The 143,790-nt window shown below is 42.3% G+C and overlaps 6 protein-coding genes across 14 annotated transcripts; 2 read left to right on the top strand and 4 right to left on the bottom strand.

Moving 5' to 3' along the window:
* Window positions 1–44,065: 44,065 nt before the first annotated feature.
* NDC1 (NDC1 transmembrane nucleoporin) lies at window positions 44,066–70,332 on the bottom strand. 3 transcript variants are annotated; one of them, XM_077824156.1, is made up of 18 exons: window positions 70,155–70,281; window positions 68,621–68,741; window positions 63,664–63,765; window positions 62,781–62,955; window positions 60,841–60,979; window positions 59,240–59,348; window positions 58,533–58,584; window positions 57,975–58,107; window positions 55,104–55,196; window positions 52,846–52,927; window positions 51,337–51,495; window positions 50,575–50,841; window positions 50,300–50,418; window positions 49,930–49,980; window positions 48,271–48,334; window positions 46,630–46,730; window positions 45,510–45,670; window positions 44,066–44,372 (listed from the first exon to the last, which is right to left on the bottom strand). In XM_077824156.1, the coding sequence occupies exons 1-18, from the start codon at window positions 70,197–70,199 to the stop codon at window positions 44,309–44,311; spliced, it is 2,037 nt and encodes a 678-aa protein (XP_077680282.1). In that variant the 5' UTR covers window positions 70,200–70,281; the 3' UTR covers window positions 44,066–44,308. The 3 variants fall into 3 exon arrangements, with proteins under 3 accessions (XP_077680282.1, XP_077680283.1, XP_077680284.1); XM_077824157.1 differs by lacking the exon at window positions 70,155–70,281 and adding an exon at window positions 69,365–69,581; XM_077824158.1 differs by lacking the exons at window positions 44,066–44,372; window positions 46,630–46,730 and having other exon boundaries at window positions 45,528–45,670; window positions 70,155–70,332.
* Window positions 70,333–75,441: 5,109 nt separating this feature from the next.
* YIPF1 (Yip1 domain family member 1) lies at window positions 75,442–85,696 on the bottom strand. Of its 3 annotated transcripts, none has more exons than XM_077824273.1 (10): window positions 85,573–85,696; window positions 84,415–84,645; window positions 80,971–81,134; window positions 80,345–80,425; window positions 80,102–80,189; window positions 79,854–79,970; window positions 78,786–78,952; window positions 77,900–78,082; window positions 76,748–76,842; window positions 75,442–75,719 (listed from the first exon to the last, which is right to left on the bottom strand). In XM_077824273.1, exons 2-9 carry the CDS (start codon window positions 84,443–84,445, stop codon window positions 76,753–76,755), a joined length of 921 nt encoding a protein of 306 aa, XP_077680399.1. In that variant the 5' UTR covers window positions 84,446–84,645; window positions 85,573–85,696; the 3' UTR covers window positions 75,442–75,719; window positions 76,748–76,752. The 3 variants fall into 3 exon arrangements, with proteins under 3 accessions (XP_077680399.1, XP_077680398.1, XP_077680397.1); XM_077824272.1 differs by lacking the exons at window positions 84,415–84,645; window positions 85,573–85,696 and adding exons at window positions 81,419–81,810; window positions 82,538–84,339 and having other exon boundaries at window positions 77,945–78,082; XM_077824271.1 differs by lacking the exons at window positions 84,415–84,645; window positions 85,573–85,696 and adding exons at window positions 81,419–81,810; window positions 82,538–83,384.
* A 1,175-nt stretch (window positions 85,697–86,871) lies between these two features.
* Window positions 86,872–101,692, top strand: DIO1 (iodothyronine deiodinase 1). 3 transcript variants are annotated; one of them, XR_013346946.1, is made up of 4 exons: window positions 86,872–87,414; window positions 89,573–89,716; window positions 97,719–97,882; window positions 98,090–98,178. XR_013346946.1 is itself a non-coding variant. In XM_077825272.1 (4 exons), the coding sequence occupies exons 1-4, from the start codon at window positions 87,084–87,086 to the stop codon at window positions 99,315–99,317; spliced, it is 741 nt and encodes a 246-aa protein (XP_077681398.1). In that variant the 5' UTR covers window positions 86,897–87,083; the 3' UTR covers window positions 99,318–101,692. The 3 variants fall into 3 exon arrangements, 2 of the variants coding, with proteins under 2 accessions (XP_077681399.1, XP_077681398.1); XM_077825272.1 differs by lacking the exon at window positions 97,719–97,882 and adding an exon at window positions 99,252–101,692 and having other exon boundaries at window positions 86,897–87,414; window positions 98,090–98,289; XM_077825273.1 differs by lacking the exons at window positions 89,573–89,716; window positions 97,719–97,882 and adding an exon at window positions 99,252–101,692 and having other exon boundaries at window positions 86,884–87,414; window positions 98,090–98,289.
* On the bottom strand, window positions 100,789–112,027 carry IFT25 (intraflagellar transport 25). Of its 2 annotated transcripts, none has more exons than XM_077825275.1 (6): window positions 111,892–112,027; window positions 106,725–106,836; window positions 104,900–105,006; window positions 104,030–104,098; window positions 101,619–101,662; window positions 100,789–101,178 (listed from the first exon to the last, which is right to left on the bottom strand). In XM_077825275.1, the coding sequence occupies exons 2-6, from the start codon at window positions 106,820–106,822 to the stop codon at window positions 101,071–101,073; spliced, it is 426 nt and encodes a 141-aa protein (XP_077681401.1). In that variant the 5' UTR covers window positions 106,823–106,836; window positions 111,892–112,027; the 3' UTR covers window positions 100,789–101,070. The 2 variants fall into 2 exon arrangements, with proteins under 2 accessions (XP_077681401.1, XP_077681400.1); XM_077825274.1 differs by lacking the exon at window positions 111,892–112,027 and adding an exon at window positions 111,520–111,652.
* On the top strand, window positions 111,608–122,239 carry LRRC42 (leucine rich repeat containing 42). 2 transcript variants are annotated; one of them, XM_077825271.1, is made up of 8 exons: window positions 111,608–111,721; window positions 112,865–113,352; window positions 114,835–114,966; window positions 116,092–116,210; window positions 119,443–119,531; window positions 119,624–119,737; window positions 121,020–121,104; window positions 121,749–122,239. In XM_077825271.1, the coding sequence occupies exons 2-8, from the start codon at window positions 112,880–112,882 to the stop codon at window positions 122,006–122,008; spliced, it is 1,272 nt and encodes a 423-aa protein (XP_077681397.1). In that variant the 5' UTR covers window positions 111,608–111,721; window positions 112,865–112,879; the 3' UTR covers window positions 122,009–122,239. The 2 variants fall into 2 exon arrangements, with proteins under 2 accessions (XP_077681397.1, XP_077681396.1); XM_077825270.1 differs by lacking the exon at window positions 111,608–111,721 and adding an exon at window positions 112,139–112,454.
* Window positions 122,240–132,570: 10,331 nt separating this feature from the next.
* On the bottom strand, window positions 132,571–142,090 carry LDLRAD1 (low density lipoprotein receptor class A domain containing 1). Its single transcript, XM_077825375.1, has 6 exons — window positions 142,061–142,090; window positions 140,475–140,529; window positions 135,784–135,924; window positions 135,045–135,182; window positions 134,192–134,320; window positions 132,571–132,857 (listed from the first exon to the last, which is right to left on the bottom strand). The coding sequence occupies exons 1-6, from the start codon at window positions 142,088–142,090 to the stop codon at window positions 132,712–132,714; spliced, it is 639 nt and encodes a 212-aa protein (XP_077681501.1). The 3' UTR covers window positions 132,571–132,711.
* Window positions 142,091–143,790: the final 1,700 nt, after the last annotated feature.

The raw sequence follows: 143,790 nt of genomic DNA, 5'->3' as shown, positions 1-143,790 counted from the left end.
CTCTGCTTACTTCTTTCTATGCCTCTGATCAATTTTAGCGCCATGCTTTGAAGCCCTTCTCATTTCTGCTAAATCCTTTTGAGATAGGGAGACCAGAGCTGAACACAGTTATCCCAGGTACAGGCATACCACTGATTTATGCAATGGCATTAGAATATTTCCAGTACTATTTTCTATTCCATTTTTATACTCCCTAATATCTTGTTTGCTGTTCTGGCCACTACAGCACATTGAGCAGAGATTTTCACAGAACTCTGCAATGGCTTGTTTCCTGAGTTGTTACAGGGATGATTGTATTACGAAGAGCTGCCAATCTAACATGAGCAATGTCTCATTTTGGTATTTCAAGTGGGTGGGGCTTGGTTTGTGAGTGGAACTTGGAAGACTATTCCTGCTTCAGATTCCCTACCCCCAATTTAATTCCTGCTGAAGAACCATGTCCTGAAAGTCATAATGCAGAATAGCAGGACAGAGGACATTAAAAAACAAACCAACCCCACAACAACCCCATTCCCTAAACTAATGTCCACATGTTTTCTACGAGGGGCCTGATCCAAAGCCCAGTGAATCCACTAGGAATCTTTCCATTGACTTCAGTGGACTTGGGATCAGGTCCATTCCCTGGTTTGGACTCATGGAACTGCAGTGTTCCAAATTCCACAGGTGAGAACCTATTGGCCACTGGGGAGATGGCTATTTGTAAGAGCAGCCATTCACAGTATTTGAAGTTTGGTCATCAATGGCTGATGTTAATCTTCAACTGGAGCCTGACCCAGAGATTTTTGCTATTGATTTCAATGGGAGCAGGAGAAGGCCCTTGGGCTACATGTGGCCTGTGACATCTTTGAATTTTGAGCGCCCTATCTTTAGCTGATGTATCCTCCAGCTGAGGTTCTGGCTCTTCACCTGGGTGTTCTGGCATAACCCAAAGGTGCAATGGCACTTTCCACTAACACTGTGGCCCACTCAAAGGAGATTAATTATAGGAAGAATTTCTCTTAAAAATAATTCGTTTGGGTTAAGGGGAATCCTAGGGTTTGACCATGACCAGCTAATACATTTTTAAACACAACTTGCCATGGTTACACTAGGTGAAAAGTCTGGTTAAAAATCAAATCATATTGGATAACACTATTTTTAAAACACCCTATTTTCTTAGCGTAGTCATGTCCTTGGACTATTTTGTCCCTTCACATCCATTTCTTGATCCACTAACATCAGTCTTCTAAGTGACACCATCTCATGAGTCAGCATGGAATTTGTATATCTTCTATAGGTAGAGGATATTTAAGCATTACATTCATTCAGATATTTTAAACCTATATTCACATTACATGTGTATTCACTTTAAAACACACTTTTACTATTCTGGCTTTAACATGCAGAATGGATGCTGCATCCACGGCAGAAAAAAAGCAGAGCCTCTACTGTGACACAACCCATGTATTTAAGATGAAAAGGTAACTGGAAGGGAAGTCTATGCATCAGCACAGGACTGCATTTAGTCATTGAAAATAGTGTATTTAACCTTTTTCTTATACTTACAGTACGTGCTGATACAAAGCAGCTAAACTGATCAGAGGTTAAAAAAATAAAAACCATGCGGTGAACTGAAAGTCATCTCACTATGCTTATGCAGTCACATTTCCAGATCACTTAAGATGCAGAGTTCTGAAGGATCCAGGCTTCTGCAGATTCAGCCACAAGCACCCAAAGGTCAGCAGTGTAAATGCTGCAATGCAGCCCCAAGCCAAATTCTGTTCTCAGTTACACCAGTTTGACTGAAATCAATCAAATTATTCCAGATTTACACCAGCATAACTAAAAGCAGAATGTGGATATCTGCTTTCCCTTTAGGCTTAATATTCAATAATACTAAAACCAACTCAATGCTGTTTCCACTTCTTATATTTCCAAAATACTTTAATTGACCTGTGCAGGAACTGCTATGGGGCACACTACAATCCTGATGCACGTGATATTACACCGTGTGATTCCCATTAATGCTAACGGGGCAATCCTGCACAAAGCCCTGTCCAGTGAGGTGAGAATACGTCAAGCCGCATCAGTGTACACAGAATTTAGAATGTTTTCTTTACTGACTTTTGCTGCTTAAAATACTGCTTGCATGTACTAGATAGTTGGGTATCTTGAATGATACAGAACACATTCATAGCAATAGACACTTGTCAAACTATCGGAACATACCAGGCCACCAGTTTTTAGCATTTTCCCATTGAGGAGCTCTGCTTGAAAACCAATGGCATGTCATGGCCTATTGCAAGGAAAGTGAGGAAAAACAAAATCAAACTTTTCACACAGCAAAAGCTTATTAGCCCTTTTCTATTCAGCTTCTAGAGTTTTATAACCACATATTTTCCCTATAAATATTCAGTCTAAGACCACTGTGTCTTGTTCTGTGCAAACTTCCGAATCAATGCTGCCTCCTTTTCTATTAATCTGCCCTCTAAAATTTGCTCTTTTATCAGGTTGTAATGTCCAACATGATTTAATCAGAAACACATGCCTCATAAATATCATCTGTCATGTTCCATTAGTTTCATGTGGAAAAGTACAAGTCAATAAACAAAGGTTGTGCCATAAATCTGCCTTGAACACATTATACCTCAAATAAGAAAATAAAAACATGTGTGTCCTTTGACCTGGATAGTCTTAAAATGGGAACTTAGGTATTGTCTTATGTCTTCAAAAATGTTTAAAATGTTCACAATTAATTGCGTACCTAAGCAATTCCAATTTACATAATGTTGATATGTAGATGGTAATTAAACAAGCACTATGCCTTTAAGGCACCTGTTAAATAACATCACTGTTCCTGGATTGAAACCAATATCACGAACTGCACAATGAAAACCAGTTTCCTCCACCATGGAACTCTGCTATAAAAACCCCTCATAACCCAGAGAAGCCGTTATGTTTTGTTATTAAAAGAGGGGGGGAAATTAACCACCTTGACTTGTGCACTGGCTGGGATTGCTGCTGCTGCTGACTGCTAACAAGTCCCAATACCATGCAAGAGGTCTTTGAATTTTAGTATCCAGCACCGCCACTGAATAGTTTAGTGGATCTGAGCATCAGGCTGGCATATGGAGACTCTGCCAGCACAGCTCTGAATTCCAGCAAGCCAGTCCAGCCCCTCCTCCTTCCCACGTATATAAGCTGTGTGCTTTGCTGTTTATGGTGCAGGATTTTTGGGGCAAGACCTCAAAAGCTAAAGCAAATCAAATTACAAAGTTCATTCCAGAGTCAAACTTCTCCAGACTTCAGGAGTGTTTGGATCTGGGGTCTTGGTCCAGGGCCCATGAAAACCAAAGGCCTGATCCCAAGCCCACTGAAGTCAATGGGAAGACAGACAGTGATTTTAGACGCTTAGCATCAGGCTCTCAAAATCCTGTCTACTTGTCAAAGATAAGATCAGGAGTTTGTACCAACTGAGGATATCCTCTCCCACCTCGCTGAGCCGCGTGCTGTCGGTGCCCTCTGGCACCATCTGCCTTTCAGCAGGGACTGAAGGGAGTTTGGCACTTAGGCTCAATCCTGAAAGGTCCCCAGCTCCCACTGATATTAGCAGCAGTTGAGAACTGCTCAGCATCTCTGGACAGGTGTTGAAGCATCAAACCTATATAAGGTATATACAGTGCTTTAGGATTCTTCACATTGACAGAGATGCTGTAGAAATACAAGGTGTTATTGTTATTAATAAATATTGAAGGGGGTGGCAGGGAAACTACTCTGAATGGGTTAAGTTTTGCGAAGAAAATAAAATGCTTTTACTTTTCCCCCTTAAACAAATATTTCTCTAATTTTTCCTCTATATCCTCTTTCACCTCTTTGTACAGATAGTGAGGTCTTGCATATTCCTGGTGGAAATGCATGGTGTCTAGGGGGTGCTGCTTTCTCCAATTCCTACTCCCCTTTCTCCACCCGAAGGTTCCCAACACTCCCTCTCCCCACCCCAGTCACACCAATTCCACCCTACAGCTTCAGCCACCAACTTGGGCAAGGGTGTGGCACGTGCACCCATGATGTCCCATTATGCCTATGGGTGTAGCGCTCTCCTTTCACTCACTCCCTTGCGAGCGTGTTCCTACAAGGGCTGCACATTCCTACTTAACCCACTGTGGTTTGAAGGTGCTGCAAGGAAAGCAAAAAAACAAAAAAAAACCTCCCTAGTCTTCCACTAATTGGCCCATGGAAGAAAAAAATCCTTTCTGGCCTCCAAACAGGCTATCGGCTAGACCCGCGGCATCTGTCAGGCTGGCTTCCCATCTCTAGTTTGGGTGGGTAGGGATGGGATGCTGGAACGGAGCCGAAAGACTCCACATGACCCCCACTGCAGGTTAAATCCAGGGAACTGAGGACTGCTGATCAATCAGTACCTCTCCCCCCAGCCAGCCAATGAATGCCGGACACTCCCGGGGGGTGGCGGAAGAAGAGCTACCCCGTGTCTCAGCGAGTGTCCCCTCCCTCACTACTGCCACACGCTTTACAAAACTCTTCCCTAGGGCATCATGCTTCTTCACTGCTGGGCCCACCTCTGGTGCCAACAATGCCAAAAGGAAGCAACAGCGCCAAAGTCTCTCCTTACCTGGAGATTCCCCCACTGTAACTACGCTAGCATTGGGGTCACTCAGTGAGGCAGTTTAACTCAGTTTCCACAGCCTAATGTCTTCCACAATAATGCTGAGATGCTGTCCTGCACTTCATCCCTCCATGAGGCAGTCTTATTACCCACATTTTATATAGTGAGAAAACTGTAGTCGAGAGGTCACATAGCTGACCAATGCTGTGCAGACGGTCCATTTCAGGGAGAATTCCAGAGTTCTGAGCTCCATGTTCAGATACCACAGACCAAACCTCGCTAAAGACCAGCAACCTGGTCCTGTTGTATGGAGGGGTAAATCATTTTTAACAACTGTGATTGATAATCACAGCTGCATCTAGACCCCGTAAATATCACACTTCACTTTCTAGCTTCAAGAGTTTAAGATGCTATTCTTCCCCAGAAAACTCCACTCATCAGTACTGCATGACTGTAGAGCTATAGTATTCCTAAGTCCCCTAGACCCTCTATCTAACACATCTTATGCTGACTCTGCTGCTATCAGCTGGAATGGAGCCAATGGAGCTCCACTACTAAAGCTGTGGGAAAGCTAGGGAAACTGACAAAACCTCCCAGTTTTGCCGGATTTTCAGAGAGAGTAGGTCATTTTTGTTCCCCCTCTGGGGAAGTCCGTGTGTGAGAGTTTCAGGCCTTGAAAGTGTAGAATTAATAAACATGGTGCATTTTCTTTGGGCAACTCCCCCACCCCAGTCCTAACTTTACTCTGAGAGGTCCTGACTCCTTGGTGGAGCAGCGGATTATGACCCAGCATAGTGTTCTAGGCAACCGTCTGCCTGGAAAGGAGTTGCATTGTATGCTGCAGCTCAGGGTGGAAGGAATTAAATAATAACATTGCAACACGCACACACACAATGCCGTAAGACCGGCCATACTGGGTCAGACTGAAGGTCCATCTAGCCCAGTATCCTGTCTTCTGACAGTGGCCAATGCCAAGTGCCCCAGAAGCAATGAACAGAACAGGTAATAAGTGATCCATCCCCTATCACCCATTTCCAGCTTCTGGCAAACAGAGGCTAGGGACACCATCCCTGCCCATCCTGGCTAATAGCCATTGATGGACCTATCCTCCATGAATTTATCTAGTTCTTTTTTGAATCCTGTTATAGTCTTGGCCTTCACAACATCCTCTGACAAAGAGTTCCACAGGTAAACTGTACGTTGTGTGCCATAAAAAGAGGATCACAAAAAGCCTGAACTATGCACCATTAAATGCCACAGGATTCAGTTGAGAGAATTTAAAGGCCTAACTTTCAGAGGTACTGTAGTTCCCACTGACTTCAACTGCTTAGCACTGTTGAGAATCAAGTCTTTAAATGACTTCACTCAGCTACTTTGTCTAAAAGAAATGCAGTTCAAGTAGGGTTCTGACCAAATGGGCAAAATATTCAGAACCAACCTTCTTTATGATGCTGCTGTTTTAATTATTTTTTTTAACCTAGTAGCTCTCTAACCCAGAATTACACCTAAGTCAGAAGTCCTGCTGAGTGGTGCTGATGATGGGGCCGTGGGCATTTGTTGGGCTACCCCTTCTGGTGACACCTACCTGAACATCATTACAACTCGCTAAAAGTGATGGATTGTTTTCAATGAATGTGGGTATTATCCGATTTCACTGGCGACCTTATAAAAATACAAGCACAGATTCCGCCATGAAAGACAGACCCCAGTCTGCAAACCAAGTTGCACATCCCAAAGACCCTCGTGGCAGGCATCAAAGGCCAGCCATTTGCCCAGCACAAAAATATAAATCACGGATACCACCCAAAAAACCCCGTGATGACAGTTCAGACTGATATTAATTTGTCCGCTTGTAGATACTCTAAGTATTTACTCTCAGTCTACAGCACTCCCAATGGCAGGCCCTTTATTCCAAAGCACACACTTGGCCTGTTGGAGCAAGAGAGCAGACATAGTAAATATAAACGTTAGGTAGCATAACAGCAAATGAGGGGGCACAACAGCCACACCGCAGAGCACTCAGAGCAGCTAAGTACCTGGACAGAAACAGATCTGTTCCTGGCCTAGGCACCAGCAGGAAGAAAAGGTGTCACTGATATAAATCTAAGACCAGGGAGCTAAGAGCTCACCCAAATTTGAGTTGAATTTGTGTCAGTCCGTTCCCTTGGCTGCCTCCGTCGACTGTGACTTGACGTTGTAAAGTCTGCCCACAACTGTCCCGCACAACCTCAATCCACTGTTTCACACTGTGACTTTATACAGGCTTATTTGGGCCTAACAAGGTCCTTATTTTTCTACAATGCAGGAAATAAGGAAACCAGCCATCAATTATTAGAAGCGCAGCAGATCTGAGTCGCGTGGCTGTAAAACAGATTTTTCTTTAATGAAACTGAATTTGCATGTGCCAGGAATAACAAGTGCCTACGACCAAAATGTAAATCAAACCTAAAGGAGAGTTTTCAAACTTTGAATCATTGGTAGCAACAGACAAGCTCAGAAGGAGTGCGGTATGATTTTGGAATGTCTTAAAAATGTGTGACTAATAAGACTTCTAAAGATATTATTTGTGAGTTAGTATTTCAGTCTCCCCACAGAAAGAAAACATCATACCAGAGAAAGGGCCACGTTTGCTGTAATAACTGTGTTAGTATGTCACCATCTCTGGGCTGGGAAGAAGGGCTTGTGTGTTTCTTTGCTTTCAGAAACTAAGGGAAGACACAGATGAAAAGTATCAATATTCTGGTCAGAGGGGGCAATGAGAGGATAAAACTGTGGCTTTCTCCAATATGTCCATTCTTCGAGCCCAGCATGAGGTTTTAATTCGTCTCAGCTCAGCCTCTGGTGGACAGTGGGACACATCACAAAACGATTGCACAAAATCCGGCGCTGGTAGGGATTCCTGGTGGTGTCTGCATAAGAGAGAAGCCCAGCAAGAAACCAGCATGGAGGCTCAGTCACTCATAAAAGAAGGCACCTTGGAGGACAGGTTACACAGTTATAGTTAGAAACATTTATGTAGCAAAATAGAATAATTACAAATTAATTACTAACAGAATCGTCAAGATGCACACATTCCTATACTGAGCAACGGTGTGATCTTAGTGCTGAAACCCCACTTTCCAGAGCCCATCCTTGCCCTACACTTTGTCACCATCATTCATCACCTCATATCTAAAATTAGACCCTGAATCTGCAACTGGATTCACACGGGCAAAGCCCTGAATATGTGCAGAGCCCCTTTGACTTCAGAAGTGAGTTTGGCCAGAGAAAGCAGAGGGGAAGGACCCATGAGATGATCCCTCTTACAAGAGTGCTTGCTCTGCAAAATGAAAGTAACTATGAGTTTATTTAGAACAGTTCATCCAGTTCTGGGAGAACACTTTATCTAGTTCTCTGGCACCCAAGAAATCAGTTCAACTCCAAAGTCATAGACTCACAGACTTTAAGATCAGAAGGGACCATCGTGATCATCTAGTCTGACCCCCTGCACACTGCAGGCCAAAGAACCTCACCCACGCACTCCTGTAATAGCCCCTTAACCTCAAGCTGAGTTACTGAAGTCCTGAAATCATGGTTTTAAAAGACTTGAAGTTACAGAGAATTCACCATTCACACTAGTTTAAACCTGCAAGCATGCTGCAGGGGAAGGTGGAAAAACCCCTAAGGTTCCTGCCAATCTGACCCGGGGGGAAATTCCTTCTTGGCCCCAAATATGGTGATCAGTTAGACTCTGAGCATGTGAGCAAGATCCACCAGGCAGATACCTGGCAAAGAATTCTCTGTAGTAACTCAGAGCCCTCCCCATCCAGTGTCCCGCCTCTGGCTGTTGAAGATTTTTGCTCCTAGTAGTCGCAGATGGGCCACATGCCATTGTAGGCAGTCCCAGTCATCACTTAGGTTCCTTTATCTGTCATACAGCAAAGCTACATTAAGGTGATCAGACGGAAGAGTAGGGGGTGGGTATAAGGCACATTACACATCCGAAGTTACACAGCAGAACTTTCCTTTATTTACGTTTTTACCAACACTAACAAAACAGGCATTCTTAACCAGCAGGACAGTGGGGTGGGAGGAGGTATTGTTTCATATTCAAACTGGAACAGGTACAGAGAAGGGCTACTAGGATGATCCGAGGAATGGAAAACTTGTCTTATGAAAGGAGACTCAGGGAGCTTGGCTTGTTTAGCCTAACTAAAAGAAGGCTGAGGGGAGATATGATTGCTCTCTATAAATATATCAGAGGGATAAATACCAGAGAGGGAGAGGAATTATTTAAACTCAGTACCAATGTGGACACAAGAACAAATGGATATAAACTGGCCACTAGGAAATTTAGATTAGAAATTAGACGAAGGTTTCTAACCATCAGAGGAGTGAAGTTTTGGAATAGCCTTCCGAGGGAAGTAGTGGGGGCAAAAGATCTATCTTGCTTTAAGATTAAACTCGATAAGTTTATGGAGGAGATGGTATGATGGGATAACATGGTTTTGGTAATTAAATATTCATGGTAAATAGGCCCAATGGCCTGTGATGGGTTTTAGATGGGGTAAGATCCAAGTTACCTGGGAAAGAATTTTCTGTAGTATCTGGCTGATGAATCTTGCCCATATGCTCAGGGTTTAGCTGATCGCCATATTTGGGGTCGGGAAGGAATTTTCCTCCAGGGCAGATTGGAAGAGGCCCTGGAGGTTTTTCGCCTTCCTCTGTAGCATGGGGCACGGGTCACTTGCTGGAGGATTCTCTGCTCCTTGAGGTCTTTAAACTACAATTTGAGGACTTCAATAGCACAGATATAGGTGTGAGGTTTTTTTTGTAGGAGTGGTGGGTGAAATTCTGTGGCCTGCGTTGTGCAGGAGGTCAGACTAGATGATCATAATGGTCCCTTCTGACCTAAATATCTATGAATCTATGAATCTATATTCTCTGTGTATATATAAAGTCTGCTGCAGTTTCCACGGTATGCATCTGATGAAGTGAGCTGTAGCTCACGAAAGCTCATGCTCAAATAAATTGGTTAGTCTCTAAGGTGCCACAAGTACTCTTATTCTTAACTATGTACTGCATCACACGTTTCTGGATTGGCTTGGTAACGCTGCAGGAACCAATCCATGTACAGCATGCTCTGTCCACACACTGTGCTTGCACAATCACCTCTACTTCATCCTACGTGCCAGGCTTATTTTGTCCATGGTAAATGGTTCCCTGGCATTCCCCCTTATCTTAGCTACTGCGGACATTCTGTTTCCAGCCTGCTGATTTATTTACCTCCCTAATCCTGCCTCCCAAAAAATAAAGCCTCACCCATCCTCAGTTACCCATGTCAAGCCAGGTCTACAACCCATGTGCTGGGGCATCTTAATTGGTCAAATCCTGCAACACATCCTAGATTATCCAGAAGGGACCATTATGACCACCTAGTCTGGCCTCCTGCCTAACACAGCATTTTACCTTGTGATTCCTGCATTGAACACAATAATTTGTGGTTGAACTAGATAGCATCTTTGAGAAAGACATCCAATCTTTATTTAAAGTCTGTAAATGATGGCAAATTTACCACATCCTTTGGTAATCTGTGCCAGTGGTTAGTTCCTTTACAGTCAAAAATGTGTCTCATTTCCAGTTTGGACTTTGCGGGCTTCATTTTCTAGCCATTGGATCTAGTTATGCCTTTGATAAATGAAAGAGCCCTCAAGTATCAGATATCTTCTTCCTGGATACTCACTTCCAGACAGTGATTAAACTGCCCCTTAACCTTCTTTACAAACTAGCTCCTTGAATCTCTCATTGTAAGGCAGGTTTCTTTGACCACAAATTGTTCTTGTAACTCTTCTCAGAACCTTCTCCAATTTTTAAAATTCTTTTTAAAGTGTAAACACCAGACCTGGACACAGTATTCCAGCAGAAGTCTCACCAATGCTGCATACAGAGCTAACATCATTTCCTTATTCCCATTAATACATCCAAGTATCACGGTACTCCTTTCCTCCACAACATCATACTGGGAATTCATGGTCAGCTGGTTATCTACAATGATCCTCGAGTCCTTTTCAGAGTCGCTGCTTTCCAGAACACAGTCTACCATCCAACAAGTACGGCCTGCATTCTCCCTCCTAATCAAAGACCATGCACATTGTTTGACTGCTCCCAGCTAAGCAAGTGATCCAGATCACATTGTATCAGTGGTCTTTTCTCATTATTATTTACCATTCCACTAATTGTGGGGTCACGTGCAAACTTTATCAGCTATGATTTTCTACTTTCTTCCATGTCATTGATAAAAATACTGAATGGCCTTGGGCCAAGAACTGATCCCTGCAGAATCCCACAAGAAACACCACAGCTGCTTGATAATTCCCGATTAACATCTAGGTCTTGATATTTATTAGTCAGCTTTTAATCCACTCAATATGTGCCATATTGATTTTGTATAATGCCAGAATGTCATGTGGCACTAAGCCAAATACCTTACAGATGTCCAAATAGAACATATCAGCACAATTATCCTTATCTACGACTCCTGTGATCTTGTTAAAAAACTATATCAGTTCTGTTTGATTAGATCTATTTTGCATGGCACAAATGTTGATTGGGACTGACTCCATTTCCATCCTTTAAATCTTTGCTGACAGAATCTCACTGAAGTTTTGCCTGAATGCATGATACAGGGTATGGCTCACTGTAATGGAGACAGCAGTGAGACATGGAGGAGCTGTGACTCATCTCAGAAAAGAGCCTCTTGCGGTGACTGTGGGAAGAGGCCCTCAACAACAACAGACGGCGAGAGAAAAGCTGTGAGATGTGGTGGGAAGTTATCAGGGCTTGTAGAAAGTAAACAAAGAGCTGTTGCAGAGTGCTGGTTTTGGGCAGTCCCAGAGAAGTTGATATAGGAATGGCCATGGCACAGTCTCCTGTACCAGGGGAAGCCTCGTGAAAAGTTGCAAGAAATGGCCTTAGATAGCAGTGCTGCTTCTCCTTGACAGAGACCGGATGAGGTGCTGCGTTTGCTGGAGATCTACTGCAACAGCAGTTTATGCACCTTCTGGTGGGACAAGCTGATGGTGGTCTCTGGCCAACATCAGGTCCCAAAAGAGAGTGTTGGCAACACTGCTGAATGAATGTTGCTTTTACCATCCACCTTTTCTGAATCACCCTAATTCTCTCAATGTAGCATATTACTAAAGCAATTCACACTTGGATTCATCACTCATGCACCGCATTCTATACTGCCTGCACCCATGCACACATTCACTTCCTTTTCTTAATCATACACTGCTTGATCTATTTTTAGAGTCCTTCCTTCTTATTGAGGTTTAAGAGCTGCTCACATCATCCTTTCGATTCTTCTACACATTGGCAAATAGCTGCCTTGTTAAATCTTGACTATTCTGCTACAAAATCTTCTTCAGTGGTTTCACTGATGTAAAGCTTCTGTGTGATTTACCTTCACCAGGCGCTGTCTGTGTTTCATCTAGGAGCTCAGAGACATGAATAAGACACACGGGGCAGTGGTGCTAGAAGGCTTCTGTGCCTCCAGTGCCTCTTAATATTTGAAGATGGAACGCTCCGAGAAAGAATAATAATTCCAGTCCTAGCCTAATTAAATATCAGTGAGGCTGTTGCCTTCTTCAGAACAATGGCTGGCATTTTCTATCCTCAAGAGGCAATCCTGGGTTAACAAAGGCTTGTCTCCAGAATGCCATAAAACAGATCCCAACTGTTTTGTACATAAGATCAATAATCCCTATGCCCAACTGTTCATTGCTGGCTCTCCCATTCCTACTTTCCTGTCACTTTTGTCTGTCTGTTTTCTATTGTGGGCCTTCTCAGAGTTTTCTTGACAAAGAGATATGGTCACGTCCTCCAATGTCCTTGTGCATACACTGCATTTAAGAGGGAGAAAGAGGTGCCACTGACGTTTGTTAAGTGAGTCAGATAGTAGGAGACTGGGATGCTGAAAGGTTTTGAGGGCTCCTCATAATACCATGAGGTAGCAGACCAGAGGAGAAAGGGAATGGCAGGAAGATGGCAATGGGGAAAGTGTTTCTTTAGGGGGAGCCAGCAGGGAGAAGAGCAGGGCACTGGAAATCTGGCTCATTTACTAAAATACACAATACCGGCATAGAAAATCCATTGTCATGCTCCACGGTGATGGGTGCAGTAGGAAGCCTAGATTGATAGCAGCAGAGGTATAGTGCATCAGAAGAATTTGTGGCTACTCCATGTACATAGTATTTCTTTGAGCTGCAGAGCCTGAAACACTTTGGCGGCTCACATGACAGTCCTTCTAGTATCTAGCTTTAAAGTACAACTAGTTTACTCAACAAGCTAAGACTGCATTTGTAGGTTGATCAAAACGGTGGAGGTCTCATCTAACCTCTCTTGTTGGTTTTCTTTGATGGTAGTTGGCAGTGCTTAATTTGTTAGGAAAGAGGTACTGGGGCTCAAGCAATTAGGTGCCGGGGCTCAAGCAATTTTTTACATTCATGACTGATGCAGCAAGCCCAGAGGTGCCGGGGCTATGCACTGCCAAGCCTAGAAGTGTCAGGGCTCAGCCATGGCACAAATTAAGCACTTGTAGTTGGTACCATGATTCAGTTTTCCCTGAATCCAAGCTGATTATAAACTGGGAGTTATTTTTCATGGCAAATTTTCTCTTGAGTCTCATATTATTTAGATTGTGAAGCTGTCTCCCTGACCTCTCAGGACAATCTGCCTACTGTGAAGCCTCTACACTATATATAAAATCACCTTTATTGCTTCCAGTGATGGCTGAACTACTTGTGTTCTTGGTTTGTGGGTCCCCCAGCAACTCCTCCAGCAGTTGGTACAGAACACTGCTATAAAAGAAAAGGAGTACTTGTGGCACCTTAGAGACTAACCAATTTATTTGAGCATGAGCTTTCGTGAGCTACAGCTCACTTCATCAGATACATACCGTGGAATCTGATGAAGTGAGCTGTAGCTCACGAAAGCTCATGCTCAAATAAATTGGTTAGTCTCTAAGGTGCCACAAGTACTCCTTTTCTTTTTGCGAATACAGACTAACACGGCTGTTACTCTGAAAACTGCTATAAAAATTAACACTCCCCACCTCCAGAAAGTAAAGATCCCTAAAGACCATTACTCCCATCCTGAGACAGTCATGCAGGGTTACAGTGAAGCAGTAGGTCACATTTCCTTATATGCAAATGTCTGCAAAATCCTGTTCTAATACATTCCCAAGACTTTCTTAGCTTGACTTTCCCAAAGTAAGGCTCTTAATCTGCAGAGGCGCATCGCTGAGCCTTTGGAGCGCTGGGATTACAATGCTTGTGGCTGCATCTTTAGTCTTATTTTAGAGCTGAATTAATGTTTCAAAACACTGTTCATGAATAGCTTTGCATCGGCTTTCCAGGTTTGTGCCCCTTTATGTTTGCTTTCTGTGACTCATCTAGCGAAAATGGACACTAGCAAAAATATTTGTGGAAACAGCACATTTTAAGTAAATATCGAGAAAGAATGATTTCTGAACTAGCAATCTCACACAAGTAACCTCAGTCTAAGAGCTCCCTGATAGCATGCACTAAAGAGACGAAGAATCATGTGATTAATGTGTTCAATCAAAACCAACCAACATAACCTGAATTTCAGAATTTGTTCTATTACAGCTCCATTCAGCAATTATTTTCAAGTAACTCACTTTCAAGACAAACCCATGAGCTGCTTGTTGACAGTTTGCAGAAGGAAAATAAAAGGTAACATTCTCAAATAAGTTATATGCTGCAAATCATTTGCTCAGTTCAAGCTAATTTCATTCTATATTCACAAAAAGAATGTTTGCAGATTAGATCGTCTGGGCTTGATCATTTACACGACTAATTTCACTGACTTCTGATGTAAATCTGGAGTAACTACATGATATCAATGGAATTATGCAAGATTTACACCAAAGTCAGGAAAAGTGGAACTAGTCCCTCTGAGTTGTTGACTAAATGTAAATCAAGTCTGAAGACTGACACTACAGCAATCAAGGTTGTATAAGAATCTAGGTAAAGAGATGATTAGTGCTGTGTTTTATTTAGGAAACAAGTCGAACAGATTCTCAGCTGCATTCAAACCTTCCTCAGACTAAGCAATGGGGTCATCAGGGAACTGATAACAGCTCTCTCATCCCAAACTGTCCAGCTTCAGTGCAAGTTAGAGCTGCAGAGGGGTAGCTCTGAATTACACCACATGCATACCGTCCTTCGGGGAGCTTACACCAGCGGAGCTGAGGTGTCCTGGATCTCCCCTGAGCCTTTAGAAGAGAGGGGACGGTGGAGTGGAGTCAATGCTGCCAGCTTTCTCTGAGGGCAGAATTCCCCTACACAAGAAGAATACTCCAGTGGCCATCTCCATCCATTTTAAATCCACTTTACAATAATTCTTTTATAACTCCATTTCTAACAACTTGAACTACTGGGTATTGAAGTAGACATGAGGAATGTCCTTTACCCCTCAGCTTCCTTCCTGCAGTGAGCTGGATGGATGGTACCAGGAAGCACAAGGGGGGTGTCTGACCAGGAGCTCTTGCCCTCCTGGAAACATTTTGGATAATGATAGTAGATAACCTTTTGCACTCACATAGCATTTTTCATCTAGAACTCAAAGCACTCTACAAAATAGGGCAAGTGCCATTAACCCCATCTTACAGGATGGAGAAACTAGGGTAGGTGTACATAGACTTGCCCAAAGTCCCCCAGCAACTCAGTGACAGAGCCTCGGATAGAACCCAGGACCCCTTAATCCTCCTCTACTATGGTATCTATTTACTCTGGGCTAGTTGACTTCATCTGACATGACCCTTGTCCCATTCTCCCCCTTCACTGACTTCCCTGGCTCTGGGTCTCACTAGGTCCAGGTATTGACTGCAGATTGAATGTATGTGCATAGGCTCTTCTAGCAGCATGCAATCCACAGAGGAAAAGGCCTGAGAGGACCATGTGAGGCCCAATCAGGAAATAAAATGTTTAACATGGAGTTGCTGATTGCCTTACCCCAGAGTCCCAATATAGGCCTGCTTCTGTTGCCACTAAAGTGGACATAGGAGCAGGACCGGGCCGTATATTATGCTCTCTGTTTCTCAAGAGAATATGGGAGGAATTTTCAAAAGCACTCAGTGCTGGCCCAACTCTGCTCCCACTGAAGTCAATGGTAGAATTGCCTTTGATTTCAGTGGGAGCAGTTAGGCCAGCACGGAGGGCAAGTCTACGCTACAAAATTAAGTTGACCTAAGTTACGTTGATGTACAGCCACCGCCGTAATTAAAATCACTTTTGCATGTCCACACTACGTTCCTTGTGTCAGCTGTGTGCATTCTCACCAGCAGTGCTTGCACCAATTTAACTGTCACTGTGAGGCATTGTGGGATGGCTTCTGAAAGCCAGTAACAGTCGATGTAACCAATGAAGTGTCTGCATGGACACTGTCTTAACCTAACTACATGGACCTATGCGCTAAGCGTCTTGCGGAGGTGGAGTTATTAAATCAGTGTAGTGGGTGAGTTACACCGGTGAGAGTTACATTTTAGTATAGATGCTTCCAGAGTTAGGTCAATGTAAGTTTACGTCGACCTAACTCTGTAGTGTAGACCAGGCCTGAGTGTTTACGAAAATCCCATGCTGGAAATCCTTTCAGGAAAACACTGGGAAATAAAATGGCAATTTCCTTTTTATCCATAGAAAACATTCCCCACGCCCCGCCCCACCCCACCTTACCAGGGGAAAGAGCAGGATTTGCACAAAGAAGTGTAAGTGGAGAGATCTGTTTTGTGGTGAACTGAGGCCTTTTGAACCCAGAGCGCTGCCTTCCTCAAACATTATTCCAGTCCCATTTGGTACTCTTTTTCGTGTAGTGCTCCACTTCGAAGATGTTCCAGTGAAGAGCTCTACATACAGTAATTGTAAGTGAGTGACTGATCATTTGCCCTCAGTGTAGGATTCAGGTTAAATCAAAGCCAGCTGCTCTGGAGAGCGGCAGGAGAAGAAATCAAAACAAGCAGATCTAGAAATTAAATGCGTAAGAAACCACTGCTATTCTTCCACAGTAATAATTAAATCTAAGTTTTTCAAACCCCGTGCACCTAAAACAATTTTCTTTATTTTATGATTTTTTTTTAAAAAGTCATCATGCGCTGTTGTCTGTGTTCTGATAACTCTGAAATGTGCTAGTCATCTCTCCCAGTTAAATATCCTGTTTCATAAACCCACTCCTAGATATTTGAAACTGCAGATCACTAATGTCTAGCTTTAGGCATCTGACATTCCACAGAATTAATATTTAAACTTATTATAAGGGAATTGGGGTTGTGTTAAGCATGAAGTATTTAACAGCATTTTGTTTCTTTTGTTTCAAACTATTTTGTTTCTTATCTAAAGTGCATGTTATGTTATACATGCAAATAAGAAAAAGTACATAACTAAATTAATACGTTTACTGCTATTTTTCTTTTACTGCACTGAGAGTTGGACAGGCTTAGAAAGTGGAAGCTATCAAATTTCATTTTTAAGATAGAATTCTAAGTGTATTATCTTTCTTTGCCTCAGGGGTTGTTGACTTCAGTATTTAAGCTACTTAACCACATCAAATTATCAAAAAGCAATGAATCACTGGCACATATTTAAAATAATCTTAGGCCTTCCATGTTGTGCTAGGAAGTTACTTGGCTTGAGTATTGTCACATATAATCTAACTCTTATCTTTTAAAAAAATCTCAGTTACGAAATATTACTTAATTTAAAAAAATTAGCCTTTGATTTACACATTGGATGCTCTCTGTCTAAAGCAGCATGTGTAATTTATTTACAGCATTGGAAGGCAGGCTAAATACATCATCTACTGTTATGCAAACTTCTACTAGGTATTAAAATACCTGGTCCCCCAGAGACACATTTCACACAGTTCAGCAATGTTCCAAAATAAACTAAATCTTCAGCCCCTTAAAAGCTTAAAATAACAATTGAGATCTGTATTAAAAAGTGTTTTACAATATCTGATTATGTCTACTTAAAACCATTTTTTCCTCTGGTTAAATGTGCACAAAAAAAGCAAACCACCACACAAAAAATATATTTGCTTTCTACTTATTCCAGAAAGATTAATGTATTCTCATACTCACAAATTCTTCCTCCTGCTTCACTGGAAAAACCTTGAATACAAGAGAGTCCAATGCTATTTGAAACGCTTTGCATTAGCTCACCCTTAAGACAAAGCCGATGAGATTTATTCTATTACAATGCTTTTTATTAGTTAATTGTGTAAAGCACCAAAAAAAATATTCGGGCACTGTGAAACAAAAGGCCAAACATACTTCACATTATTATATTTACACAAATACAATGATCTAAAGGAGAGACAGACAACGAGTTCATGACTTTTGACGATCTGAATATATAAGTTCTTGCAATTCCCAACTTCTAAAAGGCAGAATTTGAAAAGCTAAAAGTCAGAATGTGGGTCTATTTCCTATAGCAGCTCACTTTTCCCAATAATCATCAGTGATGAATAATCATTTCATAAACCTAAATTAACCATAGTAAAGAAAAAAAAGCCTTGTGCCAGGTTACCAGTGAAGCATGGATTCTGCAAACAGAAAGCAGGAGATACCCTCTGGGGTTTCACATACTGAATGCTTTAAAGTACAGTGAAGAAAAAAAAATCTTGGCAACTATTCTTCAGAGTTGAAACTGAAAGGTAGAATTGGACTTGAATTTAGATGACATGGTCTTTGATTTTAACTTGCCACATTGAAAATGACTCCTGCCATTTTAGTGCTTCAACCAGTCATTTTGTTCACTTCATTCCAATGTTCAGGATTTTCGGGATACAAGGTAACAGCTGTGTCATATTCAGAAACACATCTTTGCTCTTGTTTTCAGATTTCTAGGGTAAGATTGCACTGTTTGAGAATTAGCAAACACCACCCCTGCTTTTGATCCAATTTTTTTTTTTTTTTTGGTATTTATAAGTTGCATCAGTGTGCTGGAAAATAAAGTTTTGAGGCTGACAAATAAAGTAAACAAACCAGCCCTATATTAAAAGAAGTTACCGTACACTGTGAAACGACTGCCGGATTGTGTGACTTCTCTGGTCTGTTGACATGTACTGATAGAAACCTGGAGTATGAAATGCAGCAGTTTGCATCCCTAATCCCTCTCTAATTGCCCAGTCAGCATCTTTAAGTGTGTTTCAAAAAAGCTCTAAAACAGAGGTATATTCACATTTCTACAATATTTTGTAATCGTAATATTGATCAAATATGGAAGTTAACCTACAATATCCTAAATCTGCCACAGACAGACACATTCCCCTGATTATTTCACTTCCAAGTTTACCGACATATTTAATGCAAGGGCTGATACTTGTTCAGCACGCCTGACAGCATAGGGTATATCTACAATACTATTATGGCTGAAATACTGACTCCCCCTCCCGCCCCCATCAAAGTCAATAACAAACCTTCCATTGACTTCAATGGAGCCAGGATTTCACCCTAAACAATTAAATAGCAACTTACTGCACATCTTTGCTCATTGTTCAGGAAGTGAATCTTTCTGTAGAAGAAAAGTACTATTCATAATTTCCAAGGCCAGAAGGCACCATTGTGATCATCTAGCCTGACCTCCTTTATAACACAGGCCATAGCATTCCCAAAATAATTCCTACAGCATAACTTCTACAAAAACATCCAATCTTGATTTAAAAATTCTAAGTGACAGAGAATCCACCATAACCCTGGGTAAATTGTTCCAATGGTTAATTACCCACATTCTTAAAATTTACACCTTATTTCCCATTTGAATTTGTCAAAGAGGGGTGCATTTAATCGTTTTAAGTATTCTCACAGCCTATGGAATAACTGTCAGAGTTTACGACTGAATACGCGTAAAGACAGGACAGCTTGTGCATTCTTGCAAAAGACATCTGCATGCACATTTCTTTCTAAATTCAGCAGTTTTACAAACATAATCTTTCAACAGTTCTATAACATGGTCTTAAATCTACTAAAAATCATTCAGCACACACCTCATGTGTAGGTGTTTGCAGGATTGGACCCTAAAATGGGAAAAGCCATTTAGATCTATTTAAGAATTGAGTAATTTAGAACAGTTCGAATATTAGGTCAATAGGATGACTCATAAGAGCAAAGTAACTCGTACCTGCAGAACTGAAGTCCTAAATTAACTGTCTTTTAATTTACCATAAAATACAATCCTCTCACCCCATTTAACAAAATACATTGTAAACCTAGTTTTCATTCCATGTGTCAATATAAAATTTTAAAGCCATAATAAGTAACTATTAATCATTTAAATCCGCTCCTTCAAGTAGAACACAAGAGGTTATAAAATGTATCATTTTAATTATCAGGTTCATTTTTTTCTGACTGAAATAATTACAGCTCATTATCATATATAATTGCTAAATGATATCTACTACTATCATCTTTCTAACAGCTCATTTATTTCTAAACCAGAAAGCTCTATACTTTTACATTATAGTTGCTGTATATGCCTTTACGTAACATATTGGTAGTTGGTTCTTTTGTTATTTATTTGCCAATTATTCTGTGTTTCATTAAGCATCCCTAGATAAAAAATGCAATCCTAAATACCGGATGCAATTAGATCCACTTTTTTTTTTTTTTTAAACTGTGCAATAGCATTTAGAAATCTATGAGAGGGGCACATTCGATTCAGTGACTTCCAATCTCAAAAAACAAACCACAAAGGAATTTCCTTCTGCAGAAAATAACTGAAAACTTATTTTTCTCTTTTGGAAATGTATAACAGTTTTAGCTAATTTAAGAAAAAAAAAGATTTACCTAAAATGACCTAAAGCAAATGTGATTTCAGCTGCAGTTTCTCCCCTTTTTTCCAGGAAGAAGGGGGAAAAATAAAATAAAATAAAATAAAATAAAATTAGGAAAGTTATGTTTTTATACATTATTCACATAAACCCCAAAACAAAACAAAAGATTTATTTGATTTATAAGATTTAATTGTAAGAGATTATTCAAAACTACGATGCTCCCAAAATGTGAAGTGGGCTGGGTTTGTATGGGAATCAGAATGAGGTGAGAAAGAACACCCCTGTGTACTACATATGAAACTGAGTAAATATGGAGATTGTCATTCAAAATGGGACCAAAACTGCAACCCACCAAACTGAAATGCGTAATTCTCAATCATGCAAGTAATCTCATTCTCTTCAATGGAACTATTTGGGTAAATGATGATCATTCATGTGAGGGAGGGTTACAGGATCAGGCCCAATAAGAACAGTCAGTATATCTAATATATTGTATAATAACTGGGTTAGTTATATTGCACCATCTTATGCCTTTTGTCCCAGTCCTGCAAATCTTTAATTATCCAGGAAAGATAGCCCACTGCAGTCATCAGTTTACTTACATGAGTAAGGTATTGCAAGACCTGGCCCCTTGTTTTCTTTTTTATGTGCAAGTTTGCTAGTATAGAGCATTATGTTAACCTGTGGCTTTACTTAAATAATCATATAATTATGACCCTCATCAAGGAAGTGACCAAATACTGAAGGCTAAAACTACTTTACTGTCTCTTAATTTAAATAACTGTCTGAAGTAGCTCCTGAAAAGGTTTGTGCAGTTGGGAGTATTTTCCCTAACGGCACAAAGGACAGGACAAGTATCGTTTCATGAGTTAACACAGATGACTCATGAATCCAATATATCACATGAACCTGCAAAAAAGAGCATTTCATTGTAACGATCAAAACTGCTTTTAATTGGGTTTTTTTAAACACATATTGGACAGGATTCTGATGTATTTTGTCGCAATTTTTCTTCCCTACCTGAACCTCAAGTATTTTTTGTGTAACTGATTATTATTTTGCCCTGTGCTACCCTGCAAATCACATATTATAGCATTAAAGAAAATTAAATACAGCAAAACCACATAACCCTGGGAAAATATTGTAAAGTTAGTCATACCTTTTATTACAGTTATTCTATGCCCAGTGGACCACAAGTGCCTCTAAGGGAACAATGTTTGGGTGCAAACACTACAGCTTGCAATCCACTGAGATCAGAGGTAAAACAAGGAGGGCTTAGTGCGTAGCACAGCCAATCACACCGAAAGAGAGGTTGGGCAAAATGTCACATTTAAAATAAAAATCATTGCCAGAAAGGGACAAATTTGAAGCTCCCTTTTTAAAAAGTCTGTATTTTTGCTGAAATATAGACAGCCCCAGGCTGCAAACACTTACACACCTGAGTAACTTTACGCACATGGCCAGTTGCTCTGAGTTCAGTTAGACTAGTTGTTCAGGTATGGAAGTGTTTGCAGGATCAAGACTTAATACCACGCAACAGCAGAGGAATAACAGAGAGCACATTGCAACAGCAGGCTGCTCCTTCTCATTACAATTGCCTTAAAGCTGTGCTTTTTGTTAATGGGGCAGTATCTTTTTTAAAAAAAAATTTTAAACAAAAAAATTAAAGCCATGTTTGGCAAAATGTTTACAGACAACTATAAAAATGGTTTACGCTCACGGTAAGAGGGTCCTTCCCTCCTGCTCCCACCGTTCAAAAAGGGATAAACCTAAACCAGGAGGCGTATTCTGTAATCTAACCCAGACTGAAGAGGGAGTTATTCCATATGCAGTACTGAAGTGCAGGAGACCCGCTGTGTGATGGTCTGAAATCAAACTGTCACCAGTTCCTCCCTTGAAAACCTTTGCAGGGTACATTTGACCTTTTTCCCCCCCTTCTGATTTCTTGGTTGTTTCTTACATCATGTCCACATACACCTGTCTTTTCCTATAACCGTTAGCCTATTTGCAGGGCTATTGGCAAAGTCTGGATGCTTACAGATTGCAATTTAAAAAAAAAGCCAAATGATGGCAATTTAGTATATTATTTGATTATTCTATTATTTAATTTTATAAGGTGGCTCTTGTTATTAGCAGTCAATTGTTGGTGCAGCAGCACTGCAATCTCCCTGCTTATGGAGTGTCCGGTGGGTGCTTTAGAAATGTCAATATTATTACTGGAAGAGCACGAGGCTCACAGCAAGAGAACTTGAAAAATGCACAACTGTGTGTGTGCAGTTGCTGTCACTTCACAAGCTGCGCATCTTTAATCAGAAGGACAACGCTGCAGCTTTAGAGAACATGAAGACTATTTATAATCTGTTGCTTCAGTTTCTATTTGACTGAGATGAATGAATGCACACTGTAGTTTGTCGGAAGAAATAGACACTCTACTAAGGCTCACTGGAGTCAGTGACACTTCAAAACAATGAGAATCTATCCCAACAACATTTCATTTCCCCTGTCCCCAGCTTCTGGTCTGTGTTAAAAAGTCTTAACCAACAGCATAGCTGAACCACTCAGACGGGAAAAATCCAATATGCCAGCATTATGCACCAGGTGGACATGGCAAAGAGCCCAATCCCAATCCTGTATGTGGATAATTTTGCTCACGTGGGTAGTACAGGTTACTTGCATGCTTAAGCATGTTTAGGCTTGGACCCTAAATGGAGAAACTGGATGCTTTACAAACAGGAATAAACTCCAGTGATGAATGGAGAGGAAAGGGAAGATAGTGTGATCGGTTAAGATGAATGTGTGTCCCTCTCCCCAGACCCACTTCTTTCTGCTGCAGGGAAGCCAACATACAGTGGAACTTTTGCTATTCAACATGGGGATAGGGGGGTGTAGGGAAACCATATGGAGACTGAGAGCCCCTCAGAGGGGAGTTCCACATCAGCTTGCTGTGGGGCAACAAATGGGTGGGCTTTTAGGCAAGCTGAGAAAGCAGCAAAGGTGTTCCTGGTGGCACCCCAAATGGGGGGTGGGGGGGGGAGGGACTGGCAGGATGCAGTCCTTTCCACAGCCTGTAGTAGAAACTTCAGCATAGCTGTGCTAAAGCTCTGTGCGTTCCCCCCATGTGCACTCCCCCCAAGTTGCAAATCCCATGCATTTGGGCTGTGTGCAGTAGACACAAATTTCACCCTTGCTGAACTTGGGAAAATCTTTAATCAGAAGGGGAATGCCGAAGCTCTAGAGAACATAAAGGTTATTTATAATCTGTTGCTCCAGTTTGCATTAGACTGAGATGAATGAATGCATCCTGAGGCTGGAAGAAATGGACAATCTACTAAGGCTCACTGGAGTCAGTGACACTTCAGAATAATAATATAGTGGCCAGCCCCATTACCCTACGTAAAAGCTCACAAAAGAGAACATTTCTAGTCCACGTGTGAACGGTCTACTTTACTTTTCAATAGAAAGGAAAGAAATAGATGCAATTCCTAGTGGGAAGTATCTTACACCAGCCAGATAGAGGACATTTCCATAGGTTTTTATACAAAGAGAAATCACCTTGTGAACATTATCGAAAAGACTGCCTTTGCCCTAATAATCTGTGCACATCTGTCTGGGTAAGTGTATTATAACATGGATGAGATGCTTATACTCTCTCAGAAACCAGATATGTATCTCAAGTGATTATCTAGAGAGTGGAATATTTTAAAATTGAACTTTGATAAGCTAACACAATCAAATAGCAAAAGGTGGACAGGTTTAAATAACCAACTTCCAACCAAATATAATGTCATTAGTTATTAACTTCTTTAAGAACGATGGATGAAAAGATGCATTTCTAAACTAAACAAAAAATTGATTTTATACAATCCCTCTCAGACATCACGAATCCTGGGTCTGAGGACTCACTGCTTACACACATGTTAATCACACCTTCTCAGTGTCTAACATACAAATTCAAACAAACAATTTAATAAGACTAGGCATTTACCTTAAGCCACAAGAACAGGGTGAAATAAGACGACCTATCCCAGTTCACCCCAGTGAGCAGACCCAGCTTAAATGACCATCCTCTGTGTGTTTTCCAAAACTGCGGAGAGGCTGCTCAAGGAAATTAAAGAGGATGCTGGTCTCAAGATTTTCTTGAAACATATCAAGAACTCTGTGTACTCCATCTGCAGACAAAGTCTGGTTTACATTATCTCGCATTTAGAAGGTGGAAAGAAAATAAATTTGCAGCATTATATAAACATTTCAGAAAATATCCTGAAGACCAGAAAGAAAAAGGTTGATACAGATGAATTGGTGTTGGGTTTTGTTTGTTTCGTTCACGCATTTTATAACTCACCCTTCACGCTTTGATGTTTCTGTTGCTGGAAATACTCTTTGGAGCTTTTAGGACATCGGAACTCCTGTGTCCGCTGAAGGATTGGAAGCCTCTCAAATATGCTTGGTCTTTTGGGGATGAGATCTAACAGAGGTACTGACATTTCATGGGGACTTTGCTGTGGTTCTGTATTGTCGCTGCTGTTGTTGACAGTTATTTTAAAGGACATCTGAGAATTCAAAAATGTTTTACCAGTGTTCGAACAAGTCACTTGTGGCAGTTCCTTCATAGGCACTACTTGGCATTTATCAATCGCTTCAAAGAAGGCTGCACTGGTACTGGGTTTCTGAAACTCTGCAACCCCATAGTGCATATTTGTGTCCCTCTGCTGGAAGGGTCCTTGCTTATCTCCTACATAAAACAGCACAAGGAGTGTCAAATGGCATGGAAGCTGCCCCTCTTTAACTCTTAAAGCAATGGAAACAACAGGTAAAAACACCCTACAAACTTATGGTCTAACACCAGATACCTTCATACATCCTAGCCAATGGGTCATTTAAAAGAAGAGGCTACTACAAACCTGGAAACCCTAAAGGGTTAATGAATACAATCTCAGTGAGATCTTTCCTGGTGTCGAGTCAAACAAATCCTGAGTTATTGTAAAAGGCAGAAAGAAAAGGAGTCCTTGTGGCACCTTAGAGACTAACCAATTTAAAGGTAAAAGGCAGGTAAGCCAGCCCTTTCTCCCCATGCAGAATCCTATATACAGGGATGGGAAGGCACTTTTCAAGGCTCCGGGGCTGTTTGGGAGAGAGCGGGGAGTTTAGCTTCTAAAACTGACGGTAGGTTTGGTGGGTTGGTTGTTTTATTTCCCCAGGGACACCGCTGGTCCTTTCAGTCGTTTCAGGGAAAGGGAAAGACAAACTCTGAATGATTTGTTCACGCCGGTTCCGTCCAGCTGAACCGTTCAAACAGCAACCGCCCCGACAACCACAAGAGCTGCCGTGCGAACGCCAATAACCCCGAGGCGGCTGTTCAGGCAGCGTGTTTCTGAGCCCTTGACTTTCACGACGTGCTAATCCGCTGCCCGGGGGTCACGGCAGCGCGCGAGGGGACGCGCTGGCTCAGCGCCTGGGCCAGGCGGAGCCCGCCGGGGGGACAGGCGAACCCGAGCCGCGGCGGGGCTGGCACCCGCCCGGCTCCCCCGGCCCGGCCCGGCCCGGCCCGGCCCGGGAGCCAGGGCGGCAGGAGCTGCAGAGGCAGATGTCACTGGACAGCAGCGACCTGCCCGGGCAGCGTGCGCCCGACACCGCCCAGCCCCTCACACCTCCGGCCGCCCCCGCGCTCGCCCGCCTACCTGGCCTGGGGACGCGGGCGGACGGGCCGGCGGGCTCCCTCCGCCCGGCCGCCGCTGCCGCTGCCACTGCCGCCGCCACCGCGCCGCTCGCCCGGTCCCGCCGCGCCGCGCCGCGCCGCCGAGCCCGAGCCCCCGCCCCTCCGGGGCCGGCGGTCTGACGGACGGCAGCCCGGGCCATTGGCCTGCCGCCGCGCCGGAGCCCGCCCGGCCCCCGAGCCAGTCAGGGCGGGGAGGGGGCGGGCTGGGCCGCCCCCCCGCGGTCGGGGCTTGACAGGCTGGAGAGCCGGCGTGAGCCCGGGGGCGGCGGCCGGGGCCCTGGGCCGGCCCCGCGGGTGTGGGCGGGGCGCGCAGGTACCGGCACGTGCGGCGCAGCCCCCCCCCCAGCCCGTGGGTAGCGGGACACGTATCGCAGGGGTACCGGGGCCCCCGTGCACACCGCACACCCGGACTGGCCCACCCTGCCCCCGTGCACACCGCACACCGCACACCCGGACTGGCCCACACTGCCCCCGTGCACACCGCACACCCGGACTGGCACACCCTGCCCCCGTGCACACCGCACACCCGGACTGGCACACCCTGCCCCCGTGCACACCGCACACCCGGACTGGCCCACCCTGCCCCCGTGCACACCGCACACCCGGACTGGCACACCCTGCCCCCGTGCACACCGCACACCGCACACCCGGACTGGCCCACCCTGCCCCCGTGCACACCGCACACCGCACACCCGGACTGGCCCACCCTGCCCCCGTGCACACCGCACACCGCACACCCGGACTGGCCCACCCTGCCCCCGTGCACACCGCACACCCGGACTGGCACACCCTGCCCCCGTGCACACCGCACACCCGGACTGGCCCACCCTGCCCCCGTGCACACCGCACACCCGGACTGGCCCACCCTGCCCCCGTGCACACCGCACACCGCACACCCGGACTGGCACACACTGCCCCCGTGCACACCGCACACCCGGACTGGCACACAGTACACCCGTGCACACCGCACACCGCACACCCGGACTGGCACACCCTGCCCCCGTGCACACCGCACACCACACACCCGGACTGGCACACCCTGCCCCCGTGCACACCGCACACCGCACACCCGGACTGGCACACACTGCCCCCGTGCACACCGCACACCTGGACTGGCACACCCTGCCCCGTGCACACCGCACACCACACACCCGGACTGGCACACACTGCCCCCGTGCACACCGCACACCTGGACTGGCACACCCTGCCCCCGTGCACAATGCACACCGCACACCCGGACTGGCACACCCTGCCCCCGTGCACACCGCACACCCGGACTGGCACACCCTGCCCCCGTGCACACCGCACACCCGGACTGGCCCACCCTGCCCCCGTGCACACCGCACACCCGGACTGGCCCACCCTGCCCCCGTGCACACCGCACACCGCACACCCGGACTGGCACACACTGCCCCCGTGCACACCGCACACCCGGACTGGCACACAGTACACCCGTGCACACCGCACACCGCACACCCGGACTGGCACACCCTGCCCCCGTGCACACCGCACACCACACACCCGGACTGGCACACCCTGCCCCCGTGCACACCGCACACCGCACACCCGGACTGGCACACACTGCCCCCGTGCACACCGCACACCTGGACTGGCACACCCTGCCCCGTGCACACCGCACACCACACACCCGGACTGGCACACACAGCCCCCGTGCACACCGCACACCTGGACTGGCACACCCTGCCCCCGTGCACAATGCACACCGCACACCCGGACTGGCACACCCTGCCCCCGTGCACACCGCACACCCGGACAGGCACACCCTGCCCCCGTGCACACCGCACACCCGGACTGGCACACCCTGCCCCCGTGCACACCGCACACTGCACACCCGGACTGGCACACACTGCCCCCGTGCACACCGCACACCTGGACTGGCACACCCTGCCCCCGTGCACAATGCACACCGCACACCCGGACTGGCACACCCTGCCCCCGTGCACACCGCACTCCGCACACCCGGACTGGCACACACTGCCCCCATGCACACCGCACACCTGGACTGGCACACCCTGCCCCCGTGCACACCGCACACCCGGACTGGCACACCCTGCCCCCATGCACACCGCACACCGCACACCCGGACTGGCACACACTGCCCCCGTGCACACCGCACACCCGGACTGGCACACACTACCCCCATGCACACGGCACACCTGGACTGGCACTCACTGCACCCGTGCACACCGCACACTCGGACTGGCACACACTGCACCCATGCCCACCACACACCCTTACACACCACACACCGATACTGGCACACACCACACACTCATGCGCACCACACACCCGTACTGGCACACAGTGACATACAAGTGCATGTGTGCACCTTTACATACATGTGCACGAAGGGCCACACAATCTCACACGGGTGTGTACACACGCACATGCACCCATCCATTCCAGGGATAGACATGTTAGTATTCTGTGCTTACAGCTACATAGCAGGTTCAACTACTCAGCCACCAATTCAATAGGTGCTTAGTGGCACGACAAGCTATGCCAGTCATACTACAATATTATGTCATACTACAACGTAACGGGAAATCATATTGGATCTTAGAAAAGGAAAGGCCTAATGTTTACGTTAAGCTTAAATACACAGGGTCAGATCCTCAGCTGGTATAAATTGGTATAGCTACACCAATTCACACTAGCTAAGGTCCAGACCAATGATGTATTTTTCCTGGGAGTTTTCTCACCAACCAAAATTGGTCCAATAACAGATATTGCCTCACGCACCTTGTTTCTCTGTTTTTTCCTGGAACACAGGTAACATCAGATATGTTTTATAACTTTTCATGTTGATTTTTCTTTTTAGATGTTAAGAATCTTTTTAAACTAAGAAAAGAAGGAAATATAACATTTAGGCTGCTACGGTACTGACCTCCTTGTGAATTTCCTGCTTTGGGCCACTTACATCCAGCCGTTGTGTGGTTTAAGCATATTTGTTCTTGTAGTCAGACTGTTTTCTCTCGACAGTTCAGTGATGACATTGCACGTCACTGGGCCAAATTCAGCCCTGGTGTAAGCGGATGCAACTTCACTAAAGTCAGTGGCGTGAACTGGCTTATGCAAAGTGTGAAATTACTAAAAAAATACCAGCAGAGGCCGCCACATACTTAGTAATGTAATTATCAATTAAAGGACCCCTCACCTCAACCCACAGAGCTCCTTGAGCTGTGCCCTAGAGTAAAACATTTCAGTGAAAGTAACTGAGGAAATGTAGTGCAAAAAGGGGGGCAGGGGAGAGAAGTAATAAATATAGGGCCAACAGGTCAGTCTAAAAGGACCCTTCTTTCTACCAGAGAGGTGTGATATGGACTTGGCTGGATTCAAGGGGAAAGCAAGTCCCATACCTAGGGGCCACTGCAGGAAATGCCTGACACCTTAAGGATAAGGATGGGATCTCTAACCTGCAGATGCTGGGCCTGATTCTGATCTCTCACTGGTGTAAATCAAGAGTAATTTCACTGAGGCCAGCATGACTGAGGAGAGTCAGACGCAAAGTGCAAACACCAATGGCTGCCATGACAAAGGCCTGTTCACACCTGCTCTCACCACACTCCATAAAGTAATCAGGGCCTGTGCAGAGAACTCCAGTTCACCTGCATGTCATAGACAGTGTGCAAATATCCTCCAGTGGCTGCTTCAAAAAGCACATTACAATATATTTTAGGTCTGGAGTGCAAGGGCAGCAAGTGCATTTACTACTGGTAAGACTCTTTCCTGCACTAGTTCACCATGTCTTTGCTGGATGCAAGGCTTGTGTTGTGAATGCTTTCTCACCCCAACACTGTCACTCTGTCCCTGATCTGGATCATCAAATCCCATCCTCATACGCCTCAGGAAAGTTAATCATTGGGCCCTCTCACTTGTCACTCTCCGTTATTTCAGTGATGATTTTTCCACCAGCCATTTGGGTTCACATGTCTGGACGCTAAGGGCTGAGTTCAGTGTGACTGGCTACTCGTTTATGAAGGTTGCAGGCTCAGGCCTGTCCTCTCTGCCTCCTCTCCACCTCTGATGGAGTCACCATTATTGTCCCTGGAGTGGCAGAGAAGGGAAGGGCATCCTTTCCCTGAGAGTACAGGCAATGCTGGCCTGTAGTCAGAACTGCCTAGAAGTCGGGGGGAAGGGGTAGTTTGCTCCAGGCCCCTTGTTTGAGAGAGCTCCCAAACTGACTGGTGCTGCAACCTAGCACAAACCTGAGTGGTGCTACAACGCTGCACGGCAGGTTGCAATGCCACGTGCTCAGATTTCCTCATGATGGAGGGGTGGCTGGACCAACTCTGAGTGGTGCTGTGACCCCATAGTAGGCAGGCTCAGCCCCCTGGATAGGAGCTCCCACTGTGATGTGACTACAGGGCAGGCTTGCTCTATTTGCCTCCCGGGACCTCACCGCAGTGGTAATATTTCTGGATGGAGGGGGGTACTCAGTTTCAGAGTTTGCCCCAACCCCCAGTAAAGTTCTGTGTGGCCCTGTCTGGCATAGAATTTGAGTTTTACTTTCCAAAACTCTTTAGTTAAGTTGGTAGGAGCGAGACTGTGATTTGGACTAAGTGGCCACAGAAAGGGGTAAAAACCTCTCTGGGTGGGTGACCTGGTTCTTAGGTGCAGGCACACAGGAGTAGGGCTGGTTGTCTGCTTATTCCCTTCCGAGGCCAAGGGGGAGGATGGGGATGGGGAATGAACAGAACCTTGCCTCCCCTACTCAGTGGCAGAGTAGCTGACCCAGCTTGGACCCTCTCTAATAAATTCGCAGGATTGTCAGTCTGTGGCTCACTCTGAAGCCTAAAACGTCACTGTGACACGCTGGAAGCCGCTACGAGCATGGGTGAGAGCTCTTTTTGTTAGAATGTCACCCGGTTGAATCAGCACTGGGTTTTGTGGTCTGTTACTGTCCAATTTTTAAGTTCTCAGCCATTTGGACTTTACAAATCACACCCGTCTGGAACGCTGGTACAGTAAGGCATGTATCTACGTCATGCCAAGAACCCTCGACCACTGTGATCAGAGGTAATTAAACCAATCACTGCCCTTACTCTGCAGGTAATTTGCATGTAACAGTTTCATTGATTGTATTAGGGAGATGGATCAAGTGACCCATCAGCTGAGCATTGGTGTCACAGCACAGGCGTTCAGCTACTGGTAGGTAGTAACTGGCTATTATAATAGTAAACTAGCACCTCTCAGCAGCAACAAGGAAAGAGAGAGGGAAGAGTGATGCAGAGGGGTGTTTGCCAGAAAGCCTGCTGAATCTGTTTCTGGGTTGGTGCAATAAAGGCACGACCCCTTGCTCAGGGCTGTCTCTCTACTCCCTTAGGGCTAGATTGTGAGTAACCCTGCTCCTATTCAGATTAGATCGAGACCAAACAATTAAATCCTCTCATTATGATGCATTTCAGAAGTCTGCATGCTCTTAACATGGCAGTGATGTAACTTGGTTCTGAGACCAAAAACAAATCCCTTGACCCCATTGACCAGGGAAGCTATGCTAGCAACAACCGTGATATGCGTGCAGCTAGCTGATCATGCTTTCACTGTAGACCAGGGCCATAGAAAAGCACAGATCCCAACACAAAAAACGTTCATGGGGATGGGAAGAAAGATTGATGTTCGAACAAGTTTGGTTACTGCAACTGTTCTGTGGCTAACTGGTCAATGCCATGATGCTGGTTCCAGGTGCTTCTACAGCAGTGATTCTCAGACTTTTGTACTGGTGCCCCTTCACATACCAAGCCTCTGTGTGCGAACCTCCCTTATAAATGAAAAGCACTTTTTAATATATTTAACACCATTATAAATGCTGGAGGCAAAGCAAGGTTTGGGGTGGATGCTGACAGCTCACAACCCACCATGTCATAACCTCGTGACCCCCTGAGGGGTCCCAACCCCCAGTTTGAGAACGCTGTTCTACAGGCATCCAGGTTCTTCTTTGCAATGAAGAGCCTCAACACCTGTACGGGCAGCTGTAAAAATGGAGGATGGAATACAGCAGTCTCTGATACAAGCTGCTGTTCTAGGAGGGAACAGGAGCTGCTCCTTGAGATCAGAGTATGTGAGAAGGGAACAAGGAAGCATCTGCAGGGGAAAGAACCAGAAAGGGGGCAGAGGAACAGGGAACAACAAAAATAGATGAGGAAGGACATTAAATGAAGATGAAAAGGGGATGATGCAATTAATTTTTCCCCTCCACCCCACAATGGACAGCCCTATTAGGATCTGATCCCTGAAATCCACAGGAGTCCACTGGAATCAACAGATAAAATACTGTCTCCAAAATACTCTCCTTATATTACCACCTTCACGAGTAATCAACTGCTATGGTAGCCACAGGGATGTTGTCTGAGGCAAACAGAACAGGGGATCTCCACAAGATACTCTACTTAGATGCGAGCCATGCTCTGAGGTCTCCGTTTCACTGTGTAGGTTTTCTCTGGAGGAGAAGAACTAAAACAAACAGTCACCTTTAAAATAGACTCTGAAGAGCGAACACACAGATATGATTTATTCACTGGTTTCCATACTGAAAGCTCTGCTTTTGCTTCTGTAAGGAAAAACGGCGGGTTGGTTTTGGAATTTTTAAAAGGGATATGCTTGAGACTGAAACGCCGTAGAACGCCCCCTGCTTTAACAGTTGTTACAGTGGATAGATGTTACCATCAGGATTCTATTTAAAATAAAAAACATTCCTTGCAGGAGAGATGAAAACCCCTGTTATAAATAACCCAGTTTTCAAATGTGCTATTAATTCACACACACAAATTAATTTACAATGTCATGCACAAATCCAGGCTTGTTTTTATTTTAAATTTACTGAAACACAAATAGTACAAAAAACAAAGCCAGACAAATTCTTAACCAAAGGGGATATCTGAGGAGATGGGTTCATTTTTAAAGACTAATAATGTCCCTTTAAGGCAGCACAAAAACCATGAGTCCTTTCTTATAATGGTTTTCAAATGACCTCCTAAATTAAGACAGCAAGGTCAAACTGACCACCCGTTAACTAGTGGTGTGCTCAGCCGTTCCTTCATAATTTACAGATTTGTTTAATAAAGAAAGAAAGAAGTCCCCCAGATCAGTGTGGTTTCTATCTTACAAAAAACAAATCTCTTTTCAAATGGAACTAGTAGCCAGTATATCCTGGACTTGGAAAAACAAAAGAAAAATCTCCAATCCACTTTAGATACCAAAAACATAATAGGTGGCCAGGTTCCCAAGATCAAAGGCTCAGTGCGATTCCTTCAGTCCTTTTTATGGAAATTTGGCAGATAACTGTACAGGATTCCAGATAAATAGGACTATTCTACCTAACACACTCACTTAGGGTTACTGTACTTTGGATGCAAAAACTATGTTAGTTATTTCGGAAGCAGTTATAGATTCATCTCACAAAGTAGATCCATCATGCATACAAAAAAGCAAAACAAAACCAACTACCTACTTTAAAAGAAAATTGAAGCTGCAAATAGTTAAACCCTCAAAAGTTAGGAAATGCTAGAATTAAGGTTGCATTAATTCAACCCCCTGTGTGTATGCATTATAATTAAATAATAGCATATTTTTCCACAGGACGTCTGCCTCATGCAGTGCAGAGGATGAATGATGCTCACCGAATGGGTGACTCTAATATTTTGTTTTCTCCTCATTGGCATGAGGGCCACACACTGAGCATATTCAGTGCAGGGTGTGGATGGCATGCAGGAAATGCAGAATTGTTAATCCCCTCCTGGGCATTTCTGTGGCGCTCATCACCATACCATCAGAGTGCTTCACGAATGTGAGTTAATCTATCTTCACAATACCCCCTGTGAGGTGAGGGGTAGCAGTATCCCCATTTTACAGATGGGGACCTGAGGCACAGAGATTAAAGCAAAAATTGTCAAAGGTGTCCCCTAAGTTTAAGGGGCAAAACTTGAGACATTGCACCTGAGTTTTCAGCATACTAAGGCTATGTCTATACTGCACTTTTGTTAAAACTTGTCGCTCAGGGATGTGAACACACACACCCCCACCCCAGATGACAGAAGTTCTAACAACGAAAAGCACCAGTGTGAACGGTGCTTCATGGGCGGGAGACGCTCTCCCGCTGACAAAGCTACTGTCCCTTGTTGGGGTTGGTTTTATTTTGTCATCAGAAGAGCTCTCTCCTGGTGACAGAGTGGCTACGCTGAATGTCTTACAACAGCGTAGCTATGCCATTGTAAGTGTAGACATAGCCTTAGTACTGTACAGCACTTAATATGTTCAAAGCACAGCCTCCGCTGACTTCGGGTGCAGCTGTGAGCACTCAGCACTTCTGCAGATCAGACACCAGCTTTTAAATTGCAAGGCACACACAGTGGCCACCTGTGAAAAGTTTGGTTTATGGGAGCTGCCCAGCATCACACAGAAACTCTGCAGCAGAGACAGGAATAGAATCTAGTTCTCCAGGGCACCATTCAACTGCCTGAACCACAAGTCCACCTTTTCTCTTTCTGCAGTTCCCAACCTCATTCACTCCGCACCTTCTAATGCACCCAGGTTCCATGGCCCACTGGGGACATTAGTTGGCAGCTCCTTCATGGAACTGCAAGCATGGGCATGTACCCAGCGTGGTTCACAAACTCCCGACACCTGCCCCTTTTGTGGCAAGAGGGAGACCCTGGCACACATCTATGTAGAGCGTGTCAGGTTGCAGCTCTTCTTCCGGCTCCTTCAGAACCTCTGACTGAGGTTCCGGCTGCACTTTTCCCTGCACCTCCTGATCCGGGCACACCCCATCCATTGGTCCATCACATCATGGGACCTCCCCATCAACCTTCTCCTAGCACTGGCCAAGATGGCCACCCATCATATCAGGAGGAGGATGTTAGACAGATGTTCTGCAACTGTGGGGCCCATTTCTGTTCCCTTGTCCAATCATACCTCTGAGCAGATTGCCCTCAGACAGCGTCCACTGACTCCCTAAAAGTCTTTAAGGAGTAGTGGATGTTGTTGGGGGCTTTCTGCTTGGTGTCCCCTTCCGGTTACCCAATTTTTACCCTATGACCTTCAATCACTCTATAGCTGACCTATCAGTCAGGGCCCTTAAAGAAAACCTGCACAACAGTCTGCACAAAAGACAAGTCTGGGAACTTTTCATAACTTTGCTAGACACTAAAAATCATGGCTGAATATTGTAATAAGACATAAATCCATGTGTCTAATCTGTAACTCACTACCCCCACAACTACTTCTTCCTCACTTCCTTTCCGCCCTATGACTGGAGGGCTGTTAACGAGCCTCTTCATTTTGAATGGTCCCTTGAAATGTGTTAACTACTTATGCTAAATCTGTTCCACCTGGTATTTCCCAGAGACACACTGAGTACATTTCCCAGACCTGAAGAGTTCTGTATAAGCTCAAAAGCTTGTCTCGGTCACCAACAAAAGTTGGTCCAATAAAGGGTATTACCTCACCCACCTGGTCTCTTCAACCCAAACTTCTAGTATGGCAAAGTTACAACCAACTGAAAATGGGGTCCTATACTGGGAAAAGCGTTAGGTAACCTTAACCATAGGCAGCACTGCCAGTTCTTCCTAGAACGACCTTGTTAATATAAAGATGGTGTGGCAAACAGGGTTCAAGTTTGTTCACTTATGTGCATATAAAGATATGGACTCAGGTCCCAATCCTGCAACGAGATCCTAGAATCACAGAAACGAAGGGTTGGAAGGGACCTCATGAGGTCATCTAGTCCAGCTCACTATGCTGAGGCAGGACAAAGTAAACCTAGACCATCCCTGACAGGTGTCTGTCCAAACTGTTCTTAAAATGACAACCTTCCTTAAAAACCTATTCCAGTACTTCATTATCCTGTTAGAAAATTTTATATCGAACCTAAACCTCCTTTGTGGCATATAAAGCTGATTACTTCTTATCCTACCATCAATGGACATAGAGAACAAGTGATCACAGTCCTCTTTATAAACAGTCCTTAACGTCTATGAAGACTTATGTTCCCCCTCAATCGTCTTTTCCCAAGACTAAACATAGGTCAGATTTTCTAAACTTATTTTTATTACTTTCTTCTGGACTTTCTCCAGCTTGTCCATATCTTTCTTAAAGTGTGATGCTCAGAAACGGACACACCAGCTGAGGCTTCAGAAGTGCTCATGAAAGCAGAATTTCCTCCTGTGTCTTACACATAACACTCCTGCTAATACCACCAAAAACATTAGCATTTTTTGCAACTGCACCACTTTGTTGGCTGGTATTCAATTTGTGATCCACTCATGGCATGAGATCCTCTTAGCAGTACTTCCTACTGCCTAACAGTTATTCCTCATTGTGTATTTGATTTTTCCTTCCTAAGTGAAGTACATTGCACTTGTTTTTATTGAATTTTACCTTATTTAATTCAGACCAATTCTCCAGTCTGTCAAGGTCACTGAACACTAATCCTGTCCTCCAAAGGGTTAGCAAAATCTCACAACTTGGTGTCATCTGCACATTTTATACGTGTACTCGCTATTCCAGTGTCCAAGTAATTAATATTAAAATAGTATCAGACCCAGGACATGCCCCTATGGGCCCGCTTCAGAAACATTCCCCCAGTTTGACAGCAAGCCATTGATAACTACTCTTTGAGTACAGTTTTTCAACCAGTTGTGCAGGCATTTTATAGTAATTTCAGCTAGACAACCTATCCCTAGTTTGCCTATGAGAATGTCACATGGGACTATGTCAAAAGCCTTACTAAAATCAAGACAGATGGGGAGGAAGCTGTAAATGTGATCTATCCAGCCAATAATCCTGTCATATAGGAAATTAGGCTGGCTTGGCATGATTGACTTTTGACAAAACCACGTTGGCTATTTCCTATAAGCCTATTATTCTTTAGGTTCTTACAAACTGATGGTTTAATAATTTGATACCTGGAAAGACACAGAACCAAGTTAGACTCACTGGTCTATAATTTCTTGTATGCATGCTCCTGCACCTATTCCGAGCCCTTGTTAGGATATAGATATTCAGGCCTGTCTGTAAAGACCTGTACTCTAATTTAGGTGTATTCTGATCACTTCGCTAGTTACAGAGGTATAAAAGAAAGAATCAAAATCACTGCCTGCCGGTGTAAGGGCCTTCTCTCACTGTGACAGTCTGAGGCCCTGTTCTTAGGCTAAGGCCTTTGGCTAAGCAGCAGAAGCAGCCATAAACTGGGAAGCAAATGGTCACTTCCTCACATTCCAAACTAAAGGAGTACTAGTGGCACCTTAAAAAGAAAAGGAGGACTTGTGGCACCTTAGAGACTAACCAATTTATTTGAGCATAAGGTGACAGCTAGTGGCGTTCTGTTATTGTCTTTGTTAGGCCTGTCCCTCCTCAGGCCCTACGCTACCAGCACTCCCAGCTACCTTCGAGACACCACTGACTTCCTGAGGAAACTACAATCCATCGGTGATCTTCCTGATAACACCATCCTGGCCACTATGGATGTATAAGCCCTCTACACCAACATTCCACACAAAGATGGACTATAAGCCATCAAGAACACTATCCCCGATAACGTCACAGCTAACCTGGTGGCTGAACTTTGTGACTTTGTCCTTACCCATAACTATTTTACATTTGGGGACAATGTATACCTTCAGATCAGCGGCACTGCTATGGGTACCCGCATGGCCCCACAGTATGCCAACATTTTTATGGCTTACTTAGAACAACGCTTCCTCAGCTCTTGTCCCCTAATGCCCCTACTCTACTTGCGCTATATTGATGACATCTTCATCATCTGGACCCATGGAAAAGAAGCCCTTGAGGAATTCCGCCATGATTTCAACAATTTCCATCCCACCCTCAACCTCAGCTTGGTCCAGTCCACACAAGAGATCCACTTCCTGGACACTACGGTGCTAATAAACGATGGTCACATAAACACCACCTTATACCGGAAACCAACTGACCGCTATGCCTACCTACATGCCTCCAGCTTTCACCCTGACCACACCACACGATCCATCGTCTACAGCCAAGCTCTGCAATACAACCGCATTTGCTCCAACCCCTCAGACAGAGACAAACACCTACAAGATCTCTATCAAGCATTCTTACAACTACAATACCCACCTGCAGAAGTGAAGAAACAGATTGATAGAGCCAGAAGAGTTCCCAGAAGTCACCTACTACAGGACAGGCCTAACAAAGAAAACAACAGAACGCCACTAGCTGTCACCTTCAGCCCCCAACTAAAACCCCTCCAACGCATTATTAAGGATCTACAACCTATCCTGAAGGATGACCCAACACTCTCACAAATCTTGGGAGACAGGCCAGTCCTTGCCTACAGACAGCCCCCCAACCTGAAGCAAATACTCACCAGCAACCACATACCACACAACAGAACCACTAACCCAGGAACCTATCCTCGCAACAAATCCCGTTGCCAACTGTGCCCACATATCTATTCAGGGGACACCATCACAGGACCTAATAACATCAGCCACACTATCAGAGGCTCGTTCACCTGCACATCCACCAAAGTGATATATGCCATCATATGCCAGCAATGCCCCCTGCCATGTACATTGGTCAAACTGGACAGTCCCTACGTAAAAGAATAAATGGACTCAAATCAGATGTCAAGAATTAACACATTCATAAACCACTCAGAAATCTCTCTGGTCACGCAATTACAGACATGGAAGTTGCTATATTACAACAAAAAAAACTTCAAATCCAGACTCCAGCGAGAAACTGTTGAATTGGAATTCATTTGCAAATTGGATACAATTAACTTAGGCTTGAATAGAGACTGGCTTAGTCATTATGCAAGGTAACCTATTTCCCCTTGTTTTTTCCTACCCCCCCCCCCCTCAAACATTCTTGTTAAACCCTGGATTTGTGCTGGAAATGGCCCACCTTGATCATCATACACATTGTAAGGAGAGTGATCATTTTAGATAAGCTATTACCAGCAGGAGAGTGGGGTGGGAGGAGGTATTTTTTCATGCTTTGTGTGTATATAAAAAATCTTCTACACTTTCCATAGCATGCATCCGATGAAGTGAGCTGTAGCTCACGAAAGCTTATGCTCAAATAAATTGGTTAGTCTCTAAGGTGCCACAAGTACTCCTGTTCTTTTTGCGAATACAGACTAACACGGCTGCTACTCAAACATTCCAAACTAGTCACATTGAAATCAGGTGCTATTAGGCTGTTAGGAATACAATCCTGTCCTGATAATGCCTATCACCTCCAGGGAAAGGGAAGTGCCTAGAAGATGTAAAAGGAAACTTAGTTTGATAGCATCTTGTCTGGCAAGAACTCACTTATCAATAGCTGGGATGTGAAATCCTCATTTCTTTCAGAGTAACAGCCGTGTTAGTCTGTATTCGCAAAAAGAACAGGAGGACTTGTGGCACCTTAGAGACTAACCAATTTATTTGAGCATAAGCTTTCGTGAGCTACAGCTCACTTCATCAGATGCATACTGTGGAAAGTGTAGAAGATCTTTTTATACACACACAAAGCATGAAAAAATACCTCCTCCCACCCCACTCTCCTGCTGGTAATAGCTTATCTAAAGTGACCACTCTCTTTACAATGTGTATGATAATCAAGGTGGGCCATCTCCAGCACAAATCCAGGGTTTAACAAGAATGTCTGTGTGTGTGGGGGGGAGGGGTAGGAAAAAACAAGGGGAAATAGAACAACATTATGCAAGGTAACCTATCACTGTAGTCCCGATTTCCCTATTGTTTGTCTGTATAATCTGTCTCGTTCTGTGATTGTTTGTCTGCTGTATAATTAATTTTGCTGGGTGTAAACTAATTAAGGTGGTGGGATATAATTGGTTAAATAATCATGTTACAGCATGTTAGGATTGGTTAGTTAAATTTCAGGAAAATGATTGGTTAAGGTATAGCTAAGCAGAACTCAAGTTTTACTATATAGTCTGGGAACAGGGAGTGGGGGTGTGGAATTGGAATCATGTTTTGCTAAGGGTGGGGGTGGGAATGGGAACATGGACATAGGTAAGGCTCTGTAGTGTCAGAGCTGGGAAGGGGGACACTAAGGAAGGAAACTGGAATCATGCTTGCTGGAAGTTCACCCCAATAAACATTGAATTGTTTGCACCTTTGGACTTCGGGTATTGTTGCTCTCTGTTCATGCGAGAAGGACCAGGGAAGTAAGCGGGTGAAGGAATAAGCCCCTAACAGCCCTACTGAAGTCTATGGGGCTCTACACAGCTGTAAGAATGCACCTACACAATTCTCATTGCAGCATGGGGGCCTTAAATAAAGCTTGGCATGATAGTTTTCAGTATGTCCTTCCCTAGCACCACTAAAAAGCAGATCAGCCTGCAATCTAGCTATTTTCCTAAATATGTTTGGAGCAGTGACCTCTGCTGGCAAACAAAAAGATTTGAAAAGAGTTATCTGCTGTCCTGTTCACCAAGTACACAGACCATTAAATTAAGCTAACCTTCTCCAAAACACCCCCACAAAATTACACTGTGCTAGCTTAGCATTGGCTATCCTATGCATGGCTGAATTACAGTGGAAAGTGATCCTTAGATATAATTTGTATCTTCCTTTGACTGCCTTCAGCTTGAAAGGTGCTATATAAACTCCCCAAATCCTACCGAGTTCTCCCCAGAATTACCACCATGTACCAAATACATTAGCCAGTGAATGGTGCTTAAGAACCATTAGACTGTGCAAACAATAGATGTGATGCATGACATTTTGACACCCTGTGGGAGCTGTATATAAGTTGTTGTATGACCCATCACTTTTGCTCAGCATACTCTGTTACTTTAGGGAAGTTTACAATTGTTGATAAACTGGGGAAGAAAAAACAAATTCATTGGTCAGAGGTTGAGACTTGAAAAGTTAAAAAAGACAAACATCAAAAGTAGAGAAAAATAGAGGGCAGAAGGGGAAAGACAGCTGATAGCCTCTGCAGCTGTTTGTGTCTGAGGGGCTAATCATGGAAGGAGGCACTGACCTAGAAGCCAGGCATGCCTCTCAGCGGCTGGGAGCTGGCTGCTCCACAAAAGCTATTTGTACGTTACAGACATTGTGCCTTGCTCAATGCAGTCTCTGTCCAAGAACACTACTCTGAAGGCCGAGACCGCTTCATTTCAGGGATGTATTTAGGCTTTGAGCAGAGGTTGAGAAATCATGCACCAGTTTTCCAGAGAGAAAAGTGTCAGGCCAACCGGCTAAATCTCAAAGTTTAGCTACCTTTGCCTACTAATCCCCTGTTGATACTTTGTTCATTCAGATCCTTTTCAAAGTTTAACTTGGAAAGTAAGAGGTCCATAGGTTTGTAAATAGCAAAGTTAATTTTACAATCCCACTTCAATGATTACCTATAATAGGCCCAGAACTTCAACCTTTATTTTAAAAGAAAACTGTGCACTTCAACAGAAGCTAGTTAAAGCTGCACCCAGCTCATTTCAGACATTCTGCTACCATTAACTTTTTTTAGAAAGGTGACGGGTTCATAAAATTCTCACCACAACCAACCCCACTTGGTTGGATTTACTTTCACTTTCAACAGACAACACAGTAAACAGCAACAGCTCAGCTTAGTGAAGCAGGTCTCGCCACTTGCTGTATGCAGTTTGCCTTATATGAATTGAACTAATGCTGAGACCCAACTGTAGAAACGTTTTGCAATTTCTCCTCCACTAACCACACTGCAGACTGAGGCTGCAGTGATGGACAGGACAAAGAATCCCAATTTCATTTCAGACACAGGTTGCAAATAAAGGCTATTTTTATTTAGAGGCAATTGTATGTAAAAAGGCTGTAAGTGTTGATCTATTAGGCCCTGAGGGAAGTAGTAATTATCAGGCAGTAAAAAAAAAAACACAGAGCAAATCTGGTCTCCCCCACGTCCATTTGGGCTGTATAGTAGTCCCCTCTTCCGTTTGTTACAGAGTAGGCATATGGATTTTATACCATTTAGAGATAAAGCAAAACAAACAGAACTAACGCTGTATTTAATAGGTTTCAGAGGAGCAGCCGTGTTAGTCTGTATTCGCAAAAAGAAAAGGAGTACTTGAGGCACCGTAGAGACTAACCAATTTATTTGAGCATAAGCTTTCGTGAGCTACAGCTCACTTAACAGTATCTCATGCTCATAACCCTATCAAGAATGTGCTTAAGAAGGTAGGGTGACCAGAGGGCAAGTGTGAACAATCGGGACCGCGGGTAGGGGGTAATAGGTGTCCATATAAGAAAAAGCCCCCAAAATCGGGACTGTCCTTATAAACTCAGGACATCTGGTCACCCTATAAGAAGGGCAATGCCACCAAGGGTAAAGCTATGAAAAGAGAGGCATGGACTCTTCTGTGACTTTTAATAGCCATCCTTTTGAGCACAGAGCTGTAGCTTTTTAAAGAAATCACACAGTAATCAGTTCTTGCCTTGCAAAGTACCTCTCCAGCTAGTTCACACAGGATTCAGCAAATCCTACTCAATAGTAGTTGGGGGAAGATGTGTAAATCTCCATTGCAAAACAAGGGGGACCAACCTCAAACATTTAGTTTCAGACAGAAGTGTGCATTTTAAGACTCCTGGTATCAGCCATAATACAACTGGTTACAACTCATAGTACACAGGAGTTCTTCCTCATGTGCACCTTCCTACTGTACTGCTAAGAAAACAGGTGCAGATTTTTTAAGTGTTTGAAACTTTTAACAAAACCATTTGAACAAGTCAGTACTAAGATGTAACTCATTGAGTTACCAGACCATATTTTGGCCGAGGTGTACAGTGTAATAATGAAAAATGAGTAAGTCAAATTACAAAAAAGCCAAAACAGGCAACAACAAAAATCCTGCCCAAATGCCAGGCAGACCTTAAATTCAGTGGAAACCTTAAATTACGTGGGATTTAAACATCAAGTCCTTAAACTGAGGTTATCAGTTTATAGTAAATGCCAAGAGCACCATAGATGTCTCAAGTCTGTTCGTTTTTTAAATATAAAACCCTAATGGGTCACTGCAGAATGTACTACTTGCTACCTGTCATCAAGTGGCCACTGAATGCATCCGATGAAGCGAGCTGTAGCTCACGAAAGCTTACGCTCAAATAAATTTGTTAGTCTCTAAGGTGCTGTAAGTACTCCTTTTCTTTGAGAACAGACTCTGTCTTAGAATGTACTAACACAATTAGCAGCTTGCAAGTTTCACACAGAGGGAGAGAAACAGTACCAAAAACCAAGAGACCTCTTAATTAGTAATACCCTGGAATTTAAACTATGGGGAATCAAACTCATTTGTGATTTAATACAGAACTTCTTTAATATGATCCAACAGAGCCTTAGAATTGCTATTTGGAAATTTACTAGGCAAGCTTTACTAACTTTAATGTTTTCTACATGTCTTTATGTAGACCAATTTAATTTAAAAACCACTCATCAATAACAATTCTGCACCCTCTTGAAACTAATATCCAAGCTGCTCGTTTCTCAAACTATATAGTTTATAAAGTAAACAGTACTTGCTTGTGTTCTTTAGATATGGCTTTCTGCACACCATTTTGTTTTGCAGCTATTTTGCCATCAGACAGAAATGTAGCCCCTTTTATCCTATAGCACAACGTTCATACTTTTGAATCACTTAAAGCACAAACTCCTTGCACTAAAGAATGCTATGGGCCAGATCTACAAAGGTATTCAGGTGCCTAAAGATGCACATGGGTGCCTAGTGTAAGTGTTACAAGGGGCATATCTGCATCTTTAAGTGCCTAAGCACCTTTGCAAATCTGCCCCTCATTCTTTAATATGAGCTTCCAGGCAAAACATACCTGGTAAAACAAGTGACAGATTAATCCTGTTCGCCTCAAAAGCGGGTACTAATCTCAAAATGAGAACTGAGGTTTCTTCAATTGCCAAGAATATTTAAACAAAGACATTTTTAAAAAAAGAGCTTTATTATACAAAAGATCAAGTAAAGTGATCCAAACAGAAGTTTTTTGTAGTTCTGCTAACAGTTGAATTCCATGATTTACATTTAAAATACACTTTTTGAAAAGGCCACCAAACAAGACAGGAAGACTGATTAATAAGTCCCACTTTCTTCCAGTTCAAGAATGCTAAACATGTACTGTCCATCTGTAGCAGTATCAGCAACGTCACCTATTTAATTTACTTAACTATTCTTTGAACTCCAGGAACTGCTGAAGTCTTTTCTTATGCTCTGCAGACACTTGAACTGCACTAGAACAAAATACAAGCATAAAATTGTACATTAACATGTTACATCAACTGTAGAGCAAAGCCTCATGTCAAAACATTTTAAGTACAAGCTGAAATCAATAGTTGGGAGTCCATTAGAAATCTAGAAAACCCAGCTGTGTTATAGAATAAAAACCTACATTCAAATATTAAGGGCAAAGACAAGCAAGTTCAGATTTGGAGTTAGATACTTCTTTTTAAACCTGCTCTCATGTATGAAAGTATTAAATAGTTTTTATTACTGAAAGGTATTTGTTCTTTTAAACAAGATCCTAAACAGTAATTCACTTATAAGCTCCTTTAGTATTTAACAAATTCATGCAACTCTTCTCCCAATGTAAACAATCTATTTTAAATAGATCTCTCGGGAGTCTGCAAAGGAAAAATCCCTTATAAAGTAGTTGTTGCTCATGTGTTACTGTTACTTTCAAAGTTAATAGCACAGTGGCCAAATGCCAACAGAAGAACGATGATCTCATAGTTCATGTAACTTCCATCAACTCGCATGTCCACAAATTAGGAATGAGGCTGCCTATTGCTTTTACAAGAACAGCACAGCCAGCCAGAGCCTGACAGTCAAAGCCCCATGTTTGGGGGCTATCAGGACTCTACAGAGGATTATCCATGTGAATACTACACATTCATCGCCATTAGGAGGGGGAATTCGGAAAATTCCCTTTGTGTTTTCAACAGCTGAAATTGTTGCTTGATGTCCTGTGACGGTCCCCCTATTGGTGGGACTTCCCTTTCCATAGGTACACTTGGGCCATGCCTACCCTTACAAGCTTAGAGCAGCACAGCTGTACTGCTACCCGCGTGCTGCTGTACGAGCTCTCGTGGAGCCATGTTATGCTAACGGGAGAGAGTTCTCCTGTTGACATAATAAAACCAGCTCAATGAGCAGCGAAAGCTATGGCAGTGGAAAAGCATCTCCTGCCAACACAGCACTGTGCACGCGAGTGCTTAGGATGGCAAAACTTTTGTCGCTCGGGGGTGGTTTTTTCACACCCCTGAGCAACAAAAGTTTTGCCGACGTAAGTGCTAGTGTAGACATGGCCTCTGTTATTACATTCATTTAAACAGAACCAAGCAGGAAGCTGCCAATACCAAAGGCCTTACTTTAGATGTTCTCCAAAAGTAGTAGTGACCCGGTATATCGCCGTTTTCAGGGATGCTCTAAGCGCAAATCGTAGCGTTTTGTAGGAGGTATCCATCAGACTTCCCGAAATCCTGGGTGGTTTGCTGGAAGCATGGGGCAGCTTGAAATGCTTATCTACAACCTGGATTGACAAGTGAATGAGAAGAACTGTTCTGCCGAATCCATTTCAAACAAACTCTAGCAGCACAGGTGGTTGTGCCAAGTAAAGCGAAGAGACTAACAAACAGCAAATTCAGAAGTTTCACCACTGACGAGTAAAAAAAGATTGGAGACAGCTTGACCCAGCATTCCTTCTGCATCTTGGCCAATGGAAATACAGGAGCAGACTTTCCATAAATGGAGAATCTCATTTTATATTCTTTGAATGCTGAACATAGTACAAACACTGAAGTAAAAGGAAGAATTCCCAACTTTGCCATGACTAATCTTTTAGAAATAAGGAAGCAGTTCCATTGCATGTTTTTGGAATGTCTTAGGCTGACTAATTTTAATTCTCTCTAAAATTCTGAGAATCTGCCATTAAGACAGAACAGTGATTACAGTAAATGGCACATAACATTACCTTGGAGACACATCTGTGTGATTAACACACTCCCAAATACATCATGTACTGATATGATAATTGCTTCTAGAGTAATGCTTTAATATTTGCTGAGAAACATGGAACAGGTTTGATCTCCTGAAATTTGCTGGCTCTGAAATTGAAATGCTGTACATTACATGTGAGGGATGTCTGTGATCAAGCTGAAGATTAAATCCTAAACGCTTATGTTGACATTATAATAATAGTTACTTCCATGAGACAATGTTTATAATTGAGCATTTTGTATAATTTATTTAAAAAACTTTCCAAGTGCAATGTCAGTTAAGAAGGATCTAATGAGGTATTTATTCAGTCTAAAAAAGGACTCTGGTGCTTTGTTTAGCTTAACTGAAGATTACGATAAGCCATTTTAAGTGGTGACAGAAGTGTTTCATTTTAAAGTCAGTCAGCAGTGCCACAGTGAGACACAGGAAAATGAACAGGAAAACTTCCCCCTTGAACTAATGTTGCACTAAGGAGATGTCAAGGATCCTCACCTCCTGAAGAGTCAGTAAGGTACTCAGAATAGCTGGCAGTGTAGTTTGGACAACTCCAAATCTGTCTTCAGTAAATGAGGCTGCTACCAAACGAGATAGACCTCCAAGCAAAGAAAGAAGTTAATATTAAGTCTAATATAACTAAGACCTAACTAATCTTAATTTAGCCTCCAGAAACGGAACAAACATGCTGCAATTCTAGGGATTTAATGGGCCAGATCCTGGCCCCCACTGCAGCTTACAGCATCTGCAATCTGAAGATTCCACTAGTGTGGGGGAGATCCCTCGAAGTATAGTGCAGCCAGGTGCAGGTTACAGCTGTCCTGAGGCTGCTCTAACTTGCTCCATGGTATAAACTATCCCCAGATTTGTTGCCTTAGCTGCCCATCTACCTTTGCTGCCTTCCCCATCATCTTGCAAGTCTTACACTTAGAGATCACCAGAACTAGCTCCATAGCTCTAACTAGGCATTATCCCGTTAGGAACCATTAACAGTTAGTTAACCCACACTGCCCATTTTGCATGGGCAATACTTCTTCCACATATTGGTAAAAACTTCCACTTTATTTTTTTAAATCCCTTCTCAAAACTTACCTCTGCCAGGATACCCACAAGTCACTTCCATCTGGCACTGGTAGGTAAATGGCAAACTGTCACATCTGTTTTTCTGCCAAACTGTTTAATTTATAGTTCTTATCCCCCTGAACTCACCCTTGTCCCCTTTGTCTTTTGAATTCTGTCTTATGTAAATTGCCAGTTTTCTAGCACAGGGATTGCAGTCTTTAGTTTGCTGTACAGTGCCTAGCCTAGCACAATGGGGTTTCTAGGTACTAACATAATATAAATAATCAGTCAATTATGTTGGTCATGACTAGGCAGATTGCCAGCAGGAATTATTGCTATAATATCTATTGCTCATGTGTCTATTTAAAAAACTCTCCAAACAGGGCAAATAGCTATCTGATGCAACCATGCGTTTTCATCGCTGTTACCTTTGTTCTCTCCACTCCACCTCCCTCCATTACTTCCACCTATTGTTTGTCTTAACTCAGAATGTAATTTCTTGGGGCAGGCACAGTCTTCTGATGTTTGTATAGAGAATGCTTGTGTTCTTAAGATTACGTTATTGTTTAGTATTACAGCATCTCACACTGCTCTGAGATTATCCAACAGTGAACCAGTATAGTGCTGGCTTCTGTGCTGAACAGGGAAAAGTACTGACAGCGTGCGCCTTAATTGAAAATGGGTTTCCTTTTGTGGTCTTATATTACAAGTTCAATGTTGCATACGCTTCACTAAATCAGAAGTAACTTGTTGCCCCAGAGGGGTATCAACTGTGGGGATTAAACCCAGGATTTTTGGATCTAAAACCATGAACATCGACTGCTTGAGCTAAAAGATCCAAGTCTGCTATTGGCTTTGAGCTAGCAGAATCCGATCTATATAGTCCAGCCACTAGAGGAGGACAAACAGCCACATGGTGTGAGTGTGGGTTATACTTACCATAGAAGAGCTTTATTTAAATCCATTTACATAGTAATGGATACAGCAAGTCTGGAATTGGGGCCCTTTCATGATGTCCACTGCTATTGTACCACAAACCCAGAATAACGAACACAAATTCAAATGGAAGTTGCTTACCTTCTAATGCCCAAATGTGCATTTGGGCATCAGAAAAGACAGCCTGGATCAAGGCCTCTGGATGCTGAGGAGAAAGCATAAGATTTCAGAAAAGCATATAGGTTTTTTTTTCCCCCCAGTCACCCAGCCAAAGTTGTTTGTTTCAAATACAACCCCATACATTCTTTAACAAGACTATAAATGCATGCCCAGTATACACAGTTATACAGTGTAGCGCCCATCAAAAAAGATTTGCTATAGAGTTTTACTGGCGTCTATTGTAGGTACTGAACCATTTAACTGGGACTTGCCTGCTCTAAATAGTTATACCGCGCTCATCTCCATTGCAGCTAATGTCCGCCATGGGATCTGCATGCCTGCACAAAATAACCACGCTTCAAAATGCGGGGCAGACCTAACCCAGGATCTGGCAAGCTACTTGTATTTATGTACCTCCTCCCACCCTGACAGAAAAGGCTGCAGGACCCACCTGTAAAACAGGCAGCCCTCAGAAGATGCATGGGAGGCCAGGGCCATTTAAAAGCCCTGTACAGGCACATTAGCTCTGCCCCCCGAGTGGTACCCCCAGTTTCCTGACTGCAGTTGCCCACGAAAACCATGAGTGGGGACTTCACAAAAAATAGGGCTATATAATCTGTTCTGACTAACTTCAATGGGGCGTGAGCAGTGCTTAATTTGGAATGAAAGAGGTGCCGGGGCTGAAGCAGTTTTTTTTACTTTCCTAACAGACACAGCAAGCCCAGAGTTGCCGGGGCTATGAACTGCCAACCCTAGAGATGCCGGGGCTCAGCCCTGGCACAAATTAAGCCCTGTGCTTGAGGGACAATGTACATGCCATAGCTCCACTGACTGGCCCAATATAGCCCAGTCTCTACCCCAGACTTCACAAAGGTCTCTGTGGGGCCAGAACTGGGAGGCATAAAAATTGCCATGGGGCAGCTGAACCCCTCCCTTGATCCTAGACAGAGGAGATCTGCTTGCAGAGGGTCCCTCTGTGCAGAGACATGGGGGGACATGACCTGACCCAGTGGTAATGCTCATTTAAGTCTATGAAAGATTAAAATCAGAATTAAGGGAAATCCTTAGAATAATTTTATCACATTATTGGATCATGTATGTCAATTAAACTAAATCTACAGCTTAAAAAATACTGAGCTCTACCTATTTATTTTATTTAATCTTTTGTGCCACTATTAAGATTTTAAAAAAAAGTTTCTAGCAGGTTGACCATCTGACGAAAGGATTTATGGAAAGTTCCCGTTGTTTGTCCACATCACAAGAACCAACCCCCTGAGAAGTCTGGTTTTAAGTGGTATAACTAGAGACTGTTATCTAGCAATTAGTGTAGTGATATGAAGTCAGGATTCCTAAATTCTAATTTTGGCCCTGATGCTATGTGGGACTTTGGGGAAATTGCAATTTATGCACCTCAGTTTACCTGTGTGAAAGAACAGTAATGCTTCTATATATGATTCCAATATTGGAGGCTTCAGTACAACAGTATGTAAAATGCAGTAAGACCTTGGAATAAAATATGTTCTAGAAATGTTACTACCAAATTTAGAGGGTTCACTTAATACAGGATTAGAACCCACTTCTGCCTATGTGTTTCTGGTGTACCCAATCAAATGCTGTCACAAAACATACATTCATCCTTACCTTGCTGAAGAAATACATTATCAGCACTCGTTTTGACAAGAAACTCCTAACCTATGTAAAAGAGCGAAAAAATGAAGATTAAAAAATAAATACACACACACAGGCAACCTTTCTGATATGCAATTTAACCCTTCCACAACCTTATAGTCCCTAAACTTTCTATACAGAGAAGAGTGTTTTGAAGAATTAGGATGGTTTTTAAAAAAATTTTTAAAAAATTAAGATTAGGTCCGATAATCTGAGGAGAAAGGTCATACAATAAGATGAAGTTTCCCTTTAAAAAAAACAAACCAAAAAACCCCAATCTTACATGCTACATACAAAAACAGAAGCTGGTTTTAACTGGTTTGTAATGCAATTTTTACTCCACCTGCTCTTGCTTGTTCTGGAGCCATGTATAAATAAAGCTTGGTTGAATTGCTTCATTACCAACTCTTGCAACAGAGATCACAGGGAAGGACGCTTGAGGAGAGCCAGTCATTTGCAGATCTACAAGAGAAATCCAGTAGAGTTTGAGAAAAATATCTACCCTCCCCATAGACCAATCATTTAACTCCAAAGATAAGGATTTGTGCAGTCAAGACAATATTTCAATTATACCTACAGAGAGGAGGATGAGAGGGGATTGAAACCGAAGATCCCCACCTGAACTTGATGTCCACAGCTTTGGTCCTCTTCTCATAACATGAGGACTTTGGACTGATCCATGCCAAGGAGAGTTTAAATCCAGAATTCCAGCCTTGCGATTTAGAGCAGGAGAACTGAAAGGTGAACCAAAAGAGCTTCCAAGATCAGATGTAGATGATGCCTTTAGAGGCAAGAGGGATGATTTAACCAGGGAAGGCACGTGGGCTCTAGAAACGACATTAGACCTCTGTGTCTGGAAGGCCATTTCTTCTGTAACAGCTGCTTCTGGTGATAAAGAACACATTGCACCGAGACGTACAAGCTGGCATATGTCAACCCATTTTTCTACTAGTGTCTCCCCCAAGGTTACTATTCCCATAGCTATTTCAGCACTCAATTTCTGGTGAGAGTTCTTAATGCAAGATATACGGTTTCCATTGGAAGTCTATTACCACCATTACATTCAGAACCCTTACTTTTTAGTCTATGTTCAATCTCATCTATGGATTTAAGAATTGCAAAGCTAAGGGGGACCCTCATGGATATATTTTTTTTTTTTAATACACACCAATACAGATTGACATTTTCTATACAATATTTGTGCTTCCAGTTCTTATTCTGAGACAATTTGGTAAACAGCATGTCTAGCCTCTCCTTAAAGTGTTATTTGCACATTCCTACACCAACACTAGCTGAATCATAACAGCATGTCTTTTGGGGGTATGCAGGTTTAAACCTCATCACAACAGCTATTGTGAATCTTCTCCCATACAAAGATACCTGAAGATCTCAGGGATCTTCCTACTTCTCCCGTAGATGGCTGTTTCACTCTCCCATTTGTAGCTGCAGCTTCCTGCTGCATAATCAGCTTCTGCGTCAAGTCACTCAAAAGATTCAAGCACTCTTTTGATATTGCTGTCCAGTTGTGAGGATGCCCACCTACCAGAACACAGAAAAATTATTTGAAGGCACAACTGATGTTCTCTCTCTACTCAAGTCACAGGTACCACCAAGCCTGTTTTGATAGTTGTGTTTATGTTCTGCTTTTACTTTTAGTACAAGCTTAGAGAATTATCTGAAACATGACATTCCTAGGAAAGCCATGCTGCATTTTCACCCTGAGAGAGTTTTTAGTCACCAGATACACGACAGTTGCCCAAATTCTAACCTTCAAGCCACACTTGCTGCTCCCAGTAATCTCAATGAGAGTTTCATGGGCAGATTGGAGGGCTGAATTTGGGCCCATTAGTTGCTTAGTAGGTTTGAGACTTAAGACGACCAAAAAAGTGATGTCAGTTATGGTAATAAAGAGATTTGAAGCTAGTCCATAACACCAGAATGCCTGATGAGGTGCAACAAAAGTTCCCCAATGGACTCAAGACAGTTTTTATTGACCTCCTACAGCATCTCTTAGTATGTTAGGAGTCTCATACACTTGATTTTATATCACAGCAACTGTTTGCTTTCACAGCTGCAGGGTTGATTCATTTGTTATGCTTGGTTCCATCTCACTTACATCCTCACAGTAGGCTTTTATGCACATCTGTTATTCTATCATTTGGTTTAAACTTATGATCTGTTATGTCAATACCACTCTGCTTTTGGTACGGTAGGTCGGGGTGGCCAGGCTGTGGCTCCGGAGCCCCATGCGGCTCTTCACACGTTAATATGCGGCTCCTTGTCCAGGCACCGACTCTGGGGCTGGAGCTACAGACGCCAACTTTCCAATGGGCCGGGGGGTGCTCGCCGCTCAACCCCTGGCTCTGCCACAGGCCCTGCCCCCACTGCACCCCTTCCCGCCCCCTCCCCTGAGCCTGCCGTGCCCTCACTCCTCCCCGTCCCCCCGAGCCTCCTGCATGCCACAAAACAGCTGATTGAGAGGTGTGGGAAGGGAGGGGGAGGCGCTGATTGGCAGGGCTGCCAGTAGGTGGGAGGCGCTGGGAGCAGGGTGGGGAGCTGCTGACGTATGACTGTGGCTCTTTGGCAATGTACGTTGGTAAATTCTGGCTCCATCTCAGGCTCAGGTTGGCCACCCCTGGTCTAGGACCCACCTCACAGTTATCATTTAACAAACAAACAGCAGGCACTAGTATTTGGCGAGTTTAGTAGAGGACACAACACTATCAAGGCTCCTCCAAATGATGCCAAAATGATGCCAGGGTCTTTTTATATATAAGTCCCCGTGGTTTATGAAGCATGCTTCAAATTATTAGATTATTTAAAAAAAAATCTTATGATTAGAACAATTCTTAAAAGTTTATAACCATGGAGAATTAATTTTACCAATACCTGGCTGACTGAGGCTGAAGACCTCTTGTCGTCGCACAGGAGAATACTGGGAAAGTAACATCAAGTCCTGTAAGGCCAAGAACTACAAAGGAGGAAAATGTTTTAATAAGTTATAAAAACAAGTTGACCATTTATAATCACTTCAGTCAAAATCTACTGGTTTTGTTTTTGGATTTCAGCACAGAATTCTTCCTAAAAATGCTATCCCTAATGAAGTCAATGGGATTTGTGCACAGATACCATAACTGTGGGCAAAATTCAGCCACATGACTGAAAAACATTTAAATCAGGCTGAACAATGGGAGAATGATTCCCTCACTTTGACCACTGAAAAAAGATTAGTTTCATATTGGGGCTGTTGAGTGAATCAGAACTTTGTAGGAAACTCTGCAGATTTTATGCCCTTTCATTTGTCATTGAGTAGTCTAAAGTACCAATTTCTGGCTCTAGTGGTTAAACACAAGATAGAAATCATGGAATTTACATTGAAACGAAAGCATAATTTTAAGGTACGTTCTCTCATTGCCTGCCACGGCTACATAACAAGTTAGTCACGCTATTTAAAAATTGTGTCAGTGCTTTTCTGAACATTTATCAAGGACCAAATAGATGCCCCAAAATACTGTGATTCAGTGATGCACAGACCTCAATGGTTCAGGAGCCAAATTAGCAATCAACATTACCCAAAAGAGTCTCAGTAGTGTGAATTCATTGTTTCATTTACTATAATACTCTATATTCATACTACATAAGCATCCTGATTGATTAATAATTATATCACACAGTGATTTAATATCATGTGCTCCAAAAAGCAGCAGGAGACACATTAAGGAGCCACTTGCAGCTCCCGAGCCTGAGTCTGAATATCACTGGTGTGATTTCTCAAATCCTGCAGATATAAACAAAATGCAGTTATAAATTACACTTTTAATAAAGATGAGATTACAATTTCAGGAATCATTACAAACTAGGCTTTGCACATGTTAAATTCTGTTGATGGTCACTTCTCTTCTGCAACAGAACTGGAAACACTGGGAGTTGTAATGCATCTCAGCGGTAGTGTTAAAATAAGCTATAAGTCTCTGAAATCATTAACTACAGCACTTGCCTGTGCAAGGAAATATTCTCAGCTAGATCATTTGTAAAACACCAATTTGAGACTTCACACCTCAAAATAAGAGCAACATTTAGTAAATTGGTTCAAGCACTATATTTGTCACTTCAGAACGCAAAGTTCTACATTTATCGTGGTTAAATTCACAGGATGTTTGCCACTACAATTTGTGAATAATGTTAATTTTTGTGTTATTGTCTTTTTAGAAATATATATTTTTACTGAGGACAGAAAATCCAAGGAAATGTTGGGTCTTGAAGATAGGAAACAGGGATAAACAATAGGAGATATGCAGCAGCATCAGAAGCATTGAGTACACAAAAATGTGCATATATTTAATCTCATACATGTAATTCTGAACAGTGCCTATTCACCTGACAAAGATACAAGCTTGAAAAGCAGTTAACACAAAGTGAATGGAATTTCATATATGCTCTGTTTTAACAGAAGTGTTCAGTATTGTACACACACAATTGACTACATGATATAAAATACCAGAAACTGCTTCCTTCTACCTAAATTAATCTTCCTTCAGCTTAAACACTGATCCTGTACAGCAAACAAACATAAGGTATCACTATGAAACCTACAGACAGAAGTTTAAGCACTGCACAATGTTTCTGACTCTTCTGAATTAGGCTGATTTTTTAAAGGAACATTTGCTGCAGTCAAAATTATTATACTTAAGTCTCCCATTATCTGCAGTCAGGGAGTCTTAGGGTACGTCTACATTACAAAACTATATTGACCTAAGTTACGTTGACGTACAGCCACCACAGTAATTCAATCACTTTTATGCGTCCACACTACGGTCATTGCGTCAGTAATGTGCATCTTCACAAGGAGCACTTGCGCTGATTGAACCGTCAGTGTGTGGCATTGTGGGACGGCTTATGAAGGCCAGCAACAGTAGATGTAAGCCATGCAATGTTTACGCTGACATTGCATCGACCTAAGAACTAATCCTCTCGTGGAAGTGGAGTTAAGTTGGCATTGTGGGTGAGTTACCTCGGCGGGAGCTACATTTTAGTGTAGATACTTACAGAGTTAGGTCAATGCAAGGCAGCTTACGTCAACCTAATTCTGTAGCATAGACCAGGGCTTAACGAATATACATGTAATATCAACGTGGCAGTTCAGATACCTTTATAATAAGGGGAGGGTTGCTGTTTAAGATTTTAGGCAGGCATTGGTCTGTTTCCTCAGCAAAAGTTGGTTGAACAGGAAAATGATGTGCCTGAAATTAGAGAAAATAACTAAATTTGTTCATCACTAGTTATATTATGCAGAACAAACGCTGAAATAAACCATTAGTGAGAGACCACAGTCAAGTTAATTTTTGTCATTTGCCAACCTGACAAGCTACAAAACTATATACCCAAAAGCTTTGACCTCTTGTTAAACAAGCCAGTGGTGTTTAATGCAGCAAAAACGGACTTCAATATCTATTTTTAAACTGACAAGAATCAGACAAGTCACTCAATTTATCTTAATACCCTTCAAATAATCCTTGTGGTTAAACATTAGGGACACCATCCCATATTTTACTATGTCTTACGAAAAAGCCACAACATAACACAAAGTGATCCACAACCAATTACCAGAAGGGCAGATCAACCTAAACTGTATTGGTCAAATAGCAAGCTCAAAGTTAGACATAGTTAGCTGTGTCCTAAGGAGTCAAGGTCATTAAAGGGGCACAGTCAGTTTTAACATTTCTATAACTCCTTAGGTTAAAATTATTTGTTTTAAATCATCTAATTTAGCTGTCATTCTGATGCTCACATTTGATACTTCCGGCTTTCTGGTTCTCATGCTACAACATTTAGACTGCAAACGTTGAAGGGAAATGTTTAAATCCCAACACAAAGCTGATTTAATTCCATTACAAGTATCCATCAATGTACTTCTATTCACATTACATTTAGTTAAAATGATATGATGTACAGTTTGGGCGTAGACTCCCGAGCAGTTTCAGATTTAAAGCAGACTATCCTTGAAACCATTTTTTTTCTTCCCTCCATTTCTAAATAGAAACTTTAAGTTCTATCACATTAAAAAACCAAACAGCTAATAAAATGACTTCAAGCAGAATAAGAATTGCTCTAGAGACCTACCAGCTTACACCACATTCAACTGTATGTACAGCTACTTTTGGTGAGCTGAACAACCTAAAAAAAACCCCACCACATCACCTTCTATGGGTAAACAAACTTTCCCTGTGATCTCTTCTGTTGAATAGCCAAAAAATATTTTATAAGGAAACCTCAGGGTCTAGAGGCATGTTTTGAGGCCTTTAATAAATGGGACACTTTCTTCAGAAAGTTCCAATTTGGAAATTAAGGTGGACTTAAAACAGACCAATAGAGAAACTAAAAATGCCAGTTTTAGACTCTCAACAGGGCAGCAATAAATTATGTGGAATTCTTAAGGATTCTACAAAGGTGCATAGGAAAATGTAATTATTTTAAAATTATACTAAAAGCTGAAGTAATCATATCCCTGGATTTCCTGAAGGACTTGAGAGGGAGGACTTCTATAAATTCATTTGAATCTTTGTATTTCATTAATAAACTTTAATCCTCCTATTTGAGTCTCTGAAGTAGTTTGTATTAAAATAAACTGCTTTGGCTTTCAATTTTTGTCATGCTTGCCTTACTGATATTACCCTGGCACAGTCTTCTAATCACAGAAAAGTTACTTATATTTTGAAAAATAAAGACCAAATTCTCCCAGTGTTCTCAAAGTAAAGGGGAGTACATATCTCCTCTGATATTGCTAAAACTTCCTGCCCATGTTTGTAGAAAAACTTCATTGCATTCTGAATTTGTTTGTAGGTCAGTATTTCCCAAACTTTTGGAAGTCACACTACCATTCAGGAACATGAAACCAACTGCAACCCATTTCAGCCCTGCCATAAGTTGTCAAAGGCCTGCTCATATTTTACATTTTCACAATACAACACCACCTCCTCTCTTGTCTTACATGATTTTATGACTAGTAAAATGATTAATGTAGATATTTAATCATTAGCATTTGAGCTAGCACCTATTGAAATAGGGCAGTTCAAACCTCAAAGCTATCGTTCCAGGATCTCTGAAAATTGAGGTAGTCATCACTGCATCAGTTATAGTTGAGTCACATTTTGAAGGTTTTCTCCATCTTCATACCAGCTAGAGATTTTGAATGAAAGCTGACACTCTGAACAACTGAGATGCCTGCCCCATATTTTAAGAAAACATTGCTTTAGGTTTTAAAACCTCAGACCCTTTTTTCCTGCTAAGCTGCAGCTCAGCAAAGTCTACGAAAAAAAATAATGTTATGGGGGGATGGGAGGGATTTTTATTCTCTGCTGTCTTACAAAAAAAATATCTAAACTAGACAATGAGGAATAAGACTCCAATTCTTTACCATTGGGACTCCACTGTTTCTTTTATTGAATCATGGTCTCAGCTTTAAATACATTATGAGTCATATTAAAATAAATCTTTTTAGCCATATTAATTTGATGCTTAACAATTAAGTAAAAGAGAAGAAAAATGTATTAATTCCCAAGATGCTTTGAAATCTCTTTCAATAGCTCAGCCTGTATTCTGTTAAACCAAAATTGTTTGCATTACAGAGTTATGTACTTTGGGGACTTTGTTTGAAGTTTCTAAAAAGGTACAGTTCACCAAATGTTGGCTGAGCACATGATGCTCTCTCATTTCAAGTTGAGCTACTGCAATAAAAAACAGATATTCTCCAAATATTAGTTTTCCATTTAAACTGTAGTTGTCTATAGATGCCACAACCTTTCTATGCTATTGGAAAGGGGAAGGAAAATGGTTTAAACAATCAAAGAAGGGATGGGAGATATCCATCAGCTAGTCTCTGCATTAAAGCATGGGCCCTGCTCTGTAATGTTTGAGAACCACTGGTTTAAACTATTCTAAGTGAATATTGCTTTTAAACATAAGCATTTTTTCCCCACAACATTGATGTCTTCCCCATATAACAGTCACCCAATACTAACCTCTGTAGCATAGATTTTGAAGAGTAGCCATGCAATGTGCCAAGTAATCAGAAGAAATATACCACATAACCAGGTATGGTAGAGCAAGGATAGATCCAGAAGACCAGTAAGTGTGTCAAGAGGATGAAGTTTACTGGGGGTAAAAAAAAAAATTTGGATATATATATATATATATATATATATATATATATATATATATATATATATCTCCAAACGCATTTAGTATTGGAAAATGCTTATAATTGACTTCTGCAACACAAAATATTTATGGATTAAAGCTTACTACGAGAAATTTAGTTACTTGGACAAACATTTTATCAAAAACCCATTTAGTTCTTTTTACTTGTTAGCACTGATAGCTCTGTAAGATCCAAAACTCTTCAGTCAACTAACAGTGATGTTAAACTCCCAACATTTGCCATTTTAAACAAGGAATTGTCATAAGTAAAGAGATTCTACAAAGACTGGGAGGAGAATATATACGGAATACATGTATGTGATGTGAGGGAAAAATATTCCCTTCTTGTATTCTAAAAGGCAGTCATTTGTACTACTTACCTATCTGTATGAAGGTCCATTGTGGTACTTATCCATGCTCTTGGAATGTAACCTAAGCAGTAACAGAATGACATGTAAAATAGATCTCAAACTTTGAAGTGTACAAAAAAAGGCTAGTAAGAAATTTCATGTCAGAATGAAGTTAGATTATACACAAATGAAGACTGGCAACATGTGTATAGTGGAAAAAGGTGATATTTTTCAGAGACTGACTACAAAAAGAATGGATGTCCTTTAGGATTAAAGCCCCTGACTAAATCAGGAGATGTGGACTCTACCCCTTGGTCTATTAATGGCTTCTCTAAGGGTCTCATACAAGTGACTTCTGTAACAGGGCTAATGCACATCTACAAAGATAAATGTCAGTACAAGACTTTGGAATCTTCAGTGGAAAGTGATCTAGAATACTTTGCATTTCCAAAGTACCGTCATTACCTATAGAATATAAATATGGCAAGTGGAAGAGGAATACTTCAATATCCTTTAGGCTTAGAATACAAAATGGCCATGATTGTGTGGCTGAGCCAGTAAGTCATTCATCTACACTTTACCATAATGGTGAAAAATGCTTATTTTACTTACCTAATAAAAAAACATAAGCACCCTGGACAAGTTATGTTTAGGGCTGAATAATAAATATTAATAAATTGGTTAAATAATTCTCTTAGTATATAGGGACAAGAAAAAAAAAGTGTCAGAACTCTTACCAAAAAAATAATATGCAACACAGATGTTTCTAACCAAGTACAGTGATTCCACACAACTACGTTTAACCAGCAGGGGCAAAGATCTTCTGAAACGTAAGTACTTGTATTGCTAAAAAAAAAAAAAAAAAAAGATAGATTAGTTGAAGCACTCTGCATTCAAAGGAAATCAAGTATGATAAAGTCCTCAAACAAATGCAATCAACCTGAAGTCTAGTCAATTTTAAAAGGTTAATTAGAAGTAGTTTCGGGTGTTGCCCATAACTCTCGAGTCCCCCGGCTCTAGTTTCTGCAATTGAAATCAGAAAGAAAATGTGATTGTACAGTCTTTTTTCCTCCCCTGTTTCTGTGTGTGGGGAAAAAACAAACAAAAAAAACCCACACAAGTAGAAAAAAATTTACCACACAGAAGAAACAGGGAAATTGACTATACATACACACAAACACAATTAATTTGTGCCAAATGCACAAAGTAAATTGCGAATAGAGGAAAGTATGTTTCTTCTCTATTCTCTTAATCAGAGCCTCAGGTGTTCTATTCTAAAAAGCAGGAAAATATTCCGACAACAGTAGGATTTTTAAGTTTATGACAATCCTTCAAAACCATGAAATAGAGGCAGATAGTCATATTACATATTTCCTTTGGAAACTGAAAAGAGTCTCACCAATAAAATGTATGCAAGATTTACCTTCTCATTTAGATAAACAGTCTCAGAAAAGGAGAGTTGCCAATATGAATCTGCAAGCTTCTAAAACTATATCAGATTTTATTATAGGAAGCACATGTAAATTTACTGACAAACCAGCACAAAACATGGTGTTGATACTCTTAATTTAGTTTAAACCTGGCATGTATCAGTTTAGTTTAACTAAATCTGTTTAAGACACCTTCAGTTAAACCAGTACACCTGTGTTTAGACCAAGCGTTGGTCTAGAAATCAACTGGGATCCACTGCTGCTCCTAGATTCTGAGGTAGTAGCAGTAGCAAGAGTCTACCTCTTCAGGTACCCTTCAAAAGCACCCAGTAGCTTCAGCTAGTGCAGAATACAGCAGCCCACAAGCACTATACACATGTAACCGTAGTGATTGATGGCTGGCTTTTTGCTTCTGAGTGTGATTCAAGCGGTTATGATTTATGTTTGAATTAGTTCAGTAACCTATTCATTGAAAGCTTGTTTTTCCTCTACATCATGAGGCTTAGAATACACAGGCCACTCCTGATGCAAGTTCCTGGAGTTAAACTCAATGGCAGGGCATTCTCACATCTGGAATTCACTACCACAGTGGTCCACCTGAGCCAGAATTTACCATGCTTCAGGGCTGTGTAAATTTTACTTGGTTGTAACAGTAAGATTTTTGGTTTATTTTAACATTAGGATTTTATGGGATCTGGGGAGGGATTGCTAGGATTTAAGCTAAAAGCCTTGTTTGTTAATTTTAGAATAGATTGGTTTAATAAAAGAATGCAAGTGCTTGGCCACTGGCACCCACATATGTTTTGATACTGGAAGTAGACCAAAAAAAATAAACAACCCTCCAAGTTTACCCTTTGTCATTTGAGCTGATTAGATATTTATCTTTACAAAGATTTTTAGCCTCTTACCTGTATGATTGGAAATGGCAAATAGTTCATATTGTTAACAAGGTACAAGAGACTATAATTGTAGCCCATGAAAGCTCCAGACAGCAGGAGGAAGAGGTGATACTCATTTAGGCACATGTGTTGAACAGCACCATCTAGGCTAAAGTAAAGAAATGATTTATAACAACTTATAATACTGTAAATTACTATTCTAGACTTCATTTTAGCTTCTAACTTTAGTTAAGCACAGCTTTGATTTTATTCATCTGATTGGTGTAAATGAAAAATATTCCCAAGTATCAGCGAGGGATGTATACCAGAGCAAGTTTTATCCGAGCTGCTAGTCCTATTACCTGTTCTTGCTACTTGTCTATCATGGGGTGGGGGGGACTAAGATCTTCTGAAGATGCCATATAGAACAGGAGACAGGTTCTTAGGTCATTTTACAGCTGAAGGGTCATTTGACCTTTTCAGCATTGAACCTGCAGCAAGGGAGATTTAGGTTAGATCACGGACACTCAGACTGAGGCTTGTGAGCCACAAGTAGCTCTTTATGTGTCTCCTGCAGCTCTTTGCAATGCACGATATTAAAACACTGATTTAATTATTAACCTAAGTTATTAACTGACCAGGATGTTTTTACTACATGATTAACCAATTGTAGCTGATAAAATAATACTTGGTCATTTTACTGTGAAATTTTTTTATATACACCTCTACCCCGATGTAACACGGTCCTCGGGAGCCAAAAAAATCTTACCGCATTACATGTGAAACCTCATTATATCAAACCTGCTATAGAGGGCTGGGTAGGGAAGACTGTGCCTCCCCAAACAGCCTGGCCCCGCCCCCTATCCAACCCCCACCTACTTCCCACCCCGACTGGCCCCTCAGAACCACGACCCATCCAACCCACAACCCTCTCCCCCCGGCTCCCTGTCCCAACTGCCCCCCCGAGACCCTCTGCCCCTTATCCAACCCCCTGGCCCGGTCCCCTTAACACGCCGCTCAGAGCCGAGTGTCGGAGCCAGACATGCTGCCGCCATAGGTGCCGACTCTGAGTGCTCCAGGGCTGGAGCACCAATGGAGAAAAATTGGTGGATGCAGAGCACCCCCCAGCAGCTCCCCGCCTCAGCTCACCTCCGCCTCAGAGCATGCCGCCGCTCCGCTTCTCCTGCCCCCCCCCGCCACGCCAAACAGCTGATTCACAGCAAGCCTGGGAGAGAGGGAGAAGCGGAGAGCTCGGGGGAGGAGAAGCGGAGCAGAGGTGAACTGGGGCAGGTAGCAGTTCCTCTGCGTCCCCGTCCCCCCCCCCCCGGTTACTTGCTGCTGCCCCCCCCACCCCCAGCTCACCTCCGCTCCGCCGCCTCCTCTCATGCTGCTCCGCTTCTCCCCCCTCCCTCCCAGGCTTGCACAAATCCCATCGTACCGTTTAAACATGAATATATAGTACTATAGTAAATGAAACAATGAATTCACACTACTGTGTCTCTTTTGTGTAATGTATACCAATTAAGGTTGTGGAATCCCCCTCACTGGAGGTTTTTAAGAACCTGTTAGACAAGCCACATCAGGGAATGTCTAAGTATTCCTGGTCCAGCCCCAGCGTAGGGGGCTGACTAGAAGATTGAGATCCCTTCTAGTCCTACATTTTTATGATTCTATAGTCCATTTCTAATAATCATCATAGTAACTTAGAGGGTCAGGGCTTCTGGTCAAACTTTAAAAAAAAAATTATCCACAGCAGTGTTTGTAAACTAATCACTTGTCATTCTTCACTGAAGTACTCTTCTCCTTCCAGTACTCATACTAAAGCAAGTTTAAGAACAGACACACAATTGCTCATCTTTTGCTAGAAGTTAAAGGGTTATTTCCTCTAGGAAACGTCCAGTGAACTCATTTTAGTACAAAACGGTACTACTTGCACAATACTTGGTTCCACTATTAACAAAAAAAGTCACCTTTCTGAAGCTGTGCAGGGTAAAGCAAGGAACTGGAACTTCCCCTTAGTCATAACTGCAGCACACCATGCCATCAGCATTCCCATTATAGCATGAACAACTGAATGGATAACTTGCCGTGGGTGAATAATCTTTCCTAACAGTGCTAATCGAGAGCAGGGAATAGAAGGCACAACTGCAAATAAAAATAAAAAACCATGGAGGATTATCATCTACTGCTAAATAAAACTCATAGTTTGTGTTTCATTTGTATGTGATACCTTTGACACCACAGAACACTTTAGTTATAATCAACCATAAGCTGATATAAATAGAGAAAAGTAACTCGGCGGCACAGAGGAGAGTTTCAGGCGTATGAAGTAGCACAAGGATAACAGCAGATCCCCTTCCTACTCCAAAGTGCAGTTATATTAGTGGGGCAGAGCAAAATGTCTGGTGAATACATGGAAATATATAGCACTGGAACAAGCTTGTACAGAATTTTGAATTGGATGAGGAGCCTGTCCAGGGGACACTGCTCCATTACTACATTCACCGCTGGTGATCTAACTCCCCAAATGCAAGTGGATTGTTGAGGCTACATACAGAATCCAAATTTTATGGAAGAATCTGAAATTAAAATAGTTATTTTAAAGAGGATCAGGGGTTTTTTTATTCCGTGTTTCTGACCAGAGCAAGTCAATTTGACTATTAGGAAGTGTCCAACACTGATGCCACCATTAGATACCTAATTAAAATAAGCTTTAAGGCATTCCACTTTCAATCAATCCATACAGCACTGTATAAAGCCAATACATAAAGTATAAAAACAAAATCCTTCAAGACAGTCCTCTCATTTAGCTAAAGGTTAAATATCTTGTTGACAGCAATTTTCATAACTCACCTGCATAAAATTCAACATTGAAGATGCTTATTATCAGTATCACCACTGACATAAGAAGGATACAAAAGATAACATAGGAAGTATACCAATCATTGAATGAATCTAAAATGAAAGAGAAGACACTGTTCATAAGGTGCAATAGTACAGTATAAAGCTATGATACTAGCAAATGTTTAATACTGAGCATCTAGGTACATAATGCATAATCACAATCAATAGGTTCTTATTTCATTAAGAATGTAGTATTTTGTAATGTGCAGCTGCACAGTGGTTCTAGATAAACAATCATACTTCAATGAAGCATGTTGTGTATCTTAGTAATTGGATTGGTCATACATGAAAATACAGAATCTTGCAATTTAATTTGGACACATGCATGTATTTCTAACATAGCTGAAGTAATTCCCCTTTCAGCAATAGCACCCATACCTAGACAAACCTTACTATGAAAATTAAGGCCTGGTCTATACCACAAAGTTAGGTCGGTGCAAGGCAGCTTACATGGACCTAGTTGCACACGTGTCTGTACTTAAATCCATCTTCCACAAATGTAAGTGCTGACATAACACCAGCCCCCCTGAGTGGTGTTGAGCCGTGGTCAATGTACTGGGTTCAATATACCATCAGTGTACACACTGCATTACCTGTTGACCCTAACAATCCTCCAGCAGCTGTCCCACAATGCCCAACAGACCACTCCAGCCACAACTGTGAATTCCACTGCCCACGGGTCACAGACTGAAAACTCCCCCAGCCCTCCCTTTAAAACCCCAGAGAATTCCTGAAATGCCTTTTCCCTAGTTGTCCAGCTTGGTGAGCACTCCTATCTGCTCTCCGTTGTTGTGCACAACTGCCCCGCTAGCCATGCTGGCTACACGCTCCAGACGTGCTCTGACCTGGAGTAGACAGCAGACATTCGATCTCCTAGGTCTGTAGGGAGAAGAGGATGTGTAGGCACAGCTCTGATCCAGCTGTAGAAATGTCAACATCTATAAGCAGATTGCTTGCGGGAGGCAGGTAAAGGGGTACGACAAGGACCAGCAACAGTGCCTCGTGAAAGCCAAGGAACTGGAGCGGGCATACCAGAAGGCCAGGGAGGTCAACAATTGATCCAGTGCGAAACTGCAGACCTGCTGCTTTTACAAAGAGCTGCATACCATCATTGGGAGAAAGCCCAACACTATCCTGACCATCACCATGGATGCCTCTAAGGCACCAGAGTCACAGGCCTCTACCATGAACAGAGAGAAGGAGGTGGTGAATGAGGAATATGAGCGAAAGGCAAACAGGGGGGTCAGGCTGTGTCATGAGTCAGGTCCTGTTTTTGACTCCACCGCAGTCCAGCCAGTCCCTGCAGTTGAGCACAGGCATGCACACAGCAGGGGAAGGAACCTCAGATAAGCATGTAAAAATTTTTCCAATTACACTGATAGCACCCCCAACTTAGCAAGACACAGCTACTGACTTTTCATTAATTCAGTGGTTTTCAATGTGGGGTGAGACTATGTCTAAGATTTCCATAGTGGTCCATACTTTCATTTGGAATTTTTTTAAGGGTCCACAAGTGAAAAAAGGTGAAAACCATTGCATTAATTTACCTGTACTATAAAAGGTAGTGGTACAACAAAGACGTAGAGCTGATATCTGCTTCTCATTCCCCTCCAGACTGAGACAAAGGTGGCCATGCAGAGCAGTTTGTTTACATACAGACGAAGGTCCCTTGAATCTCCTGAGAGCTCTCATTGAAACTTGCATGGAGGTACTCTGCAGTCCTCTCCTAAAGGTTTCTAGGGCTGGCAGTCTTATTTCTTCCTCTGTGGTAGAACACTTTCCCATGCCATTTGGTGAGGACTTCAGCAAGAGTCATTGCCATAAAGAGGCTAGCAGCATACAGGCCTGGGAAGCTTCGGGATGCCAATAGCAGTTGTGTTCTCTGCTTTTGTTACCCTCAGGACTGAGATATCAGCTAAAACAACCACCACCACTTGTGGAAAAGGGTGCCAGTGCTCTGTACTCAGTTTCATGCAACCAAGCAATTCCCTCCTTATTTCCCTCACCCCTGGCGAGTCATATTCACCATGACTGGTGCCATGAACAAGCACTCCAAAAAAAGAGTGCCAATAAGCAGGTCTTACTTAAACACCTAGGGGAGCAAAAGAAGGGGGGAATTCTGAATCCTAAGTTTCATTTTCCATTCCTACTATACGGACAATGGTACCTCTATGTGTTTTACTTGGTGATGTAGCTGTTGAGGCCTTGAGAGGTACAGTCTCCAAGTTTAACAATCCCAGGCTCAACTGCCATTTCAGTCAGTGGAGAACTGCAGCACAATGCCTCCCCGCCATGGCCTCAAGGCCTGCATGCCTACCCCTACCACTCCACACTGGGGGAAAAGCATGGACAACCACAGCTTCATATACACTGACCTGGGAGAGCCATGGTTGATGTATGGGTAGCTACAACTGACAGTGTTCCCTGCTCTTGTTTGTTTATTGAGATTCTAAATGATTTTACGTTAAAATGTATTTACTTTTAAATTCTTCAAATTTTTTGTTTGTAGCTGTTTTTGTAACTGAATACAATTCTCTTGTTTTGAAAATTATTCATGTTTATTAGTTAAAAACATAGGGTGGATAATGCCTGCTGGCAGTGAAAGTAGTGCTGTTGTATACTCACAACCCATAGGATCAGTGCCAGTCGTCATCATAAATGACCTGTCATCATAAAATGTACAGCAAGCACCACAACATTATTAACTGCACTGTCAGTGATATATGCACAGACGTGCAGCAAGCACAAATCCTAACAGATCCCCAAGCTGCAGCACCAGGTTGAGCACAGTACACCACAGCACATTACAATGGCTAGCTGCTGAAGCGGTCTTTCAAAGCCGCCTTATGCTACCCAGCTCATTTAACAGCCCTTGCGTCTGACTGTTCATACTCAAACAGCCAGCTCACCTCAACCTTCTACCTCTGCAATAATCCCCCCCCCGGCTCCTGCCTTTGCTTCACAAATATCATGCAGGACAGAACAGTTAGCTATAACCACTGGGATATTTTTCACACTGAAATCCAATCTGGTGAGGAAACAATGCCAGCACCCTTTCAAACTACCAAAAGCACATTCAATTCTCATTCTGCATGTGCTGAGCCTGTAGTTGAATCTTTCCTTGGTGCTGTCAAGGTGGCCAGCGAATGGCTTCATGAGTCAGGGATAGGCTGGATCCTATGCCTACTGCCATTTCAACATTGCCAACGGTAATCTGCTGGACAGAAGAGAAGGTCCCTGTTTGTAGCTCTGTGAATGCTGTAGCTCTGCATGACAATAGCCCCCCCACTGTGGATTTTTCTACTCCAGAATTACTTCCCACTGACTGGTAGCAATCCAAAGCATTGCAAGTTGACAGTGTGAGCATTACTCGCTTCTCCACTATCTGTGCAGTTCCCAGTTTGGTGTCCATGCGTTGGACGACGGGGTGGAGGGGAGAGCTCAGCACACAGATCCAGGCACGTGGCCTTTGGCATCCAAAAGTTCTACAGCCACTGCTCATGTCCCAGACCTGCACTGCAATCCAATCCCACCAGTCAGTCCTTATTTCTCAGGCCCAGAAGTGGCACTTCCTCATCCGCAGCTGCTCGGTGAACGCTACCAAGAACCTTGAGCTGGTTCTTGCTATGTCTCAAGGCAAACTGACCACATGGAAATCATCAGGCTCCCCGCAGTTCTTCTTGCCACTCTGCAAATACTGGAGTATCATGCATCCTATGCTTGCAATGGTCATGACGATAGTGCAGAGCTGTGCAGGCTCCATGCTTCTGTCAGAGATGGCCGACAGTGACAAGTGCCATGCAGGTTCGTAGGAAATTGAAAATAGATGCTAAAATTATAGGCTAGAGATATTATGGGATGGATAACACTGTATTATGGGTATTTGACCACATTTCTCCCAGTCACCCTTGTGAGACTCCATTCTGCCCCACCATGCATTGCCAAAACCACCCAAAAGACAGTGCACTGAACAGTGGCAGGTTATATACTGGGATACCTACCCATACAGCACTGCACTGTGCATCAACACAAGCACTCCTAGTGGGTGCCTGCATCACCAACCCAAGGAGTCAAGTATGCACACACACACGCAATATACTAACTGTGAAGGGTGTATGCCAAAACTTGTGTTGGCAAAACTTTTGTCGTGTAGAGAGGCTTACAATATTAGTTATTTGGTAATGACTTTTTGTTTGTTTATTCCTTTTTCGGAAGGGTAGGAGAAGATGACAGTTCCCTGAAAGCCTGAATGTCACAACTACTAGGATTTCCAGTTGGTGTTTATTAGAGACCATCAACACCACTCCTGTAAACATATGTTTTCCTTTTGCAATCTATTTAATATGTAGCATATATTTATCTCCTTCCTCAGACACTTTAACAAACCATTGAACCTTTGATAAAGATAAGTATCAGCCTTTATCATTTAAGCACCGAGTTAAGTTATATATTGGAAAGCATATTTACATATCAGTTCCCACAAATTTAGAAAGGTCTAAAATGCAGGTAAACCAGTATCCCTAGAGCACTGATTCTCAAAACTCTGGTTCACCAGTGGTTCTACAGAGCACCTCAACATAACTCAAAGAATTAAACACTTTGAAAACCAGACAGTGGAGGGTGATTTATGAGATGAACTTTCACTTACAAAGGATTCCACAGGGAAAAATAGTTGGAAAACAGAGTTCAGTAAGAGTGGTGAATTTAAAAATTAAGGACTTGATTCAGTCTTGAAATAAAGTGATTCCCAGGCTACGCAAGCCCTCCAAAACTCAGTTTTCAGCACAGTGCCGTTGCCAATATAGTTATTTTTAATTTAATCAGAGCATAAGCAGCAAGCAGAAATAGAATACTTTAACAATTGCACAGAGGGTTAAACATTTCACGTGCAGGGAAGGACACCTACTTGAAATCCATTGTACAGGATGAAACAAGTCAATGCTGCTAATACTTATGAAGACTGCCGTACACAGAGGTAGTAGTAGTATTGACCAAGCAATACTAGCAGCCACTCTCCAACCCAAAACCTAAAAAGACAAAGGAAAACATGAGTAGGAGTACAGTACAAATCTTAAATACTGTCTCTGTAAACCAAATACCAGCCAAACCACCACATAACCCAATTTATCAGAGAAGTCAGATACTTGTGCAATACTGTCCACACCAAGCATTCAAAAAGCATGCATCTGGTCCCAATAAACCATGAGATTAACCTAAAATTCATGAGATTTTAGAGATAATAAATTTGGGGTTCTTTTTAGTTGACTTCTGGTCTGTGAACTTTTAAGTGGCAATTGCATCGTGTTTTCAAGCTTTTCCCTGCAACCATGAGAGTTAGAAACATACAAGTTTGATTTTTTAAAAAAGGAAAACCAAGGATTGGTCTATACCTAAAACTTTGGTCAACCTAACTATGTCACTCAGGGCTGGGAAAAAAATTGCACCCTCCTGACGTAATTACATCAAACTAACCCCCTCTAAAGAGGCAGCTAGGTCAACACATGAATTCTTCTGTCCACCTAGCTACCACTGCTCGTGGGGGTGGACACACTCCAGTAATGAAAAAATCCCTTATATTTCTACTGCAAATGCCTACATTACAGTGGCATAACTGCAGTGCTGCAGCTGTGCAACTTGTAGCATAACATACCATGAGAGTCTCACATAATCAGTCAACTCCAGCAAGGTTCGTAGTAAAATGGCAAGAACTGGTAATGCTGCTTGTGACCTGCTGCACACGTGAAAGCGCACATTTGTGGCAAATGGCAAAAAAGAATGAGGACCCATGATTCATTGTTCCTGAAGCAAGATCTGTTTTGATTGTCCCCATTATGTCCTGAAGTTAATTTTTAGGCTGGGATCTCCAAGAACCCGAGTTTGGCGCTTAACAGCCATTGAAACGCAACAGGATTCAGGCATTTAACTCCCTTTGGCACCTGCAGAATTGCAGCTCCCAGGGGTTCAGTCACGTTCCGGATCCCGCCGCCCAAGGGCGGCCAGTCACTGCGCACCCCCCGCCGCCTGCGAGGCCCGCATTACCCAGCCGGGCACCGGCATCGAGTCCCGCCGCCCCCTACCGACCCAGGCAGGCGGCGGGCACTGCGATGCTTTCGGCCAGACCCGCCACTGGCCGGAGGTCCCCGCTGTGCGCAGGGCGGGCTCCACACACCCGGTGCAGTCCAGGGCACCAGCCCCAGGCGGCCAAGCCCCAGGCAGGGGCCCTAACGCGCGGGATCAGGCCAGGCCACGGTCCACCCAGCTCCCGTAGGATCAACCCCGCAGAACAGCCCGGGGGGACCGTCGCTCGGCCTAGGGGACCCAGGACCGCTACTCCGCTTCCTGGGGGCGAGGCCTGAGGCGGTTGCCCCGACAACCGGGCCTGGGGCCCCTACGCTGCCGCAGGGCGGGGGCCTGAGAACGGCGCGGGGCGCGGCCCTCACCTGCCTGAGCAGCGCTTGCTGCTCCCCGCCGCCGCCTGCCCTCATAGTCCCTGCAGCACGAGCCCCGCTGCCGCCGCCATTCAAAGCCGCCAGCGTTCAGGCCCCCACTTCCTCCTCCTCCGGGGCTGCTCATCTCGCTGCCTGTTGGAGCCACCCATCAGGCGCTGCGAAGGCCAGCCCCCGCAGGGCCCCCACAACCGGAAGTGACGAGGGCAAGGGAGCTGAAACTACAGCCTCTGAATCGGGCAACTACCGAGCTTGCGCTGTACGGGCACGACTCGTCCCGGGGCGCCCGGCGTGCCTCGCGCCCAGCTCCCCCTGAGCGTCCCGCGTTAGCGCGGGTCGGCAGACCGAGTCCAGTCCGGCTGTGACTTGGGTGGGGGGCCCTGGCCCAGTCCCGGGCTGCAGAGCTTTCTTTTAGCCCGTGTGTTCTCACACACCGCTCATTACTCACTCCTGCCCCTGGCGCTTCCTCAATACTGCTCGTGTGGCGAGGAACTGACCGTCGCCCTGGGCTCTTTCCACAGCTGAAGGGGACACAAGAGGCTACGTTGTGAGAAGAGTAATGGGATGACCCTAAGCAACCAGAGCCGTTTGAAGGCACTGCACTGCTGTGGTTTTAAAAAAAAACACAAAACTTGTGAAGACAGAGGGAAGCTGAAAGAGGAACCACAGGGGCCGGCTGTTTAAAAAAACCCGCACATATACAACACTAACACTTCAGTAAAAATGAAATCTCAAGTTCACACAGCACAGAAACTGACTTGTGATCGCCCATAATGAGATCTCATCCCATAATTGTCACAAACAACAGTAGGACAGTGGCTTCAACATGCCAACTATATTTAACATTGTTATTTAAGCTCCAACATAATACCTCTTGTTAGGCAAGGTGGTTTTGACTCTTAGGAGTTTCAGCTGGACATTAAACTTGATAATATGAACAAACATCTTGTTGCATAAATGATGTATTCATCAAACATCCAGAACAAACCATTTGGGACAGATTTTTTTCTCAGACTAGCATAAATCTAAAGCAACTTCAGTGAAATCAGTAGAGTTATTCTAAGGAACCGTAGCAGATCCCAGAATTTAGGAGCCAATTCCCCATGCGCACATACTTTTCTTAGAATAAGCAGAGACAATTACCTGGAAACAATTTTTTTCCCTGTACCTTGTTAAAAATCAAAACTAGTAAAGGAAATGGAGGACACCACAACACTTGCAATCAGTATTTTGTTTCTAGGAAGACAGAGTAGGGGGGCTTCTTCCAACAAGATTTATCTGTTGTGAACTGATGCCTTATATTAACATTTAATGTACATTACACACCTGTTGCTTTTTCTAACACCCATCAACTTGCATTTTTGTGGTCTAATACGTAAGCAGAGCATCTTTCTGTTCAAGTGTGCATCGAACAACACTGTAAAGGAAAAGGAACACTGAAAGCCAGGGCCCCATATGGCCCATCGTACATCTAATCACAGATTATGGGTAAGGCGTGGTTTTTTTTTAATTTAAAGAGAAAAATCTGAACAATTCTGCACCTATTAGTTTTGAATGACTTTATGAGAGCCCATTTTTTCCTCTGTAGTTAATGGCTAATTCCAGTGCATGTATGCAATGAGGAAAGCGACTATCATTCTAGCAGTATCTTATACTTAAAATACTGCAAATTTAAATCCAACAGTATTTAAATTAAGGCTGTAGGGGTATCTATTTACTGATTAGAAGAGGAAGTGTTTACATTGCAGTATGTGAATTACACAAGGAGTGGTACAATTTATCTAGAGCAATACTTAGCACTTTACCAACTTTAATATTAATTCTTCCTCAGAACACCTGCCTCATTTCAGAAATGGGGAAAACCAAACAAAGACTGAGACACAGAAATCCTTGTAATGTATATATAGGAATAAGAAATCTTCCTTTGTCAAAGGCCACACTGACAGGAGGTGATGTTAGAACAGAGGTTCTTAACTCCTTAATTGGTCCTTAGTCGGTTAACCCATACTGTTGTTGACAAAACATAATAAAGCTACCACACACATGGGATTATTAGATTTCAAATTCGGCTGTCTACCGATTAAAAAAAACTAATCATGATTAATCGCGCTGTTGATAATAGAATACTATTTATTTATATATATTTAGAATGTTTTCTACATTTTCAAATACATTGATTTCAGTTATAATACAGAATACAAAGTGTACAGTGCTCACTTTATTTTTTTATTACAAATATTTGCACTGTAAAAAAAATAGTATTTTTCAATTCACCTAATACAAGTACTGTAGTGCAATCTTTTTATCATGAAAGTTGAACTTACAAATGTAGAATGATGTAAAAAAATTAACTGCATTCAAAAATAAAACAATGTAAAACTTTAGAGCCTACATGTCTACTCAGTCCATCTTCAGCCAATCACTCAGACAAACAAGTTTGGTTACAATTTGCAAGAGATAATACTGCCCGCTTCTTGTTTACAATGTCACCTGAAAGTGAGAACAGGCACTCGCATGGCACTGTTGTAGCCAGCATCGCAAGAGATTTATGTGCCAGATGTGCTAAAGATTCATGTGTCCCTTCATGCTTCAACCACCATTCCAGAGGACATGCGTCCAAGCTGATGACAGGTTCTGCTTGATAACGATCCAAAGCAGAGTGGACCAACACATGTTCATTTTCATCATCTGAGGCAGATGCCACCAGCAGAAGGTTGATTTTATTTTTTGGTGGTTTGGGTTCTGTAATTTCCCCAGCAGAGTATTGCTCTTTTAAAGACTTCTGAAAGCATGTTCCACACCTCTTCCCTCTCAGATCTGGGACAGCACTTCAGATTCTTAAACCTTAAGTGGAGTGCTGTAACTATTTTTAGAAATGTCACATTGGTACGTCCTTTGCCTTTTGTCAAATCTGCTGTTTGTTTTAAGAACACTTTCACATGTGCTAGGTCATCATCTGAGACTGCTATAACATGAAATATATGGCAGAATGCGGGTAAAACAGAATAGGAGACATACAATTCTCTCCCAAGGAGTTCAGTCACAAATTTAATTAACACATTTTTTTTTTTTTTTTAAAAAACGAGCATCTTCAGCATAGAAGCATGTCCTCTGGAACAGTGGCTGAATGTTTAGCATATCTGGCACGTAAATACCTTGCAACACCAGCTACAAAAGTGCAATGCGAATGCCTATTCTCACTTTCAGGTGACACTGTAAATAAGAAGCAGGCAGTAGTATCTCCCATAAATGTAAATAAACTTGTTTTGTCTTAGTGATTGGCTGAACAAGAAGTAGGACTGAGTGGACTTGCAGGCTCTAAAGTTTTACATTGTTTTGATTTTGAGTCCAGTTATGCAACAAAAAACACAAAATCTACATTTGTAAGTTACACTTTCACAATAGATTGCACTACAGTACTTGTATGAGGTGAGCTGAAAAATAGTATTTCTTTTGTTTATCATTTTTACAGTGCAAATATTTGTAATAAAAATATAAAGTGAGTACTGTACACGTATTCTGTGTTGTAATAGATATCAATATATTTGAAAATGTAGAAAAACATCCAAACATATTTAAATAAAGGGTATTCTACTAAGTGCGATTAATTTTTTTTAATCACAATTAATTTTTTGAGTTAAATAGTGTGAGTTAATTGTGATTGACAGCCCTAATTTTAAATAACCTCTGGAGTTTGTTATAGGTGAAGCTGGTAGCATCACCTATAGGCAAGGCTGCCTGCCATTACCCATTTACGGGCATTGGTAGTTGTTTATAATAGAGTTGAGTGAATAATGGATTTTTCAGTGTGGTAGCTGAACTGAAAAACAAAAAGTTTCAATCTGAGTTTTCATTTTTTTCCTCACCAACAACTGAAAATTTCATTCAGATTGACTTGAATTGACATTTTGGAAAGAAATGTCACTTCTACTCAACTTTTTAAAAGTCTCTCCATCCTCCCCCTCTTTTTTAAATTCAGTCAGAAATAATTGCTGAATTCACAAATAAATTGGATTGCCTAGAAACTACGTGTTTTGGCACATTCACTATTTGCTGAACAAATTTGAGCTAGCTCTAGCTTATAACTTACCAAACTGTTTAGACTCAAGTTTCTCACGTTGAGTATGGGCGCCCCCTCCCCTTTAAGTTTAAAACACTTTAATGCCTTAGAGCAGGTACTTGAAATTTGGAAGGGAGGTCATGCTGATGCCAGAAATGTGCTTTTTGCAGTCGTTGTGAAAGTTCCCAAACTTGGCCAAGCTGTAAACCTTCAAAAATCTGAGTGCCTAACCTGGAGTTACCTGGTTCCAAATTTACTGAAGTGCTGAATGCTCATAATTGCAACTGAAGTCAAGAAATGTGTTTTGAACACATGAACTGCTACAAAAATAAGTATTCAGGAAAAAATTAGAGCTTAGGTGTTTTAAATTGGGAACCTGAAGATAGGGAACACTTGACAATTCTGGCTTTATACTCTGGCTCAACTCTGCATCTGTAAAATAGGGACAATATTACCACTTAATCTCAGAGAGGCATATAAGGCATTCTGTGGGTATGTCTCTACTTCAACCTGGAGGTATGATTTCCATCTTGAGAGACATACCGATGCCAGCTCTCATCAAGCTAGTACACTATGAACAGAAATACAGCCACGGTGGCACGAGTGGCTACCCCTCCAAGATGATAGCCACCTGCAGGTGTGTCTAACTCCTCGAGCCACGGCAGCTACATTCTTATTTTTATCATGGGTATATCTCCTCAAACCAGAAGTTTCACCTCAGTCTCAAAAGACAGCTATACCCACTATGGTGAGAGAAACCCCTATGATGAAATTATTAATTTTATATTCAACGTGGGGCTTGGATTGTGTGCATTAAATAATGCAATGTGAAGGATAAAAATAAATAGTGAAAGTAACCATTTGCCGAGTTCACTGAATGAGGTAGAGGTCCTGTGGAAAATTGTCACTAATTACACAATCACATACTATCAATGCATACACACAAGGGGGCCAAATAAAGGTTGCATGGGAAACCTTAAGTCTGGCAGTAAACGCTTGATGTGCAACCTTAAAATGATCTTTTAAAACAAAGTACATTTTTAAAAAGTGTGATTTAAAACTAACTCAGCAAAATTCTCTCCTCCATCCTGGTTTGTAATTTAGTCTTGTAAAATGAAATTATCTGAAATATGAAAAATTCCAATAGACTGACAGAAGTGAAATTGTACAAGCTCTTTGGAAAAAAGTTCATTAACAAACATCTCTCACCTGTGAAAGAACTAAAATTCAAAACCACCCTCAGGAGCATTTTATTCTGAGACATACACTGCAATGAGTGCAAGGTATGCAGAAATTAAGAAAAAAGAAAATCCCTGTACAAGGAATAAGATCAACAGTATTAGGTTCTAGTAGCGTTCTGATGAGCATTTAGATGTCCATGAGTCATGTAACTGTACTGGCTCTTCCTTCTTTTTCACTTTTTGCAATTTCCATTTTCTTCAGTGAAAAAATATCTAAAATAAAATTACTGTACAGATGGGGAATACAGGCATTGTAATCTGAAAAACAGAGAAGTAGGACCAATCAATATGAAAATTCTCCACAGATAAGAGATTAAAGAGAGTGTACATGCATTTGTGTCTAAAAAGGGTTCTGCCGTACCATTGCAGAATTCAATTAGCCACTGGGATAAATTACTTTTTGGAGGAACGTAAAATCTTCAGTTTATTCATTATCGATAATCATGGTAAGTAAGGGTAATTAGATTGCGCCTGATCTTTGCTAGGATTAACTGGTTACACTGAAAAGAAGTCTAAGAACAAGTGGCTAATCAATAAGTACTAATAATGCTCTACTAATTTTCACACACACACCCCCACCCCCCTTTGGTCTTCAGCCTTCCGTGGACCAGCTCCTATGGCATCGGCAGTATCCCTGGCTATCAGGAAGCAAGAATTCACACCATCCCACACAAGGAATTCAGTCCATATGCCTCAGATACCAAGAGAAACATGTTCAGAGAGAACATCAATCTCCCTATATACAGAAGCTGGTGCTTTGAAAACTATTATGTAGAAGTTAGGTTAGACATTCCCCATCTTCTGATTTGAATGATAATGAAACAAAGGTACAATTTATTATCCCTTAATTTTTATTTTTTTATTTTTTTTTAGAAGAATTTGGTTTGCACAATATGTATTTACTTTTAAATAACCTCTATTAGCCCTTCAGCAAGTACATAGTTTTTCCCCAACTTAAAACTCTTAGCAGAAATAAATATTTATTAAGTAGAACTTTTTTTTGGTAATATTTGTTTACTGAGGGTAAACATCAAGAAAAGGTAAAGCATCTAAGGAAGAGTTATTTTGATAGCCATAATATATATTAAAAGGGGAAATTATTGAATACTGAATGGTATATGTGTACAGATCAGCACAACATTTCTAATAAGACCCACAGACTCTTTCCAACTTATGTGCAGTAACACAAGTTCAGCAAAAATGGCCCCAGACATTTGTCTTCCTAATATTGGTAAGATTTTTGAAAAAAGTGACTATAGAGCTGAAAATTTAGATTTGATTCTTACCTTATTTACTGAGTCTTTGTTGCTACTATTGTTCCATTTTGAGCAGCTGCAGTAGGTATAAGAACATTCAGGTCAGGAGCATCAAAAAAGTATGCCTACATTATTAGATGGGAGTAGGAGTGAGAGTTAGAAACAAGACACAACTTCACCTTGACATGTTCATTTTCACAAGTTATATTTTACGCAGATACAGTTTTAGCATTTAGGCAAATTTTAGCTCTTTTCAAAAAGTCACACATTGTTAATTCAAAGGGTTTCTGTGGAAGGATCTTGATGTCAGTTTATTTGGTTGCTTGTAATTTTACTGTTGGAGAAGAAAAGAAAAATACCCACCACACAGAAGCCTCATTGAACTTCCGCTGGAGATTGCCGGTGAAATCCTGGCCCCTCTGAAGTCAATGGCAAAACTCCTATTGACTTCATTGGAGCCAGGATTATGACCTCCATACGTTGTAATTTGCATTGTACTGAATTTATGTACTTTGGAAGGCTAAAGGGTTTAATAGACCTTCTTGGGTTTGAACCTGTGGTGCAAAGAATCTAGCTATTTCAAACCTGAAGTTTGGATGATGCCTCCTCAGCTTTGTACAAAAGGGGGAACAAAACTAGAAGTAGTTTATGTTCTCTTCATTACACTTAGCACTAGGTTTTCCTGTTATTCTGCTGGAGCTAGTTAGTTTACAGAGATAGCAAGTTTTTATCTTACACATAAATAGAAAACACTATATACACTGAACATTTTATCATCTTTAAAAGAATAACCTTTATACTTACCTGAATTAGATGTTAATTGCATATGATACAGATTAATGCTTTAAAAGGTTGCTGTCATAAATGCAAGGGATACTTAAGACTGCTATATGAGGAACAATTTATGCTAAAAATGTAACCATCATTGCTACTTTTATGTAGAAACTCTAGGAGAGAGATCTACAAAACATTTTGTGCTATGTTTGAATATTCATGCTTGTCACATGTATTGAGTTTTTTTTAGAACAACATCCTTATGTTTATGCTTTGCAATTATCAAGAGATCTGCTAAAACAAAAAGCTCCACAAACCCCCTTGATTTTAATATAAAGCGGTTATTGTACAGATTGATTTAATGCAAATAATATATATCTTAGATGCTAAGAAAGAACATTATCATACCAAACAACCAATAGCAAGCAGGGCATGAAGAAGTACAACAGTCACCATAGTAGCCAGTGCAATCCTTCGGTTATCGTCTCTAACAGCAGGCCAAAATGTCATTACTAAAACTGACCCCGAAAGGCACAGAGCAAACATTACCAAGATCCATCGTACAGCTTTTTGTGGAATAATCCACAAAATCTGTTTAAAAGAAGAGAGAGAGAAAAGGCCTTATTAAATATCAGGATATATTTATTTAAGTCACTATTTATAGCATAACAGCTCCATATATCACATCCATTCACCAGAACTGTTAGCAGGTACTATTCACGCTTCATTTGGCACCAAAACATAAAGGCTTCTATCACCCAAGCTAAGAGGAGACTCTCCATTAGCTGTATCAGTACCAAGGTTTACTAGCTGGAACCAATGAGATAACTGTAACAAATAAGAACTAAAGATTACAGTGAGAGCACTTCAATAAGAGTTCCACTGGTTTGAAAGAATTTACCAGTCCCTGAGATATTCTCTAAAATGAAGAATTCTAGTGTAAGTGGTAAAAATCTGTTGACATTTTTTAGATTGTCAACTCTATGTCCTGTAGGCTGCAGCCACTGAAGGAACACATTACACAGATAAGCCGGTCTAGTATTCCATCTAACAGAGATAAATGGCATAAATACACAATAGGCAGCCTGTTACATAATTTAAGGAGTTAGAGTACTCATGTCTCACAGGATACACATATGAATGTCATGTACTTTCCAGCCAATCTTTTCATTTGGAAGGTAAAAACATATACCAGCCAACATAGCCACGTAAACTTTCCATTCAGACAACATTTAATAAAAATTCTTGAGATGTTTCAGAATACATTGGATGATGCTCTTTAGGCCATACTTACAGCTGTTGGAATATAAATAAAGAGTGAATAGCCATAGACACACACTATCTCAAGAAACGAGTAGGAGACGATGCTCATAACTTTACTATTTCTCCACATAAGGAATCCCCAGAGAGCCAGAGGAACCAGCCAAGCATAAGCATAGATAGCTGTTGCAGCTATGGACACTGTAAAGAGACATTAAAGAGATTTAGTAACACTAAACACCATCATTAATTGAATTTTTTGCTTCAAATTAAAGTGCTACTAGGAACAACGAAGATTACTTTAAGGAACAATGGCAATTTTTGCGTTTATGTCTTTTTTTTTTTGTTCTTCTTTTTCTTTTTAAAAAGTCTACCACTATTATAAATTAGTGCTTAAGATTATAGGGGAAAGGTTTTTTTTCTGTTTTCAATGTTTTTATTTTGACTATATAAAAATGACATCAGTTTCAGTATTTTCTGTGGGTACTCAATTTGCCATTTGTGTGGAACCATGGAAAGAAAAACCCACTTAAAAAAATAGAAAAAGAATATTAAGGACCACAAAAACTGGGAGGAGAGCTCAGAAGGTGTAATATCTGAAGCTACCTTTAACTCATTTATTTTAAATTGACAATATACCTTTAAATATGTCATGCATTTAAAAACAAGTGTTCTTTTATAGGTATTGCATTCTCTTTCACAATATAAATGAGAGCCAAAGGACAGGCAATTGCTTACCCACTCTCTAACTTCATTAGAGCAACTCATAATGATTAAGCTTTCTTTACTGATTTTGTATCCCATCATGAAGTAGGAACTTCAAGCCTTTTGTTAAGTGGACTGAGTGATTATTACTGTATGATCTGCTGAAATTCTATTTAACTTCTTACATGAACACTATCTATCAAGAGATGTCTATACACCTACAACTTTAATTATTTTTGCATCTCTCTGGAAGTGGAAAGAGACCGTTATCAAAAAGTTAAGATAAAGCAAAGCTCTGACTTCTACATACAGATTTGTTTAAAAAAAAAAAAACAAAAAAAAACAAACAAAAAAACCCTAAGAGATAAGGAAACAAGAATGAGAACTACTTACACACCTTTTCTGAACTCAGGCACATACCGATATGCAGGTTTACCCAGATGGATGAAGAAATTTGAAAGATTACCACTAATAGCAATGGCAAAGACTAATGTGGCACATATCCAAAATGGACCTTAAATGGAAACAAATCAATTTAACAACAAGGTAGTTCTACTGCACCCCACCCTTGTACTAATTTTAACAAAAGAATGAATTTCAGTAATGTAGCTATTAAATAAGGTTAATGTTACAATTGGTACACACCATAAAGATCTGGATTGCTGCGTATATATAGTCTTACAAAGTTTTTTCCTGGTATTGGGAAAACCGAGCCTTTTATTCTGTCTAGGACCTAGGAAAAAAATACAATCATGTTACTGAAAACGAGAAAATGCACTATGAAATAACTATAAAGCATCTATAAATATTAGTCCACAGTTAAAACTGTTAAAACGCTGTAATTCCCTTTGTGTGAAGTAAGAACTAATATGAAGAACAATTACAAACCTGATATGTATCCACATCAAAGAAAGTCTGGTAGTATTCAAATGTCCAGAAGGGGGCACTTTTCTTCTGTCCTGCAAGTAACTTGTAAATAGGAAAGATAATTCAATAGAAATTATTACAATCATCCAATTTACTTAGTAAGTCATTTAATGCCCAGTAATATTACTTACACCATAGTTAGAAATAATTCTCTTACTTCCCATTATTCTCTCTCTTTCTTTCTCTGGTATTTGTTAACAGCAGAAGATATTTTCTATGGGGTTGCATATTCTAGATGTGCAAATAGGAGGTAGGAATCTCAAAACTTTTTGGTTAGGAGGTTTACAAGTAATATAACTGCCATTAATAATTAAGTGTCTTGTTCAACTAGCCTTTCAAGTCTAAAAACCTCAACCCCACCCCTTATGCTGTATTACCACCAAGTCTCTTGAAGTCAACTACATCTGAGCTTCTTCCAGTCGCCACCTTATAATAGGTGTAAGTGGGAATTAAAGTATGTACTTCCATCAGAACTGACAGAACCACCAAAGAAGTTCCCTGCTCCTTCCTGATAAAAGTGTTGACTGTTGTAAAAGGTATTTAGATACTTCATGTTGATGGGGGCATTATAAATGTGTTATTATTACCTCAGTTTTATCTGAGTCATCAGTCCCCAGTAACTCATCATCCTCCTCTCTCCTAGAGTCTTGCAGAAGGCCATACTGATTCTTGAGGTTTTCACTAGGCTCATCAATACTTATTGTGGTGGCATCTGGGTTTCCTGCCAGCAAGTTAGCTGCATCATCAAATTCTGAAAATAAGCACATTACAACAAAGGTGATTTTCAAGGTTAAAAAAAAAAAAAAAAGCTTCATTTTAAGACTGATATATCATCAATCCTTAGGCCTTGTCTACACTGAAGTTTAGTTGATGCAAGTTACACCAACAATCCAAAACCACTATAATTACATTGCTTGTGTATGTTCACACAACGCTCCTTCTGTCAGTGGCGCACATCCCTAGTTGATGCTCTAGGGACTGACAGAGAGATCGAGAGAGAGCAGTGGGTACCTATCCCACTGTGCTATTCGCTACCTTCTGCAGCTAGGAGTTGTGGGAAGACAGAGTGGATTGCAGTGCAACATGGGTATGGGCTCAACAGCCCATGATGCAGTTTTTTCTGTCCCATCATTCCATGGGCTTCTGATTGCGTTTCACACCATTTTTCAACAGCCCCTGCAGAGTAATTAGGCATTTCAACATTTCCGTTTGCTCCTCCATCACTTTTATCATCCACTTCTGGCCGATTAAAATTGCTCCTGGCTCTCCCTCCTGTCCTGCGTATTATATAATTTTCATTTACAGTCTCTCTCGACGCCCTGTGTTCTTGTTTTTCGGTGTCTAAGGATTGGAGCACCTCTCAAAAAGGGTCTTTCTTGCTCCTCCTCACCCACTCCGCCAGTGCATAGGGGTTCTCCTGAAGGCGTCTACAGAAGCGCAAGAAACAATACACAGAAGCATGATTGTTAGTGCACTCACAGCATCGAATCATGACAGCATCATATCAGGATAGTAAAATACACCTCTTTTAAAATACAAATCAGTTTCTCACTGTCCCTTGGCAAGAACATAGCTAAGGGAACACCCTAAACATGGTGAGTTCAGCCGGGGCAAGGGTGAAAGCGGGGACTAAAGATAGGGCAAAGGATCTAGGTGTTTTTTTAAGGGGATCACTGCAAATGACTAGGGACAAAATTGTAAATTCTGCCACCATTTTCTACAGGAGTGGGGGGGTCACTGAAACCAATATCTCACTCCTGAAAGCAAGCAAGAACGCAAGGGTAAATCTCCTGCAGGCATGCGGCTTCAGACCTGGTCCCTATGCTGGTTGCCTGTTTGACAATTAGAGTGGGAAAGTTTCTTACAATGGGGGAAGGAATAAAGCAGCTCTGCCAAGGAACCTTCAGCAGAGGATTGGTGAGTACCTCCAGGAAAGTTTCCCAGAGATCTCGCTGGAGGATTCTCATGAAATCTTAGTGTGCATTAACACATGGATCCGCCCTACTGCGTAGCTGCACAGGGGAATGTGAAGCACACACAGACACAGCTAGTTGTGTATATTTCTATCCCTTAACTCACTTCTAGCATACAACAAAGCAAAGGACAGCTATACCTCATATAGCTGAGCAGCATCAACTCAGAAAGATCACTTACCAGAGCTCCTCTCTCCTGCATCATGTGTGCAAGAGATGGAGTGGTGGGACTGGCTCGAACCCTCCTGGGTCAAGAAGAGGTCCTGGCCTGCCACTGTACAGGACAGCCCGTCGCCTTTCACATCTCATCCTCCAACTCAACCTCCTTGTTCACCACTTCATTTTCAGGGTTGAATCCAGTCTGATGTCTCCAGCCCCCCCGAAGTGTCCATGGGGCTCTTGGTGATGCAGGTGGGTTCGCCGCCGAGGATGGCATCCAGCTCCCTATAGAAGCAGGTCTTCAGTGCAGCATCTGAGCAACGGTTTGATTCCCTTGCCTTTTGGTACATCTGCCTCAGCTCCTTTATCTTTGCACGGCACTGATGCGTGTCTCGTTTGTAGCCCTTATCCAACATGCCACAAAGTTCCTATGGCTTGAGTGGAGCTGGGACTGCACAGCCTCCTCTCCCCACAGCGCCAGCAGATCCAACAACTCAAGTGTGCTCCAAGCGGGAAAGTGTTTGCTGCGTGGAGCCACCATGGTCAGCTGCGAATATGCAATGTGAGCTCTCCATGACAAGCAAACAGGAAGTGGAATTTCAAAAATTCCCAGACCTTTAAAGGGGGAGATGCAGACACTTGTGTATCTGGGTACAAGGCAGTGGGGTTTGAACTGCTGACCAGAGCAGTCAGGATGGGCACTGTGGAACACCTTCTGGAGGCCATTTACAGTGACATAACCAAGTGCAGTGACTACACTGACAATTTTATTGTTAAAACTTTTGTCGCTCAGGGGTGTGAAAAAACACGTCCCCCCGAACAACAAAAGTTTTAACGATGAAAAGCACTGGTGTGGACAGCGCTTCGTCAGTGGGAGCCATGCTCCTGGCGACAAAGCTATCACCCCTCGGTGCAGATGGTTTTATTTTGTCGCTGGGAGAGCGCTCTCCCAGAGATAAAAAGCGGCTACACAGCGCACCTTACAACAGCGCAGCTGCAGTGGCAGAGCCGCACCATTGTAAGATATGCGGTGTATACATAGCCTTTGTCAAGACAACTTTGTTTCTACACCTCTTGCTGAGGTGGTTTTATTTTGTTGGCAAAGCAAGAGAGTTTGTTGGTGGAAGGAGCACTGTAGTGTATAAACCTCCACTGTTTTGTCGATGAAAACTGACTTTTGTCCACAAAACTCTGTAGTGTAGACAAGGCCTTAGGGTTCATGTTACTAGCGTGGGCATGCCAAGTGTGAATGGTTTCCTAAAGCCTCAACTAGCTCAGGTTAAGCTGGGTGCTCGTTCAGTTAATGGAGTGCTGTGCCTTCTCTCCAACTAGTCTGCCTTCTGTGTGCTAACTATATATCACAGACTTAGCTCCCCATCCTTCAGTCAGAGTCACTGGACAGACCTTTATATCCACAACCAGTCAAGTGGGGCCCTGCACTGGTGCAGGCAGCTGCCTGTGCAGAACTAATTTATGATTAGACAGCCTTAGCCCTCAAAGATATCTGCTTTAGAAATAACTTTATCTTTAAAAATAAGTTTGACACTATGTCCATTTTAAGGTCTGATCCTATGTATAGGTGAGAACGTTCTCATCTCTGCACCCACTGAGCCAGTTCTGCTCAGCTTCAGCTCAGAATTTACATGAGTATAACCAATGTTTTCAGTCAAGATAGAAATAACATTTAATCGCCTAAGTTCTTTGAGATGCTCATCTAAAAAGATGCTCTGCAAGAGTGAAACAGTTAAAGACATTATTTGTGTAAACTTGTGTTACTTAAACTCACATTCACAGGGAACCAAAGCAAAGGCTGCAAGCACTTTAAAAGAATCAATTACTGTCACTTGTTCATTTTTCTTAACATGAAAGTTTTGGCCCAAGTGTAATTTGACAATTTACCTTGAAACTTTAAATCATCCACAGTCGCCATTCATTCACTAGGCTCTAGAATGAGTATTCAGAGCTTTAAAATATCTGAATAGCAGATCAAAAGTTAAACATCTAAAATGAAAAATAAGTGACTGAAAATATTTTTAAATGCAGTTTTTCTCTCACTACATTGATGAAACAGGTATTTGTAGCTTCCCCCTCTCTTCAGCATGAATAGTATAGGTAGGGTATTAAGATTTCCTGCAAAAACATAGAAGTTTAGATATTACAATGTCATTATACTCAGGCATATAAGGAGATTTAAAACTAGTTCTGATGTTTGTGGTAATGAAGATCCAATACCACAGAGTAAGGGTTTACCCCTAACATCCTGTCCAAATACCACTTTGGCTAGTTACAGTTTCCTTTCTTTTCCTCCTACTGTAGTTAATATTAATGTGATATTCTTCATTTCTTGTCCTAACCTGTTGTACAATGTTCCTGTGCACAGTTAGTCAGTTTCACCCCAGAAAAGGTGTATTTCCAGGGTGGGCACATATATTTCAGCTACCTCATAGGAGTGTTATAGAGTGCAATTCATTTCTGGAGTACGTATGCAGACGCTCAACTAAGAAATATAGAAATTATTGAACAGTTGGAGGGGGACACTCAGGGGGCAGTTTCCATCCTTCCCAAGGGTCCCTGCATCTTCAGGCTGGCCCTAAGCCACAAGCAGCAGCCAGCGCTGCAGGGACAGACAGGCAGCTCCCTCGGGAGGCTCGGGACTGGTCATAGTCCCTCCTGGGCTCGTCACACACGGGGGACGTATTGTCCGTTCGCTCTATGTCAGGTGGGGGTGAGTCTGGCAAGGATCCCGGAACATCTCCGGGGAGCGGCTCCTCCGTGCGGGAGACAAAGAGCGGGGGGGGAGGGAGAAGACGGGGGTAGCTCCCCTACTAGCATCCCCCCCGAAATGCACCCGCCGGGGGAGGCGAGGAAGGACCCGGGCACAGGGGAAAGGGAGGAGCACCTGGACCCCCAGCCCAGCCCAGCCCGCCGACCCGGGACCCGGCCTTCGCCCCCACACGCCCCGGCCCGGCCCGGCCCGGCCCGGGCCTGCCCTGCACGCGCCAGCCGGGGGAGGCTCTCCGCGGCCCGCAAGAAGCCGGTCCGGGCCAGGGCTCTCACCTGGCGGAGCCGAGCGGCTCGTGAGGCGGCGGCGGCGGCCTCCAAGAGCTCGGCCGGGCGTTGAGAAGATAAGCGGAAGGAACCAAGGCCACCGCGACGGAGCTGTGTTGCCGGAAGCGAGAAACTGACGGCTCCCCTCGCTCCGCCCTGTGACAGAGACAGGAGCCCCTGGGCTGCGCCAGCCAATCAAGAGCTCAGCTACTCCCTTTCCCCCGCCTCTCCTCCGACACAGGCCTGAGCCCCGTTGGTAACGCCGGCCAATCAGGAGCTCAGCTCTCCGCGCGCTCTCCTTCTTAAAGAGGTAGTGCAGGCTATGGGGCGGGGATCAGTGGGAGCAGCCTGGCTGCTTGCGTCATCCAGCTGCGCGGGCAGTACCTGATGGCGTGCTCGGCAGCTGTGACCAGCACAAGCTGGGCAAGTCACCGCCCCCTCCCCCCCAGCTCATGCCAACAGCACCTTTACATACACGTACAAATCCTCAGCCCGTTGCTGCTTCACAGCTCACACAGTACAACTCCTTTAAGAATTTTTACAGATTAAAAAAAAAAAAAAAAAAAAGGCGGGGGGGGTGGGAATGTTTCTGGGATCGCTTCACTTGTAAAGTCAGAGAGTCAGGATTTGATTTGATTTGTTTGGTGAGTAGGGGCAGGAGGGAAGGAGTAACAGGGCAGGGGAGATTCAAGCAATAGTCCTGATGTTTTTGTAAGCTTCAAAACATGCTTAAAATAGGGTTTTTTTGGAAATCTATGTAGCGTTTCCAGAATGCAAGGATCTACTGGGGTGAACTGCATACCTCATGTTGATAAATTCTTTACACCACACTGACATATATAAATACATCTTTCTTTCAGGAATTATGTTGAAAGGGTTCGTAGAAGAAAGGGTTAAGTCTTTAATGACAATATCAGGAATCATAGAATGTTTGCTGAACATATAGAGCCTTTATTAATTAATGAGCTAATGTTTGTACAGTGCTTTGAAAATGAAAACTGTTTTATAAGAGCTAAGGCAGCTGGCCCCAAACCTGGAAATTTATTCATGTACTTAACGTTAAGCACAAGTAGTCCCAGTGACTTCGGTGGGATTACCTATGTGAGTAAAAGCAAGTGCTTATTTTCAGGATTGGGTCCCAAGTTATTATAACCTTTATTCTGCCAGAAAAGCATCCAGTATGTAAGTCAGTCCTCTCATTTGTAATGCATGAATCCATTTGGGAATAAGCCTTAAATGTGCATTAATGCAATTAACAGTAATAAAACATTCTTTATTGCAATTAACATCCTGATTTATTTTCAAGATACACAATGTAGTAGTGGACTATATTCTGTTCTCATTCACACCCTGTGCACTGACATGTGTGGGACTGTGAGAGGGTAGAATATGGCCAGACACGTGACGACTTTCCAGCCACTATTCTCTTAGCGGCAGCCTCATTTCCCCTCCTCCATTACCTTTGCTCCCGCTCGCTTACACGGTTTCCCTTTGGAAGCAGGCTGTCTGCCTCAGACAAAATGTTCAGAATCAGGGTCATTATACAGAAGACCTTGATTCTTTTGTATGTATCTCTGTGTGTTGCTGTTGGTAAAATGCTGATGATATTGTTCCCGGAAATGATGAAAAGATATATTCTAAAACAGGGGCAAAAGAGCAGCATAGGCATCAATCCAAAGTTCAGCTATGAGAATTGGGGTCCGACTTTCTTCAGCTTGAAATATTTACTCTTTGTTTTGAAAGTGAAGTGGAAAAAGCTGGAAGATGAAGCATTTGAAGGATATAATGCTCCCAACACCCCCGTGGCAGACTTCAGGGATGAAATGCATCACATCCTGGACTTCATGCAAGGTCAGTACAATCATCCAAATAAGTTGAGTCCTCATGGTTAGGATGGTAAATTAAATAGACCATTATATTCTAACTGTTTGAGACATGTCTGGCGATTGGGAGACTAAGTGATGGTTAGAGGGTTCAATTACAGAATCTGCAAGGCAGTTTAGATTAAAAGTAACTATCTTCAGAGGGATTTGTTAAGTAGAAAAGAATATATCACATTCTAACACTGGAGTTTCTCAACCATGTACACATTCTGGTGGTTTTAGAGAAAATCTTTGTTTGTCTTTGCTACTGCACTGTTACAGTTTTCTAATGCATACAGCTATTAAATTTGTGGCCTACTGTCATGGATGTTGTGGGGAAGCATTTACTGAAAACCAATACAATAACTTGTCCTGGTGAAAGAAGAGGCAAATATAACCAGAACCATGTACTTAATATATTTTGTATACTGTTATGCACAAGTGGAGAAAGCCTGTACACCACCATCATTAATCAGATTAAAGTCCAGAAAATGGATGATGTTTGTTACAAAATAATGCTGAGAGAGAAAAATTTGGTTTGTACTTTGTCCTCCACTTTTGATCTTTGTAGCACACATTCTTAATCATTAACCTGCATGCTCTAGTATCCAGTATATTAACCAGGGCTTAAAACCCCCAAAAAACACAATTTCAAAATTGATATAGCATGGTTTGAAAATCAGAAAGGTATATGAGCAATGTATTAGGAAGTGGGTCCAAGATTAGACCTTTTCAGAGTGGGATAAAAGGATACCATCAGATTTTGAAATTAAGCACAGCCAATAAGGAGATCGTGCACACTTTCAGATTACATTATATGACTCTGGACTAAAATAGATGTTTTTAAGTCCTTGGAAGCACTCTTAAATCAAAAGGAGTACTTGTGGCACCTTAGAGACTAACATTTATTTGAGCATAAGCTTTCGTGAGTTACAGCTCACTTCATCAGATGCATCGATGAAGTGAGCTGTAGCTCACAAAAGCTTATGCTCAAATAAATTTGCTAGTCTCTAAGGTGCCACAAGTACTCCTTTTCTTTTTGTGAATACAGACTAACATGGCTGCTACTCTGAAACCACTCTTAAATCAAGGTCCTGCAAACACAAGAAAGTGTTCTTGTAAATATTTGTGCAGAAGCTTTTTGTTAGGTCCATGCATAAGTGTTTGCGGGATCTGGCCCTTAAGCACTAAGCAATCTGGGGCAGGAAACATTTACTTCTGTGGCTTGTACAGAAGTTATTTAATAAATAATAACAACAAATAATTAGAGTTCTGCCTGGACAAGAAAATTGCTGAATCACATTAAAAGCATGAAAGCCTGGGATACATTATCAAAAATATGGTTAAAGTTTTCCCATCTGGATGTCTATAACTATGCACCTATAACAAAATGTAGACATTTAAAGAAAAAGGAACTGATTTTCAGAATCTCTACCTTCCCCTGACATCAGCTGGAGCTGTGAGATCACAACATTTCTGAAAAATCAAGACAGTTGTAATTAGGTGCCTACAAATGTATTTGAGAACCTAAATTTAGGCCTTCAGGTTTGAAAATTTGGACCTTCATGGGGTTTATTCGTTAAGGAACATGCAGAATATATTTTAAAGTACCTTCATACTAATTTGCTGTACAGTAGCATTTAGAGACCTCAGCTGAGATTGAGAGCCCATTGTTCTAGTTGCTGTACATACATTTAGTAAAACAGAGTTCCGCCACCCCAAAATGCTTACAGTTTAAGGCTTGGATCCTGCAATGAACTCCATTTAGGCAGATGCCTGCACCTGTATGGAGCCCCATTGACTCCATCGAGACTTTGTGTGGGTATAGGAGTCTGCCTTCATAAAACTTATTGTAGGATTGGGGTCTGAATAAACCAGATAGGGCCGGGGTAGGAGAAGGAAAGCATTGCTATGCCTATTTTATATACTGATACTGAGGTACAGAGAAGCTAACGGCCTGATTTTCAGAAGAGCTCAGCACCTTTGAAAAATCAGGTGATCAGTGACTTTGCCCAAGATAATACAGGAGGTGTGTCAAAGGCTAAGAATGGAGCCCAGATTTGAGCCCAGGCCTTAACCCTAACGCTGTCCTTTCTCGCATCACCCAATTAACATGATACTTAAAAATCGTTTCATGTCTGTTACAGACAACAGGCCTTTAGTCCTGAATTTTGGAAGCTGCACCTGACCTTCATTTCTTTTCAAATTCAGCGAGTTCAACAAGCTTGTTGAAGATTTTAACTGCATAGCAGATTTCCTTATAATCTATATTGAAGAAGCTCATGCAACAGGTACAGTATAGAAAGCAAAACATTTAAATGTATGATGAAGCATAAGATATGGATCCTTCTGTCCGAATCATGGTAGGGGGAAGGGCTCAACCGCTCTGGAGCTTACTTCTGGTTTATGTTTTATATTCCTAAAAGTTCATGCTTCAGGGTTTCAGTCGGCCACCCACAGGGGTCAGGAAGGAATATGTTTCCCCCAGTATAGTCTGTGTTTTTTTTAAATCTCCTGCCTCTAAAGCATCAGAGATGGTCAAAGCTGGAGATGAAACATTAGATGAGGATGGCCAGGGCACCGACCAGTCTCTCTCTCTCTCTCAGGGTTTAGCTGGCTAACTCTTACTCACAAGCTCAGGGTCTAAATGATCACTATGTGGGGTCAGGAAGGAATTTTCCACCAGGTCAGACTGGCGGTGACCTTGGGGGAAGGGGTTGCCTTCTCTGCAACATGTGGGTGTGGCTCACTTGCCAGGATTATCTAGGTATCTATCACTTAATCATTTCCCAGCCACTGCAGGGGTTTGAGGCACTGGTGCACTTGCATGTCTCCTATTCTCTGCCTGTGGCACATAATTTAGTCACCTCTGGGCTCTAAATTTTTCGTCTTATTTCAGTTGTTGGGTTTAGTGTCCGGGTGCTGGGTGGTGTTGGTGGCCACTTATATACAGGAGGTCAGAGTAGATGATCTGGTCCTTCCTTCTGGCCTTAAACTCTATGACTCAATAATAAAGTATATTTGAGAGAAGAATGAAACTGCAAACAGGATGGAAAAAATCTACTGAAATTCAAAGTAACAGTGTCAATGTGAAGAACCAGTTTTGGGCCCTAATCCTGCAATCACTTGTGCACATGTTTAAACTTTACACATAAGTTGTTCAGTTGAAAATAATATGAAGATACCCATGTGTAAAGTTGAGCACATGTAAGTCTTTTCTAGATTTGGGCCCTGATCTTAGTCTGCATATAAGCAGTGGTGAGCTGGAGCCGGTTCGCACCAGTTCGTGCGAACCAGTTGTTAAATTTTGAAGCTGGTTTAGAACCGGTTGTTAAAGGGGTTCGGTAAACTGCGGCCCGTGGGACTGTCCTGTCCGTCCCGCCTGAGCTCTCAGCTGGGAAGGCTCCCCTGAGAATTTCTACTCACCCGGCAGCCCTGTGGCCCTTCGGTGGCACTTCGGCAGCAGGTCCTTCAGTCACTCCAGGTCCTCGGCGGCACTTCAGCGTCGGGCCCTTCAATGCCACCAAAGACCAGGAGCGACTGAAGGAACCAGTTCTTCAGGTTCTGGCAGCTCATCACTGCATATAAGCACATCAGAACGGCCATACTGGATCAGAGCAGCAGTCCACCTAGCCCAGTATACTGTCTTCCAACAGTGGCCAGTGCCAGATGCTTCAAAGGGAAAGAAGAGAACAGGGCAATCTCAAGTGAGCCATCCCGTTGTCCAGTCCCAGCTTCTGGCAGTTGGAAATATAGAGACACCTGGAGCATGAGATAATAGCCATTGATGGACCTATCATCCATAAACTTACCTAATGCTTTTTTTAACTCAGTTTTAGTTTTGGCTTTCACAACATCCAATGGCAACTAGTTGCACAGGTTGACTGCATTGTGTGAAGTATTTCTTTGTGTTTGTTTTAAACCATCTGCATATTAATTTCATCAGATGACCCCCAGTTCTTGTGCTATGTGAAGAGGTAAATCATTTCCTTATTCACTTTCTCCACACCATTCATGATGCTATAGATTTCTTATCATATTCCCCCTTAGTCGTCTCTCCCAAGATGAGCAGTCCCAGAATTTTTACTCTCTCCTCTTATGGAAGTTGTTCCATACTCATAATTTTTGTTGCTCTTCTCTGTACCTTTTTCAATTTTATCTTTTTTGACCAGAACTGCCCACAGTATTCTGTATGGGTGTACCACAGATTTATATAGTGGCATTATGATATTTTCTGTCTTATTATCTATCCCTTTACTAATGGTCCTAACATTCTGTTAGCTTTTTTGACTGCCACTGCACCTTGAGCAGCTGTTTTCAGAGAACTACCTACAATGACTCCAAGATCTTTCTTGAGTGGGAACAGCTAATTTAGATCCCATCATTATGTATGTGTAGTTGAAATTACATTTTTGAATGTGCATTATTTTGCAGTTATCAACATTGAATTTCATCTTCCATTTTGTTGCCCAGCTATCCAGTTTAGTGAGATCCCTTTGTAACTCTTCGCAATCAGGTTTGGATTTACCTATCTTGAATAATTTTCTATCTCACTGCTCACCCCTTTTTCCAGATTATTTGTGGATATGTTGAACAACACTGGTCCCTGTACAGATACTTGGGGGACTCCGCTCTTTACGTTGACATTCTGAAAAATGACCATTTATTCCTACCCTTTGTTTCCTGGCTTTTAACCAGTTATTGATCCATGAGAGGACCTTCTCTCTTATCCCAGGACTGCTTACTTTGCTTAAGAGCCGTTGATGTGCGACCTTGTCAAAGGCTTTCTGAAAGTCCAGGTACACTATATTCACTGGCTCACTCTTGTCCACATGCTAGTTAACACCCTCAAAGAATTCTAATAGATTAGTGAGGCATGATTACCCTCTACGAAAAATGTGTTGACTCATTCCCAACATATTGTGTTTATCTGTGTGATAATTCTGTTCTTTGCTATTGTTTAAATCAATTTGCTTGGTACTGAAGTTAGGCTTAATGGCCTGTAATTGCCAGGATCACCACTGGAGCTTTTTTAATAATCAGCATCACATTAGCTACCCTCAAGTCATCTGGTACAGATGCTGATTTAAGCTATATGGTACAGACCACAGTTAGTGGTTCTGCAATTTCATATTTGAGTTCTTTCAGAACTCTTGGGTGATTACCATCTGGTCCTGGTGCCTTACTGCTGTTTACTTTATTGTGTCTTTAGCTAGTTGCTCTTCAAATTCTTTCTTGGCCTGCCTAATTATGCTTTTACATTTGACTTGCCAGTTTATGGTCTTTTCTATTTTAATCAGTAGGATTTAATTTCTAAATTTTAAAGGATGCCTTTTTGTCTCTAACCACCTCTTTTACTCTGCTGTTTAGCCAGAGTGGCATTTTTTTGGTCCTCTGTTCTTTTGGGAGGGAGTGCTCTATATTTAGTTTGAGCCTCTCTTGTGATGTTTTTAAATAGTTTCCATGCAATTTATAGGCATTTCAGCCCCTGAGACTGTTCCTTTTAACTTCCATTTAACTAGCTTCCTAATTTTTGTGTGGTTCCCCTTTTTGAAGTTAAATGCTACTGTCGTGGGTTTCTTTGGCAATTTCCCCCCTGTGAGGATGTTAAATTTAATTATATTATGGTCATTATTACTAAGCAGTTCAGCTGTATTCACTTCTTGGACCAGATCCTGTGCTCCACTCAGAACTAAAGCAAGAATGGCCTCTCCTCTTATTGGTTCCATAACACACTGTTCCAAGAAGCAGTCATTTATGATGTCTAGACATTTTACCTCTGGATCCTGTCCTGAGGTGACATATACCCAGTCAACAGAAAAATCGTTGACATCTCCCATTACTGTTAAAAAAAAACATTTGGGGCCTTGTCTAGACTAGGAAGTCAACACGTTAGTTTTTAGAAGTCCGTCATAGACAAGGCATACTGCTTTTAACATGTGTGAAAGGGAAGACTTTAGGCTTTAATTTAAGCAGTTTAGCACATATTAATTAAAAATATGTACTGCTTTGTCCACGCTACAGTTTTAGCTAAAACCATACCATTTATCCAGGCTAGAGAAGGCCTTGCAGAACACAATCTCTCCACTCTACCAACATTCTAACAATGTGCCACCTTCCTATGTCTTATTAAATAGTTGTGGAACAGCTGAAAATGACTTATTCTCTAGTTTTTAAAAAAGCTTGCTTATGTTACCCATTTTACATTTGAAATATTTAAATAGTATTTACACCATACCAATTTGAAGGAATAAAATGATGTGTGTGGGTTAGCAATTGTTTGTATATTAATGAGAAAGACAGACTAACTTAATTTTCAAAATCAGTTTAATATTTCTAAGTAACATACTCCACTTCCAGAGATCTGAAATCTGTTACTAGAGGACCAGAAACAGCAGTGAGTAGCAGCCAGTCAGTGGAATTGTTAGAACTCCTGTGTACTGATGGCTATCAGTTGGAAACTATATAAACACCAAAAAGAAAAGGAGTACTTGTGGCCCTTAGAGATTAACAAATTTATCTGAGCATAAGCTTTCGTGAGCTACAGCTCACTTCATTGGATGCATGCAGTGGAAAATACAGTGGGGAGATTTTATATACACAGAGAACATGAAACAATGAGTGTTACCATACATACTGTAACAAGAGTGATCAGGTAAGGTGAGCTGTTACCAGCAGGAGAGCGGGGGAAGGGGAGAATCTTTTTTAGTGATAATCAAGGTGAGCCATTTCCAGCAGTTGACAAGAACGTGTGAGGAACAGTGGTGGGGGAGTCGGGGGGAAATAAACATGGGGAAATAGTTTTACCTTGTGTAATGACACATCCACTCCCAGTCTCTATTCAAGCCTAAGTTAATTGTATCCAGTTTGCAAATTAATTCCAATTCAGCAGTCTCTCCTTGGAGTCTGTTTTTGAAGTTTTTTTTGTTCAAGAATTGCAACTTTTAGGTCTGTAATCGAGTGACTAAAGAGATTGAAGTGTTCTCCAACTGGTTTTTGAATGTTATAATTCTTGACATCTGATTTGTGTTCATTTATTCTTTTATGTAGAGACTGTCCCGTTTGGCCAACATACATGGCAGAGGGGCATTGCTGGCACATGATGCCATATATCACATTGGTAGATGTGCAGGTGAATGAGCCTCTGACAGTGTAGCTGGTGTGATTAGGCCCTATGATGGTGTCCCCTGAATAGATATGTGGACAGAGTTGGCAACGGGCTTTGTTGCAAGGATAGGTTCCTGGGTTGGTGTTTTTGTTGTGTGGTGTGTGGTTACTGGGGAGTCGTTGCTGGGGAGTATTTGCTTCAGGTTTGGGGACTGTCTGTAAGCAAGGACTGGCCTGTCTCCCAAGATCTGTGAGAGTGATGAGTCATCCTTCAGGATAGGTTGTAGATCCTTGATGATGTGTTGGAGAGGTTTTAGTTGGGGGCTGAAAGTGATGGCTAGTGGCGTTCTGTTATTTTCTTTGTTGGTCCTGTCCTGTAGTAGGTAACTTCTGGATACTTTTCTGGCTCTGTCAATCTGTTTCTTCATTTCAGCAAGTGGGTATTGCCGTTGTAAGAATGCTTGATAGAGCTCTTGTAGGTGTTTGTCTCTGTCGGAGGGGTTAGAGCAAATGCGGTTGTATCGTAGAGCTTGGCTGTAGACAATAGATCGTGTGGTGTGGTCTGGATGAAAGTTGGAGGCATGTAGGTAAGTATAGCGGTCAGTAAGTTTCCGGTATAGGGTGGTGGTTATTAGCACCGTAATGTCCAGGAAGTGGATCTCTTGTGTGGACTGGACCAGGCTGAGGTTGAGGGTGGGATGGAGATTGTTGAAATGATGGTGGAATTCCTCAAGGGCTTCTTTTCCATGGGTCCAGATGATGAAGATGTCATCAATGTACTGCAAGTAGAGTAGGGGCGTTAGGGGACGAGAGCTGAGGAAGTGTTGTTCTATGTCAGCCATAAAAATGTTGGCATACTGTGGGGCCATGCGGGTACCCATAGCAGTGCCACTGATTTGAAGGTATACATTGTCCCCAAATGTGAAATAGTTATGGGTGAGGACAAAGCCACAAAGTTCAGCCACGAGGTTTGCTGTAACATTATGGGGGATACTGTTCCTGGCGGCTTGTAGTCCATCTTTGTGTGGAATGTTGGTGTAGAGGGCTTCTACATCCATAGTGACAGGTTTCAGAGTAACAGCCGTGTTAGTCTGTATTCGCAAAAAGAAAAGGAGTACTTGTGGCACCTTAGAGACTAACCAATTTATTTGAGCATAAGCTTTCGTGAGCTACAGCTCACTTCATCGGATGCATACTGTGGAAACTGCAGAAGACATTATATACACAGAGACCATGAAACAATACCTCCTCCCACCCCACTCTCCTGCTGGTAATAGCTTATCTAAAGTGATCACTCTCCTTACAATGAGTATGATAATCAAGTTGGGCCATTTCCAGCACAAATCCAGGTTTTCTCACCCTCCGCCCCCCCACAAACTCACTCTCCTGCTGGTAATAGCCCATCCAAAGTGACCACTCTCTTTACAATGTGTATGATAATCAAGGTGGGCCATCCATAGTGGCTAGGATGGTGTTTTCAGGAAGATCACCGATGAATTGTAGTTTCAGAAACAGAAGACTGCTGAATTGGAATTAATTTGCAAACTGGATACAATTAACTTAGGCTTGAATAAAGACTGGGAGTGGATGTGTCATTACACAAAGTAAAACTATTTTCCCCACCACCCACCCACTGTTCCTCACACGTTCTTGTCAACTGCTGGAAATGGCCCACCTTGATTATCACTACAAAAGGTTCCCCCACCACCACCACTCTCCTGCTGGTAATAGCTCACCTTACCTGATCACTCTTTTTACAGTGTGTATGGTAACACCCATTGTTTCATGTTCTCTGTGTATATAAAATCTCCCCACTGTATTTTCCACTGCATGCATCTGATGAAGTGAGCTGTAGCTCACGAAAGCTTATGCTCAAATAAATTTGTTAGTCTCTAAGGTACCACAAGTACTCCTTTTCTTTTTGCGGATACAGATTAACACAGCTGCTACTCTGAAACCTGTATATACACACCATATTTCAAATTGTACCTACAGCGTCACGGGGGCAATAATCTTCTGAAATCTATTTTAACTCAGAAGTTATGTGAAAAAAAATTAATTCCCTCTGTCACAGGTGTTATAATTTAACACTTTACACTGGTTAACAAATCCCTATGTGGTTATATCGGATTATCACACAGCTAGAACTTCAAGATAATCAGACGCCACCTTTCATTATAAGCCTACCATACATACACAGAGAGAGAGAGAGAGAGAGTTTCACTTTTATATCTATATCTATATAAGGTGCATATTATCATCCCTATTTTATAGATGGGGAAACTGAGGCATAGATAAATGAAGGCCTGCATGTTTGGAAGGGTCCACTTATCTTGAGTACCCAGCTTGACAACCCTATGCTCTCATTTTCAAAAGTGCTGAGCACTCACAGAATCCCATTTATCTCAGTGGGAGTTGTCAGTGCTCAAGCTCTGATCAATATCTGGTTCTGTAGGTCTCAAGCTGGGCTCCAAAAAATTGAAGCCTCCCAAAATTATGCTGACAGTTATGAAAAATAGGGTAAAGTGACTTACTCCAGAGTCAATGGCAGAGTGGTATGAGAACTCAAAGTTTCCCACTTACCATCTCCTTTATGAAGGGCTTGATACACTCAGTAGGCATGTGTAACCCTCCCTTGCTGTCAATCTCTGAGGGAGGCCACGCCTCTTTGCTACAACTGCCTTCCTGTAAGTTTAAACGTTTTGCAATTTCTTTGGTTACTCATGTTATTAACTTAGCTATTGGAATTATATCATATATAGATTAGTGTGCATAATATTACAGGCAGGGCTAGTAGCCCTGCCTGTTGAGTTTCTCTGACACTTCCCCTTATAAACTATTTTTCAGTTGCTCATAACTTTGCCAAACTATCTATTTGGGCTGAAATTTTCCATGCTGGGTGTCTTCTCTCAGGCTGGCGTTTTTTTTAAATTTCAGAAAAATGCTTCAGCTGTTTCCAAGAACAAGGCTAGGAAAAAAATATATATTTTGCCCCTATTAAAAAATTCAGCAATCTTTCCTTTAGACAGATTTAGTAGAGACTTGAAATTTGGCAAAGGGTGGCTTTTGTGTGAGGGATATACCTTTTGCAATCCCTGTGAAAATCCACCCAACTTTGGCCAAGTTATAAACCTTTAAAAAAAAAAAAAAATCACAGTTTGCACATGCTCAATAGAGACTTCTTAGATTTTCAGCAGCTACATTTCTGAAGATCCTTTCTGAAGTGGGCATGTTCCAGCTTGGGGCTGAGCAAGACTTTCCCTGCAAATGCAGCTCCGGGCTGCTGAGACCCATGCTGGGTTTGAGCACCTAAGCAGAGCAGGGGGATGGTGTCTCCTGTGCTCTCAATGGTATGTGATCATGTAAATGAAAACTGTATCATAATGCATATGCTCGAGCAGTCTGAATTAAGGTTGCGCAGGCAATCCTAATTCTGGCATTTCTTCATTTCTGAGTGCTTGACTTTGCAACCTTGATAACGTTCTATTAAATTGATTTTTGGGGCATGTACACACACAATATATAATCACTCTCCCCTCTTTTTTTTTTTTTGGAAGATGGATGGGCTTTTGAAAACAACATTGTTATTAAAAATCACCGAAACCTTCAAGATCGAAAAAAGGCTGCACAATTTCTTTTGAAAGAGAATCCTTTATGCCCAGTGGTTTTAGATACTATGGAAAACCTGAGCAGTTCAAAATACGCAGCTCTGCCAGAAAGACTTTATCTGGTGCAAGGAGGAAAGGTTGTCTATAAGGTAATGAACTCTGAACACATTACAGTGTGGTTTTAACTTTTAAAAATAGCCATGTAATATCCCATAGCATATTTGATGGACAAATGATTAACATTTTTCGTTGTGTTCCATTTCTAATAACGTTACAGTTATCTTTAAGCACATTGTTCATTGAATAACGATTAGCAACAAAAAAGTCTTGGCATTGATGTATATTTTTTATGTATGTCTTGGCTCTGCCTCAGTACTGATGTTGTCCTTCCTAAAGAGACAAAGTGAAAGCCTACTGAGCACAGGGCTGGAAACAAAGAAACCCTACATTCTAACTCCAGCTGTTTCCCCAACTTGTTGGCTGGCCTTAACCTCTGCATAAAAGTCTACTCATGTATAAAACGAGGACAATAATACTTACCTAGCTCACAAGGCTGTTTTGAAGTTTGAGTTAATATTTGTATAGTATTTATAGATATAAAGTGCTAATTATTATCTGGTAGCTGGAGACCATGCCTGTTACAAGAATCTACTTCTATTTAATTTAGATTATCTTTCAAGTTTCAGCATTAAACTTTCTAGTAGTTAAAACCTTATTTTACTGTGTAATTTACTATACTGATATATATCTAAAAGTTTGTACATAAGACTTTAGGACAGACTCTCTACTGTACTGTTTCTGCTTGGTGCAGAAGAAAGGGTGGCCATTAGGCAGCCACTTAAGGCTCCCTGATGATCTAGCTGGCTCTGGTGCAGGCTGCTCTAACCTGGCTCTGCTGCAAGCTGCTCTAACCTATGCACAGCTGGAAATGGGTCTCAAGGGTTCATCTACCAGTTGAACACAGTTGCAGTGCAACACGCTCAGGTCACTCCTGCTCCTGCACCAGGGCTTTTGGGTGAGTGTGGCAGGAGATGGCTGTGCCAACTATGCACCACTGGAGACTCCCCCATAGAGTATATCTGAACAATCCTGTATTTTATTTACTTTACAGGGTGGAGTGGGACCTTGGAATTACCATCCACAGGACATACGTGCCATCTTGGAAAAACTAAAATAGGTGAACAAATCAGAAGCCCCAAAAATAAAGTGGTCCATCTGGAAAATGTGGTCACTGAACAACTTGCTCTGGCCTTTTTTAAAATATATTTTTACTGCTGTTTATTTTAAAATAATTATAGAAATCAGAGGTTAAAAAGAATATATACTCACCCAAGAGAAAAAGAATATGGGTAGACAAGGATATAGTATGAGTTACACCTTATTCAAGAATCAGACATCAATATGGCTTGATTCAACACCATTTGAAATTAATGGAAAAGCTCTCTAAGAATGTTAGCCCAGATATGGAGTCATAGCTGTACCCATCAGCTACAGGTCAGCATACAGGAAACACAAGTAAAACAAAACAGAGAGAGAATAACAGGAGTACAGAAATCAAAAGTGCTTTTATAGGTTTCATCACTACCCTGTTCATACACCCTTGGTCCAAAATTTTTCATATAGTGAAATTACTTGTCTCTAAAAAAATCCCTGATGTTACTCCAAATGTGTAATGGCTTTCATACACCCATACTTAATTAGTTTAGGTAGCATCTGATATAATAATATTAAATAACAGAAAATAAATTGTGTCTATATTCTCTACACCTTGATTAGCTCAAGATTTCTTGTAATTAAAATATGAAATAGTGAGTGTCAAGAAAAAATATATTTTATTCCACTGAATGCACCTCTAATTTAGTGCCCAATCCTTCAGCTCTGATGAAGGTAAAATTCCCACTGAGATTAATGGGAGTTTTTTGCCTGCTTTAGGACTGCAAGATTAATCCTTTTGAGTTTTGAAACGTGGCCTTATCAGTGAAACTTTACTAGTAATGCATCCTGGTGCTAACAGATTCAGATAATGTTCAGTATCACTGAGACAGCAATGGTACAACGTGTTATAACTAGTCACTGAAGTACTTTTTGAAACTGAAATCTATAAAATAAATATTACTAATTAAAAGCCATACAAATGGCTTGGATGAATGTTGGAGTAGTGTATTAGCAAACAAAACAAATGATTGCACATTGATCACTGTTTAAAAAAAAAAAAGTTTCTATTTACAGGCAGTTTTTCTAAATGTTCACTTGCACACACCCTAGCAGGTTTATGAATGAAACAATTTGTATTAATGTACATCAGCATTGGTTCTATTAATATTTGTTTATGACAGTCATAGCATAAAGCAAAGGCAGCTGTGACCTGATTTGAGAAAATATTTATAGAGGCAATGAGCTAAATAGGAGCAATTAAAATATATTAAACCATCTCGAGTGGCTTCAGCTTGGTATTTAAATATTTCAATAGAAGTTATAATCATCCTCTTTTCTTACCTAGGGTCCTCAGCTGATGTTAATGAATTTTGGAAGGACTTCTTTTAGGGTTGGGGGAATGACCTCAAGTTTGAATATTTCACACTTTTATTTTTTCTGTGAGGGAAATATTTTACAGAGAAACAAATATTCAATGGCATTTTAAAACAATGTATCTTAAACAGCCTTTTAATATCAACATATTGCAATTCAGACGTGGAATCAATTATACTCGTATGTTAGTGGTTAAGCAAAAAGCAATTCTTCATTTGTACTCTACATTGGAAAACTACAAATGTATTATCAGAGTTAATGGTTATACTGCATTACACATTAAATTGCTGGGGGGGGAACATACTGGAGCCATATTTTAATATAACGTTTGAATAATACATATATCCTTTATGCTACAAATATCATTACAAAATATTTGAGGCAATTGTGTAAATTTGATATTAAATATTTTCTGCTACTCCTTCTGCCATCACTGTGTGCACTGAAACAAAATGATCAAAGGCAGATTTGATGATGAATCGCAAGTAGGTAGCTTGGAATTCAGGAAGCTGTAGAAGAGAAAAGGAGCTTATTATTTTCATTGTAATAATATAAATGTTCAACAAGCTTCTGCAAAGAAATTTAACATTTAAAATATAACAGAAGGATCAAGACATTTCTGCATGTCAGTTTTCAGAGCTTTCTTGGGTTAGAGGAATCCAAAATAGCCCTTCTCTTTCCTTTGAATACCTGGAACTCATGAAACTTTGAAAACAACAGCTGGACCAAGAGAGATTACCACACTTCTTCAGATAGATATTTAGCAAAGTTAGGAGCTCTAGCTATATGGATTTTTATACCATAATGTAGAAGCACATATCCAAGACCTAAGGATGTATCCAAACCTCTAAAATAACATGTATTGAGTTGCGCGAATTGAATGCATTTTTAACTAGTCTATCCACCCCAATTACATGTGGCACTAATGCTGTATGTTGAATGTACTCACATAAAATTCTTCCGTTTGAAGCGCCCCTTCTGTGTATTGTAAATCTAGAAAATAAATTTTATATCAAACAATGAGTTAATATATATACACACAATGCTGTGATAAGTTTCTACTGGACTTGAAAGTTCCTGGAAGTTAAGGATTGTGAGTTTACATTGTATGCAAAAATTATTAACAAGCTGATTAAAGAATACAAACCATTTTAGTAATGTTCCAATTTAAATATACAAACAATTAAACTGGTTTTTTAAATGTTCCTATGAGACATAAAAAACTGTGTTGCATTATACTACTCAAATATGCTTTTAATTTTTGAGTATTAGATAAAATGTACAAGTAGTACTTTTAGCACATATATAGTAATTTATATCTTCAAAGTACTGTACAAACAATTAATCCTCACAATTGTCATTTATGGAATATAGGTAATACAAATAATAAATACATAAATAATAAAATAGCCCTATTTTATAGTTGGACAATCAGAGAGCGAGGTTAAATAGCCCACCTCAGGTGACAGAGTGAATCAGTGACATAGCTGAGATAAGAATTAAGTTATGCCTGTTTGAATAGGATATAAAGGGCCAAACTGAGATCAAGACCCCATATTGTTAGGCACAGTTCTTCGTAACATCCTCAGTACACTAAATATAATTCAAAGACACAGGAATGAACACTTAATCTTATCACAGGATTTAATTTTTTCCATTTTTCTTACATGTGGCATATGGTTACACAGTTTAAACAGCTCATCATCATCATACTTTCAGTGTTTTATTATTTGTGGACTGGCTAAGGCTTCAATCCAGCAAACACTTATGCACATGCTTAACTTTAGGGCTCATAAGCATTGGCAGGATCAAAGCCTTTGTCTTTCTAGACAAAGGTTTATTAAATGTCAAAAACTATATGACTCAATTTCTGTGATATAAAATATAGCTAACATTTTAAACTTTCTGCTATTCTAGTTTTCATTATGCCACCATCCTCACTTGATGTCAAAGGAGCCAACACAGAGCCCAATCCTGCAAACATTTATATATAGGGCCCTACCAAATTCAGTCCATTTTGGTCAATTTTATGGTCACAGGATTTTTAAAATGATAAATTTCATGATTTCAGCTATTTAAATTTGAAATTTCATGGTGTTGTAATTGTAGATGTCCTGACCCAAAAAGGAGTTGTTGGGGGTGGGGTTGCAAGGTTATTGTAAAGGGGGTTGCGATACTGCTACCCTTAACTTCTGCGCTGCTGGTGGCTGTGGTGCTGCCTACAGAGCTAGGCAGCTGGACAGAGGCAGCTGCTGGCCAGGAGCCCAGCTCCAAAGGCAGAGCTGCCGCCAGCAGCAGCGCAGAAGTAAGGATGGCATGGTATAGTATTGCCACCCTTACTTCACTGCTCCTTGCAGATCTGAGCCCTCAGTCAACAGCCACCACTCTCTGGCTGCCCCACTCTGCAGGCAGAGATAAGGGTGGCATGGTACGGTATTGCCACCCTTACTTCTGCGCTGCTGCTGGCGGGGTGCTGCCTTCAGAGCTGGGCATCTGGCCAACAGACGCTGCTCTCCAGCTGCCCAGCTCTAAAGGCAGTGCAGAAGTAAGGGTGGCAATATTGTGACCCGCCTAAAATAACCTTGCAACCCCCCTGCAACTCTCTTTTGGGTCAAGACCCTCAATTTGAGAAATGCTGGTCTCCCCTATGAAATCTGTATAATATAGGATAAAAAGCACACAAAAGACCATATTTCACAGTGGGAGACCATATTTCATGGTCCGTGACATGTTTTTCATGGCCACGAATTTGGTAGGGCCCTATTGAAATCAATGGAACCACTCACATAAGGAAAGTACTTGTATGGATTAGGCCCATAGCATAACAGTTTATGCTTTTTTTTTTTAAACAACAAAACAGGGTTTCCTGATAGTTTAAATAATGAACATTCAAATATAAACCTAAATTTACAAAACTCAGGGTTGAGAGAAACTAACAGAAGAGTGAAAGTTCGCAAACAAAGATTAACCTCTGCCCCTATCCTCAAATACCTACTGAGCACACAGCAGTACCCAATTTAACATTATTCTGATATAGATTGTTGTGCTCTGGAAAATGTTTTAACTCTCTCAACAAGGCAGTTCTATTGCTATACTATTTCAAGTCACACTGTTTTTTCACATATAATTTTAATGTGGATTTCCAGTATATCACTCTGGTAACATTAATGGAATATTCATTTTTTTATGGATTATGTCCATAGTAATAAAAACAGCCAATCACAATCCTTTCCAGTATACCAAACAAATGTTATAAACTATATTCTTCTAAAGGTGTAGAAATATTAAGACAATGAGCAAATACATAAAGGCCAACATAATTTCCACCCAATCAGAGCTGCTCCACATTTGATTACTTACCTTTTTCAGTACACACTTCAAAATCTACTGGATCTTTAGATAAGCTTTTCTCAATCCTCAAACTCCGCACTAAAATATATTTAAAAAGAAATCAGCATAGACTGAGCACTGAAGTCTACCTAGTTTCATATTACTGTTTTACTAATAACAAAAGTACTTAACATCATGTATGACTTTTCATCTTCAAAGAATTTTGCCAACGTTAGTTCGTTAACAGTATCCTGTTGGGTATGTAGGTAATCTTATCATCATCCTCATTTTACAGGTGGGGAAACTGAAGAAGAAAGTTTAAGTGATTTGCCCAAAATCAGCTAAAGCTTGAGTTCCTAGTTCCTGGGTTCACAATACTTCTTTTTCTTTTTTATAATATCTTTTCTCACATGATTACAGAAATTTGACAAAATGTAAACAAAGGAGATAGAAGTTCATACTATGAAATTAAAAAGCAACACATTCAAAACAGATAAAGAGAATATACTTTTTGATGAAACATAATTAATTTACTGAAGTGTTTGAAGCAAATTATTAATTATCATTTATAAGAGAAATAGTACAATAAAGTTACATTAGCTAGGTTAAAATTATCAGGTCAATTTATCCTCATGCTTCAAGGCATAAATCACTAGCTCAAATCAGGAAAAATAATTCTCTTCCTCAATATATCATAATGATATGATGCACTATTAGGAAAGATGTTCATCTTTCTCCAGCATATCCTGCTTCCCCAATTGGGCCATGCAACATACTGGACTCAAAGGATCACTGGTTTGCTGTTTTAGCTACATTCTTGTGGATTATTTTTTAAACTATTAGCTGCAGAATGTGATACTACTATGAAAATTAAAACATGAAAATACATTGCGTTCTTACCTAAGTAACACTGAATTGTGAGTTTGCTGATTTTTACACATTTATGAAAGCTAATAATGAATTCCTGGGGGAACATTCCTGTTGTTGTCCAAAATGTTTCTGAACTTCTGTTGTTAAAAAAAAGCAACACAACTTTTTATTTGTTACATTAAGTACGATATATTTGTGAAAGAATGAGATCTGCAAAGTAATTTCTATTTAGGCTCCTTTGAAAAGGAACAATATACATCTGAAGATTCATTACAATATCAACGTTTACCATATCTTCTCTTTCTCTTACAAACAGCCTCTATTTCCTTTACTACTTGCAAGTCTGTTCATCACAGAATATTCCCAGATTCTTGAATCTGACTTCTCATTGGCCACTCAGTTCAACAGCCTGTCTAAAATTTGGGTTTGAGTGACTCTCACCTAGAAAGATCCTATTTAGATTAGCTTCATTGTCATTCCCTCCCTTCTCCTTTCTGCTGCATTTCCCATTCCCTCAATAACAACAACAAATTCTGGCAGTTAAAGACAATTCATACCTGCACATTACACCACGACTGACCCACCCATTATGATACAGTCTTAATTACATGACTACATACTATTTTTCTGCAGAACCCCTGCCTCATTCAGTGCACAAGATGGATGGTGCTTTGGGAATGAATCAGGATTGTGCAGTGAAGGAGGCTGTTGTCTGTAGGATCCCTGCTTCATTTGTTGCAGACGTTGAAGGTGTCTAGTGAATGCAGTGGAAGACTGTAGGAATAGAAAGGATGGTCTTATATTTAAAGCAGATGAATGCTGCCCTGGAGAAACGATTCTGTTCCTACCTCTGTCATAGATTTCCTAGGTGATGCTCGTCAAGTCACTTAAACCAAACTTTTCACAGATGGCAACTGTGATTCCTCATTTTCTAGGTGCCAACTTTAGATCCTGGGACTGAGCACTCACAGCTGCAACTGAAATCAGTGGAAGATGTGCTTTGAACACATAAAGTGCAATAAAATATTAAGTACTTTGAAAAATCAAGCCACATGTGTCTCCTATTGGGCACCCACAATTATTGGACATTTTTTACCTTACTGTCTGTGTGCCTCAATTCCCTACCTGTAAAATGGGGATGATAATAATGCCCCCTCATCTCACAGGGATGTTGTGAAAATTAAGGATTATTTGTGAAGCATTCAGATACTATAGTGGTGAACACCACAGAAAAATCCATAAGGAAATTAATAAGAACATAAGAATGGCCATAACGGGTCAGACCAATGGTCCATCTAGCCCAGTAGCCTATCTTCTAACAGTAGCCAATGAACAGAACAGGGCAATTAACAAGTGATCTATCCCCTGTTGCCCAGCCCCAGGATCTGGCAGCCTAAGGCTTAGGGTCACCCAGAGCATGGGGCTGCATAATAATTCCGTCTTCAGAGGAGGCTTTGAATAACGTGCAGTAATTAGGCATAGGGCCACAAACTGAACAACAGGGATAAAAACAAATATTGAATAGCTGTGCATTAAGTGAGTATTGTCCATCCTGTGCACTGATTAAGGCACGTGTCCTGTGGAAAAATAGTTTGTGGTTACCTAATTACATACGGTATCATATAATACATATACATACAGGGACCAAAGTAAAGTTGCACTGGCAACCTTAATTTGGTAATTCCTCACTTTTGAGTGCTTCACTTTGCCACCTTAATGTTCTTTTAATGTAATGTAATATAAAAACATAATAGCATAAAATCCAGTGAAAGAACAAATGAATGTTAATGACACCAAAGCACTTTATTTCTCCAACAACCTTGACTTACATAAAGAACCAAAAATCAAATCTTACCCATCAATGATGTTTTCAGGGGGGTATTTTTCATCACTTGATGTGGCTAGAACAACTTCAGCCCATGCAGAACTAAGGCACAGGTCTGTTGATTTCATCCTTTCTTGTTAGCCTGCATGAGATTAAAAAAAAACAAAAGAACGTTCTTAGAATATCACTGAATGGAAGTGTCTGTCCTCTTGTTGCCTAGCAGCCAAATTCAGTTCCCTAACAGGAATTCAGAGAAACCATGTTACACTCTTTATGAGCAACAGTCTAGTCTGTCTCTTTTAAGATCTCTATGATTCAACCACCGATATTTCTTGAGTTACAGTCAAAACAGTCCCCTCACACCACACTGCTGCCCACAAATAGTTCCAGTTCTAAAGTAAGAGTAGCTGCTTGCATTTCTAATTGTATTCTTTATTAAAAGACTGAAAATGCATTTTACATAGTCAAAAACTCCTACGTTCTAATTAAGAAATATAGTGACAAGGATTTAAGTAAAAATACTTTTTAAAATCATGAGTGTTTGCTGTAGTGCTGCCAAAGTAACCAAACTCCTAATAAATGATAATATATAATTATAGTACTTTGTGCTTTTCTATAGAAATCCCAGAGAACTTTACAAAAAATAGTTAAGCCTTGCAATAAATATCTTTATAAGTTAAAGTATGCCTTTTCCCTTCTGGTATTCCCCCTGTTTCCTCGGTATCTCTTCAGTTTCCCTATTTCTTTCCCGATTGTAGGTATTTTGGACCCTAATCCTGCAATGAGATCTATGTGGGTACAGGTCCTGGGTCTTTGTCATGAGAGTGAACAATGAATTATATGTGAGCTGGCAGGGTGATAAGACATCTAAAAAAAGTCAATGTCATTTTGAGCTGAATACACAGAGGCATTATGTCACAGAACAGAGAACTGATAGATTTTCTCCATATCGCATTGCTGAGACAACAGAAATAACGGATTCAGTTGTAGGGAGCTGAACACCAAAAAGTTATAAACAGTTTGCAAGGAATTCAGGGAATGGCAACAATAATTAGGAGACTGGAAGGCCTTATTCAAGAACATTTAATAGAACAATGACTAGGATGGATAACCGCCTGCAAGTGTTGGGAAAAGGTAACAAACAAAGAGGGAGAAGAATCATTTAGGGATGTCAATGGAGGAGTCTAAGAATAGTGGGATGAAACTGAGCACATGATAATTTAGGCTGAATCACAAAAAAGGTTTCCTAAAGGGGTGAGGTCAACTCTGGAATAATTTACCATGGGACGGGATGTCCATCACTTAATTTAAATTTACACTAGTCCAAGCTTTGGAAAATATGAGGGACAGGGCAATTATACTAACCTCCATCATCTCCTGGCATTCCTCAGCGCCTCCCCATGTCCCCTCCAAATGCCAGAGCCACCTCCCAATGCCCCACATCCCCTCAGCGCCTCCCCATGTCCCCATCAAATCTGAGAGACCCCTCCCAATACCCCACATCCCCTCAGCGCCTCCCCATGTCCCCATTAAATCTGAGAGACCCCTCCCAATACCCCACATCCCCTCAGCGCCTCCCAATGTCCCCTCCAAATCCAAGCCCCCTCCCAATACCTCACATCCCCTCAGCACCTCCTCATGTCCCCTCCAAATCCCAGAACCCCTCCCAATACTCCACATCCTCTCAGCGCCTCCCCATGTCCCCATCAAATCCGAGAGACCCCTCCTAATGCCCCACATCCACTCAGTGCCTCCCCATGTCCCCTCCAAATCCAAGCCCCCTCCTAATGCCTCACATCCCCTCAGCGCCTCCTCATGTCCCCTCCCAATCCCAGAGCCCCCTCCCAATACCCCACATCCCCTCAGCGCCTCCTCATGTCCCCTCCCAATACCCCACATCCCCTCTCCATGTCCCCTCCCAATCCCAGAGCCCCCTCCCAATACCCCACATCCCCTCAGTGCCTCCCCATGTCCCCATCAAATCCCAGAGCCCCTCCCAATGCCCCACATCCCCTCAGTGCCTCCCCATGTCCCCATCAAATCCCAGAGCCCCTCCCAATGCCCCACATCTCCTCAGCGCCTCCCCATGTCCCCTCCAAATCCAAGCCCCCTCCTAATGCCCCACATCCCCTCAGCGCCTCCCCATGTCCCCTCCAAATCCAAGCCCACTCCCAATACCCCATATCCCCTCAGCGCCTCCTCATGTCCCCTCCCAATCCCAGAGCCCCCTCCCAATACCCCACATCCCCTCAGCGCCTCCTCATGTCCCCTCCCAATACCCCACATCCCCTCTCCATGTCCCCTCCCAATCCCAGAGCCCCCTCCCAATACCCCACATCCCCTCAGTGCCTCCCCATGTCCCCATCAAATCCCAGAGCCCCTCCCAATGCCCCACATCTCCTCAGCGCCTCCCCATGTCCCCTCCAAATCCAAGCCCCCTCCTAATGCCCCACATCCCCTCAGCTCCTCCCCATGTCCCCTCCAAATCCAAGCCCACTCCCAATACCCCATATCCCCTCAGCGCCTCCTCATGTCCCCTCCCAATGCCCCACATCCCCTCAGCGCATCCTCATGTCCCCTCCCAATACCCCACATCCCCTCTCCATGTCCCCTCCCAATCCCAGAGCCCCCTCCCAATACCCCACATCCCCTCAGTGCCTCCCCATGTCCCCATCAAATTCCAGAGCCCCTCCCAATGCCCCACATCCCCTCAGTGCCTCCCCATGTCCCCATCAAATCCCAGAGCCCCTCCCAATGCCCCACATCTCCTCAGCGCCTCCCCATGTCCCCTCCAAATCCAAGCCCACTCCCAATACCCCATATCCCCTCAGTGCCTCCTCATGTCCCCTCCCAATCCCAGAGCCCCCTCCCAATACCCCACATCCCCTCAGCGCCTCCTCATGTCCCCTCCCAATACCCCACATCCCCTCTCCATGTCCCCTCCCAATCCCAGAGCCCCCTCCCAATACCCCACATCCCCTCAGTGCCTCCCCATGTCCCCATCAAATCCCAGAGCCCCTCCCAATGCCCCACATCTCCTCAGCGCCTCCCCATGTCCCCTCCAAATCCAAGCCCACTCCCAATACCCCATATCCCCTCAGCACCTCCTCATGTCCCCTCCCAATCCCAGAGCCCCCTCCCAATGCCCCACATCCCCTCAGCGCCTCCTCATGTCCCCTACCAATACCCCACATCCCCTCTCTATGTCCCCTCCCAATCCCAGAGCCCCCTCCCAATACCCCACATCCCCTCAGCGCCTCCCCATGTCCCCATCAAATCCCAGAGCCCCTCCCAATGCCCCACATCTCCTCAGCGCCTCCCCATGTCCCCTCCAAATCCAAGCCCACTCCCAATACCCCATATCCCCTCAGCGCCTCCTCATGTCCCCTCCCAATCCCAGAGCCCCCTCCCAATACCCCACATCCCCTCAGTGCCTCCCCATGTCCCCATCAAATCCCAGAGCCCCTCCCAATGCCCCACATCTCCTCAGCGCGTCCCCATGTCCCCTCCAAATCCAAGCCCACTCCCAATACCCCATATCCCCTCAGCGCCTCATGTCCCCTCCCAATCCCAGAGCCCCCTCCCAATACCCCACATCCCCTCAGTGCCTCCCCATGTCCCCATCAAATCCCAGAGCCCCTCCCAATGCCCCACATCTCCTCAGCGCCTCCCCATGTCCCCTCCAAATCCAAGCCCACTCCCAATACCCCATATCCCCTCAGCGCCTCCTCATGTCCCCTCCCAATCCCAGAGCCCCCTCCCAATGCCCCACATCCCCTCAGCGCCTCCTCATGTCCCCTACCAATACCCCACATCCCCTCTCTATGTCCCCTCCCAATCCCAGAGCCCCCTCCCAATACCCCACATCCCCTCAGCGCCTCCCCATGTCCCCATCAAATCCCAGAGCCCCTCCCAATGCCCCACATCTCCTCAGCGCCTCCCCATGTCCCCTCCAAATCCAAGCCCACTCCCAATACCCCATATCCCCTCAGCGCCTCCTCATGTCCCCTCCCAATCCCAGAGCCCCCTCCCAATACCCCACATCCCCTCAGTGCCTCCCCATGTCCCCATCAAATCCCAGAGCCCCTCCCAATGCCCCACATCTCCTCAGCGCCTCCCCATGTCCCCTCCAAATCCAAGCCCACTCCCAATACCCCATATCCCCTCAGCGCCTCCTCATGTCCCCTCCCAATCCCAGAGCCCCCTCCCAATGCCCCACATCCCCTCAGCGCCTCCTCATGTCCCCTCCCAATACCCCACATCCCCTCTCTATGTCCCCTCCCAATCCCAGAGCCCCCTCCCAATACCCCACATCCCCTCAGTGCCTCCCCATGTCCCCATCAAATCCCAGAGCCCCTCCCAATACCCCACATCCCCTCAGCGCCTCCTCATGTCCCCTCCCAATACCCCACATCCCCTCTCCATGTCCCCTCCCAATCCCAGAGCCCCCTCCCAATACCCCACATCCCCTCAGTGCCTCCCCATGTCCCCATCAAATCCCAGAGCCCCTCCCAATGCCCCACATCCCCTCAGCGCCTCCCTATGTCCCCTCCAAATCCAGGCCCCCTCCCAATGCCCCGATGCATCCGATGAAGTGAGCTGTAGCTCACGAAACCTTATGCTCAAATAAATTGGTTAGCCTCTCAGGTGCCACAAGTCCTCCTTTTCTTTTTTCCATATCCCCTCCAAATCCCAGAGTCTCCTCTTCATGCCCGGGGCCCCTCCCACACCCCCATACTCCGGGCTCTCTCCCCACAGCCCCTCCATTACCCTGTCACCCCAGCCCCTATCTCCCCTGGGTCCCCGCCCTGGCCCAGGGACTCGCCTCTTGTCTCGGGCGAAGACGCCGCGCGCTCCCGCCTGGGGCTCCCGCGGGCTCTCTGTGCCCGCGCGCGCGCGCGCGCTCCCCTCGCTCAGCTCCCCCGGCGCGTCCCCGCTCTCCCCTTTGTGGCCCCGGGGCGCTCCCGGGGCGGGACTGGCCTGTGTCGAGCCCCGGCCCTGCGAGCGGCCGCGCCGAGCGGGGGCAGGTAGGCCGGGGGTTCGGGCTGGGGGGTTCGGGCTGGGGGGCTCGGGGAAACTTTCCCAGCGCCGGCGAGAGCCCCGGGCTCGGAGCGACGGACCCCGCGGGGCGGACCCAGGGAAGGGGGCGCTGCCCCGCCAGGAGCGAGCGGGCGGGGGGGGGCGGGCACGAACCTACCCCGGCAAGGGGAAGGGGCCAGGCCTTGGAGCGGCCCGAACGCCCCCCGCCCGATGTGGGCACCGGGCGGCTGAGGGGGCCCAGCCGGGCGCGGCCAGCGCCGGGCCAGGGCTGCGCGGGCCGGGCTCTGCGCCCTGCGGCACGGCCCTGTGCAGAGGGGCAGCAGACGCCGGGCTGGGGAAAGGTTCCGCGCAGGAGCCCCCCTGGGGCCGGGCAGCGCCTGTTGCATCCCAGAAAACAGCCGCCGACCGCCCGCGGCCGCCAGGTGGCTGCGCCGAGCCCATCCCGGCGTCAGGCAGAGCCAGGCCCTGCTGCTGCTCCGCGCCGCCGAAGGGGGCAGACGCCGACCCCTGGGCATGCCGCTGCCAGGCGATGGTGCCTGCAGACAAAGTGTCCCCTTTTGCAGGCCCAGCCGGTGTAATGGCAGTGCAGCTGAAAACCCCGCAGCCCGGCCTGCGGCGTTGAGCAAGGAGATGGGGCACGAGGCAAACTTCTGTGGCGCGCTCACACTTTGCCTCAGTCCTAATCAGTCATCGTTTTAAGGAGCAGGCCCCATGTGCAACGTAGGGGACTATTTGTGTGCAATAGTTGTAATGTAATGAGCTGTAGCTCACAAAAGCTTATGCTCAAATAAATTTGTTAGTCTCGAAGGTGCCACAAGAACTCCTTTTCTTTTTGTGAATTCAGACAGACAGGGCTGCTACTCTTAAACATGTTAGTACTGTTGATCAAGGAGTACTTGTGTGTGGAAAAGACCTGTCATTCTGAAGCAAAAGTCCTGAGTTCTAGTCCCCATATTTGTTTTGCTGGCAGCTGAGGTGTATATGTATCATACGCAGCTTTCACTGTACGGTATGGGTACACTATAATGTGCTGCCTAGGGCACCAAAGGAAATTAACTTGGAATTGATATCTTTCCAAAATAGTATAATTTGTTTCAATTATTTATCCATCTCTCATTTTGTTTTTGCAGAAACTGTCAAGGGGAATGTCTTACTGCCTCAAGTCAGAAAGCCTTTTGGATACAGGCCCAATATATGTGCGTGAAAATGGGCACCTGTACATGGTAAATCAGGGTTCTGGAACTGTAAAAAATGCCACTCCAAAACCAAGGCCTTTTAGACTGTTTTCCAAAGGATTCTCTGTGGAGCTTTGTATGAACAGAGAAGATGACAGCGCAAGGAGAGAGAGAACAGATCATTTCATCTTTACTTATACTAAGGAGGGCAATCTCCGGTACTCAGCCAAGTCTCTCTTCGGTCTAGTGTTGGGTTACATTTCTGACAATGTTGATCATATTGATTCGTTGATTGGCTTTCCAGAGCAGATTGCTGAAAAGCTTTTTTCTGCTGCAGAAGCAAGGCAAAAGTTTACAGAACCAGTTACAGGACTTAGAGCACTACAAAAATTTACTGAGGCTTATGGAAGTCTGGTGCTTTGTTCATTATGTTTACAGAATAGGTAAGTGCATTCAGTTATGTAAATGTGAGTCTCCACCAGTGTTGTTGCTTAAGTGTTTCATTTTTTTACTTAAATATAAACATTTTCTTGATTTGGATTATTAAATTATATTTGTTCACTCCAAAAAGTATTGTTAGTAAATAGCGCTTGATTTAATTCTTATGTGTAATGCAGAACCCATAATACTGCCAGTTAATCCTCCAAATCCACACGAACACATTCGGCAACCGGAATTGAAGGATAAAACCTGCAGCTTTATTTTTAACATGCTAACGTTTGGCATTTGTATGGTGCAGGATAGTTTTAACCATGTCAGTCCCAAGGTATTAGAGAGACAAGATAGATGAGGTAATATCTTTTATTGGACCTTCTGCTGGTGAGAGAGACAAGCTTGTCTAACTTAACGTACCTCACAGGGGTGTTATGTTAATAACTAAATTGTGTCTGAACTAATAAAAATCCTTCTCTATAAGTATTTAAACATTTATTTGGACTTGTGTAGCCAGCAAAACTTTCCAGCACGCAGTCCCAGGGGGCTATTCCATGTCTTCTATTGCATTTCATTTTAAGGGTATCAGTACCCCCTAAGGCACGGGGGAGAAAAGGATAGCCTTGTAATTATATCACAGGTTTTGAAGTCAGAAGACTAGTATTACTGTTTATTACTATTTGTATCTAGAGGTGTTGCATGCCCTCCATATTAAATACACCTTGACCAGGAAAGTTCTCCCTCTCCACTCTTCTCTGGACAAGTTCTAACTCAACAAGAAAAGTTTTTCCCTACAAGGCTTAAAATAGGATAATACCCCTCTAAAACCTTGTCCCTGGTGAAGTACCTTCCTATGTTATAACAATTTGTTGGGGTTTTTTTTGTACATTCACACAGTTTATGGTCTTTTCAGTCCTTTAAATATGAATCAGTATAAATCAAAGCATATAGGCTTGGATGCCAAAGGTGGCATGAGCAATATAGGAAAGGTTTAATAAAAAACATCAGGTGATCCAGGTGTCACTTCATCCTCAGAATGATCACATTTCTTGCCAGTCTACTCATGAACTACCCTTTTCATGAGTGAAAGATGACTTCTGTTGAAGGATCTTTGCGTCTTCTTTATTTCTCTAGTCAAGGGTTTTGTTTTTGGCCATGAAACATCAATTTTACCATTTGGCAAGCAGTGCTGCCAGAATTGGACTGATATAGCTTGAGATCTAGTTGTAATAGCTGTCTTTGCAATTTGAAGTCACTAGTTATGGAGCAAAGTATTTTTTGAGTCAGATCAGAGCCACAATGTTGGTCTAAGACACTGAGTAAGTACTTGAGCATGTGTTCCACATGGGCTGCAGCCTGGGTAGATAATGAAGAGAGCATGCTCATTTGGGGCATTTTTCCCATGGCAGCTGGCATTATGCCAATATGAGTAGGCACCTTCTAGGACTGTACCTTTATGCATCTAAACGTTGATAGCTTTCTGCTCTTTACAGATATCTGGTTATTTCTGAAAAACTTGAAGAAATTAAGTCTTTCAGGGAGCTGACCTGCTTGGATCTTTCCTGTTGTAAACTTGGAGATAACCATGAATTGCTAGAACATATCACCAAAGAAGCTCTGTCTAGGTACCAATTTATTTATATGTTTAACTGACCAGCATTTTCTTTTCCATCACCAAGAAATTCACAGAATCACAATCACACTGTCTCTTTAAAGGAAAGTTTTACAGGCAACAGACACTTTTATTGGGGTTTTTAGTTGTTTATAAATTCTCTTCTTCAGGTGAAAAAAGCAACCATCAGAACTAATAACACAAATTGTATGATACCAAGCATGTATTGAGTCTTTAGACATGATCTACAATTATGAAAGTTTGAAATAAAAGTACTCTACTATCTAATATAAAGACCAATTGTTTTGCATATTTTTCATTTTCTGTTTATATTATACACTCAATATATAGTATATTAATATATATTGCAAAACTTAGTTTTCAACTCTTGTAGACTTTCCCTATTAAATTTGCTTATTGATTTTTTGGGAGAAAACTTCACCAAAATAATCGTTTAACTGAATCAGTATGTCAGCATGAGATATTCCTAATTTACGTATTTTGTCCAGTATGTGTTTGCTAAAATGTTTATATAACAGTCTTTTCAAGCTACCAGAGATCTAAAAGGTAGAAAATTGTGGAACTTTATTAGATAAGTTAATTATGTTTATGAATTAATAACTGTTACTACATAAGACTTCCATGCGTTTGATTCAAGGTTGTTTTTAAAAGGATGCTGTGGAAGTGTATCTATAAATTTTTGGGGATTTCATTTATTCTTGTTTGCAATACTTCCTTGTATCTCCTACCAATTTTGTCCTTTCCTATATGTCAAGCAAGGATTTTCTTTCTCCAGTTTTGAATGGGTTTGAAATTGACAAGCCTAATTTTCCTTAACTTCTAGTTACAAAGAATCTTATTGCTGGTGTCAGCAAGCTGTTGTGTTCCAGTGTTTCCTGTGTCATTGAAACTTTGGCAATAGTTTGTTAGGTAATTGCTTCAGCAGAGCCTTCAGAGGCAACAGGGAAAATACCAAAGAGGCCTCTTGTTTTATTGGTCCTTTTAATATCAGCAAAGGAGTGGTAGATTGAGCAGGTGTTAGGGGAAGATTGTAGACTTTTCACATGAAATGCTAATAATTTTACTAAAAACTTTGAAATTATTCCTTTACAAACTAACTTTACATTCCTTATCCTAGTGTAACTCGGCTCCTCCTGAAGGATAATTGTTTGTCAGATGCAGGCCTTCGCAAAATGACAGCGCCAGTTCGAGTGATGAAAAGGGGACTTGAAAATCTGTCTGTATTAGATTTGTCTTGTAAGTGTGTCAAAGTGCCTCATAATTTAAATTTAGTAAAACATGGTTACTTCTCATCTAGGGTTCCTCCTAGTGAATATTGAAAGCAGACAATTGTTCAAAATTAGCCCCTATATCAGGAGTCCAAACAAGGACTTCATCGACAACTTGCCAGAAGCCACATGTTGCACCTATAGCCTTATCCTGCTGCACTGAAGTCAGTGAAAGCAGAATCAGGCCCTTGATTGGCATAAATACAGCATTTAAATGAACATTTATGCATTCCAAAATGGAACTCAAACTCGTCAATATCCAAGCTGAGTGACTCAGTACTAAATTTATAATCTAAGTTTTGTATTTTACTACTACTACATATGACATGAACCTAACCTTTGTCTAGTCTTTCTGCTAGGATGGTCACTATTCGACAGGTAAACTTTTTACACGGAGAACAAGACTAATGGCTTGGCTACACTTACAAGTTACAGCGCAATAAAGGAGTCCCGGGCACACTAGCTCATTACCTGTCCACACTGGCAAGGCACGTAGAACACTTTGACTCCGCGGCTACAGCGCTGCTGGTACTCCACCTCGGCGAGTGGAATAACATTTGTTGCACCCTCGCTGGAGCGCCACAGCACCAGTGTGAATGAGGTGTTGCTTCTCCTAAAGTCAAGTGGCCACTCTTGTCATTGTTTGGAATCGGCTGTAGAAATGCGGAAATGCGCTTTGAAAGCTCCATTTCTGACAGCCGGCTGCTTATCTGATCTGAAACAAAGCAAGCCATTAGTGTGGAATGCTGTGTGAGAGAGAGAGGCAGGGGGGGTCTGCTGCTGTCTGAACTTACAAGACAGCATGCTGACATGCTCTCAGACCCCCAAAAACCCACTCTCCCCCCACATACACACAACACACTCCCTGTCTAACTCCAGCCGCCCCCCCCATTTGAAAAGCACATTGCAGCCACCTGCATGCTGGGATAGCTGCCCATAATGCACTGCTCCCAATGATGCTGCAAGTGCCGCAAATGTGGCCACGCCAGTGCGCTTGAAGCTGTCGGTGTGGACAGACTGCAGCGCTTTTCCTACTGTGCTCTCCGAAGGCTGGTTTAACTCAAAGCGCTCTACAACTGCAAGCGTAGCCATGCACTAAGGTGACAGTCTTAGTCTCAAATACAACATCAAAAGAAAATTTTCAGGACTTGACATTAACAAGGGGTACTGATTATAGGTGGGGCTCACAGCACCACCCTGTTATGAAGGTTGCCTGTCACTTCCTATCATGTGTTCTCAGTTGCTCATAACTTTACCATACTTTATCCATTTGGGGTGAAATATTCTATGCTCGGTGTCTGATTTAGGCTGATTTCTTCTGGACAATGATTCATTCAGCCATTTCCAAGAACAAGGCTAGGGAAAAATGTTGTTTTGCCCATGTTAAAAAAATTCTGGCTGCCTTTGCTTTGAAAAGCTCTATCACCTCCATGCTCTGAAATTTGGAAGATAGGGGCCTTTGGTGAGAGATGGGCCTTTTGCTGACCATGTGAAAATCTGCCCAAATTTGGCCAAGTTATAAGCCTTTGAAAAATTACAGTTTGCACATGCTCACTGAACACTTTTTTTAGATTTAGCAGTTAAATTCCCTACAATTGCATCTGCACTGAGCATGCTTCAACCTGGAGCTGAGTAGAACCTTCCCTGCAATTGCAGCTTTGTGCCATGCTGGGTCTAAGCACCTGAAGTGAGATCAGGGAGCCTGTCTTCCCTGTGGTCTCAATGCTGTCCCCCACTGGACCAGGCAGTATGAAGGAGGATGCTATCTGATTCAATTTTTTTTCCATTTTGCTTTTTTCAGAAACCTAAAAAAATTGCACACAAAATGCTACTTTAAAAAACACTTCAGGTTGCAAAGTCAAGCACTCAAAAGTTAGCCTTAATTCTGATGTTTCCTGTCTGTGTAACCCTAATTTGGCCCCCTTGTGAGTATGCAGTATGATAGTCTTTAGTTACATGAGCACTTACTATTTTTTTTCCTCACAGCACCCCTGCCTCATTCAGTGCATGGTCTGGACCTACTCTGGGGATGAGTCAGGGTTGTATTTTGAAAGATACTGATGTCTGTTGGATTCCTGCTTCATTTGCAAAAGTTGGAAGATGTGTAGTGAATGAGGCAGGAGACTACAGAAAGAGAAAGGACAGTCTCTCAGTTAAGGTAGTTGAATACTGCGCTGGAGAACTGGATTCTGTCCCTGTGTGATAATGGGCAAGTCATTTAAAAGTCAGACTTTTCACAGGTGACTACTTCCTTGCATGTTCCTCATTCTCTGGGTGCCTGACCTGAGACCCTTGTGACTGGCTTACACAAGTGCTGAGCATTCACAGCTACAACGGAAGTCACTGGGAGCTTTGACTATGTAAATGCTATATAATGCTAAATAGTTTCAGAAATCAGGTCCTAGTTGTTTCAGATTAGCCACTCAAAAGGCATGGATACTTTTGACCTTAATTTCTGTGCCTCAGTACTTCATTTGTAAAATGGGGATAATAATTCCCCCTCTTCTCACAGGGATGTTGTGAACATTAACAAATGTGTGAAGCACTCATACTATTGCGATGAGTGCCATAGGAAAGCTCATGAGAAAAATAATTCTGTCTTCAGAATAGGTTTGAATATTATGCAGTAAATATAGGGCCACACATTGAACAAGGAGAAAAGAAAATATTAGGAATAGTTGCTCATTAAGTGAGCAGCCTCCATTCCATGCGCTGAATGAAAAATATGCAACCATGTAATTAAACACTGGATCATAATGCATACACCCCAGGGGACTGGATTAAGGTTGCACAGGCAGCCTCAACACTGGCATTTCCTATCTTTTGGTGCTTGACTTTGAAGCCTTACATTAAAAGAACATTAGTTTTCATGTGCAATAAATGTGTATTTACATATGCACAAGTATGGCTTATTCATTTATAATGCTTAACCTAATTGAAGCAATCTATGAAAGCTTAATTTTGCTCTGAAGAAGAAAAAAAAATCAGTTTCAAATAACTTTCAAAACATGGAGCATGTTAATATAAATGTGCCAGAATAGCTTATAAAATATTTACCAGGGGAATAATTGCTTGCTTGCTAGTATAACATTTATATTGTCTTTTTTCCACGCCTACATCTTAATACTTTAAAAAAATCCGTTTTGCAGGACACACTTCTATAGTCATGCAACTTAATCTAATCTTTTTTGATTTTATAGGTAACCGTGAAATCACTGATATGGGAATTGGGTACCTTTTTTCTTTCAAGAAGCTGAATTATTTGGATATTTCTGAAACCGGTCTCAAGGTAAAACAGAGTTTCCACCCAAGTCTGTTACATATATATAGCATGATCAAATGCTTTTCTACACAATCTGCTTTATATTCTTTTTCCACTAGGATGTTAAGGCAGTCATTCAGAGGCTCCAGACCCAAATAAGCTTAGTTCATTCAAAAGTGCCTCTGAAAGAATTTGATCATAGTAACTGCAAAACAGAGGGATGGGCAGAGCAGGTATGTTCATTTTTTGTTTGTTTGTTTGTTGCTGTTTTAATTTCTACAAAACCGAAGTATTTGTCCTTTTCAGTCACAAGTCATTTCACCCAGTGAGGTTCTATATCTTTTTAGTACTTAATTCTGAGAAAACAGATGTTAAAGAGCTTAGAGAATGAACATGTTCTGCATTCTTACATGCCAGAGGAAGTATCCAGAGGTTGCATTGACTGTTTGCTGACAGCCAGGGTCAAACCTACATTTGCAGAGAATAAAGCAGAGTGCAGGTATTCTCACTTTGTCAAATAATGTGCTCAGACTGGGAAGTCTCTGCGTGCACCCAGTGAGGTCACTTGAAGCAAAATGAAGCATTGCATGCTGGAGCTTCTGTATGGGCAGCTTTCAGCTGCATTATAGAACTCTGAGCCACATTTGGATGGTATGGCACACTTTGTTTACCCTTCTGTTAGGGAAATTGCAATTGCAGGGATTTCATTGTAACAGACTGGGGTATATCTATACTACAGAGACTGTACTGGCATAGCCACATCCCGATAACTATGCCAGCATAACCGCACAGTGTAGACACAGCCTTCAGCAACTGAAGGGATTTTGCGGTGGTATAGAAACATTACCTCCCTGAACAACGGTAGCTATGTTGATGGAAGTATTCATTCATTGACATAGCTGCGTCTACCCTGGGATTAGGCTGGCATAGCTACATCTGTTGGGGTGTAGTTTTTTCACACCCCTAACTGAGATAGCTATGTTGACCTGACTTCTAAGTGTAGACCAAGTCTAATACCATGTCTGTCGGAGGAAAGTTGCACTAGTTTAATTAAATTGATTTTAAATCAGTCTAGTTAAACTGGTGCAACTTGTGTGCGTGCCGTACCATCCAAATGTGGCTCAGTGTTCTATAATGCAGCTTAAAGCTGCCCATACAGAAGCTCCAGCATGTAAGAGGAGAATCACAACCATAGAGACTCCTACTGTAATGGAAGTGTTGTAAGGGGACATGTTAGCTGCGGATGTTTTTTCTGTTTCTCCACGGTCCTTCATCTTGCTTCGTATATACGTCAGAATTCCTGTTTGATAAGATAGTATTCGTAAGAATTAGAGGAAGGAATATTTTACTTAGGTTGCTAATACTAAAAGCTTTTACTGAAAACTAGTGTTGCTGTATAAGTCATCTCTGACGGGTAATAAGGCATAAAAAAAGCTAAAGAGTAAGGTGTAGAGTTGTTTCTGATGATGATTTCCTTTAAGAAAATCATTCAAAATAATTTAAATCATGTTTCAGACAGTGTTGCAGTGGGAGCAGTTAGCTATGAAAACTGTCAAGCCCAAGGAAAACTTGAAGCCCAGAACAGCAGCTCAACACTTCTGTACGTAACTGTGTGAGGTTCTGAATAACTTGTTCATTAAATTTGTACATTATTTTTACACTAAACTTATTTAAAAAAACAAAACCAAATAGTGGCATATTGAATGTACACCTGCAGCCACTTGTGAAACTGAGCGTTTTTCACTTATACAACATCTTTAAAGTTACAAAATATCTAAAAAGTGATGGACCTTGCTTTTAGTGAATATATATTTTTTTATGTGATGGAATATGACTTAGGTAAATCCAACTCACTGCCAGCTTGAGCTCAAGTGCGTTGAAACCAATGGGAGTCTGTTGGCCTCAGTGGGTTTTGGGTTAGTTCTTGAGGCAGCTGGAATCTGGTGACTCAGGTCATTTTCAGCTTGGTCATCTGACTTTGTACAAAGTGATTAAGTTAAGCACAAAATCCTCCCTTTGTAATATGATTAGCACATTTCCCAACAAAAAATGAGTAATATAAAACAATCTTATGTGTTGTATTGATTAAATACAACCAAATATTGAAAAATTGATTTCATTTCTAAATATTAAGGATTTGTAGGTGTATTAAAACATGGCTTAACAAATGATGACTAGCTTTTGTGCCAAGCACATACTGAATTAGAGAGCAGGCTTAACTCTGTGTTTTGGGTTTTTTTGTAGATGGAAAGAGATGCAGGATAGAAGAACCAGTCAAGTGCACATTGGTGCAGACTAAAGCAAAAGCTTCTGAAAACTTGCAGTTCTATAAGGATAAAGTACAAAATTGCCATTTCCCTTTATTGAAAAAGGAGGCTGCAGCTAGCCACCAATTAAAGAAAAATAAAGAGAAAGGTTTAACTGAACAAGAGAAAGAACGAACTTCAAAGCAGACACACACGTGCCTGACCATGGAAGATTGGGACTTGTTGAATACCTATTGATTCAGAAAGATTTCCCTTTTTTCCTGGTGGTAAAGTTGTTAGAAGTATCAATATGAATTTGTGTATGGAGAAAGGAGACAGATATTTTTTAAACAGCAGTAGCATAGCAGCAAATTATAGCTACTTGTGTTGGGAGAGGGGAGTGCTAGACCCAAGAGGTGGAGAGATGGTCATTCGAATGTATATTTTCTATACATAATAATTTTTTCAAATAAATTTTGTCATCCTTAACTAATGCCTGTGACATGCATAACACATTGAGGGAAATGGTTCCCCTTAAGTCTTGCTCCGTACAGCATCCCCAGTGGCAGAAACTCATTATCACTTAGCCTGACTGCCTCTCTTCTGCTCAGTAGCACTCTACATAACACCAGTTGTAGAACTTGAAACTTACTTGGGTTGAGAGATTCTAGTTAGTCAGGTCCTTTTGCTAGTGTGAAAGCATTGTGGACGTCAGAGTTTGAAGTCATCAATATGGTAGCAAGTATGAGTCTGACTAATCTATGTCTGTAAAATGTCATTTGATTGTATAAATCCTTATCTAGGTAGTACATACACCTCACCCTGTGAGCTGTACCCAAAATGCTGTGGATAGAGCCTAACAAAGAAAGGAGAATAAATTTATGGGAGGGGTGAGATATAAAGTTAAGTAACAGCTAATTTCTTGCAGACAATTACTTTGGAATCAAAATTGTAACATGGAAATGGGGAAAATATTGCAGTTTAGTGAATTTCAAGATTAAACTCTACATTTTACTCTGAGTTACAGCGGTAGAGTTTATTGAGTTAAGGTTCTCTTTTTACAAACCAATCAATGGCACTTTACGCTTGTCATTTAAGAGACTTTTGTGGATTGAAACATGTTTAAGCGTGCAATTATCACTATCTAGAAACGTTTATATAGAAAAGTATTGATGTAGCTATGGGAAGTGTTGAAAACATGTTGAATTGATCTACTGCATCTAAAACAGTTCTAAATTATTCTACGTAAATCCAGTGGAACCTCCTAACTCTAGTTACCTTGAGGTCTGTCTGTCCTACAAACACTGAAGCTAAGAATTTCAGTAGTGATTGTGGGTGCCTAACTTAACACCTTAAAGTTAGGCACCTAAAAGTTGAGGCACCCAGAATTACTAATGACTTCTGAAAATTGTGGCATGATTATTAAGGCCAAAATTTTACTTCAGTTTGTTTCTTCTAGTAGCACTTAGATATCCCTCTGGTAATTCTTTCAAATAGCTGTTTTCAAGCCAGACACACTCAAGAAGTGCATCCTTGGAATTTGTAAGCAGAGTTTCTTTGTTTGGGGGGGGTCTTTATTTCAACCTGCTAAAAAGACAGAAATATACAGTATTCCCACATTCTCTGCTTGTTGTTCTACTGACATATTTGCACTCAAGTCACTACAAAGCAAAACGATTGTAAAAACAAAGTAGGTTTACATGCATGTGCCATCCAGGAGAGAGTCCCAGCACCATCTGGCTTTCTCAGGGTCTCTCTGCAGGGCATGGATCAGCGTTCCCATCACACTCCCCATCAGTACCCAGCCCAAGCCAGGGAAGCTAATGATCCAACCAGGGGACCAAATTCAGTGATGAATCCTGGTCACGTGCCACCCTGAGGCATGTATGCTAAGAAGGTCTCTCCATCTTGTGCAAAGGTACTATTTATACTCCTATGCTTTTCTCCATCACATGTTGCCAGAAACTAGGGATACTAACAGTGGATGCCATGTTGGACAACATTTACCATCCTGCCTTGTTCTCAAAAAGACAATGGCTGGAACCACCAAAAGCACCTGATTCCTCACCACCAAGCAGCCCATGAAATTGGCCTTGGGTCCTAAAGCCAATGTGGGCTTTTTTATAAATGCCCTGAGACTACTTGCTCCCTTTTAAGGACTGTTCCCAACTGTTTACATAGGCAAAGCTGGAACAGGGTAGTACTGGACATGGAGGGTTTTTCCCCTTCTAAGCCTCCAAATTCTGTGCACCCCCCTGCATTTAGGTTAAAGATCTAACAGATGAAACTATGTGCATGATAAGATGAAAGACAGACTGAAAGTCTTATACTTAGATTTGTTATGGTAATATAAAGTCTGACCAAAAAAACCCCCAGGGTTGTTTTTAAAAATAATGTTGGTTAAATTCTTTTTAAAAATCAAGGCTTCAAGGCACTTTTTATGTTCCCAGCCTCAATATTGATCACTAACTCTTCTCATCCTGTCACTTCTGCTCTTCTTTGGGACTAACAGACGTCATGGCTGTAACTCATCAGCAGTGGAAATCATAGTGTAGATGGGGTTCAAGCATTTCTACCACTATGTCATCTAATCCTACTATGGCTTTCAGGGGTGGTGAGTTAAGTTTGTGGAGTTGGCTAGCGTAGACACAACTTGTAGTTTAAGGAGTGAAGCTTTAGTCTCCTACTCTCTTTGGTTTGACCCTGCAGGTAACATACTAATTCCCATTCTGACACACATGTCCTCACTGTCACATTTAGTCATCCTAAGGGACATTTGTACGTCTAGTTATTTAGGTTTCTTTATAGGCAGTGTTAAAAATATTTGAGGAAACAAGCATCCAGATGTAAGCATAGTGTAATGCCAACTCCTGTGTTTGATCGATGGATATTGATATCTGACCATCAAGGAACCTCTGTATACCCCACTAATTCTGGTGCACTGCCAACTACTGATGAAACTGAGGAGAAGCGATGTAGTTATTGCTTAGCTGAACACCCCCTGAATATAAGTAGACAGTACTATGTGATGGAGTTCTAAGTTCTCTCACTGGGAAAAGTTTCAGAGTAACAGCCGTGTTAGTCTGTATTCGCAAAAAGAAAAGGAGTACTTGTGGCACCTTAGAGACTAACCAATTTATTTGAGCATGAGCTTTCGTGAGCTACAGCTCACTTCATCAGATGTATACCGTGGAAACTGCAGCAGACTTTATATATACACAGAGAATATGAAACACCTCCTCCCACCCCACTGTCCTGCTGGTAATAGCTTATCTCAGCCTCTTGGTCTTCTATCTTATCCCTCTATACAAAACTACATTCTGGTATATCCTTCATGAAAGCTAAATTCACTCTTAAAAATGACTGCACAGCACAGCATTAATATTACCTCAGCTTTTGTGGACTAAAGCAGTGTTTCACAACAACCCGTCTGTGGACAGGTGCGGGTCCCTGAGATCTCCCTGACAGTTTAGGAAGGCCGCAAGCTGGTTCTTGGTATCAAAAAGGTTGAGAAACACTGTTCTAAAACCACCCAAATAAACCCCCAAAGCCAATCCTGCTAATGCACAAATTCTTGGAAGAATTAAATGAGTGTGATGATATATTTAGGGTCATTTCATATTCTAAACTGTTGTCGGGTAATTGTTTTGCACTGCTAAAAAACTGCTCCTCTTCACCAGTGAATGAATGAACTATATATATAATTCTGGTCAGTTTGAGGTTAGAGTATTCTCTGAGCTTGAAACATTCTATACTGATGTGCGTTATTCTTTGGTGATAGTTCGCTGCCTGCTGCATTGACTGAAATGATTTCTGGTACTATTATTGTCACACCTTCCCATATTCTCTAGATCAGTGGTTCTCAACCAGGGGTACATGTACCTCTGGGAGTACACAGAGGTCTGCTGGGGGTAGATCAACTCATCTAGATATTTGCCTAGTTTTACACCAGGCTACATAAAAAGCACTAACGAAGTCAGTACAAACTAAAGTTTCGTACAAACTTGATTTTACTGCTTTGTATGCTGTACACTGAAATGTAAGTAGAGTATTTATATTCCAATTGATTTTATAGTTATTGGTAAAAATGAGAAAGTAAGCAATTTTTCAGTAATAGCATGCTAATACACTTTTGAATTTTTATGTCTGATTTTGTAAACAAAGAGTTTAAGTGAGGTGAAACTTGGGGGTACCTAAGACAAATCAGGCTCGCTACCGCTCTATATCCTCTTCTTTCTGAAACTCCAACTTTTTTTCTCCCTCTTCAGTCTACCTGAGCAATAATTTTAGCCACCTACCATGCCTTGTTTCCACATACAGATTGGAAGAGAAAAAAAAATCAAAATATTTCCTAAGGCATAATTTACTCCAGAACTGTTAGCAAAGCTAAATTCCATACTCTGCGTTGTCTTAGCACTCTGTGCAGAAAGTGTAGCCTAGTGAGAACTTGAATGATATATGCAAGGGTGCTATGCTGCTCTTGTATTGTTATATGAGGTTTTTCTCAGGGAGCTACGGATGTCAAAAGTCAGAATTCCACCCCTCTCCTCTTATCTGTGACATGCCCTCCAACTCTAGTCCATACACACTTTAGTTTCTCTTTTGTCATATCCCTCAAGATATACTTCTTCCATGATGCTCGCAAGAAACAAGTCTATAATGAAGAAATGCTTAAAGAGCCATCTAGAAATATACATGCTTAAAAACTAGTTACATGGTTAGGGTTACTGCTGTAAGCCCTATCCTTTCCCAGCCTGCTCCCTGTCTATTGATTATGATGCCCGATTTTGGCATCATGTCTAAAATGAGGCACTTGGTTCTTATTTGTTCTATAAAACACCTAGAACACTTTTAGGTGTTATACTACTTACTCAATATTTTTTACAAGAACATAAAAATTACCCAGAAAGATCAAAACAAGTGGTCCATAAAGGTCAGGATCCTGTTTCTGACAGTGGCCAGTATCAGACACTTAGAAAAAGGTACAAAAAACCCAGTGGTAGACAGTTACAGGGTAAGATTCTTCCTAACTCCCTTTAGTTAGTGACTGGTTTATGCCCTGCAACATCAGGGTTTGTATCCCTTCCAAACACTGATTATTTTAATCCTTACTAAAGTAATTCTGGATGTTCTCATCCATAGAAGTGACAACCCATTTTTTTGAAACAGGCTAAACTCTTGGACTCTGCAGTATCTTGTGGCAATGAGTTCCACAGGCCAATAATGTATTGTGTGATTAACAAGCCATTTTTATCTTTAAAAAAAAAAAATAGGCTGCCTTTCTATTTCCTGGAATGCAGCACATTAGGTGCAGCTCACTTGTACCTATGACACCGGAGGGGAAAAAAAGCCATGAACCCTTAGGTGAAACATTTTTCATTATGGGCACTTTCAAGCTGTCACAAAGCATACCATAAGCATACATAAGCAAACAGCCTAGGACTTCAGAACCCAACTGGGACCTGATCCAACTTCCACTGAAATCAACAAGATGCCATTGAGTTCAAGGGGAGTTGGACTGAGCTCATATGTAGGACAGAAGGACCAGCAGTGTTATCTCCACATCCTCCTTACTCCTCTTAAGAAGTGTGCAAATATTATTCCCCATAGATTGCCACAGAACACTCCCTTGTTTAATATGGGGAACACAAACTATGATTATAAAAATTAAAACAAAACAGGCTTAATTTACCAACCCAATATCAGCTTTACTGAAGTGTTAAATTAGGGTGATTTTCAAGTCAAAACTACTGAGCATGACCTGTATTTCAAATCCTATTAATCTGCCATTAGTATTCAGACAGCTAGGAATCTCTAATTAATGTTTTGATCTTGGACTGGAATTCTTAAATTCTGAAGTGAAAATATTTACTTATGCAACTAATGCTTTCTAACCATGTCTCCTCTTAGCTGGGGCAATAAATACACTGCAGCATTTTATACAAACGGGGAAAGGAAGACATCCATTATAGCTTGGTTTTACGTCTCTGCAGGGATAGGTTACCACATACAGCTTTAAAGGTTGCTACAGTAGCTGTTCCATTACATAGTCTTTTACTGTGTCATTTGAGATAAAAGTATGAGTCAGAAAACAGTAAAGCCTTTTTACAAAGGATGTTTCAGATCTACTGCTGTAACCCAGCTACAAACAACAATCAACATTCTCCATTTACACAAGTCATGGGGACACCCATAGTTTTAGATTGCACAGGCCACAGAGAAAAGGAACAGACTGACATATGCATGGAGGTGGTGGTGGAACTAGGGAAAATACTGACTGATGCTTATTTCTGGCTTATTAACATAGATCTATTGTATTTACTATAAAGCTGTGCGTCTTTCAAGCCTAACATCCCTAATCAGGAATGCACTGGCTGAGATTTTCAAAGCAGTCTAAAGGGATTGCATCTTTCTTTAATTCCAGTGGAAGACACCTGTGTAAGCTTCTTAGACTGCTCTGGAAGTCTCAGCCACTGAGCCGGCGACGGCGAGTTCACTGGTGTGCGAACAGTTAGTGGGCTCGGTGTCACAGAGAAGCAGATGAGACACCTGATCTTTCTGTGGCCCACTTCTCCAAGGGTTGCCACTGAACCGGTTTTATTTTCTCACTTCAATACTTCCTGGTACAAGCCATACAGTAGCCGCCTTACCCTGTGGTTGCCCTGAGAGTAGAAAGCTTCCACTCCACAACTATATCTTTGTAAGAGATTAAACATACTTTAAATCCTAGCACAAGGCTTACATTGGCAGTAACAGGTTATATGAAGAGAGAAAGTGGGGTTCATTCTTCCGTCATAGGGCACCCCCGCCGCTTCCATCTTGCTCTGTGTTTTTCTTTTTACAGACTGCCTAGACTCTGCTTGTAAACCCCACCTGTGGTTCATTTACATCCTCCCCCCACTTTATCTACAACAACATATAATCCTCACCCCCTGAGGCCTGGGACAGGAGAGGGAGGAGCTCTCTCTGGGCTCTGGTGCTCTCCCCCTCCCCCTCCTTGCCCACTTCCTTCCTGTATCGTGTTCTACTCCCTAAGCTAATGTGTTAACTAATGTTTTAATTATCTCCAAGTCTGACCCATTCTAATCTGTCAATTAGGCGCAGTTTCGTCCCCCACTTTTACTCTGGGGCAATTTAATTGGTGATCCAAGTGCAGGTACTGTCACTGTTGCCCCGCAATGTGTCCCACAGCTCCCGTGCTCACCTGACAAAGATTTTTCTTACCCCACACTCTCCCTCCCTTACCAGAAGGGCTTCCTTGTGGGGTTCTTCCTCTGTATTCAGGATGATTATCCAGGCCCTCCTTATAGGGTCTGCCCTTCTCCACGGGCAGAACACACACTTAGAATTGTGGGGACAACCTCCACCCACTGTTCTGGCCTACAGGTCCTCACACCATTAGCCCTCCAGAGTGCCCCTTGTCCTACTCTCACCCCTTCTGTCTTGTGGTGGGGCCAGTGGGCTCCCCCCCATGCCCCTGGTTCTCCTATTCCACTAAACTGAACCTGAGCTTTTTCCCCTTGGTGTACCTGTCAGGTGGTTCAAAGGGCTACCCAACCCACATTAATGAGCTCAGGTTATCTTTACCCACTGGGCCTATGTCCTTATTTTCCATTCCTGCCCCTTCAGTGTCTCAGGGCTCTCCCCTTATGTCTTGGCATGCATTCTCTTGTCTAGTAGTGTCTACACCTTGCACCTTGTTTTCCTTCCTGTCCCCCTCAGTCTCTAGGGTAACTCTCTTGTCTTGGCTTGTCTCTTCTTGTCAAGAGGCATTTCCCTACCTGGGGCTCCCCAATGTCAGCTTGTCTTCCCAAAAAGAAGGACCTCCAGTTGGTGCCCAACACAATAGGGAGGTGTAACCTATCTACTACCCCTACTTGTTTCCAAGTGAGCATCCCATGGACCTCCGGGGTACCTCTGCCACAGGGCAGTGCTATTTATCTCTATGGACACACACTAATTTCAGACTACCTGGAACCATCCAGTGGGGTTTAACCAATGCCCGCTGGACCAGAAAGCAAGGTGGGGCTGTGTCTACCAGGCCCCTTTAACACTTCCTCCCCACCATCACAGAAATGGTCAACAGTTTATTTTCTTTCCCCTGCCTGAGAATCCCAGCCCAACCACCGACCTTGGCAAAACACCTTGCATTCCATGTATGGACAGCCTCTTTTCAAGTGTCCCCGCTGCCCACTCCCGGTAAAAGGTAAACGTACGAGTACTTGTCAGAGCTTCTCTGGGCTCTTCTCTCTTCTTCTCTATGCACTTCTAGGCAGGGGGTTCCCAACACTTCTTCCCTGGATCTGATCCCCTAAATGGTCGGCCTTCTTTCCTGGGGAAGCCTGCTTCCCCAAACTCCTCTGTCAGTTTAACTGCTTCATCTAAGGTTCCTAGCTGATGCTGTCTGACCCAGACCTGCATGCTCTCGGGGAGGCTCCAAAATCAGAGCGTTCCTAATCTCCCCCACAGTTTGGGTGTCCAGTCTCAGACATCAGACAGCCCATCCATCTCACAGCTTAGAACTTCTGTCCATACTTTTCAGCAGACAGGCCCACCCAATCCAAGATGGCTGCCTTCACCATCTTGTAGTCTGAGGCTTGCTCATATCCACCCTTCCAAAGGTGCCAATTAATGCATTGGGGTCATCCATAGGGGTCATATCTTACAGACGCCAGTCCCTGTACCCGTTTGCCATTCCCTGCCATGGGACTCACTACCTTTGTCATCGCTGCTGCTGCACAGTCGTTTGCTCTTGGATGAAGTCATACAGGCTTTTTTTGCTGTTCTGCCTGCCAGGCGAGCAACACTTGCCTCTCCAGGTGGTGACACTACTGGAAGCTTTGCAAGGTCTTCTGCATTCTTTTTTGTTGTTCCACCAGCCATTGCAGGTTCTCCTCCATTATCCAGGCTGCCAAACCTTTACATCAGGCCCTCCCCTGGAGGCTCTCTGTCCGTCCAGGATCTTACCTGTACAAATCCCCACATGTAAGAGCGTGTCCCCTCCGCTCCTGTCTTTCTCTACGCACTCAGGCTGCTTGGAGACTCTCCGCTCATAGACACCACCCATGGTGTATTTACAGTGTTCCCCCATCACCTTTACAGGTGCAATAATATATAATTCCTCAGGCTACCAAGGCTAGGAAAGGAAGGAGATCTCTCTCAGGCCTGGGCTCTCACAGCCTGCCTCTCTCTCTGGCTCCCCTTGCCACTCCCTTCCTGTCTTGTTCTACTCCCTCGGGTTAATTAGTGCTTTACCTCTCCCCAGCCCATTCTCATCTGTCAAACAAGCACAGCTATCCCCCCGCTTAGCCTGAGGTGATTTAATTGGTGATATAATGATCAGTGTGGGCACTGCTGTTGTTGCCCAACATTCTGACATACACCCCAAAGGCAAACTTGCTTCAATCCATGTTTCCATTTCTCCCTCTGTTCTGGCCCTTATTATTAGCTGAACAATGTACAAACAAAGGAAGATAAGGTCCCTACCATCATAAACTGACCATCCAACTCAGACACATAATACAGGCAAAACAAACAATACTCCACCTGAGGGACCAGTCTGGAAGCCTGACAGAAAGATAGCCTTTAGTAGGTTGTTGCTGAATGGCTTTGCAGGCAAAGTGGTTTTGTGAGGTGGGTTTCTCCTCTCTGCCTTTTCCTCTGTTTGAAATTGTAGCTGTTTCTGTGTTCTGCTTGGTACCTGTGGTCATTCATTTAGGCATCTGGTTTTAGCACTGGGTTTTCTGCTTGGGGATTGTGAAGAGGTCCTGCTCCTAAGTGCTGAAGCACAGAAAGGACATGATGATGGACACTCGAAGTTCAGGGCTAGAAAGGCTCCCATGGTACACTTGCACACGTGCAGAGCTCAGACTGTTCTACCCAACTCTAATGTACACTTCTGTGCTCACCTCACTTTTTGGGGTGGCCCTTTGCCCACCATCGCATCTTGTCCACCTAACCCCCTATAAAATCACTACTATTTCACCGTGGGATGAGCAACTGGGTCTTACACATACACCTGGAGGGACTGCTTTATGATCAGTCACAAAAGGAGATAACACAACGTATACAGTACTGCTAACAAATGGTGTCTCCGTCCCTCACAACAACAAACTGATGGAAGAATACAGGTAACATTTTTATATCACTTATTTTAAAAGCCTTATATTAAAATTCCCCCTCATTTTCACATCAGAAATAGTTCTGCAGAAAAGAAATAGACCCAATTTAATTTCAGGGGATATTTACCACGATTTATTTTTTTAAACAGGTAGACAGCAATGCGACCTGGTTTCATAGAGTTTAGAGCTATAAAAGACTCAGGGAATTTCTCCTCCTTTCATGCTAACAGATTAGTGATCAATTAGCAATGACTGCTGTTATCAAAACCAAAAAGAGTGTGAGGTCACTTATTGGTTTTATTATTATTTTAGTTGATACTTAATCTGTATTTGTCGTTTTTTTCCCTAAAAAGGAAAGAAAAACTGTAATTTCCTGTCTACTGTAATTTCCCTCCTCTCCCTGCAGACTTGCATATACAACTCAACAATCACAACCTCAACCCATAGGTAGCACTTTGTATCTTCAAAGTACTTTACAGGTGGTAACTAGTTTACCATCACCACACCCTGGGAGGTAGAGCAGTATTATTATCCCCATTTTACAGATGGGGAAACCAAGACATAGTAAGGTGAGCGACTTGCCCATGATCTCACAGCGAGTCAGCAACAGACAGGATTAGAACTGTGCGATTCCTAGTTTCCAGTCCTCTGCTGAGTCTGTTATATAGTACTCTTCCTCCTTTCAGTGCTGTTGCATGGTAGTCAGGAAACCACTAGGCCATGCCATTTTCAAACAAAAGCTTCAACCCAGGGTATTAAAGCAGCAGCAGGAGAAGACTAGCAGGTGAGAATGCAGACCATGCCCTGAGGGGGCGTAGCTACCTCTTGGCTCTAGGTACTTCATCTATTGCAGGCATACTCATCGGACCAGTCTGAGCAGTGCTGGATTCTGTCTCGGCAGAGGGCCCTGGGAATGCAGGTGCAATACTCGTAAAACACTGGTGTGCAGCTCCACCACTGAGTCCCGCAAGGAGGGCAGCTAGCCACTAGGGTGAAAAGAAAACAGGGGCCATTGGCTCTTCTGCTTTTCTTACGTTACATTTTAGACTTTACGTTGGCAGATCTGAACTCTCACCTAATAGATATCGAAAATGCACAAGAAAGAAAAGCTTTCACCCAGCACCAGAATATTTAACCTTAAGCAGCCACCTAATTTCTTAGAGGCAGTAGATACGGGTGGGTACACGAACCTGCCATGTAAAAGGGTCCCTTAGTCAGTACTATCTCCAGAAGTCAGGGACAGTTAGCTACCAGTGAGAGGAGCAGCCAGTTAACATTCATGACATACAAATGCCATTACTCAAATGTTACTATCTGTATATCTGAAACTAGCTTCTCTAGATGCAGCTGCTGCTATGCATCAGTTCAGGTCTGCATGTTGTGGCTGAGATTTTCAAAACAGGCTAGGTGATTTAGATACACAATTCCATTAATTTCAGCGGAAGATGTGTCTGCCTTTCCTAGGCTGCTTTGAAAATCCTAACCTTTAGCTTCAATTTTCAAATAGGCACCTTTTTAGGTGTTAAATTCCAGCTGGCTCTTAGTAAGCTGCTGTTCATAAGAATCAGCCATTAGTTTTGAATTTAGGCAGCTGGTTACAGTCATTCTTTGAGAGAAAATCAATCCAAAGTCAGCGTACACCAGAGAATGAATGGCTCAGGGAATTGGCAATGGGCTATGAAGCCTTTCACCTCTAGGTTGTAAGTCTGAATATGGCCCAAGTTGTTAGTGATCAAGAGTTATTAGCATCAGATGTCTGCTTGGCAGCGTATGTGACATTAAATTGGTGGTGACAATCCAGTGACCATTGAACAGATGTCTACATAACAAAACCACCATATCTGGCATGCTTGTTGACAGTCTCAGCAGACAGACCAAGGACTGAGAGGGTCATAGCACCTGAATGAAGGGCAAGGTTGAAGTAGCTTTGTGGGATGACTTGAAGAAGTCTGCACTGTTGTTACTCACATTCTATCTATCTCAGGGGTTCTCAAACTGGGGGTCGGGACCCTTCAGGGAGTTGTGAGGTTATTACATGAGGGATTGCGATCTGTCAGTCTCCACTCCAAACCCAGCTTTGCCTCCAGCATTTATAATGGTGTTATAAATTAAAAACACTTTTTTATATATTTAAGGGGGAAATCACACTCGGAGGCTTGCTGTGTGAAAGGGGTCACCAGTACAAAAGTTTGAGAACCACTGATCTATCTTGTGGGTAAAAGGAGGATGTCAGTCTCTGAGATTGTCAGTCCACCATCCTTTACAAACACCAAGCCCTTCAACTATTTTTTACATCAGTGAAAAGAAGTGGCTGACTTACAGGCCCCCTTTTCATCAGAACAGTCTCCACAGTCATTTGCGCCATTACACTTCTTATCAGCATAGATCCAGTGTACAGGGTTGCTGCAGCGGAAGATCAAGTATCCTGGAAGGCTACTGGGCAAATCATCTACAAGATGAGACACCTGAAGATGGTGAAATGTTCTGACTTCACTCAACAACAGTTGGACATAAATATAATGGCTGAGAAACCAATTATTAACTATTAATATTATTTTACACTTCTATGTTCTCCTTCCATGCAAAGATCTCAAAGCACGTGAAAAATATTAAACTACATGACCCCCCTGGTAGATGGAGGGAAATGTGCTTATTCCCCATTTAAAAATAGGGAAACTGAGGTACTGAGCGTGTAAGTGACTTGCCCAAAGTCTCATGGGAAGTTTGCCTCAGAGCCAGGTGTACAGACCAGATCTCCTGGTTCCCTGTCCGCTGCTTTAACAAGACCATCTGTTCTGTCACTGACTTACCCATAAATCAAAACCAGATCTTCCACATGCTAACACGATGCTCTGTCACTAGGGCCATTTAATCATATTATGAATAACTTCATCAAAGGAGGAGGGAGGCCTCATGATTAAGGCTCACAAGGGCAAATCAAGGGACCTGGACGCTTCTGTTTCTGGTTCTCCACAGACTCCTGGTGCAGCCTTGAACAAACTGGTCATTCAGCAGCTGGGTTATGAAGAGTTCTGTTCAGTTATTCTGTGCTAAAGTATGGAGCTTTGAGTATGGGGGAACATGAGGAAACCAGGGGTTGTGAGGAGCATGCACAGGAGGACTGGAGAAACCATCACAGGGAGAAGATGTTGAAAAAAAAAAAAAAAGCTTACTACATAATTTCTCCTGCTCATCCTCTCCATTAACACACTCTCTGATTCTGTTGCAGATCCTACTGGCTGGAAGGCAAGTCACTCTATCATCACATAAAAAGCCAGTCTGGTTACCTGAAGTCACACAGAAACGGTTCACTGAAAAGAAATCAGGACATAAATGAGCTTAGATACTGATTGATCTAACTAGGGTGATCAGATTTTACAGGGACAGTCCTGATACTTGGGGCTTTGTCTTATATAGGTGCCTAATACCTCCCACCCATCTTGATTTATCACAATTGCTCTCTGGTCACCAGATCTAACAGACATTTCCACATTCACCAAGAGCACAAGGCCCAGACCAAAAAGATATTTTTAACCAGAAGAAAAAAATTAAGAACTTCAGGAATTCAGTTGCCACCCTGGAACTGACCAGCGGTCTATTTATACATGGATCCTACCTGCTAACATGCTCTTCTACATTAGAGGCCTAAGTGTATTAAAATGTGATTAAGCCACCCACACAAAGTACTAGAGATTTACAACAATCCTATTAAACATCCAAGGACAAGTGTACATTCCGAGTAGTGCGCGTCACCAAGAGTTTGGAATGGAGCAAATTCATCTCTCTCCTTCTCTTCCTCTCCCGTCTCCAGGCTTCAAGTGGCGCCTTCTATGTCTAACTTATTGAAAAAATGGCAGCACTTTGGCTGGAGGTTCACTAACTTGTTTAGACAGAAAAAAATACCAGACTGACCTGGAGTGGGTGGTGGGAGTCCAAATGTGACGGCAAAACCAATGACAGCACCTACGACGCCGAGTGCAAGCAGCGCAATAATGGAGATACAGAGGCATCTTCGAGTACAACTTAAACATGCCCTGCATTCATGGCAGTGATCTGTGACAATAAAAGGGACCTAAATGTCAGAGGATTCACAAATGACGAGCAGGGGTTAAAGTGAGTTGAACATTGTAAACTGCAGTTTAGGCAAACAGACTGCAAAATTCTCACATTCATTCATTATTCAAAGTTATTCCCTAAGTTTTTGAGCAAAGAAGAACTGGAAATATTTGAAATTCAAAACATGTGCTGTGTTGGTTAGTTTCATGGATCACATGATATCATTTTTGTTACATGATTGACTGTCTTATGGTACTGGGTAACAAAAGCGCACATACTGGCAAGTATAATTTAAAATTGAGAATTCTCTTTATTGTTGGTTACTATTTAGAATGTCCTTTCGGTGAACATCTGAGCTTAACATTTGGTTTCATAACTACTTATTATTATTTGTATAGTGGTGTTGCCTAGAAACCCTCGTCACGGACCAGGACCTCATTGTGGCACGCACTGCACAGACACAAAACAAAAAGATGCTCCACGCGCCAAAGAGCTGACTCGTGCTAACTAAGCTTGTTCACTAGAATATTTCCAGCAAAACGAACACAACAGGAGTTGAACTCAGTCAGAGCAAATTTAGGTTTAAAAATTAATGTGAACATTCACCAAAGTTTTTTTACACCTCAGCTCTGCTTCTAATATCTCAAAAATCTATGAGCATAATCAGTTATTAAGGATTTAGTCTGTGTGTTCTCTCTCTGTCAACACACTCCTTAGTAATGCTGTCAGTGCCAGCAGACCAGTGACACAGTAAGTTGAAACAGAGGCGATAATGTGCAAGAACTGAATGAAAGGTTAAATTCAAAACTATACCGAACATATTCAAGTGGACTGTGAAATGAGAAGAACTTTGCTCCCCTACAGTATCTTTCCTCAAGGAAGCTCAAAGCCCTTTACAAAGGTGACGGGGGCTACTCTAATAAAACCTAAAGTAAAGCAAGCTATTGTCATTTTACAGGTGAGGGTAACTAAGGCACAGGAGAGTTAAATAACAGAGAAAGTCCAAGGTAGGGCTAGGAGTAGATCCCCAGGAGAAATGCTGGCCCATTAAATGAGTGGCAAAACTCTCATCAACATCAATGAATTCTTTGCATCAGTGTTCACCGCAGAGGGTGTGAGGGAAATCCCCACACCTGAGATGTACTTTTTAGATGACAAATCTGAGGAGCTGTCCCAGACTGAGGTGTCAATAGAGATGGATTTGGAACAAACTGCGAAATTAAAAAGTAATAAGCAGGGCTCTACCAAATTCTCTGCCATAAAAAATGCGTCACAGACTGTGAAATCTGATCTTTTGTGTGCTTTTACCCTTTGTTATACAGATTTCATGGGGAGATCAGCAGTTCTCAAATTGGGGGTCCTGACCCAAAAGGGAGTTGCAGGGGGGGGGGGTCGCAGTATTGCCACCCTTACTTCTGCGCTGCCTTCAGAACTGAGCGGCTGCAAAGTGGCAGCTGTTAGCCAGGCGCTCAGCTCTGAAAGCAGCGCCCCACCAGCAGCAGTGCAGAAGGAAGAGTGGCCAGACCACACCGTGCCATCCTGACTTGTGCACTGTTGCTGGCGGCAGCTCTGCTTTCAGAGCTGGGCTCCTGGCCAGCAGCTGCTGCTCTCCTGCCGCCCAGCTCTGTAGGCAGCACCACCCCCAGCAGCAGCGCACAAGTAAGGGTAGTAGTACAGCAACCCCCCTTAAAATAACCTTGTGACCCCCCCCACATTCCTTTTTGGGTCAGGACACCTACAATTACAACACTGATATAAATAGCTGAATTCAAGAAATTTATGATGTTTAAAATCCTATGACCATGAAATTGACCGAAATGGACTGTGAATTTGGTAGCGCCGTAGTAATAAGTCACCAGGACTAGATGTATTGAATTCTGTAGGAACTCAAATATGAAATTGCAGAATCACTAACTGTGATATGTAACCCAATGCTTAAAATCAGCCTCTGTACCAGATAATGGAAGACAGCTAACGTAATGCTGATTTTTAAAAAAGGACTCCAGAAGCAATCCTGGCAATTACAGGTCGGTAAGCCTCACTTCAGTACCAGGCAAATTGGCTGAAACTGTAGCGAAGAACAGAATTATCAAACACATCGATGAATACAAAATGTTGGGGAAGAGTCAAAATGGCTTTTGTAAAGGGAAATCATGCCTCACCAATCAATGGAAAGAGGTAAATAGCAGAGTGCCCCAAGGATCTGTATAGGGACCAGTGCTGCTCAAATTATTCATCAATGATCAATTATTCATCAAAGGGGAAATAGTGAAGTGGCAAAGTTTGCAGGCAATACAAAATTACTCAAGATAGTTAAGTCCAAAGCTGGCTGCAAGGAGGTACAAAGGGATCTTGCTAAACTAGGTGCCTGGGCAACAAAATGGCAGATGAAGTTCAATGTTGATAAATGCAAAATAATGCACGTGGGAAACCATAATCCCAACTATACATAAAAAAGATGGGGTCTAAAGTAGTTGTTCCCACTCAAGAAAGAGATCTCGGAGTCATCATAGAAGTTCTCTGAAAACATCTGTTCAATGTGCAGCAGCCATCAAAAAATCTAACAGAATATTAGGAACCATTAAGGAAAGGGATAGATAATAAAATAGAAAAGTTTATAATGCCACTATCTAAATCCATGGTACCCCACATCACAAATACTGCGTGCAGTTCTGCTTGCCCCATCTCAACAAAAATATGTTAGAATTGGAAAAGATACAGAGAAGCAAAAAAAAATGATTAGGGGTATAGAACAACTTCCACATGAGGACAGATTAAAAACTAAAGGGGAATATGATAGAGGTCTATAAAGTCATAAATGGCGTGGAGAAAAAGTGTTATTTACCTCTTCACATAACATAAGAACATGGGATCACCCAATGAAATTAATAGGCAGCTGGTTTAAACAAAACACAACACACAGTCAACCTGTGGAACTCATTGCCAGGGGATGTTGTGAAGGCCAAAAGTATACTGGGTTCAAAAAAGAATTAGATACATTCATGGAAGATAGGTCCTTCAATGGTTATTAGTCAAGATAGTCAGGGATGCAACCCCATTCTCTGAGTGTCCCTAAACCTATGACTGACAGAAACCAGGACTGGATGACAGGGGATGGATCACTCAATAATCCCTCTTCAGTTCATTCCTTCTGAAGCATCTGGCACAGGTCATTGTAGGAAGACAGGATACTGGGCGAGATGGACCATTAGTCTGACCCAGTACAGCTATTTTTATGTCCTAATGGAGCAGGATGTTCCCTTAGGATATCAAGACTCCTACTCTCACCACTAGCATGTTACATTCTGCTATAGGGACCGAGCCAATACTAATGAGAAATTGTTACAGAATAGACCCTCACAATGACTACTTAAAGACCAGAGAAAAGAATTAGAGAGTTGGGGTTGTAATAGACCATTTAAAAAAAAAAGAAAAAACAAAGCAAAACCTAGGAAATGAAATGCTAAAACTGCATTTTTACAACCTTAAGGTTGCACAGTTAAGTGCCCAAAAGTCAGGAAATGTGCAAGTTAAAGCTGACCACAAACCCTTAGCTCTGTTCCCTATACACCATATTATGTCTACAAATTCAGCGTCACACTTCCATAGCATCACACGTTTCTAAAGTAATGGGGGGAAAAAAAACCCTTATTTCAGTATGTTGTTTGAGAAACAGTATGTAATCACATAATTAAAGACTGTCATAAGACATCAGTCCAAAGGAGTAGAATGCATGTTCCACCTTATTTTTTTCTGACCGTGAGTGTTTATTGGCAAAATTGTAATGTTGCATTAACATAGTGTTTGCATTTAATTAGCAATTTGTCAAGTGCCAGCTGTGCTCAGTGGTGTACAAACAGGAATGAAAGCATGGTCTTTGCCCCACTGTTGTTGAGATTTTGGCCCCATTTGAAACACTCACAATTCACCTTTGTACAAAGAGTACACAGGGAACAGTTCATCTCCAAAGGCAAACATTTCAGAAAATCATGAGCATGTGAAAATAGAACGTGTGTTTATGACAGGAAAGTGTTTACAAACATTAAGTATAATGACTGCAACCAATGTTACCACTGTGAGAATTATAGCAATAAAGTGCCATTGCTTCCCGACTTTCAAATATTTCCTACTGAATTTTATTATTTTCACATTTTTATTTTTAAATGGACAATAAACAACAATGGCTGAAGTTGGCAATGCAGATGTCACCCAGATGAGTATAGGACATTGTTTTTTTGAAATACATGAAGAACTTGCAGGGCGTTTAGACATTCTTCATGAGTCTCTTCCTTCACAAAAAGATTCCGTTGCTACAAGATGTTGCATGCAGTACTATGTACCAAATAGCATGCCATTTCCAGACCAGAAAGAGGCAGTTTATACCCATCAGTCTTATATTCTAGACAGTTTTCCTATCATTAGTAAAAGAAAAGCCACTCAAGAGACTGTAAAACATTACATTCTTCTTATCCACATAATATAAAATACAAGTATCTATTGATTTCTACTTTCTTTACCAAGCCACTCAATTATACTTTGTTAATTACCTCTTTCTTCAGGGGAGAACTTTGTTGAATCAAATGAGATTCTACCAAAATTTCTCTATAAAAAACAGAAATAAAATACATAGCTTAAAGAAGCAATGTTTACAGGTAATTTCAAATACTGTTAGTTACATTTTTCTGGTGCTTCTGTGTCATTTTATACAGGAATACATTTTATACATCTCATTACCTTTACATAAAAAGAAAGATCATTTCATCTTAAAATGTGGAAGATATTTCATTAACAAAATGGTTGCTAGATTGTCTTTGCATCTCATTCACCCATTTGTAAAGCAAAAGCTAATGAAATTTCAGCATTTAAGATAAATGTTTTTCTTTTGGTGGAATTACTTTTATTTATAAACTATTAGATATTGTACAGCAACCAGCAGGAAAGAGGCCAGACAAACTGAATGCATATCAGCATTCTTTAAAAAAAGTCATTACATTTATCAAAGGAGATAAAATTACCTGAGGATGAGTTCTGCTCATATTTAGGTAGAGCCACAATGTTTTACTTAGTAGTAGTTGTAAAAGCCTTGGAATTTTTTTCCAGGACAGGGTTCAGCCATGCCATTTACAGGCAGATCGTCTTTCAGATGGCTCTGTTTTAATAGGAGTCTACACCGTGAAGGGCACTGCTGCAGTGTTACCTGGTTACTAAGAGAAACAGAGGTAGACAGGAAAGAGTCATTCTAATCTATAGTCATACACATATGATACAGGGCCTGATGGATGGCAGGAGAGGCAGCATCAGCATTTTCTCTGGCTCTGGGCGGAAGTGAGAGGGAGTTGGGTGGTCATAGCCTGGTCCCTAGTGGACACATTAGAAAACACCACACTGCTCAGCACAACTAAAGCTGTACTTGGAGCTGGGCTGGCAGGGCGGGAGGAGCTTTGGCAGAGCTGCAGGAAAGGCTGCGGTCTGTCTGCATTAGCTGGCCCCAGCCAGAACGTTGAGTGTCACTGTGTTAACAAACAACCTTGAAGTTATTGTGTGCTGTAGACACTAAGTAACTGCCATAGAGCGTTGGTGTGGGATTTCTGGAAGTGCTTGTCACCGGCCTGACTTTGCTCCCACTGAAGTGCGTGTACAGCTCCCACTGCCTGCCGTGGGAGCAGAGGCCCAGAGGCACTTTGGAAAAGCCCGTCCTTCTGACCTTGCCCATCTGAATCCATTTTTCATCTTTCTGCCTTCATTGTCAGGGAAAGACGCTCCCTTTGGTTTGCAGGAAAGTGCTAGAAAGGAAATAGACAGCAGTGCCATGATATGCGGCCCCAAGCTGAAAGGGAGATTAAAGCAACCAAGGACAATTGTGTGTGGCAGGTAGGAAAGGGACAGATCCTTTCCCCAAAACAAAGACACCATTAAAGACCCTCCTCCCTCATGGAATCCCAGAGCCCAGTCGCCAGCCCTAGCCCAGATATCCACAGTGCAATTTTGTAGCCCTGTGAGCACATAAGATTTATTGCTTGGCCCAAACATACAGCAAACATTGAATGAGAAGGTCATGCTTCATTTGTGATGAGATTCTAGGTGATGCAGCAGTTTCCATATATTTAAGCACCTTGGGCTACCCTTTACCTACCAAGTTGAAATTTCCAGGCCCATAGCACATCTTAGGTCAGCCTCTGGCTCACATTTATGCTCCCCTAATAGTTCAAGATTGCCCTTGCAGTCTCAACAACATGATAGATACTGTCCAGGCATAAAGGGCTAGTTCCTGCCCCTGCAAGGTTTACGGCCTAAATGACTGTTCTAGGAGAACATACTCTGGCAGGGGGAAGCAGACTGGTGCCCTAGAAGTTTGTTAAAGATACACCATACAAACCATTTATGGAAATACTACATATAGCCAAAACATTGATCCAGCGGTTTAAGGAGTTTTGTAATATCCTCAATTGGGGTTGCTGTTCCTCTTTGGGAAGACTACTACGTTGAAAAAACAAAGCCACAAGCGGCTTGGCATGCTGTCTCCTTGCAGTTTTCGATATGCTAAACTTTCTAAGCTTAGACCTAAAATGGTGGTGTAAGTTAATGCACAAGGATTTTCAATTAGATGTTCTGGTACCCAGTAATGCTGAGTGTAATTGCCTATGACCACAACACATGCAGAATTTACAGCTGCTGTCGAGGAGAGTAAGACTATAAGGATGTGCCTCTATAAAAATAGGTCCTCCCACTTGGCTCTTGTCACATAAGCTTTTTAAAAAGGCAGAGTGTCAAAATAGGAATGAAAAGAATTTAGTAAAATCCCCAGGCAGCACATGCTCAGGGAGGCTAGTTATCCAACATCCTCTTCTTGGATCATTCTGAATAATTGGAATGATCCTACCCCGCATGATCACATTCAGGATCCAAAGCAGAGTTCACAAATACTCATAGCTCCATATTCTGCTGTTAAGTCTAAGAACCCAGCAAGAACATTTCATCTTTTATCAGTCACTAAGAAATCAGAGACCAGCATACTCTCTGCTGTACCCTACTAGATAACACTTGGGTTTACGCAGTGGGATTATATATAAATCACAGCTCAATTAGGAACTGCCTTTGGCCAAAATCAGAACCTTTGTACCTCAGCTTCTCTGTCTACTAAAGTAATATTTGCCAGCCTTGTAGGGTGATGCAAGCCCTAACTAGATGGATGCAGAGTAATAAAGTCAGTGGAATAGATAAGCATATAAGCTTATGACTTCCATTCACCTAGGACTCTGATGGTAAAATAACCAAGCTATGGCCACTGTACCATGGGGAGCAGGAATTATCAGTCTTTTGTTACTTAAATCATACAGTGCTTATTGAGCAACAGACATGCTAGGATTCCAGTTTCTAAGTTTAGATGTTTTTGAGTTCTCAAAACAAGAGAGAAGAGGTCACAAGTACACTAGTATGGGGAAGAGGAAGGTGAGGAAGTAGTTGACAATAGTAAACAATAGTTAACAATATCTTAAAGCAATTTGCTAAAGTTTTAATTTTTGGGCAGAGCCCGAGCCCAAACCCAAATCACTGCACACAAAATTAGTGTTTCAGAAAACAGAGCATCTGAAAATAAGGAAGTGGAATAGAGATTGTTCTGCCATCTTAAAAACTGGTAAATAGGACCTAGGTCTGCTCCAACAATGGTTACAAACTACTGTATTTTCAAACGCCAAGATGACTGAATTGCAGTCTGTATTTAGAGTAGGAACTTCTGGCATTAATTTTATTCTGATAACAGAAGATATACCTGGATAAAACCTGAAATTTATAATACTGTGAAAGTCTGGTTCTTTGGACTACAGAAATTATTTTATAGAAATTAATACCTTGAGAAGTTCA

Source organism: Eretmochelys imbricata, chromosome 8, assembly GCF_965152235.1.
Source record: "Eretmochelys imbricata isolate rEreImb1 chromosome 8, rEreImb1.hap1, whole genome shotgun sequence".
In the NCBI taxonomy this organism is placed as follows: Eukaryota; Metazoa; Chordata; order Testudines; family Cheloniidae; genus Eretmochelys; species Eretmochelys imbricata.
Note: the sequence above shows the minus strand (reverse complement) of the source record. Positions and strands in the feature narration are given on the sequence as shown.

Bases quoted from the DNA above. Each gene is read 5' to 3' on its own strand.
- NDC1 (XM_077824156.1), bottom strand. From the start codon at position 70,199: ATGAGGGCAGGCGGCGGCGGGGAGCAGCAAGCGCTGCTCAGGCAG. The intron at 68,742-70,154 runs GTGAGGGCCGCG...TTGTCTTTTTAG, and splicing joins AGCAAGCGCTGCTCAGGCAG to GTTTTGGGTTGGAGAGTGGC. The intron at 60,980-62,780 runs GTGACTTTTTTT...TCTTTACTTTAG, and splicing joins CCCTGCACAGCTTCAGAAAG to CCTAGATGGTGCTGTTCAAC.
- YIPF1 (XM_077824271.1), bottom strand. From the start codon at position 81,578: ATGCCTAATTACTCTGCAGGGGCTGTTGAAAAATGGTGTGAAACGCAA. The intron at 78,953-79,853 runs GTGTGTAAGTAG...GTCTCTTTACAG, and splicing joins TGTGCCTGAGTTCAGAAAAG to TGTCCATAGCTGCAACAGCT. The intron at 76,843-77,899 runs GTATGATAATGT...CTAATAATGTAG, and splicing joins TGCTTGCTATTGGTTGTTTG to GCATACTTTTTTGATGCTCC.
- DIO1 (XM_077825273.1), top strand. From the start codon at position 87,084: ATGTTCAGAATCAGGGTCATTATACAGAAGACCTTGATTCTTTTGTAT. The intron at 87,415-98,089 runs GTCAGTACAATC...TTTTTTTGGAAG, and splicing joins CATCCTGGACTTCATGCAAG to ATGGATGGGCTTTTGAAAAC. The intron at 98,290-99,251 runs GTAATGAACTCT...TTTACTTTACAG, and splicing joins GAGGAAAGGTTGTCTATAAG to GGTGGAGTGGGACCTTGGAA.
- LRRC42 (XM_077825270.1), top strand. The intron at 113,353-114,834 runs GTAAGTGCATTC...TGCTCTTTACAG, and splicing joins TCATTATGTTTACAGAATAG to ATATCTGGTTATTTCTGAAA. The intron at 121,105-121,748 runs GTACGTAACTGT...GTTTTTTTGTAG, and splicing joins AACAGCAGCTCAACACTTCT to ATGGAAAGAGATGCAGGATA.
- LDLRAD1 (XM_077825375.1), bottom strand. From the start codon at position 142,090: ATGTGCTATGGGCCTGGAAATTTCAACTTG. The intron at 140,530-142,060 runs GTAGGTAAAGGG...TGTTTTTTATAG, and splicing joins GGCCTGGAAATTTCAACTTG to AGAAATTTTGGTAGAATCTC. The intron at 135,925-140,474 runs GTAATTAACAAA...TTATTGTCACAG, and splicing joins GTTCTCCCCTGAAGAAAGAG to ATCACTGCCATGAATGCAGG.
- IFT25 (XM_077825275.1), bottom strand. From the start codon at position 106,822: ATGAAATCAACAGACCTGTGCCTTAGTTCTGCATGGGCTGAAGTTGTT. The intron at 101,663-104,029 runs GTAAGTAATCAA...TTTATTTTCTAG, and splicing joins TGAAGTGTGTACTGAAAAAG to ATTTACAATACACAGAAGGG. The intron at 101,179-101,618 runs GTGAGTACATTC...TCTCTTCTACAG, and splicing joins TTCAAACGGAAGAATTTTAT to CTTCCTGAATTCCAAGCTAC.